The following is a 144179-nucleotide window of genomic DNA, read 5'->3' on the forward strand; positions in this document are numbered from 1 at the left end:
GCTCATCCTCGGGAGCGGGGCCCGGCGGCGCATGCGGAGTAGGGGCAGGGGCCTGTTCAGAGGGGGAGGATGATTGACAGGGGCCCAGGGTGTGTGCTGAGCATGCGCGGTGCGGGCCGGGCGCCTGTGTAGCAGGAGGGGGCGGGGCCATGGGGCGCATGCGCGGGGTCAGCTGCAACTTTAGCGTCACAAAGGGACCGAGTGTCTTCAAATCTCTCCCCCCCTCTTCTAATTTCCCGTAAAACCAGTTTGTAAAAGTCATTACTGAAAGTACATAGAAGATAGGACCCAGGGCGGGACTGGAGAAGCGAGCCGGCGGCGGATCCTCCAACCAATGGAGGAGCCCGAGGGGCGGGACTTGCGCCGGCTGAGTGGGACCGAGGAGGCTGACGGGAGATTTAATTTAAATGAATTTAATTTCCCGCCTGCTCCAACCGCCCACCCTGCAACGTCACGACGTCTCCGGCGTGCATTGACTGACACTGAGCTCTCCACCAATGAGCGAGGGGAGGCGGAGCCTGGAGGACGGACCGAGGGGCTTTGGTCCTCCAACCAATCGCGGCGAAGGAGGAGGCAGGACCTGGGATCGGCCCGCCGCCATTTTGTAAAGCGGCCTGGTCAGAATCTGTGATCCTGGGAAAGTTTATTTTTAATGTTCCTTTCCGATTTTACAGCTCAAACTAATTTTATTTTACAGAAGATACTTGTTTTAAACATAGAAACATAGAAGATAGGAGCAGGAGTAGGCCATTCGGCCCCTCGAGCCTGCTCCGCCATTCAATGCGATCATGGCTGATCATTAAAAAAAAGCAGTTCGTTTTTAAATTGATGAAATAGAAACAAGCAACCCTGGGGAGCAAATGTGAGTAAAAATATTTTTTCCCCCTGAATTAACTTTTTTAATACTAATTTTCTGCGTTTTCAATTATTAATTTCAAGCACTTTAAGAAAAATATGGGAGTGGTGGGGGTTCTCTTAAAGGGACAGGCGCTCTCTTTTTCCATGAGATTTTCATTAAAGGGACCGCGTCCCCGTGGATGACCGATTTTTAAAGGGACAGCGTCTCCCTTTTTATAATGTATATGTAAGAGACTGACATTTAAAGTAGGGCTAATCCCCTGCTCCCCTGAGTGCTTGGCGAGAAATCAGGTGCTGTTTGCTCTCGCCCCCTCCCAATTTTCTGCCACGGGACAGAAAGCAGAGAGTAGTGGTGAACGGTTTCTTTTCAGACTGGAGGGAGGTAAACAGTGATGTTCCCCAGAGGTCGGTATTAGGATCAATGTTCCCTCTTTTTTTGAGGTGTGGCCCCTTTAACGTGCTGCACGGCCCATTCAAATTTCCGCGCATACGCGTTTATTCCATTTATAGGGCGGTGAGCCGGCTGCGTGGCCGCGCAACTTAACGTGAACATTGATTCAGACCACTGCTTTTTTTGATATATATCAATGACCTGGACTTGGGGATCCAGGGCAAAATTTCAAAATTTACAGATGACACGAAACTCGGAAATGTAGCAAACAATGAGGATAGTAACAGACTTCAGGAGGATGTAGCCAGACTGGTGAAATGGGCAGAAACGTGGCAGATTAAATTTAATGTAGAGAAGTGTGAAGTGATTCATTTTGGTAGGAAGAATGAGGAGAGGCAATATAAACTAAATGGCCCAGTTTTAAAGAGGGTGCAGGAACAGAGAGGCCTCGGGGTGTATGTACACAAATCTTAGAAGGTGGCAGGACAAGTTGAGAAGGCTGTTAAAAAAGCATACAGGATCCTTGACTTTATTAATAGAGGAATAGAGTACAAAAGCAAGCAGGTTATGCTAAGCCTTTATAAAACACTGGCTAGGCTTCCGCTGGGCACCACACTTTAGGAAGGATGTCAAGGCCTAAGAGAGGGTGCAGAAGAAATTTACGAGAATGGGACCAGGGATGAGGGACTTGAGTTACGTGGAGAGACGGGAGAAGCTGGGGTTGTTCTCCTTAAGCAGAGAAGATTAAGAGGAGATTTGATAGAGTTGTTCAAAATCAGGATGGATTTTGAGAGAGTAAATAAGGAGAAACCGTTTCCAATGGCTGAAGGGACGGAAACCAGATTTAAGGCGATTGGCAAAAGAACCAGAGGTGACATGAGGAAACAGATTTTTACACCAAGTTGTTGTGATCTGGAATGCGCTGCCTGAAAGGGCGGTGGAAGTAGATTCAATATTATAATTCAAAAGAGATTGAGGTAAATACTTGAAGGGCAAACATTTACAGGGCTTTGGGGAAAGAGCATGGGGAGTGGGATTAATTGGATCGCTCTTTCAAAGAGCCGGCACAGGCACGATGGGCCGAATGGCCTCCTTCTGTGCTGTATCATTCTATGATGCTATTCTACACAGACAGACACACATACAGTCAGACAGACACAGATACTCACTAAAATACAGTCAGACACACACTCACATTTTTTCTGCATGAACTTTTATTATTAATTTCAAAGACTTTACGAAAAAGGCGGGAGTGGTGGGCGGAGGGCTCTTAAAGGGACAGGGACTCTCCTTTCCAGTGTGATTTTCATTAAAGGGACCGAGTCCCTCCTTGCCTGTGGAGGACCAATTTTAAAAGGACAGCGTCTCGAAATCAGGTGCTGTCTGCGTGTGAACCAGCTCCTCCCAATTTCCTGCCAAGCGATCCCTGCGGGCACCACTCCACTCTAGGAGTGGCTCCTAGAATCATACAGCACAGAAGGAGGCCATTCAGCCCATCGTGCCTGTGCCGGCTCTTTGAAAGAGCTCTCCATTTAGTCCCACTCCCCTGCTCTGTCCCCATAGCCCTGAAAATGTTTCCCCTTCAAGTATTTATCCAATTCCCCAGTGAACGTTATTATTGACTCTGCTTCCACCGCCCTTTCAGGCAGCGCATTCCAGATCACAACAACTCGCTGCGTCAATAAAATTCTCCTCACCTCGCCTCTGGTTCTTTTGTCAATGACCTTAAATCTGTGTCCTCTGGTTACCGACCCTCCTGCCACTGGAAACAGTTTCTCCTTATAAGCTACAGCTATACAAAGCCCTGGTTAGACCCCAGAGAGTCATAACGGCACAACAGGAGGCCATTCGGCCCATCCAGTCCGAGCCGGCTCTCTGTATACAATCCAGTCAGTCCCATTCCCCCGCTCTATCCCCGTAGCCCTGCAAGTTTATTTCCCTCAAGTGCCTATCCAGCCTCCCCTTGAAAACATTGAGTGTCTCCGCTTCCACCACTTCCGTCGGCAGTGAGTTGCAGGTCCTCACCAGTGGCTGCGTAAAAAAGTTTTTCCTCACGTCCCCCCTGTATCTCTTGCCCAAAACCTTAAATCTGTGTCCCCTAGTCCTTGTACCATCAACTGGTGGGAACAGCCTTTCCCCGTCTAGCCTATCCAAACCCGTCATAATCTTGTACACCTCGATCAAATCACCCCTCAACTTCATTTGCTCTAATGAAAACAAATCCAGCTTCTCCAACCTGTCCTTGTAGCTAAGATCCCCCATCCCCGGAACCATTCTGGTAAGTCTCCTCTGCACCCTCTCAAGGGCTATCACACCCTTCCTAAAGTGTGGTGACCAGAACTGGACGCAAGACTCCAGTTGTGGCCTAACCAGCGCTTTATGAAGGTTCAGCATAACTTAGAGTCATACAGCACAGAAAGAGGCCGTTTGGCCCATCGTGTCCGTGCTGGCCATCAAGCCCTGTCTATTCTAATCCCATTTTCCAGCACTTGGTCCGTAGCCTTGTATGCTATGCTGTTTCAAGTGCTCATCTAAATGCTTCTTGAATGTTGTGAGGGTTCCTGCCTCTACCACCCTTTCAGGCAGTGAGTTCCAGATTCCAACCACCCTCTGGGTGAAAAAGTTCTTCCTCAAATCCCCTCTAAACCTCCTGCCCCTTACCTTGAATCTATGCCCCCTTGTTATTGACCCCTCTACTGAGGGAAAAAGTTCCTTTCTATCTACCCTATCTATGCCCCTCATAATTTTGTACACCTCAATCAGGTCCCCCCTCAGCCTTCTCTGCTCTAAGGAAAACAACCCCAGCCTGTCCAGTCTCTCTTCATAGCTGAAGCGCTCCAGCCCAGGTAACATCCTGGTGAATCTCCTCTGAACCCTCTCCAAAGCAATCACATCCTTCCTATAGTGTGGCGACCAGAACTGTGTATTCCAGCTGTGGCCTAACCAGCGTTTTGTACAGCTCCATCATAACCTCCCTGCTCTTATATTCTATGCCTCGTCTAATGAAGGCAAGTATCCCATATGCCTTTTTAACCACCTTATCCGCCTGTTCTGCTGCCTTCAGGGATCTATGTACATGCACACCAAGGTCCCTCTGATCCTCTGTCTTTCCTAGGGTCTTACCATTCATTGTGTATTCCCTTGCCTTGTTAGTCCCTCCAAAATGCATCACCTCACACTTTTCAGGGTTAATTTCCATTTGCCACTGTTCCGCCCATCTGACCAACCCATCTATATCGTCCTGCAGACTGAGACTACCCTCCTCGCTATTTACCACCCCACCAATTTTCGTGTCATCTACGAACTTACTGATCATACCTTTTACATTCACATCCAAATCATTAATGTAGACCACAAACAGCAAGGGATCCAACACCGATCCCTGCGGTACCCCACTGGACACAGGCTTCTAGTCACAAAAACAACCTTCGACCATCACCCTCTGCCTTCTGCCACGAAGCCAGTTTTGGATCCAATGTGCCAAGGCACCCTGGATCCCATGGGCTCTTACCTTCTTGACTAGTCTCCTATGCAGGACTTTATCAAAAGCCTTACTGAAGTCCATGTATACCACATCCACTGCACTACCCTCATCCACACACCTAGTTACCCCCTCAAAAAATTCAATCAAATTAGTCAGACATGATCTTCCCTTGACAAAGCCATGCTGACTATCCCTGATTAATCCTTGCCTCTCCAAGTGGAGACTAATTCAGTCCCTCAGAATTTTTTCCAATAATTTCCCTACCACTGATGTTAGGCTCACTGGCCTGTAATTCCCTGGTTTATACCTATCCTTGAATAATGGCACTATGTTAGCTGCTCTCCAGTCCTCTGGCACAGTAGTAAAAGGGGAAAAAGCAGGAACCAAGTGTCACAAAACATATTTGAAAGTTCTTTATCTGAATGCACGTAGCATTCGTAACGAAATGGACGAGTTAACGGCACAAATAACTACATATGGGTATGATCTTGTGGCTATTACAGAAACATGGCTGCAGGGTGACCATGACTGGGAATTAAATATACCAGGTTATTTAACAATCAGGAAGGGCAGGCAGGAAGGAAGGGGAGGTGGGGTGGCTATGTTAATAAAGGAAGGAATCACTGTAATACAGAGAAATGATATTGGGTGAAAGCATCAGGATAGTGAAACAGTTTGGGTGGAGATAAGGAATAGTAAGGGGGAAAAAACACTAGTGGGCGTAGTCTATAGGCCTCTGAACAGTTGCAACTCTGCTGGACGGCGTATTAATCAGGAAATAGTTGAGGCTTGTAATAAGGGAACAGCTATAATTATGGGGGATTTTAACTATCATAACTGGACAAATCAAATTGGGCAGGGCAACCTTGAGGATGAGTCCATTGAGTGTATTAGGGATGGGTTTCTTGAGCAGTATGTAACTGAACCGACCAGGGGGCAAGCAACCTTAGATTTGGTCCTGTGTAATGAGACAGGATTAATTAAAAATGTCCTAGTAAAGGATCCCCTTGGAATGAGTGACCATAACATGGTTGAATTCCATATTCAATTAGAGGGTGAGAAGGTTGGATCTCAAACAAGCGTGCTGAGCTTGAATAAAGGAGACTATGAAGGTATGAGAGCGGAATTGATTAGAGTGGACTGGGAAAATAGATTAAAGGGTAAGATGGTACATGATCAGTGGTGTACATTTAAGGAGTTATTTTACAACTTCCAAAAAATATATATTCCACTGAGGAAAAAAGGGTGTAAAAGAAAAGATAGCCATCCGTGGCTAAGTAAAGTAATTAAGGATAGTATCCGACTAAAAACAAGGGCATATAAGGTAGCCAAATCTAGTGGGAGGATAAAATATTGGGAAGTCTTTAAAAGACAGCAAAAAATAACTAAAAGATTAAGAAAGGGAAGATAGATTATGAAAGTAAATTAGCAAAAAATATAAAAACAGATAGCAAAAGTTTCTGTAGTTATATAAAAAGAAAAAGGGTGGCTAAAGTAAATGTTGGTCCCTTAGAGGATGAGACCGGGAAATTAATGGTGGGAAACATGGAGATGGCAAAAACGCTGAACAATTATTTTGTATCAGTCTTTGCGGTAGAGGGCACTAAGAATATCCCAACACTGGACAAACAGGGGGCTCTGGGGGGGGAGGAGCTAAATACAATTAAAATCACTAAGGAAGTGGTACTTGGTAAAATAATGGGACTCAAGGCGGATAAATCCCCTGGACCTGATGGCTTACATCCTAGAGTCTTGAGGGAAGTGGCGGTAGGGATTGTGGATGCATTGGTAATAATTTTCCAAAACTCCCTGGACTCAGCAAAGGTCCCGGCAGATTGGAAAACTCCTAATGTAACACCCTTATTTAAAAAGGGTAGTAGGCAGAAGGCTGGAAACTATAGACCGGTTAGCCTAACATCTGTGGTTGGTAAAATTTTGGAGTCCATTATTAAGGAGACAGTAATGGGACATTTGGATAAACATAATTTAACAGGACAAAGTCAGCATGGTTTTATGAAGGGGAAGTCATGTTTGACAAATTTGCTGGAGTTCTTTGAGGAAGTAACATACAGGGTGGATAAAGGGGAACCAGTGGACGTAGTGTATTTAGACTTCCAAAAGGCATTTGACAAGGTGCCACACGAAAGATTATTGCTCAAGATAAAAAATCACGGGATTGGGGGTAATATTCTGGCATGGATAGAGGATTGGCTCTCTAACAGAAAGCAGAGAGTTGGGATAAATGGTTCGTTCTCAGACTGGCAATCAGTAACTAGTGGTGTTCCGCAGGGGTCAGTGCTGGGTCCCCAACTCTTTACAATCTATATTAACGATTTGGAGGAGGGGACTGAGTGTAACATATCAAAGTTTGCAGATGATACTAAAATGGGAGGGAAAGTAGTGAGTGAGGAGGACATAAAAAACCTGCAAAGTGACATAGACAGGCTAAGTAAGTGGGCAGAGAGTTGGCAGATGGAATACAATACTGGAAAGTGTGAGGTTATGCACTTTGGCAGGAAAAATCATAGAGCAAGTTATTATCTTAATGGCAAGAAACTGGAAAGTACTGTAGTACAAAGTGATCTGGGGGTCCTGGTGCACGAAACTCAAAAAGTTAGTATGCAGGTGCAGCAAGTGATCAAGAAGGCCAATGGAATGTTGGCTTTCATTGCTAGGGGGATGGAATATAAAAACAGGGAGGTATTGCTGCAGTTGTACAAGGTATTGGTGAGACCGCACCTGGAATACTGCATACAGTTTTGGTGTCCATACTTAAGAAAAGACATACTTGCTCTCGAGTAAGTGCAAAGAAGGTTCACTCGGTTAATCCCGGGGCTCAGGGGGTGGACATATGAGGAGAGGTTGAGTAGATTGGGACTCTACTCATTGGAGTTCAGAAGAATGAGAGGCGATCTTATTGAAACATGTAAGATTGTGAAGGGGCTTGATCGGGTGGATGTGGTGAGGATGTTCCCAATGATGGGTGAAACTAGAACTAGGGGGCATAATCTTAGAATAAGGGGCTGCTCTTTCAAAACTGAGATGAGGAGAAGCTTCTTCACTGAGGGTGGTAGGTCTGTGGAATTTGCTGCCCCAGAAAGCTGTGGAAGCTACATCATTAAATAAATTTAAAACAGAAATAGACAGTTTCTTAGAAGTAAAGGGAATTAGGGGTTACGGGGAGCGGGCAGAAAATTTGACATGAGTCTAGGTTTGGAATGGTCATGGCCCTGTGGGTAGCGGAGCGGGCCCAGGGGCCATGTAGGCTGGTTCTGCTCCTACTTCTTGTGTTCTAATTCTGTGTTAGATTTCAGGAGATGGTTTTATTCCTGTTCCTGGCTGGGGTGGAGATCACCTTTTACAGAAGGCAAGTACTGTAGAAAATATAGGGACAGAGTGATCTCCTGGACAAGTTTCGATCGCCTAGATGGGTCGGAGAGGAATTTCCCAGATTTTTTCCTCCCAAATTGGCCATTGGTTTTTTTTATCTGGTTTTTCGCCTCTCCCGGGAGATCACATGGGTTCGGGTGGGATGGAGAGTGAAAGTAGATTTGAGGTTAGGATCAGATCAGCCATGATCTTATTGAATGGTGGAGCAGGCTCGAGGGGCCGATTGGCCTACTCCTGCTCCTATTTCTTATGTTCTTACATCCCCTGTGGCCAGAGAGGTTCTGAAAGTTTGTGTCAGAGCCCCTGTAATCTCCTCCTTTGCCTCACACAGCAGTCTGGGATACATCTCATCCGGGCCTGGGGATTTATCCACTTTTAAGCCTGCTAAAACCGCTAGTACCTCCTCCCTCTCGATGCTAATATGTTCAAGTATATCACAGTCCCCCTGCCCGACTTCTATGTCTACATCGTCCTTCTCCATAGTGAACACAGATGCAAAAAATTCATTTAAAACCCCACCTACATCTTCTGGCTTCACACACAGATTGCCACTTTGGTCCCGAATGGGCCCTACTCATTCCCTGGTTATCCTCTTGCCCTTAATATACTTTTAAAACACCTTAGGATTTTCCTTTTATTTTGCTCGCCAGTGTTATTTCATGGCCCCTCCTCGCTCTCCTAATGTTTTTTTTTTTTAAGTATCCCCCTGCACTTTTTATACTCCTCTAGGGCTTCCTCTGTCTTTACTCCTTTGTATCTGCCAAAAGCCCTCCTTTTTTCCCTAATCCATTATCGTATATCCCTTGACATCCAGGGTTCCCTGGGCTTGTTGGTCCCATCCTTGACCTTTACGGGAACATGTTGCCATTGTACTCTCTCAATTTCCTTTCTGAAAGACTCCCATTGCTCTGATGTGGATTTTCCTACAAGTAGCTGATCCCAGTCCACTTTGGCCAGATCCTGCCTTATCATATTAAAATCGGCCGTCCCCCAATTTAGAACCTTTATTTCCAGTCGATCTGTGTCCTTTTCCATGACTACCTTAAATCTCACCGAATTATGGCCACTGTCACCAAAGTGCTCACCTACTAACACTGAGTGCGAGTCAGCAGAGAGTGCTGTGAGTTTGGGTAAGAGTGAGAGTTCTTTAATTGTTATTTCTCTTTAAATCATTCTTGATAAGATTACTTAAGCAGTTTAAGTAAAGGGGAAAAGTTAAATATTTGGGATTCTGTTGGTTTAAGAAGAGTAAAACAAGGTTACACTGCAGTAGGGGTAAATTGGCACAGCAGGCAGTGGAAACCAGTTTTTTAACCAATCAGCAGGGGTGACTCATTTGGCTGTAAACAAACAAACAGTATAAAAAGACCAGGCTAGTGCGAGCAAGCACTGAGTGCGAGTCAGCAGAGAGTGCTGTGAGTTTGGGTAAGTGGGGTGTTAGGTGCTCTTTTCAAACTTTAACTCTGTGGGTTGTAGTTAATAAGGCCTTTCTGGTGCAGAGTGACTGTTGGTAAACCATTTAACTGGTGTGATTAGAGGGATTGATTTAATTTAAATCCAATTAATTAAAGGGGATACTAGCATCTAAAATCGGGCAGAGGGTGTCCATAACTAACAATAAAAAATGTAATTAATTACATAGAATGGAGCAGGTGATGTGTTACTGTTGCGAGATGTGGGAGCCGGTGGACCCCATTGAGACTCACGGTGATTACGTCTGTGACAAGTGTCTGCTGCTACAGGAACTCCAGCTCCGTGTTGATGAGCTGGAGTCTGAGCTTCAGACACTGCGACACATCAGGGAGGGGGAGAAGTACCTGGACTCTGTGTATCAGGAGGTGGTCACACCTATGAAGTTAATTAATTCAGATGTAGCCCATGGTCAGGGACAGGACGGTGTGACTACGAGTGAGGCAGGTATGGGGATCCAGGAGGTAGTGTTGGAGGAGCCGCAGTCCTTGCTCTTGTCCAACAGGTTCGAGGTTCTTACTCCCTGTGGGGACAGGAGCAGGGACTGCAGGGAGGATGAGCAACCTGGCCACAGCACCGTGGAACGGGGGGCCATTCAAGAGGGGGGAGTAAATAGAAATGTTGTAGTGGTAGGGGATAGTATTATTAGGGGGATAGATAGAGTTCTCTGCAGCCGAGAGCGAGAGTCCCGAAGGCTGTGTTGCCTACCCGGTGCCAGGGTTAAGGACATCTCCTCTGGGCTGGAAAGAAACTTGCAGTGGGAGGGGGTGGATCCAGTTGTCGTGGTCCATGTTGGTACAAACGACGTAGATAGGACTAGGAAGCCACGAGCGAATTTGGCTAGGACAAATAAAATTAGAGAGTTAAATGCGTGGCTCAAAGACTGGTGTGGGAGAAATGGGTTTTGCTTCCTGGGACACTGGCACCAGTACTGGGGCAGGAGGGAGCTGTTCCGTTGGGACGGGCTTCACTTGGCCAGTGCTGGGACTAGAGTCCTGGCGGATCATATAACTAGGGCTGTAGAGAGGGTTTTAAACTAACCAGTGGGGGGGGAAGGTTCCTAGAGAGCAAATAATAAAAATGACAACAGAGAAGGTCATAGACTTAGGTAGCAGTGGGGAAATTAAAAACCAGAGCGTGTCAGGAAGGGGCAGAAGGTATGGAGTAAAAGGTCAAGTAATAAAAAGGGCAAAAGCAGGAACTAAGTCTCTCAAAACATATTTGATACTTCTTTATCTGAATGCACGTAGCATTCGTAACAAAATAGACGAGTTCACAGAAATCACACAAACCTCACTGCAGATAGAGGCCATTTCGGCCCATCGAGCCTGCACCGACACATATCCCACCCGATCCCCGTAACCCCTACACCAACACATATCCCACCCTATCCCCGTAACCCCACGTATTTAATCCCCCTAACACTAAGGGTCAATTTTATCATAGCCAATCAACCTAACCTGCACATCTTTGGAGTTAATGGCACAAATAACTACATATGGGTATGATCTTGTGGCCATTACAAAAACATGGCTGCAGGGTGACAATGCCTGGGAATTAAACATACCAGGTTATTTAACGATCAGGAAGGACAGGCAGGAAGGAAGGGGAGGTGGGGTGGCTATGTTAATAAAGGAAGGAATCACTGTAATACAGAGAAATGATATTGGGTCAAAAGATCAGGATAATGAAACAGTTTGGGTGGAGATAAGAAGGAACAATAAGGGAAAAAAACACTAGTGGGCGTAGTCTATAGGCATCCGAACAGTTGCAACTCTGTTGGACGGAGTATCAATCAGGAAATAGTTGAGGCTTGTAATAAGGGAACATCTATAATTATGGGGGATTTTAACTATCATATTAATTGGACAAATCAAATTGGGCAGGGCTGCCTTGAGGATGAGTTCATTGAGTGTATTAGGGATGGGTTTCTAGAGCAGTATGTAACTGAACCGACCAGGGGGCAAGCAACCTTTAGATCTGGTCCTGTGTAACGAGACAGGATTAATTAAAAATGTCCTAGTAAAGGATCCCCTTGGAATGAGTGACCATAACATGGTTGAATTCCATATTCAATTAGAGGGTGAGAAGGTTGGATCTCAAACAAGCGTGCTGAGCTTGAATAAAGGAGACTATGAAGGTATGAGAGTGGACTTGAGTAGAGTGGATTGGGAAAATAGATTGAAGGGTAAGACGATACATGATCAGTGGTGTACATTTAAGGAGTTATTTTACAACTTCCAAAAAATATATATTCCACTGAGAAGAAAAGGGTGTAAAAGAAAAGACAGCCATCCGTGGCTAAGTAAAGAAATTAAGGATAGTATTCGACTAAAAACAAGGGCATATAAGGTAGCCAAATCTAGTGGGAAGATAGAGGATTGGGAAAACTTTAAAAGACAGCAAAAAATAACAAAGATTGATTAAGAAAGGGAAGATAGATTATGAAAGTAAATTAGCTAAAAATATAAAAACAGATAGTAAGAGTTTTTATAGTTATATAAAAAGAAAAAGGGTGGCTAAAGTAAATGTTGGTCCCTTAGAGGATGAGACCGGGAAATTAATGGTGGGAAATATGGAGATGGCAAAAACACTGAATGAATATTTTGGATCAGTCTTTGCAGTAGAGGACACTAAGAATATCCCAACACTGGACAAACAGGGGGCTATAGGGGGGGGAGGAGCTAAACACGATCAAAATCACTAAGGAAGTGGTACTCGGTAAAATAATGGGACTCGAGGTGGATAAATCACCTGGACCTGATGGCTTACATCCTAGGGTCTTGAGGAAAGTGGCGGTAGGGATTGTGGATGCATTGGTAATAATTTTCCAAAACTCCCTGGACTCGGCAAAGGTCCTGGCAGACTGGAAAACTGCTAATGTAACACCCTTATTTAAAAAGGGCAGTAGACAGAAGGCTGGAAACTATAGACCAGTTAGCCTAACATCTGTGGTAGGTAAAATTTTGGAGTCCATTATTAAGGAGACAGTAACAGGACATTTGGATAATCATAATTTAATAGGACAAAGTCAGCATGGTTTTATGAAGGGGAAGTCATGTTTGACAAATTTGCTGGAGTTCTTTGAGGAAGTAACATATAGGGTGGATAAAGGGGAACCAGTGGACGTAGTGTATTTAGACTTCCAAAAGGCATTTGACAAGGTGCCACACAAAAGATTATTGCTTAAGATAAAAAAATCACGGGATTGGGGGTAATATTCTGGCATGGATAGAGGATTGGCTATCGAACAGAAGGTAGAGAGTTGGGATAAATGGTTCATTCTCAGACTGGCAATCAGTAACTAGTGGTGTTCCGCAGGGGTCAGTGCTGGGTCCCCAACTCTTTACAATCTATATTAACGATTTGGAGGAGGGGACCGAGTGTAACATATCAAAGTTTGCAGATGATACTAAAATGGGAGGGAAAGTAGTGAGTGAGGAGGACATAAAAAACCTGCAAAGTGACATAGACAGGCTAAGTAAGTGGGCAGAGATTTGGCAGATGGAATACAATACTGGAAAGTGTGAGGTTATGCACTTTGGCAGGAAAAATCGTAGAGCAAGTTATTATCTTAATGGCAAGAAACTGGAAAGTACTGAAGTGCAAAGGGATCTGGGGGTCCTGGTGCACGAAACTCAAAAGGTTAGTATGCAGGTGCAGCAAGTGATTAAGAAGGCCAATGGAATGTTGGCTTTCATTGCTAGGGGGATAGAATATTAAAATAGGGAGGTATTGCTTCAGTTGTACAAGGTATTGGTGAGACCGCACCTGGAATACTGCGTACAGTTTTGGTGTCCATACTTAAGAAAGGACATACTTGCTCTCGAGTCAGTACAAAGAAGGTTCACTCGGTTAATCCCGGGGATGAGGGGATGGACATATGAGGAGAGGTTGGGTAGATTGGGACTCTACTCATTGGAGTTCAGAAGAATGAGAGGCGATCTTATTGAAACATATAAGATTGTGAAGGGGTTGGATCGGGTGGATGTGGGGAAGATGTTCCCGATGATGGGTGAAACTAGAACTAGGGGGCATAGTCTTAGAATAAGGGGCTGCTCTTTCAAAACTGAGATGAGGAGGAACTACTTCACTCAGAGGGTGGTAGGTCCATGGAATATGCTGCCCCAAAAAGCTGTAGAAGCTACATCATTACATAAATTTAAAACAGAAATAGACAGTTTCCTAGTAGAAAAGGGAATTAAGGGTTACGGGGAGCGGGCAGGAATTTGGACATGAGTCTAGGTTCGGCTCGGTCATGGCCCTGTGGGTAGCGGAGCGGGCCCAGGGGCCGTGTAGCCTGATCCTGCTCCTATTTCGTGTGTCTAATTCTGTTAGATTCAGGAGATGGTTCTGTGATAGTGGATTGGCGGTTAGGATCAGATCAGCCATGATCTTATTGAATGGCGGAGCAGGCTCGAGGGGCCGATTGGCCTACTCCTGCTCCTATTTCTTATGTTCTTATGTTCGGTTAAGGGGAGATTAACTAGAATTGTACCAGGGGATGAGGGACTTCAGTTATGTGGAGAGACTGGAGAAGCTGGGATTGTTCTCCTTGGAGCAGAGAAGGTTAAGGGGAGATTGACCAGAATGGTACCAGGGATGAGGGACTTCAGTTATGTGGAGAGACTGGAGAAGCTGGGGTTGTTCCCCTTGGAGCAGAGAAGGTTAAGGGGAGATTTGATAGAGGTGTTAAAAATCATGAATAATTTGGATAGAGTAAATAAGGAGAAACTGTTTCCAGCGGAGGAAGGGTCGTTAACCAGAGGACACAGATTTAAGGTGATTGGCAAAAGAACCAGAGGTGACATGAGGAAACTTATGTTTCCACAGCGAGTTGTTGTGATGGGGAACGCGCTGCCTGATAGGGCGGTGGAAGCAGATTCAACAGGAGCCTTCAAAAGGGGACGGGGTAAATACTTGAACTGAAATAAATTGCAGGGATATAGGGAAAGAGCGGAGGAGTGGGACTAACTGGATTGCTCTTCGAAAGAGCCGGCACAGACTCGATGGGCCGAATGGCCTCCTTCTGTGCTATTCTGTGATTCTATGAATACAGAGAGACAATGTCCCTTTAAATATCGAGGTGTTACGCTGAGGTAAGGAGACACATTGTCCCTTTAGTTACAAAGGAGAAGACAAAAAGGTCACAGACTCTTTAACTGACACCAATACTCCGAGAGAAGAGGATGTGACGGTCGATGTCCCTTTAACTGGGCCGCACATGCCTGTGATTAAAGGCATCGGAAACAGTGGAATCGACCCACCGCAGTCACACTGTGGACACTCTGGTGTGTCAGCGGGTGGGATACACCAGGGAATCCCTTTCCACACACTGAGGTTGACTCTAATGATCGGGAGTCCCAGGGTTTCGGATACCAGATAATCAAGCTCACAAGAACACAAATTGTCTCTCCAGACTTTATTAAGAGCGCTGCATAACACAGATCGGGTGATAATTCCCTCAATCTGGAGAATAGAAGTACAGTGGATTCACGCGCGATCTTCTCGAGTCTGTTCCAACTGACAACGGCTTAAGTGGCCTGTTCTTATACACAAGCTTGGTTACCGCTCAGGAAATGGGATTGTTTGGACCCGTCTGTTGACCGCCTCCTGAACTCCTGCTAATTCAGGGAATTTAGTCCATCTGTGGCCAGACTATAACCACAAGCCCGTCTGGTTATCACACCTATACGGTCCGTGAGGTTATTATCAGATTCACACCCAGACGTTGTGCATTCACTTGTCTGGCACTTCATCCCATAACACGGGTACAGGGGCTCAGTAATGTTTCATTCATCAGAAAAAGACACAGTACAACAACATACTGGGCAGCTTAACAAAATCTCATCATATTTATGTGGCTATAAATATAAAAGTCACTAATAAATCCAGTAGTGAATTCAGGAGAAATATCTTTACCCAGAGAGTGGTAGAATGGGGAACTTGTTACCACAGGGAGTAGTTGAGGTGAACAGCACAGATGCATTTAACGGGAAGCCACACAAGGGAGAAAGGAATGGGAGGATGTGTTGATCGGGTTAATTGAAGTAGGGTGGGTGTGGGGCATAAACACTGGCATGGACCAGTTGGGCCGAATGGCCTGTTTCTGTGCTGTACATTCTGTGTAACACCATCAACAGTCAATCGAAGGGAATCATCAGCACAACAACCTTAAAGATTAAACAGCAGTACAAGAATTATAAAACATTCATCCATTCCATGTTCATGTCACCCCAGCTGTCTTCAGGGCCCTGCACTACAGAACAGTGTGAACTCGCTGGTGTTTCAGCAGAGTTGAGGACCGAGTGAATCCCTTCCCACACACAGAGCAGGTGAATGCCCTCTCCCCAGTGTGAACTCGCTGGTGTCCCTTCAGATTCTCGGAGCTTTTAAAGCTCATCCCACAGTCAGAACATGTAAATGGTCTCTGATCGGAGTGAACTTGCTTGTGTTGTTTCAGATTCCCAGCGGTTTTAAAGCTCTTCCCACAGACAGGACATGTAAATGGTCTCTCATCAGTGTGAACTCATTGGTGTGTCAGTAGGTGGGATGACTGGGTGAATCCCTTCCCACACACGGAGCAGGTGAATGGCCTCTTTCCTGCTGTCTCCAGCTGGTGTCCCTTCAGCTCCTGGGACATTTGAAAGCTTTACCCACAGTCGGAATGTTTCACCAGCCTCTCCCCAGTGTGAACTCGCTGGTGTGCCAGCAGATTCGAGGACCGAGTGAATCTCTTCCCACACACGGAGCAGGTGAACAGAATCTCTCCTGCTCTCTCCAGCTGGTGTCTCTTCAGATCCTGGGACCTTTTAAATCTCTTCCCACAGTCAGAACATTTAATGTGAACAAGCTGGTGTCTCAGGAGGGTGGCAGAATGAGAGAATCGCTTCAAAAACACGGAGCAGGTCAACGGTCTCTCATCGGCATGGACAAGCTGGTGTCTCAGCTGCACGAATGGTACAATTAATCCCGTCCCACACACGGAGCGGGTTAAAGGTCTCTCCCTAGTGTGATCTTGCTGGTGTATCATTGGAGTGGATAACTGAGTTAATCACTTCTGGAACACGGGGCCGGTGAACGGGCTCTCCCCAGTGTGTAGCCACTGGTGTCGCTTCAGGTACAGGTAGACTATCCTTTATCCGAAAACCTCGGGACCAGCCGTGTTTCGGTTTTCGGAAAATTTCGGATTTCGGAAGGTATTTTATAAGACTGGTAAATTTGTTGGGGGTGGGTCAGCGGGGGTTGGGGTCGGCGCGGGGGGGTCGGTGGGAGTCGGGATCGGCGGGGGGTCGGCGGCGGGGGTCGGGGTCGTGCGCACGACTTACGCTGACCCTCTGCTCAGCGTAAGTCATGCGTCACTCTGGTCATGTCGTGCGCACGACTTACGCTGAACGAAAAAACCTTCGGTTTTTAGAGGGTTTCGGTTTTCGGAAGTTCGGATAAAAGGTAATCTACCTGTATTTGTAGATTTTGAAGCTCTTCCCACACTCAGAACATTTAAAAGGTCTCTCGTCAGTGTGAACTCGCTGGTGTACCAGCAGATTGGAGGACCGACTGAATCAGGTCCTGATGAATTGAGCGACTCTGTCTGTTCTTGACGTAATGTTCGGTCTCAGCTTCCTGTCTGTAAATGCTCCACTTCTAAAACCCTGTAAAAGGAGTGTAGAAAGGGGTAAGAGGGAGAATGTTACCTCATGTCCCCCTTTCCCAGCCCAGGGGCAGTGAAGCTGATTTTCAGGCCCCAGCTGCTGCACAGGTTACATATGAACATACGAATTAGGAGCAGGAGTAGGTCACTCGGCCCCTCGAGCCTGCTCCGCCATTCAATAAGATCATGGCTGATCTGATTACTCCACATTCCCACCTACCCCCGATAACCTTTCACCCCCTTGCTTATCAAGAATCTATCTACCTCTGCCTTAAAAATATTCAAAGACTCTGCTTCCACCGCCCTCTGAGGAAGAGAGTTCCAAAGACTCACGACCCTCTGAGAAAAAAATTCTCCTCATCTCTGTCTTAAATGGGCGACCCCTTATTTTTAAACAGTGACCCCTAGTTCTAGATTCTCCCACAAGAGGAAACATCCTCTCCACATCCACCCTGTCCAGACCCCTCAGGATCTTATATGTTTCAATCAAGTCACCTCTTACTCTTCTAAACTCCAGCAGATACAAGCCTCGCCTGTCCAACCTTTCCTCATAAGACAACCCGCCCATTCCAGGTATTAGTCTAGTAAACCTTCTCTGAACTGCTTCCAATGCATTTACATCCTTCCTTAAATAAGGAGACCAATACTGTACACAGTGCTCCAGATGTGGTCTCACCAATGCCCTGTAGAACTGAAGCATAACCTCCCTACTTTTGTATTCAGTTTCCCTCGCAATAAACAATAACATTCTATTAGCTTTCCCGATTACTTGTTGTACCTGAATACTAACCTTTTGCGATTCATGCATTAGGACACCCAGATTCCTCTGCATCTCAGAGCTCTGCAATCTCTCACCATTTAGATAATATGCTTTTTTATTCTTCCTGTCAAAATGGACAACTTCACATTTTCCCACATTATACTCCATTTGCCAGATCTTTACCCACTCACTTAACTGATCTGTATCCCTTTGTAGCCTCCTTATGTCCTCTTCACAATTTACTTTCCTACCTATCTTTGTGTCATCAGCAAATTTAGCAACCATGCCTTCGGTCCCTTCATCCAAGTCATTTATATAAATTGTAAAAAGTTGAGGTCCCAGCACTGATCCCTGTGGCACACCACTCGTTACATCTTGTCAACCAGAAAATGACCGATTTATGCCTACTCTCGGTTTCCTATTAGCTAGCCAATCTTCTATCCATACCAATATGTTACTCTCTAAACCATGAGCTTTTATTTTCCGCAATAACCTTTGATGTGGCACCTTATCAAATGCCTGCTGGAAATCTAAGTACAGTACATCCACCAGTTCCCCTTTATCCACAGCACATGTTACTTCCTCAAAGAACTCCAATAAATTGGTTAAACATGATTTCCCTTTCACAAAACCATGTTGACTCTGCCTGATTACCTTGAACTTTTCCAAGTGCCCTGCTATAACATCTTTAATAATAGCTTCTATCATCTTCCCGATGACAGATGTTAAGCTAACTGGCCTGTAGTTTCCTGCTTTCTGTCTCCCTCCCTTTTTGAATAAAGGAGTTACATTCACTATTTTCCAATCTAATGGAACCTTCCCCGAATCTAGGGAATTTTGGAAAATTAAAACCAATGCATCAACTATCTCACTAGCCACTTCTTTTAAGACCCTAGGATGAAGTCCATCAGGACCCGGGGACTTGTCAGCCCACAGCTCCAACAATTTGCTCAGTACCACTTCCCTGGTGATTGTAACTTTCTTGAGTTCCTCCCTCCCTTCCATTTCCTGATTTACAGCTATTTCTGGGATGTTACTTGAATCCTCTATAGTGAAGACCGATGCAAAATACCTGTTCAATTCAACTGCCATCTCCTTATTTTCCATTATTAATTCCCCAGACTCACTTTCTATAGGACCAATGCTCACTTTGTTAACTCTTTTCTTTTTTAAATATCTATAGAAACTCTTACTATCTGTGTTTATATTTCTAGCTAGCTTTCTCTGGTACTCTCATTTTTCTCTCCTTATTAATCTTTTAGTCATTCTTTGCTGTTTTTTATATTCTGTCCAATCTTCTGACCTGCCAGCCATCTTTGCACAATTATATGCTTTTTCTTTAAGTTTGATATTATCTTTATCTTTTTTAGTTAACCACGGATGGTGGGTCCTCCCCTTGGAATTTTTCTTTCTCGTTGGAATGTATCTATTCTGTGTATTCTGAAAAATCCCCTTAAATGTCTGCCACTGCAACTCTATTGACCGCTCCCTTAACCTAATTTGCCAGTTCACTTTAGCTCGCTCTGCTTTCATGCCCTCATAATTGCCCTTATTTAAGTTTAAAATACTAGTCTTGGACCCACTCGTCTCTCCCTCAAACTGAATGTAAAATTCAATCATATTATGATCGCTGCTACCTAGGGGCGCCTTCACTATGAGGTCATTCATTAATCCTATCTCACTGCACAATACCAGGTCTAGTATAGCCTGCTCTCTGGTTGGCTCCAGAACGTGCTGTTCTAAGAAACTATCCCGAAAACATTCTATGAACTCCCCATCTAGGCTACTTTTGCCCATCTGATTTTTCCAGTCTATATGTAGATTAAAACCCCCCATGATTATTGTCATACCTTTCTGACAAGCTCTCATTATTTCTTCCTTTATACTCCATCCTACCGTGTGGTTACTGTCAGGGGGCCTGTACACCACTCCTACAAGTGACTTCTTGCCTTTATCATTTCTCATCTCTACCCAAACCGCTTTGACATCCTGGTTTCCTGAACTTAGGTCATCCCTCTCTATTGTGCTAATACCATCATTAATTATCAGAGCCACGCCTCCACCTTTTCCTAGCTTCCTGTCCTTCCTAAATGTCATGTACCCTTCAATATTCAGGTCCCAATCTATGTCACCCTGCAGCCATGTTTCTGTAATGGCCATCAGATCGTACTTATTTATTTCTATTTGCGCTATCAGTTCATCTGTTTTGTTTCGAATGCTACGTGCATTCAGATGCAGAGCCTTTAGTTTTGTCCTTTTATTATTTTTGTAACCTTGAGCCTTATCTGTTGATTTACTCTTAGATTTGTACTCTCTATCCCTTCCTGTCACGGTCTGTTTATCATTTCCCATATTAATACCGTTCTCTATTGCTTTGTCTCCACTCTTTGATTTACCACATCTTAACAAATTTGATCCCTTGCCCCCACTATTTAGTTTAAAGCCCTCTTTACCGCCCCAGTTATACGACTCGCCAGAACACTGGTCCCAGCACGGTTCAGGTGAAGACCGTCCCAATGATACAGATCCCATTTTCCCCAGTACTGGTGCCAGTGCCCAGGAATCGAAACCCATTTCTCCCACACCAGTCTTTGAGCCACGCATTCATCTCTTTAATTTGATTTACCCTGTGCCAATTTGCTCGTGGCTCAGGTAAGAATGCAGACATTATTATCCTTGAGGTTGTACTTTTTAATTTAGCCCCTAGCTGCTCACACTCTCTCAGCAGAACCTCTTTCCTAGTTCTACCTTTGTCGTTGGGCCGTGGCGACTGGCTCCTCCCCCTCTCACTGCAAGTTCCTCTCCAGCCCGGAAGAGATGTCTCGGACCCTGGCACCGGGAAGGCAACACAGCAGTCTGGACTCTAACTGGTTGAAAGGATCAACAGTAATGGCGGCTGCAATCCCCACAAGCCACCGCGCTCCAGAAAGCGCGGCGGCCAGCGCGCTGAGTTGTGGCTGACCCCGCGCATGCGCCCCATGGCCCCGCCCTCTCCTGCTCCACAGGCGCCCGGCCCGCACCGCGCATGCTCAGCACACACCCTGGGCCCCTGTCAATCATCCGCCTGCGCGCTGGGCCCGAGCTCCAGGCTGCCGCGCGGGGCTTTCTTTGTAAAGTCGGCGTTGGTGAAGAGCCGCAATCAGTGAGGGAAAGTGAGTTTTCCCCCAGATCTGATTGAGATCAGAGGAGGGGAGAGAATAAAGGGGAATCCAAACCTGAGAGTCCGAGGGCTCCGCAGGCACCGAATGGAGCGAATTCACTTGGGCAGAGCCAGAGAGCACCTCGGGCACGTGACCACGGGCAGGATTGACGTGTCCGCCGACCAATAGGGAGAGAGATCACTGGAGCAGTGGGCGGGTGGCTGGTGAGGCGCACTTGGACGTCTTGATGTCATAAAAGGTGCAGGCGTCATGACATCATGCACAACTTGGTTTTCTGTGTGGTCGAGATCAATGATTTGGGCTTGAATGTACAGGGTATGATTAAGAAGTTTGCAGATGATGCAAAAGTTGGCCGTGTGGTTGATAATGAAGAAGAAAGCTGTAGACTGCAGGAAGATATCAATGGACTGGTCAGGTGGGCAGAACAGTGGCAAATGGAATTCAATCTGGAGAAGTGTGAGGTAATGCATTTGGGGAGGGCTAACAAGGCAAGGGAATACACTATAAATGGTAGGACACTGAGAAGTGCAGAGGATCAGAGGGACCTTGGAGTGCATGTCCACAGATCCCTGAAGGTAGCAGGACAGGTAGATAAGGTGGTTAAGAAGGCACACGGGATACTTGCCTTTATTAGCCGAGGCATAGAATATAAGAGCAGGGAGGTTATGCTTGAACTGTATAAAACACTAGTTAGGTCACAGCTAGAACACTGAATGCAGTTCTGGTCACCACATTACAGGAAGGATGTGATTGCACTAGAGAGGGTGCAGAGGAGATTTATGAGGATATTGCCTGGGCTGGGGAATTTTAGCTATGAGGAACAATTGGATAGGCTGGGGTTGTTTTCTTTGGAATGGAGGAGGCTGAGGGGAGACTTAACTGAGGTGTATAAAATTATGAGGGGCCGAGATCGAGTGGATAGGAAGGACCTATTTCCCTTAGCAGAAGGGTCAATAACCAGGGGGCACAGATTTAAAGTAATTGGTCAGAAGTTTAGAGGGGATTTGAGGAGAATGTTTTTCACCCAGTGGGTGGTGGGGTCTGGAACTCACTGCCTGAAAGGGTGGTAGAGGCAGAGACCCTCATCACATTTAAAAAGTACTTGGATATGCACTTGAAGTGCCGTAACCTACAAGGCCACGGACCAAGTGCTGGAAAGTGGGATTAGGGGGGATAGCTCTTTGTCGGCCGGCACGGACAAGATGGGCCAAATGGCCTCCTTCTGTGCTGTAAATGTCTATGATTCTATCAGTGAGGGAGTCTGGGGGTTAAGGTTGACTGACATTCGGTGCTGACCCTTGACCTCCCTTTCCCTCGCTCCCCAGGATAGGTTGCACATTCCAGCTGCACACTGTGGGGGTGCTCAGCTGATCCCGGCCTGGGATGCAGTTGGGGAGACTGCAGTTAGCCTCAGTGCCCTGGGCTCCTGCTACTGATCACTGTCCAGTCACCCCGGCAGCAAAGGCCGAGTCTGCAAAGGGGGCTTGATTTTGTCTGTGATGCCCCCAAGGTTGAATAGGCTGCCAACAATCCCTGCACACCCTCACACATTGGTCACTCGGAGGGGCACTAGAAGGCAACCAGTGACTGTGGGACTGTATCCCAGCGGATACCCGCCCTTCACAATAGAGCGAGGGAAACTTGAATGACAGTTTAAAAATCTAAAAAGGGCCAGGGGAGTTCACCCTATGTCCTGGGGCCAATATTTATCGCTCACCCAACATCACCAATACAGATTATCTGGTCATTATCACATTGCTATCTGTGCGAGCTTGGTGTGAGTGAATTCCACAGGTTCACCACTCTCTGGGTGAAGAAATTCCTCCTCATCTCTGTCCTAAATGGCTTACCCCTTATCTTTAGACTGTGACGCCTGGTTCTGGACTCCCCCATCATCGGGAACATCCTTGCTGCATCCAGTCTGTCCAGTCCTGTTAGAATTTTATACGTTTCAATGAGATCCCCTCTCATTCTTCTAAACTCCAGCGAGTATAAGCCCAATCGACCCAATCTCTCCTCATATGTCATTCCTGCCATCCCAGGTATCAGTCTGGTGAATCTTCGCTGCACTCCCTCCATGGCAAAACATCCTTCCTCAGAAAAGGCGACCAAAACTGCACACAATACTCAAGATGTGGTCTCCAAGGCCCTGTACAACTGCAGCAAGACATCCTTGTTCTTGTACTCGAACCTTCTCGCTACGAAGGCCAACATACCATTTGCCTTCTTCACCGCCTGCTGCACCTGCATGCTTACCTGCAGCGACTGGTGCACAAGGACACCCAGGTCTCGTTGAAATTCCCCTTCTCCCAATCTATTGCCATTCAGATAATAATCTGCCTTCCTGTTTTTGACACCAAAGTGGATAACCTCGCATTTATCCACGTTATATTGCATCTGCCATGTTTCTGCCCAATAACCCAACCTGGCCAAATCATACTGGAGTTTCTCGTAATCTTCCTCACAGCACACACGCCCACCCATCTTTGTGTCGTCTGCAAACTTGGAGATATTACATCTAGTTCCCTCGTCCAGATCATTAATATATATTGTGATAGCTGGGGTCCAAGGACCGATCCCTGCGGTACCCCACTAGTCACTGCCTGCCACTCGGAAAAAGAGCCATTTATTCCAACTCTTCGCTTCCTGTCTGCCAACCAGTTCTCTATCCAAGTCAATACCTTGCTCCCAATCCCATTTGCCTTAACTTTACACGCTAATCTCTTATGCGGGACCTTATCGAAAGCCTTTTGAAAATCCAAATACACCACATCCACTGCCCCTCCGACAGTGTGGCACTCCCTCAGTGCTGCCCCTCCGACAGTGCATCGCTCCCTCAGTACTGCCCCTCCGACAGTGCGGCACTCCCTCAGTACTGCCCCTCCAACAGTGCGGTGCTCCCTCAGTACTGCCCCTCCGACAGTGCATCGCTCCCTCAGTACTGCCCCTCCGACAGTGCGGAGCTCTCTCAGTACTGACCCTCCGACAGTGCAGCGCTCCCTCAGTACTGCCCCTCCGACAGTGCGGCGCTCCCTCAGCACTGCCCCTCCGACAGTGCGGCGCTCCCTCAGTACTGCTCCTCCGACAGTGCGGCGCTCCCTCAGTACTGCCCCTCCAACAGTGCGGCGCTCCCTCAGCACCGCACTGGAGTGTCAGCCTCGCTTTATATGCTCAAGTCCCTGGAGCGGGATTTGAACCCACAACCTTCTGACTCTGCTATCCACTGAGCCACAGCTGACTCCAGTCTTTTACACAGTTTCATCATAACTTCCTTGCTTTTTGCTCTCTACGCCTCTTCTAAAGCAGGGGAGTTATGATGAATTGTTAAACAGTTTTTTGCAGAGTGACCAAGGCTGTGTGTAGGAAACAATTGTGCATTTGAAAGAATCACAGAATCTACATTGCAGATAGAGGCCACTTCGGCCCATCGAGCCTGCACCGACACATATCCCACCCTATCCCCGTAACCCCACGTATTTAATCCCCTAACACGAAGGGTCAATTTATCATAGCCAAATCAACCTAACCTGCACATCTTTGGACTGTGGGAGGAAACCGGAGCACCCGGAGGAAACCCACGCAGACACAGGGAGAATGTGCAAACTCCACACAGACAGTCGCCCGAGGCCAGATTTGAACCCGGGTCCCTGGCGCTGTGAGGCAACAGTGCTAACCACTATGCCACCGTGCCCCCCTTGTATTGTGAAGCTTGTGCCACTTTGCCAGGCCCGCTGCCTGCGGCCCCTCTCCCAGATTCCAGCCCCAGCTCTGTGCTGACTGAGCTGCTCTCACCTGGGGACAGCGCGTCACAATCGGCCCCAGCGCACCGGAACTGGAGAGGAGGCCCCGCCCCCTTGCCGCGCCGCCATTGGTTGGAGGTCCATGCCCGCCTTCGTCCTATTGGTCAGAGCTCCCGTCAGTCACAGGCCGGTGCCGGGCCTCCATCCACCTGAATGGGCCTCTTCCTCTGATGACGTCACAATCGGGCTCCAGCCTACCAGCGCCGGGAGGGAAGGTCCCGCCCCCTAGCCGCGCCGCCATTGGTTGGAGGACCAGGCCGCCCAGTTCAGTCCTTCCAGCTCAGCCCTCTTCCTATTGGTCAGAGCTCCCGTCAATCAAAATCACATTGCTCCGGCTCACTCCGCCACCCCGCGCGGTTCAATCCGCTCCGTTCGGCGTCCGCGGAGGTGCCGCCCGCCCGACTCTCAGGTTTGGTTTTTCTCGTATTTTACTTTATAATCTCGCTCTCCGCTCCCTCACCTCACCTCGATTTAAATCGACCCCCCAACACTTGACTTTACCCCGGCCGCTGATTCCACCTCTTCCCCGGGCCCGGCCTTCAGTCTGTTGCCCGGAGGCCCCGCGCAGGCGCACTGGCAGCCTTGTGTTTCGCCTGCCCGCGCTGTGATTGGTGCAGGGGAAGGCAAGTGGGCGTGTCCAGCCCCCGGGCCCACGTGGGGGCGTCAACGGCTGGCTGGTGCGCATGCGCAGCCCGCCTCGCACCGTTGGGAAGCTTTTCAAATATTTTTTATTTCCGAAACAAATTGAAAACACTAATTAATTCCCCCAACCTCCTCTCCTCTAAAGTGCGAATATTATTATTTTTGTTTTTCCTCATTTATGTGGGGTGTCTATTTTTTATCTTGCGGTGGTGTGCGCCGATCCAACCGACCCCTGGGCGTTGCGTGCTGGCGTCAGCGCGTAATCGGTGGGGGGGTGTGATTGACGCGAGGCGCCCGCCAATCAGGAGCGCGGAAAACGCTGGGAGGACTGGGCGGGCTGACGGCCCTCCAACCAATGGCGGCGCGGGACCTCGGTGGGCTGCAGGCCGCTTTCCTGCTTTCATTGTCTGCAGGAGCTGTTAAAGGGAAGGGGAGGAGGGGGTGGAAAAAACCCAGCTTGTGAGTGTTTATTCCTTTGCATTACCTTTATTGCAAGGCTATTCATCAACTGCATTCATTTAAAAATAAGTGAACCTTTTCTCTTTTTGACTTTTATCCAGAACAAAGAGCCCTGGTGCTGTGAACATTTTGGTGGGCAGCCACTTTTAAAGGGACAAAGACCAGCATTCTTCCTCCTCTCTCTCTCTCTTGTGAGTATTTGTGGTGGGTGAGAGGGTCGGGGGGGGGGGGGTGAGTCAAAGGGGACTGCGGCCCCTTTTCAACAAAAACAATTGCTTGGCCATTTAAAGGGGAATGGGTGCCCCCCCAGGTATTTAAAGGGGCAGTGCCTCTCTCTGTGTCATGTACGAGCAGGGAGGTTCTGCTTGAACTGTACAAAACAGCAGTTACGCCACCGGCTAGAGTGCTGCGTGCAGTTCTGGTCGCCCCATATTGCAGGAAAGATGTGACTGCTCGACACAGGAGATTTACGAGGATGTTGCCAGGACTAGAGAATTTCAGCTACAAGGAAAGATTGAATACATAGAAACATAGAAGATAATCTACATCCTAGGGTACTTAAGGAAGTGGCCCTAGAAATAGTAGATGCATTGCTGGGCATCTTCCAAAATTCAATAGACTCTGGAACAGTACCCCTGGATTGGAGGGTAGCTAATGTTGCCCCACTGTTCAAAAAAGGTGGTAGAGAGAAAACGGGGAATTACAGACCGGTAAGCCTGACATCGGTAGTGGGGAAAATGCTAGAGTCCATTATAAAAGATGTAATAGCAGAGCACTTGGAAAGCAGTGACCGGATCGGACAAAGTCAACATGGATTTACAAAAGGTAAATCATGCTTGACTAATCTATTGGAATTTTTTGAGGATGTAACTGGTAAAATAGATAAGAGAAAACCAGTGGATCTGGTGTATTTGGACTTTCAAAAGGCTTTCGATAAGGTCCCGCATAAGAGATTAGCGTGTAAAGTTAAGGCACATGGGATTGGGGGCAAGGTATTGACTTGGATAGAGAACTGGTTGGCAGACAGAAAGCAAAGAGTTGGACTAAACGGCTCTTTTTCCGAGTGGCAGGCAGTGACTAGTGGGGTACCACAGGGATCGGTCCTTGGACCCCAGCTTTTCACAATATATATTAATGATTTGGACGAGGGAACTAGATGTAATATCTCCAAATTTGCAGACGACACAAAGCTGGGTGGGCGTGTGTGCAGTGAGGAGGATGCTGAGAAACTCCAGTATGATTTGGACAGGTTGGGTGATTGGGCAGAAGCATGGCAGATGCAGTATAACGTGGATAAATGCGAGGTTATCCACTTTGGTCTCAAACAGGAAGGCAGATTATTATCTGAACGTAGGAAAACGTCCCAAGGTGCTGCACAGGAGTATTGTAAGACGTTGAAAAATGTGACCCCGAGCCACAGAAGGAGAAATTCGGGCAGATGGCCAAAAGCTTGGTCACAGAGGTGGGTTTTGATCAGCCATGATCTCATTGAATGGCGGAGCAGGCTCGAGGGGCCGAATGGCCCACTCCTGCTCCTATTTTCTGTGAAAGGGAGGCGGAGAGGTTCAGGGAGGGAATTCCAGAGCTTAGGGCCGAGGCAACAGAAGACACGGCCACTGATGGTGCAGCGATTATAATCAGGGATATTCAAGAGGGCAGAATTGGAGGAACGCAGATGTCTCGGGGGGGGCGGGGGGAGGAGGTTGTTTTCTTTGGAACCGAGGAGGCTGAGGGGAGACCTGATTGAGGTGCATAAAATTCTGAGGGGCCGAGATAGGAAGGACCTATTTCCCTTGGCAGAGGGGTCCACAACCAGGGGGAGTAGATTTAAAGTAATTGGTTGGAGCTTTAGAGGGGAGTTGAGGAGAAATGTTTTCACCCAGTGGGTGGTGGGGGTCTGGAACTCACTGCCTGACAGGGTGGTAGAGGCAGAAACTCTCATCACATTTTAAAAAGTACTTGGATGTGCACTTGAAGTGCCGTAACCTACAAGGCCACGGACCAAGTGCTGGAAAGTGGGATTAGTGTGGATAGCACTTAATCGGCTGGCACGGACAAGATGGGCCGAATGGCCTCCTTCTGTGCCGTAATTTTTCTGTGATTCTATCGCCAGGGGCGGGTGGTTGTGAGGCTGAAGGGAATAACTAAGATAGGGAGGGGCGAGGCCATGGAGGGATTTGAAAACAAGGATGAGCATTTTGAAATCGAAGCATTGTTAACCGGGAGCCAATGTAGGTCAGCGAGCACAGGGGTGATGGGTGAATGGGACTTGGGGTTGAGTTACGACACGGGTAGTTTTGGATCACCTCAAGTTTACATAGGGTAGAATGTGGGAGGCCAGCCAGGAGTGCGTTGGAATAGTCGAGTCTCGAGGTAACAAAGGCCCAGGTGAGGGTTTCAGCAGCGGATGAGCTGAGGCAGGGGCGGAGACGGGCCATGTTACCGAGGTGGAAATAGGCGGTCTTTGTTATGCTGCGGATATGTGTTCAGAAGCTCATTTCAGGGTCAAATATGACACCGAGGTTGTGAACAGTGTGGTTCAGCCTCAGAGAGATGTTAGGGAGAGGGATGGAGTCAGTGGCAGGGACTGAACACAATTGCTTCAGTCTTCCCAATATTTAATTGGAGAAAATTTCTGCTCACCCAGAACCGGATTAGAGATCGCGGAGGGGTCGTGAGAAGTGGTGGTGAGGTAGAGCTGGGTGTCGTCAGCGTACATGTGGAAACTGACACTGTGTTTTCAGATGTCGCCAAGGGGCAGCATTTAGATGAGAAATAGGAGGGGCCCAAGGATAGATCCTTGGGGGACACCAGAGGTAACGATGCGGGAGCGGGAAGAGAAGCCATTGCAGGTGATTCTGTGGCTACGATTAGATAGATAAGAATGGAACCAGGCGAGTGCAGTCCCACCCAGCTGGATGATGGTGGAGAGGCATTGGAGAAGGATGGAGTGGTCAACCGTGTCAAAGGCTGCAGACAAGTCACGAAGGATGAGGAGGGATAGTTTACCTTTGTCACAGTCACAAAGGATGTCATTTGATGAGACTTTGATGAGACTTGATTTGACTTCAGGGCCAAGTCAGTGAGGTGGATTGGGCTGTTTCTGGCCCGCTGGTTATTGTGGGCACGGCTGGACACCAGTGGGACCGGCTCTGCCCTGTTTGTTCTTTGAGGCAATATTAGCCAAATAAAATTCATGCTTCCCCCTTACCCTTTCTACACTCCTTTTACAGGGTTTTAGAAGTGGAGCATTTACAGACAGGAAGCTCAAACCAAACATCACATCAAATTCTGACAGAGCTACGCGATTCATCAGGACCTGATTCAATCGCTCCTTGAATCTGCTGGCACCCCTGTGAGTTCACACTGATTAGAGACCGTTTAAATGTTCTGAAACAGCTTCAAAATCTACAAATACCTGAAGCGACACCAGTGCCTACACACTGGGGGAAACCCGGGCCCCGTGTGTGGAAGGGAGTCACTCAGCCATCCGCTTCGATGATACACCAGCAAGTTCACACTAGGGTGAGACCTTTAACCCACTCCGTGTGTGGGAAGGGATTAATTGCACCCTCCATGCTGCTGAGACACCAGCTTGTCCACACCGATGAGAGACCTTTGACCTGCTCCGTGTTTTTGAAGTGATTCTCTAATTCTTCCACCCTCCTGAGACACCAGCTTGTTCACAGTGATGAGATTAAATGTTCTGTCTGTGGGAAGAGATTTAAAAGGTCCCAGGATCTGAAGAGACACCAGCTGGAGAGAGCAGGAGAGATTCTGTTCACCTGTTCCGTGTGTGGGAAGAGATTCACTCGGTCCTCGAATCTGCTGGCACACCAGCGAGTTCACACTGGGGAGAGGCCGGTGAAACATTCCAACTGTGGGAAAAGCTTTCAAATGTCCCAGGAGCTGAAGGGACACCAGCTGGAGAGAACAGGAGAGAGACGATTCACCTGCTCCGTGTGTGGGAAGGGATTCACTCGGTCATCCAACCTACTGACACACCAGCGATATCACACTGATGAGAGACCATTTAAATGTTCTGACTGTGGGAAGAGCTTTAAAACCTCTGGGGATCTGAAGCAACACCAGCAAGTTCACACCAATGAGAGACCGTTTACATGTTCTGTTTGTGGGATGAGCTTTAAAACCTCTGGGGATCTGAAGCAACACCAGCGAGTTCACACTGGGGAGAGGCCATTCACCTGCTCCGTGTGTGGGAAGGGATTCACTCAGTCATCAAGCCTGGTGAGACACCAGCAAGTTCACACTGATGAGAGACCATTTAAATGTTCTGACTGTAGTAAGAGCTTTAAATATTCGAAGAACCTGAAGAGACACCAGCTGGAAAAAAAAGGAGAGACTGTTTACCTGCTCCGTGTGTGGGAAAGGATTCACTCGGTCATCAGACCTACTGAGACACCAGCGAGTTCACATTGTTCTATAGTGCAGGGCCCCGCAGACAGCTGGGGTTACATGAACATGGAATGGATGAATGTTTTATAAATTCTTGGACTGCTGTTTAATCTTTAAGACTGTTGTGCTGATGATTCCCTTTGTTTGACTGTTCATGGTGTCACATAGAATGTACAGCACAGAAACAGGCCATTCGGCCCAACTGGTCCATGCCAGTGTTTATGCCCCACACCCACCCTACTTCAATTAACCCGATCAACATCTCCTCCCATTCCTTTCTCCCTTGTGTGGCTTCCCCATAAATCCATCTGTGCTGTTCACCTCAACTACTCCCTGTGGTAGTGAGTTCCCCATTCTCACCATTCTCTGGGTAAAGAAATTTCTCCTGAATTCCCTCCTGGATTTATTAGTGACTTTTATATTTATAGCCACATAAATATAATGAGGTTCTGTTAAGCTGACAAGTATGTTACATAGAAACATAGAAGATAGGAGCAGGAGTAGGCCATTCAGCCCCTCGAGCCTGCTCCGCCATTCAATGAGATCATGGCTGATCATCCAAATTCAGTACCCTGTCCCTGCCTTCTCCCCATATCCCTTGATCCCTTTAGCCTTAAGAAATATATCCAACTCCTTCTTGAATATATTTAATGATTTGGCCTCCACTGCCTTTTGTGGTAGAGAATTCCACAGGTTCACCACTCTCTGGGTGAAGAAATTCCTCCTCATCTCTGTCCTAAATGGCCTACCCCTTATCCTTAGACTGTGACCCCTGTTTCTGGACTCCCAGGCCATCGGGAACATCCTTCCTGCATTTAGTCTGTCCAGTCCTGTTAGAATTTTATAAGTTTCAATGAGATCCCCTCCCATTCTTCTAAACTCCAGCGAGTGTTAGCCCAATCGACCCAATCTCTCCACATACGTCATTCCTGCCATCCCAGATATCAGCCTGGTGAATCTTCGCTGCACTCCCTCCATGGCAAGAACATCCTTCCTCAGATAAGGTTGTTGTACTTTGTCTTTTTCTGATGAATGAAACATTACTGAGCCCCTGTACCCGTGTTGTGGGATGAAGTACCAGACAAGTGAAGGCACAACGTCTGGGTGTGAATCTGATAACCTCACGGACCGTATAGGTGTGATAACCAGACGGGCTTGTGGTTATAGTCTGGTCACAGATGGACTGAATTCCCTGAATCAGCAGGAGTTCAGGAGGCGGTCAACAGACAGGTCCAAACAATCCCATTTCCTGAGCGGTAACCAAGCTTGTGTATAAGAACAGGCCAGTTAAGCCGTTGTCAGTTGAAACAGACTCAAGAAGATCGCGTGCAAATCCACTGTACTTCTATTCTCCAGATTGAGGGAATTATCACCCGATCTGTGTTATGCAGCGATCTTAATAAAGTCTGGAGAGACAATTTGTGTTCTTGTGAGCTTGATTATCTGGTATCCGAAACCCTGGGACTCCCGATCATTAGAGTCAACCTCAGTGTGTGGAAAGGGATTCCCTGGTGTATCCCACCCGCTGACACACCAGAGTGTCCACAGTGTGACTGCGGTGGGTCGATTCCATTGTTTCCGGTGCCTTTAATCACATCCAGGACTGAACCATGTTAATTCAGGCAACTGGGGCTTGTTAATGTTAAGAGCCCCCAATAACTGGGCTGGATTTAAAGATTATTCCCTGTTCTCTCAGTACTAGTGAGCAGAGAGAAGCTGATGTTATAGAATCATAGAGCACAGTAGGATGCCTTTCGGCCCATCATGCTGGTGCCGGCTCCCTGAAAGAGCGATGCAATTAGTCCCACTGCCCTGCTCTTTCCCCACAGCCCTGCAAATTTCTGCTTTTAGTATATATCCAATTCCCTTTTGAAAGTTACTATTGAATCTGCTTCCACCTCCCATTCAGGCAGTGCATTCCAGATCATCACAATTCGCTGTGTAAAAAAAGTCTCCTCATTTCCTCTCTCGATTCTTTTGCCAATGATCTGAAATCTGTGTCCTCTCGTTACCGACCCTCCTGCCAGTGACAACAGCTTCTCCTTGTTTGCTCGATCAAAACCCCTCATAATTTTGAGCACCTCGATCACAGCTCCACTTAACCGTCTCTGCTCCAAGTTATATTGCCAGTGTTTTGTGAATTGTTGCTGTGATCGAGGTGCTGGATGTCCGTGCCTGGGGAATGGGACATTCTATCCTCGTGAGCACCGAGTGTCAGCATCCAGCAATCTCTGGTCAGGGACTGTCTTTTTAAACTGCCTCACCTGAGCTTTTTGACTCCCTGATTTCATTATTAAACATTTCAGTGTTCTTGCAGAGTGACCAAGGCTGAACAGATAAATGTGAGGTGTTACATTTTGGTAGGAAGAATGGGGAGGTCACTTATCACTTGGAGGGTGCGAGTCTAGGTGGGGTAGAGGAACAAAGGGATCTCGGAGTACAAATACACAAATTACTAAAAGTTGCGACACAGGTTAGCAAGGCCATAAAAAAGCAAACCAAGCACTAGGGTTTATTTCTCGAGGGATAGAATTGAAAAGTAGTGAAGTTATGCTAAACCTGTATCGAACCTTGGTTAGACCACACTTAGAGTACTGTGTACAGTTCTGGTCGCCATATTATAAAAAGGATATAGAGGTACTGGAGAGGGTGCAGAGAAGATTTACAAGGATGATACCAGAAATGCGAGGGTATACATATCAGGAAAGGATGAACAGGCTGGGTCTCTTTTTTCTCTTGAAAACAGAAGGCTGAGGGGTGACCTAATAGAGGTCTTTAAAATTATGAAAAATGTTGATAGAGTGGATACAGAGAGAATGTTTCCACTTGTGGGGAAGAGCATAACTAGAGGCCTCAATATAAGATAGTCACCAAGAAATCCAATAGGGAATTCAGAAGAAACTCCTTTACCCAGAGAGTGGTGAGAATGTGGAACTCGCTGCCACAGGGAGTGGTTGAAGCGAATAGTATCGATGCATTTAAGGGGAGGCTAGACAAGCATATGAGGGAGAAGGGAATTGAGGGTTATGCTGATAGATTTAGATGAGGAAAGACGGGAGGAGGCTCGAGTGGAGCATAAACACCGGCATGGACTGGTTGGGCCGAATGGCCTGTTTCTGTGCCGTATATCCGATGTAATCCTATGTCAAGTATCCCAGCTGGCTTAGCTCCAGGCACTTTAGCTCAGTGGGCAGCACTCTCACCTCTGAGTCAGAAGGTCGTGGGTTCAAGTCCCAGTCCAGAGACTTGAGTATAAAAATCTAGGCTGACACTCCAGTACTGAGGGAGTGCTGCGCTGTCAGAGGTGCCGTCTTTCGGATGAGATGTTAACCCGAGGCCCCCATCTGCTCTTTCAGGTGGATGTAAAAGATCCCATGGCACTACATTGAAGAAGAGCAGGGGAGTTCTCCCCGGTGTCCTGGGGCCAATATTTATCCCTCAATCAACATCACTGAAATAGATTATCTGGTCATTGTCACATTGCTGTTTGTGGCAGCTTGCTGTGCACCAACTGGCTGCCACGTTTCCTACATTGCAACAATGACTACACTTCAGAAGTACTTCATTGGCTGTAAAGCGCTCTGGAACATCCTGAGGTTGTGAAAGGCGCTATATAAATGCAAGTCTTTCTTTCTCAGCAAGAGGGCGAGTGTCAGTGGTTGGAGGGAGGAGCTCAGTGTTGTCACTGGGTGGACACAGACAGATTGAAGCTAAAAGACAGAGAATGCTGAAGTTTGGAATGATAACACCCAAAGTCAGGAGATGAGCCCTTTGCCTCGACAAGGGAGGTGGTTGCTAAGAGACCTACAGACCAAATAACACTGCAAACTGCTCAGGCAGCAGACTTGTTGCAACATGTGAGGTCACGAGTGAGTTGGTGCACAGACAACAGAGCCTTGGGCATTCCTGAGAGACACAAACTGGTTCTGTAACCGGTAGAACAGGTTGAGGGAGTCACCCGACGTGGGACGGCTCATCTGAGGTGTTAACACAGAGTCAGCTTGGGAATGGGATGATCAATGTATCATAGAAATTTACAGCACAGAAGGAGGCCATTCAGCCCATCTTGTCCGTGCCGGCCGACAAAAAGCTAGTCACCTTAATCCCACTTTCCAGCACTTGGTCCATATCCTTGTAGGTTACGGCACTTCAAGTGCACATCCAAGTACTTTTTAAATGTGATGAGGGTCTCTGCCTCTACCACCCTTTCAGGCAGTGAGTTCCAGACCCCCACCACCCTCTGGGTGAAAAATATTCTCCTCAAATCCCCTCTAACCTTCCGACCAATTACTTTAAATCTATGCCCTCTGGTTATTGACCCTTCTGCTAAGGGAAATCGGTCCTTCCTATCCACTCTATCTAGGCCCCTCATAATTTTATACACCTCAATTAAGTCTCCCCTCAGCCTCCTCTGTTCCAAAGAAAACAACCCGAGCCTCTCCAATCTTTCCTGGTAGCTAAAATTCCCCAGCCCAGGCCACATCCTCGTAAATCTCCTCTGCACCCCCTCTAGTGCGATCACATCCTTCCTGTAATGTGGTGACCAGAACTGCACGCAGTGTTCTAGCTGTGGCCTAACTAGTGTTTTATACAGTTCAAGCAAAACCTCCCTGCTCTTACATTCTTTGCCTCAGCTAATAAAGGCAAGTATCCCGTGTGCCGTCTTAATCTCCTTATCTACCTGTCCTGCTACCTTCAGGGATCTGTGGACAGGCACTCCAAGGTCCCTCTGATCCTCTGCACTTCTCAGTGTCCTACCATTTATAGTCTATTCCCTTGCCTTGTTAGCCCTCCCCAAATGCATCACCTCACACTTCTCCAGATTGAATTCCATTTGCCACTGTTCTGCCCACCTGACCAGTCCATTGATATCTTCCTGCAGTCTGCAGCTTTCTTCTTCATTATCAACCACACGGCCAACTTTTGCATCATCTGCAAATTTCTTAATCATACTTCCTACATTCAAGTCCAAATCATTGATTTATACCACAAAAAACAAAGGGCCCAGTACTGAGCCCTGCGGAACCCCACTGGAAACAGCCTTCCAGTCACAAACACCCTTCGACCTTTACCCTTTGTTTCCTGCCTCTGAGCCCATTTCGGATCCAACTTGTCCCTTTGCCTTGGATCACATGGGCTTTTACTTTCGTGACCAGTCTGCCATGTGGGACCTTATCAAAAGTCTTGCTAAAATCCATATAGACTACATCAAACACACTACCCTCATCGACCCTCCTTCTTACCTCCTCAAAAAATGCAATCAAGTTAGTCAGACACGACTTTCCCTTAACAAATCTATGCTGACTGTCCCTGATTAATCCGTGTCTTTCTAAATGAAGATTTATCCTGTCCCTCAGAATTTTTCCCAATAATTTTCCCACCACCGAGGTTAGGTTGACTGGCCTGTGATTACTCAGTCTATCCCTTTCTCCCTTTTTAATCAACGGTACCACTTTAGCAGTCCTCCAGTTCTCTGGCACCACACCTGTAGCCAGAGAGGATTGGAAAATGATGGTCAGAGTCTCTGCTATTTCCTTTCTTACTTCTCTTAACAGTCTGGGATACATTTCATCCAGGCCTGGGGAGTGAACCACTTTCAAAAATGCTAAACCCCTTAATACTTCCTCGTTCACCTTGAGTATTGTGTGCAGTTTTGGTCGCCTTAGCTGAGGAAGGATGTTCTTGCCATGGAGGGAGTGGCAGCATCGGACAAAGTCAACATGGATTTACAAAAGGTAAATCATGCTTGACTAATCTACTGGAATTTTTTGAGGATGTAACTGGTAAAATAGATAAGGGAGAACCAGTGGATGTGGTGCATTTCGACTTTCAGAAGGCTTTTGATAAGGTCCCACATAAGAGGAGATTAGCGTGCAAAATTAAGGCACATGGGATTGGGGGCAAAGTATTGACTTGGATAGAGAACTGGTTGGCGGACAGAAAGCAAAGAGTTGGAATAAACGGGTCGTTTTCCGAGTGGCAGGCAGTGACTAGTGGGGTACCGCAAGGATCGGTCCTTGGACCCCAGCTATTCACAATATATATTAATGATCTGGACGAGGGAATTGGATGTAATATCCCCAAATTTGCAGACGACACAAAGCTGGGTGGGAGGGTAAGCCGTGAGGAGGATGGCGTGAAACTCCAGTACGATTTGGACAGGTTGGGTGATTGGGCAGAAACATGGCAAATGCACTATAATGTGGATAAATGTGAGGTTATCCACTTTGGTGGCAAAAACAGGAAGGCAGATTATTATCTGAATGGCAATAGATTGGGAGAAGGGGAAGTGCAAAGAGACCTGGGTGTCCTTGTGCACCAGTCGCTGAAGGTAAGCATGCAGGTGCAGCAGGCAGTTAAGAAGGCAAATGGTATGTTGGCCTTCATAGCAAGAGGGTTCGAGTACAGGAACAAGGATGTCTTGCTGCAGCTGTACAGGGCCTTGGTGAGACCACATCTTGAGTATTGTGTGCAGTTTTGGTCGCCTTACCTGAGGAAGGACGTTCTTGCCATGGAGGGAGTGCAGCGATGATTCACCAGGCTGATACCTGGGATGGCAGGAATGACGTATGAGGAGAGATTGTGTCGATTGGGCTTATACTCACTGGAGTTTAGAAGATTGAGAAGGGATCTCATCGAAACCTATAAAATTCTGTCAGGCCTGGACAGACTAGATGCAGGAAGGATGTTTCTGATGGCCGGGGAGTCCAGAACCAGGGGTCATAGTCTAAGGATAAGGGGTAAGCCATTTAGGACTGAATTTCTTCACCCAGAGAGTGGTGAACCTGTGGAATTGTCTGCCACAGAGGGCAGTGGACGCCAGTTCATTAAATATATTCAAGAAAGAGTTGGATATATTTCTTAAGGCTAAAGGGATCAAGGGATATGGGGAGAAGGCAGGGACAGGGTACTGAATTTGGATGATCAGCCATGATCTCATTGAATGGCGGAGCAGGCTCGAAGGGCCGAATGGCCTACTCCTGCTCCTATCTTCTATGTTTCTATGATTCAGCAGACTGATACCTGGGATGGCAGGAATGATATATGAAGAGAGATTGGGTCGATTAGGCTGATATTCGCTCGAGTTTAGAAGAATGAGAGGGGATCTCATTGAAACTTATAAAATTCTAACAGGACTAGACAGACTAGATGCAGGAAGGATGTTCCCAATGGCGGGCGAGTCCAGAACCAGGGGTCACAGTCTAAGAATAAGGGGTAAGCCATTTAGGACAGAGATGAGGAGGAATTTCTTCACCCAGAGAGTGGTGAACCTGTGGAATTCTATACCACACAAGGCAGTTGAGGCCAATTCATTAAATATATTCAAGAAGGAGTTGGATATATTTCTTAAGGCTAAAGGAATCAAGGATATGGGGAGTAGGCAGGGACAGGGTACTGAATTCGGATGATCAGCCATGATCTCATTGAATGGCGGAGCAGGCTCGAGGGGCCGAATGGCCTACTCCTGCTCCTATCTTCTATATTTATATGTCCTCAACTATTTACAATTTATATCAATGACTTGGATGAAGGGACCGAGTGTACTGTAGCCAAATTTGCTGACGATACAAAGATAGGTGGGAAAGTAAGTTGTGAGGAGGACACAGAGTCTGCAAAGGGATTTAGATCGGTTAAATGAGTGGGCAAAATTTGGCAGATGGCGTATAATGTGGGAAAATGTGAGGTTATCCACTTTGGTAGGAAAAATAGGAAAGCAAATTGTTATTAAATGGAGAGAGACTACAGAACGCTGCGGTACAGAGGGATCTGGGTGTCCTCGTACATGAAACACAAACAGTTAACATGGAGGTACAGCAAGTAATTAGGAAGACAAATGGAATGTTGGCCTTTATTACAGGGGGATTAAAAGTAGGGAAGTCCGGCTACAACTGTACAGGGCGTTGGTGAGACCACACCTGGAGTACTGCGTACAGTTGTGGTCTCCATATTTAAGGAGGGATATACTTGCATTGGAGGCAGTTCAGAGAAGGTTCACGAGGTTGATTCCTGGGGTGAAGGGGTTGTTTTATGAGGAAAGGTTGGGCAGGTTGGGCCGATACTCACTGGAGTTTAGAAGAATGAGAGGGGATCTTATTGAAACATAAGATTCTGAGGGGGCTCGACAGGGTGGATGCTGAGAGGATGTTTCCCCTCGTGGGGGAATCTAGAACTAGGGGGCATAGTCTCAGAATAAGGGGTCACCCATTTAAGACGGAGATGAGGAGGAATTTCTTCTCAGAGGGTCGTGAATCTTTGGAATTCTCTACCCCAGAGAGCTGTGGAGGCGGAGTCACTGAATATATTCAAGGCTGAGACAGACAGATGTTTGAACTACAGAGGGGTCAAGGGTCATGGGGAACAGGCAGGAAAGTGGAGGTGAGGCCAAGATCAGATCAGCCATGATCTTATTGAATGGTGGAGCAGGCTCAAGGGGCCGAATGGCCGACTCCTGCTCCTATTCCTTATGTTCTTATTCTTATGATTTACAGATGGGAAACTCAAACCAAACTTCATAGCAAGATCTGGGAGAGTCACTCGATTCATCAGGACCTGACATTCATCGGCCTTTGAGTGTGGAAGGAGAAATGTTTGTTCTGTCTGTGGGAAAAGATTTCAAACATCAGTGTGACTGGAAAAGCACCGACACACACACACCCACCCGAGTGAGAGTGTTCCAGTGCACTGACTGTGGAAAGAGGTTTAACCAGTCACACAGCCTGAAAAAACATCACACCATTCACAGCGGGGAGAAACCGTACACGTGTTCTGTGTGTGGACGAGGCTTCAACTGATCATCCAACCTGGAGAAACGGTGGAAATGTGGGGACTGTGGGAAGGGATTTGATCGCCCATCCCAGCTGAAATCTCATCGACGCAGTCACACCAGGGAGAGGCCGTTCACCTGCTCCGAGTGTGGGAAGGGCTTTACTCTGTTGTCCAGACTCCACTTACACCAGCAAGTTCATACTGGGGAGAGACCTTTTAAATGCTGTGACTGTGGGAACTGCTTTAAAATCTCTGCCGATCTAATTAAACACCAGCTTGTTCACACTGACGAAAGACCGTTCAGTTGCACTCACTGCGAGAAGAGCTTCAGGCAGTCGTCTCACCTGATTCAACACCAGCGAGTTCACACCGGGGAGAGGCCGTTCACCTGCTCCATGTGTGAGAAGGGATTCAGTCGACCATCTTGCCTGCTGAGACACCAGCAAGTTCACAAGTGACTGGAGGGGTTAGATTCTGATGTTAATCACATCCTTTGTTTGTTTGTGCTGATGTTAATAACCCCTATAACTGGGCTGGAGTTTAAGTTTCTGGATATCTGTCAAACCAGTTTTGGTGTAAACACATCCTGTGTTGTGTTCTTTATTTCTGTAAGATAGGAGGAGACGAATTGATCTCCTTTCTCATTCCAGATTATTTCAGTTCTTATACCTTCAGTTACTCTCATGGACAAGTCCCAGCTCCCCATACCTTCCAGAGTGCCTCTCCTAGCCTTGGGATCCAGGGAAGGTGTCTGTTTTGGTGTAAATTTATTTATAAGTACTTCCAGAAGACATTTGATAAAGTCCCACACAAGAGACTGTTATCTGAGGTAGAAGCCCACGGAAATAAGGGCAGATTATTGACCTGGTTAGGAAATTGACTGAGTGGCAGGAGACGGAGAGTAGGGATAATGGGCCGGACTACAATTGGCAGGATGTGACCAGTGGTGTCCCGCAGGGATCTGTGCTGGGGCTCAACTATTCACTGTGTTTATTAACGACTTAGATGATGGCATAGAACGTCATATATCCAAATTTGCCAATGACACAAAGATAGGCGGCATTGCAGGCAGTTTGGATGAAAGCATAAAATTACAAAGGGATATTGACAGATTAAGTGAATGGCAAATGGATTTCAATGTAGGCAAATGTGTGATCATCCACTTGGAACCTAAAAAGGATCGAACAGGGTCCTTTCTAAATGGTGAAAAGCTGAAAACAGTGGAGGTCCAAAGAGACTTGGGGGTCGAGGTACAGAGATCATTAAAATGTCATGAACAGGTACAGAGAATAATCAGAAAGGCTAATGGAATGCTGGCCTTTCTATCTGGAGGACTAGAATAGAAGGGAGGAGAAGTTATGCTGCAGCTACACAGAACCCTGGTGAGACCACACCTGGAGCACTGTGAGCAGTTCTGGGCACCTCACCTGTTAGTTTAATTCTCCGCTCCACTCCCTCTCTGTCCTCGGCCTCTTACACTGTTCCAATGAAGCTCAACGTAAGCTCGAGGAACAGCACCTCATCATTTGATCAGGCACTTTACAGACTTCTGGACTCCACATAGAAGATAGGAGCAGGAGTAGGCCATTCGACCCCTCGAGCCTGCTCCGCCATTCAATGAGATCATGGCTGTTCATCCAAATTCGGCACCCGGTCGCTGCTTTCTCCCCATATCCCTTGATCCCTTTAGCCTTAAGAAATATATCCAACTCCTTCTTGAATATATTTAATGAATTGGCCTCAACTGCCCTCTGTGGCAGAGAATTCCACAGGTTCACCACTCTCTGGGTGAAGAAATTCCTCCTCAACTCAGTCCTAAATGGCTTACCCCTTATCCTTAGACTGTGACCCCTGGTTCTAGACTCCCCGACCATCGGGAACATCCCTCCAGCATCTAGTCTGTCTAGTCCTGATAGAATTTTATAAGTTTCAATGAGATCCCCACTCATTCTTCTAAACTCCAGTGAGTATAAGCCCAATCGACCCAATCTCTCCTCATACGTCATTCCTGCCATCCCAGGTATCAGTCTAGTGAATCTTCACTGCACTCCCTCCATGGCAAGAACATCCTTCCTCAGATAAGGCGACCAAAACTGCACACAATACGCAAGGTGTGGTCTCACCAAGGCCCTGTACAACTGCAGCAAGACATCCTTGTTCCTGTACTCAAACCCTCTCGCTACGAAGGCCAACATACCATTTGCCTTCTTAACCGCCTGCTGCACCTGCATGCTTACCTTCAGCGATTGGTGCACAAGGACACCCAGGTCTCGTTGCACTTCCTCTTTTCTCAATCTATTGCCATTCAGATAATAATCTGCCTTCCTGTTTTTGACACCAAAGTGGATAATCTCGCATTTATCCATATTATACTGCCATGCATCTGCCCAATCACCCAACCTGTCCAAATCATACTGGAGTTTCTCGGCATCCTTCTCACAGCACACACGCCCACCCAGCTTTATGTCATCTGCAAACTTGGAGATATTACATCTAGTTCCCTCGTCTAGATCATTAATATATATTGTGAATAGCTGGGGTCCTAGGACCGATCCCTGTGGTACCCCACTAGTCACTGCCTGCCACTCAGAAAAAGACCCGTTTATTCCAACTCTTTGCTTCCTGTCTGCCAACCAGTTCTCTATCCAAATCAGTGCCTTGCCCCCAATCCCATGTGTTTTAACTTTGCACGCTAATCTCTTTTGTGGGACCTTATCGAAAGCCTTCTGAAAGTCCAAATACACCACATCTACTGGTTCTCCCTGATCTATTCTACCAGTTACATCCTCAAAAAATTCCAGTGGATCAGAGAAGCATGATTTACCTTTTGTAAATCCATGTTGACTTTGTCCGATCCTGTCACTGTTTTACAAGTGCTCTGCTATTACATCTTTTATAATGGACTCTAGCATTTTCCCCACTGCCGATGTCAGGCTTACCCGTTTTCTCTCTGCCACCTTTTTTGAATAGTGGGGTAACATTAGCTACCCTCCAATCCATGGGTACTGTTCCAGATTCCATTGAATGTTGGAAGATGATCAGCAATGGATCTGCTATTTTTAGGGCCACTTCCTTAAGTACCCTCGGATGTAGATTATCAGGCCCTGGGGATTTATCGGCCTTCAATCCCATCAATTTCCCTAACACCATTTCCCTACAAATGCTGATTTCTTTCAGTTCCTCCCTTTCATCAGACCCTATATTCCCCAACATCTCTGGGAGGTTATTTGTGTCCTCCTTTGTGAAGACAGAACCAAAATATGTATTTAATTGGTCAGCCATTTCTTTGTTCCCCATTATAAATTCCCCTGATTCTGACTGCAAGGGACCTACGCTTGACTTCACCAATCTTTTTCTCTTCACATATCTATAAAAGCTTTTACAGTCAGTTTTTATGTTCCCTGCAAGCTTACTCTCATATTCTATTTTCCCTTTCTTGATTAATCCCTTTGTCCTCCTTTGTTGAATCCTAAACTGCTCCCAATCCTCAGGTTTACTGCTTTTTCTGGCCAATTTATATGTCCTCTCCTTGGATCTTATGCTATCCCTAATTTCCCTTGTTAGCCACGGTTGAGTCACCTTTTTTGTTTTATTTTTATGCCAAACTGGGATGAACAAATTCTGTAGTTCATCCATGCGGTCTTTGAATGTTTGCCATTGCCTATCCACCGTCAACCCTTTGAGTGACATTCCCCAATCAATCCTACCCAACTCACGCCTCAGAAGTTATGCTGAACCTTTATAAAGCGCTAGTTAGGCCACAACTGGAGTATTGCGTCCAGTTCTTGTCACCGCACTTTAGGAAGGATGTGAAGGCCATTGAGAGGGTGTAGAGGAGATTTACCAGAATGGTTCCGGGGATGGGGGATCTTCGCTACAAGGACAGGTTGGAAAAGCTGGATTTGTTGTCATTAGAGCAAAAGAGGTTGAGGGGTGATTTGATAGAGCTGTGCAAGATTATGACGGGTTTGGATAGGCTAGACGGGGAAAGGCTGTGCCCACTAGTTGATGGTACAAGGACTAGGGGACACAGATTTAAGGTTTTGGGCAAGAGATACAGGGGCCTGTGAGGAAAAACTTTTTTACGCAGCGAGTGGTGATGACCTGGAACTCGCTGCTGATGGAAGTGGTGGAAGCGGAGACATTCAATGTTTTCAAGGGGAGACTGGATAGGCACTTGAGGGAAATAAACTTGCAGGGCTACAGGGATAGAGCGGGGGAATGGGACTGACTGGATTTCTCTACAGAGAGCTGGCATGGACTCGATGGGCCGAATGGCCTCCTTTTGTGCCGTTATGACTCTGTGACCTCTACCAACTAGAAGGACAAGGGCAGCAGGTGCATGGGAACACCACTACCTCCAAGTTCCCCTCCATGTTACACACCATCCTGACTTGGAAGTATATCGCCGATCCTTCATCTTCGCTGGGTCAAAATCCTGGAACTCGCCCCTGAACAGCACTGTGGGAGTACCTTCACCACACGGACTGCAGCAGTTCAAGAAGGCGGCTCACCACCACTTTCTCAAGGGCAATTAGGGATGGGCAATAAATGCTGGCATTACCAGCCACACCCAGATCCCATGAACAAATTTTTAAAAACTACCTCCCTGATTTTGTCCGTATATTTTCCTTTCCTGCTCTTTCTCTTCTTGCCTTTCCTCTCCACATCTCTCTCTAATTGGCTGCTACATTACATTCCTACATGACCACACGTCAGAAGTCCTGCAATTGCTGCACAGCGCTTGGAGATGTCCTGAAATTGTGAAAGGTGCTGTACATATTCAAGATCTTTCTTTCTTCTTACTTATCTTTTCCTCTCCTGTCTCATTTTTGAAATGTCAATGTTTCTTATCATCACTCACTTTCTCCTCAAATTCTTTTCTTCTCATCTCCTTCGTTTGTCTCTTTCTTACTTTGATCTTTAGTTTTTCTTTCCTTGTCTCTCATTTATTTCTAATGTCCTGTTTCGCTTCCCTTATTACTCTCACTATTACCTCAATGCTAATCAATCGGGGGGAAACTCTCCACTGGCTGGAGTCAGACCGAGCACAAAGGAAGATGGTTGTGGTAGTTGGAGGTCAATCATCACAGCCCCAGGATATCGCTGCAGGAGTTCCTCAGGGCAGTGTCCTCGGCCCAACCATCTTCAACTGCTTCATCAATGACCTTCCTTCCAACATAAGGTCAGAAGTGGGGATGTTCGCTGATAACTGCACAGTATTCAGTTCCATTTGCAACTCCTCAGATAATGAAGCTGTCCATGCCCGCATGCAACAAGACCTGGACGACATTCAGGCTTGGTGTTGTGTATTTTGAATGTGTATTAGAATTGTCCCACATGGGATACCGTAGTGGTGATTTGCAATGCACTATGGGAAATGTAGTGCATAGAGTGAAGAAGCACATTTTAAATAAAATGGCCGTTAACTAAACTCTCCACCCCGGAGTCCTCCTTAATTGTTATATAGATAAGGGTATAAAACCCCTTGAGACACAACAAAACTGGCGATGAGGACGACGGACTTGTGCATCACTTTGCACTGGAATCGGCGATGTTTAAAGTAAGAAGTTTCTGTCTTTCCTTAATGGCGCGCCCGCAGTTTAGTGCTGATGAAATCGCCTTGTAAAGGTGGTGGTTCATGTGTTACAGAAATAAGAAGGGGGAGAGTAACGATACAGTGAAACGAAGTGGAGGAAAAGGACTGTAAAATAATTTTTTTTTTTAAATGGCTGTGCGTTTGGACCATTTAATGAAACAGCAGAGCAATGGAGTGCTTATACAGAGCGTTTCGGATTTTTTGTGACTGCAAATGGCATTAAAGATGACGTGAAAGTGGCGACGTTCCTCAGTGTGATCGGAGCAAAAACATTTGGCTTGTTACGCAGTTTGATGCGCCCGGATAAGCCCGGCGCTAAGACATATGATCAGATTGTGGAAGTTTTGGAAACACATTACGCACCCAAGCTGCTGCTGATTGTTGAGAGAAACAAAACCAAGGGGAGGGTGAGTCCATAGCCGAATATGTTGCAGTGCTAAAGAAGCTAACTGAGCATCATGAGTTTGGTGAAACTCTAAATGACACTGTCCGTGATAGGTTTGTGTGTGGATCAAGATGTGAAGCAACACAGAAGTGCTTGCTCACGACTGACAAACGGACGCTTAAATCAGCAGTGGAGCTCGCTGTGTCTATGGAGTTAGCAGCTAAAGATGCACAGCTGTTGGGGGCTGCAACAAGAGTGCACAGGGTAGCAGCTACACCGGATAAGCATGCAAGTGGCGCCAGAGAGTGTTACAGATGTGGAAGGTCAGGTCATTAGCCATCTGAATGCTGGTGTAAAGACCTGACCTGTCAGAAATGTGAAAAGAAAGGACACATTGAACGTGTGTGTAAAGGGCAAAGCAAACAATCCTACACAGAGACACACAAAAACAAACAAGGAAACACATCCAACTGGCGTTCTAAAAAGAAAAACCTACACATGGTGAAACAAGTACAGGAAGACAGTGACACAGACTCTGATGGGGAGCTGAATCTCCATGTGTTAACAGTGAATGGAGGCTCATCAGGCTATGGATTCACTCCACTACTAGAGGGAATACCGGTCAAAATGGATACGGGGGCCACTGTCTCCTTGATTTCAGAGAATCTATTCAAAGAAAAACTGAACCACCTATCACTGAAGCCGGCCAAGCTCATCTTAAAGACCTACACTGGGAAAACGGTCCCAATGCTGGGTAAGACGGAGGTCAAGGTGGAGCTTAATGGACAAACTGTGATGCTGCCAGTTTACGTGGTCAAGGGTGACTATCCATCCCTGATGGGCAGGCAATGGTTGGAGAAAATTCATCTGGATTGGAAAAAAGTGAATGTGTCAGGGTTGGGGAGCCACGGGGCCGTATAAATACAAGGCCGTGCTCTCCGGGCAAGGTAGGTTCTGGACCCAAATGCAGAAACCAGACAAGAGACAAATATACAATACTTTGTTTGAACTTTACTAAATTCACACATAACCAGATTAACACAAGGGACACAGCAATATACATAAGAACTAGAGACAAGAGAACTAGAGACAAGTTACAAGACAGCTAGTCAAGATAGGAACTCAGGACAGCTTCCATGAGGAAGCCCACTTGTCTATACTGAGCTTGCAACAAGCTACCACAAGGGGCAACCGGCTTGCCGAGACACAACTCCAGACAAGCTACCCCGAGGGTAATCGGCTTATCAATGCAAGGCTCAAGACAAGATCCCAACGGCTCCCACATAGCAACACGCTAGTCCAAACAGCACCTTACCAAGACAAGCAGCTCAACAGAACAAGACTTAAATACATCTTAAATCCAGAGACAAGAACACAGACTTAGATACATAGCTCGAGAGAACTAGAACACAGATTTAGGTACATAGCTCAAGAGAACTAGAACACAGACTTAGATACATAACTCGAGAGAACTATGGCACAGACTTAGATACATAACTCGAGAGAACTATGGCACAGACTTAGATACATAGCTCAAGAGAACTATGGCAGCCAGCTTGTGAAGGCAAGCTGCCATAGAGGAAAGGCTAGTCACACAGAGAACCTAGTCAAGACAAGGAACATTGTCAAGACTAACTCCCTGGTTCACCCTAGTGAGGACTGGGCACTGAGTGAAACAACAACAGAACTTATATACCAAGAAAACCAGGTGCCACCCATAAACAGCTAACAGGCTGATTAAAAACTAACACAGGGTTAGGAACAATTAACACCAGAGAACGAGAAACAATTAACAAAGGAACAGTGACAAGTGAAGGTGCCATCTAGAGGTTACAAAAAGGAACTGACTGGCACCCTCACAGAATGCGGTGTCAGTCGAAGAGGTGGGGCTAGCGGCAGTGTTGACAAAGCATGCGGCTGTCTTTGACGGAGAATTGGGGAGTATGAAGGGGATTACGGTCAAACTCAAGGTGAAGCCTGACAGCCAGCCACGATTCCTGAAGGCCAGGAACGTTCCCTACGCCCTCAGACCAAAGGTGGAGGCTAACCTGGAGTGTCTGGTCAAGATAGGGGTCCTGGTGCCGGTTTTACACAGTGAGTGGCCACGCCCGTGGTACCAGTGATGAAGAGTGACGGCGTGGTTCGCTTATGTGGAGATTTCAAAGTAACAGTGAATCCTGTGCTCTCAGCTGAACAGTACCCCCTCCCCATCATTGAAGATCTTTTCGCGGGTCTAGCAGGCGGTCAGAAGTTTAGCAAGATTGATCTATGCCAAGCCTACTTGCAGATGCATGTAGAAGAGGACTCACAGAAGTACCTCACCATCGCCACCCACAAGGGCCTCTACAGGTACTGTCACCTACCCTTTGGTACAACGTCAGCACCAGCATTGTTTCAGCGGACTATGGACCAGATCTTAAGCGGCATCCCAGGGGTACAATGTTATCTCGACGATATCCTTGTCACAGGAAATCGTCAGAAGACAAAAACGGGACACAACCAACAGAGTACCCTTCGTCGTCCAGTACTTCCCCGGAGCGGAGAAACTACGCCATGTTCTTCACAGCCTTCAACATGTCATCGATGATGATGAACACCTCACTAAGACCATCCCCACGCCTCCACTATTCGCCTTCAAACAGCCGCCTAACCTCAAACAGACCATCGTTCGCAGCAAATTACCCAGCTTTCAGGAGAACAGCGACCACGACACCACACAACCCTGCCACGGCAACCTCTGCAAGACATGCCAGATCATCAACACAGATACCATCATCACACGTGAGGTCACCACCCACCAGGTACATGGTACATACTCATGTGACTCGGCCAACGTTGTCTACCTCATACGTTGCAGGAAAGGATGCCCCGGAGCATGGTACATCGGCGATACCATGCAGACACTGCGACAATGGATGAATGGACACCGCACAACAATTGCCAGGCAGGAGTGTTCCCTCCCAGTTGGGGAACACTTTAGCAGTCAAGGACATTCAGCCTCCGATCTTCGGGTAAGCATTCTCCAAGGCGGCCTTCGAGACACACGACAACGCAAAATCGCCAAGCAGAAACTGATAGCCAAGTTCCGCACTCATGAGGACGGCCTCAACCGCGATCTTGGGTTCATGTCACGCTACATGTAACCCCACCTGATGTAGGGTTACCCAGACTCGAGTCGTCGTTGGCTTGTTCTCTCTACACAGATGCGGCCGGACGTGCTGTGATTTCCAGCAAAAAAAATGTTTTTCGGTCTGTTTTTTGTTTTTCATACAGACCCCAGCATCTGCAACATTTGACCCCTTGTGACCCCACCTCATTGTTCTTTGATGTAATGTTTTCCTGACTGACCTGTTTGGACACCATTCACACCTTTGATCGCTGTGATTATCTCTCTGCTGAGGTGCGACAAATGGTAGTTAGAAAGATTACCTGTAATCATCTGGCATTATTCTCTGACTATATAAGCTGTGTCTTTATGTATCTCTCCACTTCACCTGACGAAGGAGCAGCGCTCCGAAAGCTTGTGATTTCAAATAAAACTGTTGGACTATAACCTGGTGTTGTGTGACTTCTTACATTTGTCCACCCCAGTCCAACTCCGGCATCTCCACACCATGACTACTATCGACACCACAAACTGCCGGCTCAAAGTGGAGAGGATCTCCAAGAAGATCGCGCATATCGACACAGGCATCAAGTTTCTAGAGAGATGCAAGAAAGCAGAAAAGATCCCAAAAGGACTACAGATCACAAACCCACTGAAGTCGACCTACAACACACACTACGCTGAGAGACTCTGCCATCGTACCTCTCGCACACTCCTCAACCATCTTGTACACCAGCTCTACAGCAGACGCCGCAACCTCAAAACCGAGATAGAGTCCATATTCTCAGCCTGTGCTCAGGACACAGCAGACCAGCTACGAGACACTGCCAAACAGACAAGGCAACGGAACTACACTGCCTACATGCACACCAAGAACAGGAAGCTTGAGAAACTTGGCATCACCACCAGCAGCAACCAAGCCGCCCCCGGTACCACGGGTGAAACCACAGGGAAGTCCATCGTCAACTTGTCCGACTACACCCTTCAACCAGACGAAATTGAAGTTCTCAGCCGAGGGCTCAATTTCTGCCCCACCACCAAAATGGACCCCATCGGTCTCGCGGCAGACACAGAGGAATTCATCAGGAGAATGAGGCACCAGGAATTCTTCCACAAATCCCAAGATGTCAGCAGCGAACCCAATGAGACAACCAATGATCCGGAACAGCAGACAGAGGGATCCGCATTGCTGCAACCGAAGAAGAAAGAGTCAAATTGGACCCCTCCGGAGGGTCACTGCCCTAAGCTTGATATGTATGCTCAAGCTGTCAGGAGATGCATCAACGCCAGATTCATCAGCCGCACTCACAAGACAGTCCAGAATGTCATCTGAGCACAACACAACACCATCCACGCTCTCAAGACAAACCGCAACATCATCATCAAACCAGCAGACAAAGGAGGAGCCATCGTCATACAGAACAGAACGGACTATTGCAAAGAAGCATACCGACAACTGGACAACCAGGAACACTACAGATAGTTACCCGCAGATCCGACCAAAGAACACACCCGCCAACTCAACAGACTGATCAAGACCTTTGATCCAGACCTTCAAAGCATCCTACGCGCTCTCATCCCATGTATTCCCCACGTGGGAGACTTCTACTGCCTCCCAAAGATACACAAAGCCAACACACCCGGACGTCCTGTCGTATCAGGCAACGGAACCCTGTGTGAGAACCTCTCTGGATACGTCGAGGGCATACTGAAACCCATCGTACAGGGAACCCCCAGCTTCTGTCGTGACACTACAGACTTCTTACAGAAACTCAGCACCCACGGACCAGTTGAACCAGGAACACTCCTCGCCACGATGGACGTCTCGGCACTCTACACCAGTATCCCCCACGATGACGGCATCACTGCGACAGCCTCAGTACTGAACACCAACAACAGCCAATCTCCAGACGCCATCCTACAACTCATCCGCTTCATCCTTGACCACAATGTCTTCACCTTCGACAACCAGTTCTTTACCCAAACACACGGAACAGCCATGGGGACAAAATTTGCACCCCAATACGCCAACATCTTCATGCACAAGTTCGAGCAAGACTTCTTCGCTGCACAGGACCTCCAACCAACGCTATACACCAGATACACCGACGACATTTTCTTCCTATGGACCCACGGCGAAGAATCACTGAAAAGACTACACGATAACATCAACAAGTTCCATCCCACCATCAAACTCACCATGGACTACTCCTCAGAATCCGTTTCATTCTTGGACACACGAATCTCCATCAAAGACGGACACCTCAGCACTTCACTCTACCGCAAGCCCACGGACAACCTCACGATGCTCCACTTCTCCAGCTTCCACCCTAACCACATTAAAGAAGCCATCCCCTATGGACAAGCCCTGCGAATACACAGGATCTGCTCAGACGAGGAGGAACGCGATGGACACCTACAGACGCTGAAAGACGCCCTCGTAAGAACGGGATATGACGCTCGACTCGTCGATCGACAGTTCCGACGGGCCACAGCAAAAAATCGCATAGACCTCCTCAGAAGACAAACACGGGACACAACCAACAGAGTACCCTTCGTCGTCCAGTACTTCCCCAGAGCGGAGAAACTACGCTACCATGTTCTTCGCAGCCTTCAACATGTCATCGATGATGATGAACACCTCGCTAAGGCCATCCCCACGCCTCCACTACTCGCCTTCAAACAGCCGCCTAACCTCAAACAGACCATCGTTCGCAGCACATTACCCAGCCTTCAGGAGAACAGCGACCACGACACCACACAACCCTGCCACGGCAACCTCTGCAAGACATGCCAGATCATCAACACAGATACCATCATCGCACGTGAGGACACCACCCACCAGGTACATGGTACATACTCATGTGACTTGGCCAACGTTGTCTACCTCATACGTTGCAGGAAAGGATGCCCCGGAGCATGATACATCGGTGAGACCATGCAGACACTGCGACAACGGATGAACGGACACCGCGCAACAATCACCAGGCAGGTGTGTTCCCTCCCAGTTCAGCTTGACTTGACTTGACTTCAGCAGTCAAGGACATTCAGCCTCCGATCTTCGGGTAAGCATTCTCCAAGGCGGCCTTCGAGACACACACGACAACGCAAAATCGCCGAGCAGAAACTGATAGCCAAGTTCCGCACTCATGAGGACGGCCTCAACCGCGATCTTGGGTTCATGTCACGCTACATGTAACCCCACCTGATGTAGGGTCACCCAGACTCGAGTCGTCGTTGGCTTGTTCTCTCTACACAGATGCGGCCGGACCTGCTGTGATTTCCAGCAAAAAAAATGTTTTTCGGTCTGTTTTTTGTTTTTCATACAGACCTCAGCATCTGCAATATTTGACCCCTTGTGACCCCACCTCATTGTTCTTTGATGTAATGTTTTCCTGACTAACCTGTTTGGACACCATTCACACCTTTGATCGCTGTGATTATCTCTCTGCCGAGGCGCGACAAATGGCAGTTAGAAAGATTACCTGTAATCATCTGACATTATTCTCTGACTATATAAGCTGTGTCTTTATGCATCTCTCCACTTCACCTGACGAAGGAGCAGCGCTCCGAAAGCTTGTGATTTCAAATAAAACTGTTGGACTATAACCTGGTGTTGTGTGACTTCTTACAGGAAAGGACGACAACGAACATCTGCAGAACCTGACGAAGACACTGGGAAGACTTGAAGAATATGGCTTACGCGTTCGCAAGGACAAATGCGAATTTTTCAAGCCATCAGTGGAGTACCTAGGCCATGTCATCGATGCGGACGGCCTACACAGCACCGTCGAAAGTGAAAGTCATTGCCGACGCTCCTGCACCTACAAATGTCGGCCAGCTGTGGTCATTCTTAGGTCTCCTGAACTATTACAGAAAGTTTATTCCACAGCTGGCATCACTGTTGAAGCCATTACATGAGTTGCTGTGTCAAGGCAAGGCCTGGGCATGGATGAAGGAGTGCGAAGCTGCATTCAAGAAAGCCAAAGCAGCTTTGACTGACCCCAGAGTGTTGACGCACTTTGACCCATCGTTGCAGATTCAGCTGGCCTGTGACGCGTCGCCTTATGGTGTCAGCGCACTCGTGTCCCACATCTTTCCGTCAGGCGAAGAGAAGCTGATTGCATTCGCGTCAAGGTCCCTCAGCAAGGCAGAGGTGAAATACCCGCAGATCGAAAAAGAGGCTTTGGGCATCATCTTTGGAATCAAAAAGTTCCATCACTACTTGTTCGGAAGGAAATTCACCTTGCTGATGGATCATCGTCCTCTGACATCGATCTTTGGTCCACACACAGGAATACCCTCCCTGGCAGCGTGCAGGATGCAGCGCTGGGCGCTGATGTTAAGCGCACACAATTACAACATCAAATACCGGAGGTCAGCAGCACATGGCAATGCGGATGGATTGTCAAGACTTCCGCTGCCTGTGCCCTCTGAAGGCTGTGAGCAGAAGATTTTCTACTTTGACATGGTGAGCAATGCCCCTGTCATGGCCCGGCAGGTCAAGAAAGAGACCAGAGTGGACCCTACACTATCCAAGGTGCTGGATCGAGTGATGTGAGGAGATGGATCACGGGTGTCAGATGCACCACCTGAGCTCCTACCTTACCTGTCAAGAGGGAAGTAGTTGTCTGCCACGTCAGGATGCCTCCTTTGGGGCATGCGAGTGATCATACCACCAAAGCTGCGGAAACATGTCCTCAACGAGCTGCACTCAGGACATTGTGGTATTGTCCGGATGAAGGAGCTGGCACGAAGCTACTTCTGGTGGCCCGGTCTCGATCATGGAATTGAAGTTGAAGCAAAATCATGTCCATCATGTGAGACAACCAGGGATACGCCAAGAGCAGCGCCACTGCATCCATGGGAATGGCCAGCGACACCGTGGCAACGGATCCATTTGGACTTCACGGGACCAGTGGAAGGAGCGATGTTCCTGGTCGTGGTGGACTCCCATTCGAAATGGCCGGAGGTTGCAGTAATGTCCACTACCACTACGGAGAAAACCATCGAGACCCTGAGAGAGATGTTCGGGCGATTTGGTCCGCTGGAGCAGATCGTAATGGTGAGGGTGCCGGTCAGTTCCTTCAATAACCCCTAGATGGCACCTTCACTGGTTGGTTTCCCTTTGTTAATTGTTACTTGTTTCTCCTGTTTATTACTTAACTGCCTTTTATCTGGTTTATTGGTTTCACCTGTTTTTGCTTGTATTTAAGTTCTGTGGTTTCTTCCCTCTGTGCTCAGTCCTGACAAGGGAGTTAGTCTTGACAAGGTGCTCTGTCTCGGCAAGCCTGTTGCCCTGTGGTAGCTTGCCTTGACAAGCCGGTTGCCTTAGTGGTTGCTTGTCTTGAGCTCCTATGTCTATAACTGTTTATCTGTGTTATGTTTTTGCTTGTATTTAAGTTCTGTGGTTCTTCCTGTTGTTCTCGGTCTTGACAAGTTGCTTAGTCTTGATAAGGTGCTCACTTTGCACAAGCTGGTTGCCCTGTGGTAGCTTGTCTTGAGTTCCTATCTTGACTAGCCATTTGCCTATGTGGTAGCTTGTCTTGAGCTCCTATGTTTTGTAACTGTTTACCTGTGTGATTCTAGTAAAGTACTGTTATTTAAGACAGCATATCTGCTTCTCGTCTCGTCTGTCTGCACTTGGGTCCAGAACCAGCCTCGCCCGGACAGCACGGCCCCGTGTCTACACGGCCTCGTGACCCCAACCCTGACAGTAACCGACAATGGAACACAGTTCACATCCCAGGAGATGGAGGAGTTCCTCAAGAGCAATGGAATCCAGCACACGTTCTCCACGCCTTATCATCCATCCATGAATGGATTGGTGGAGATGTTTGTCAGAATGCTGAAACGCGCGTTGAAAGCTGCAAGAAGTGATGCTCCTCTAAAGCAGCGCCTGAATGCTTTCTTGCTGAAATACCGAAACACGCCTCAGGCTATGACTGGAGCATCTCCTGCTTACCTACTCATGGGAAGGCAGCTACGGACACGCCTTGACCTGCTAAGGCCAACGTCCACAGAAGCAGTGGTGCACGCCAATCAGCAGGATCAAGTCAGCAGACGAGCTCAGAGGTCCAAAGAATGACACTTTGTGGTGGGGGGGCAAAGTCCTCGCGCATAACTACACCACCCCGGAGGGGTAGGTCCCGGCTACGGTCATTCAAAAGACAGGCCCCGTTTCATACCGAGTCCGCACCGGAGACGACCGAACATGGAGACGGCATGTAGACCAGTTACTGCCAAGACAGTCGCCACAGGTAACCCAAGAAACAGAGGATCAAGGACCTGCTGGGGGCTCCAGCAGGGACTGGTCGTCCGACCCTGAGACGGTGGCACCATCCACTCTTGTGCCATCGAGGGAGGAAGCCACGCCTGCAGGGTCATGGGAGAGCCAGCCAGAGCCTGCTCCTGAGACTAGGCGTTACCCCCAAAGAGAAAGGCAGCCTCCAGAGCGCCTTAGTTACAGTTAGTGCTAACCTGTGTGTATGGGGCAGAATAATCCCCAGGGTTAGCGGAATGTCAAGGCAGTCTACCCTCTCTTCCAAAGTTATAGTCATTTTCAGTTACTCTGTTTTGTGGACATTCTATTTTAAGGGGAGGAAATATGTTGTGTATTTTGAATGTGTATTAGAATTGTCCCACATGGGATACCGTAGTGGTGATTTGCAATGCACTATGGGAAATGTAGTGCATAGAGTGAAGAAGCACATTGTAAATAAAATGTCCGTTAACTAAACTCTCCACCCCGGAGTCCTTCTTAATTGTTATATAGATAAGGGTATAAAACCCCTTGCGACACAACACTTGGGCTGATAAGTGGCAGGTAACATTCGCACCACACAAGTGCCAGGCAATGACTAACACCGACAAGCAAGCGTCTAACCACCGCCCCTTGACATACAACAGCATTACCATCGCTGAATCCCCCACCATCAACTTCCTGGGGGTCACCATTGACCAGAAACTTAACTGGACCAGCCACATAAATACTGTGGCAACAAGAGCAGGTCACAGGCTGGGTATTCATGGCGAGTGTCTCACCTCCTGACTCCCCAAAGCCTTTCCACCATCTACAAGGCACAAGTCAGGAGTGTGATGGAATACTCTCCACTTGCCTGGATGAGTGCAGCTCCAACAACACTCAAGAAGCTCGACACCACCCAACACAAAGCAGCCCGCTTGATTGGCATCTCATCCACCACCTTAAACATTCACTCCCTCCACCACCGGTGCACCGTGGCTGCAGTGTGTACCATCTACAAGATGTACAGCAGCAACTCGCCAAGGCTTCTTCGGCAGCACCTCCCAAACCGACAACCTCTTCTACCTGGAAGAACAAGGACAGAAAGCACATGGGAACACCTGATAGAATACATATATCCCTGAAGGCAGCAGGACAGGCAGAAAAGGTGGTTAAAAAGGCTTATGGGATACTTGCCTTCATTAGCCGAGGCATAGAATATAAGAGCAGGGATGTGATGGAGCTGTACAAAACGCTAGTTAGGCCACAGCTGGAATACTGTGTGCAGTTCTGCTCGCCACACTATAGGAAGTATGTGATTGCATTGGAGAGGGTGCAGAGGAGATTCACCAGGATGTTACCTGGGCTGGAGCGCTTCAGCTATGAAGAGAGACTGGACAGGCTGGGGTTGTTTTCCTGAGAGCAGAGAAGGCTGAGGGGGGACCTGATTGAGGTGTACAAAATTATGAGGGGCATAGATAGGGTAGATAGAAAGGAACATTTCCCCTTAGTAGAGGGGTCAATAACCAAGGTAGGGGCAGGAGGTTTAGAGGGGATTTGAGGAAAAACTTTTCACCCAGAGGGTGGTTGGAATCTGGAACTCACTGCCTGAAAGGGTGGTAGAGGCAGGAACCGTCACAACATTCAAGAAGTATTTAGATGAGCACTTGAACCGCCATAGCATACAAGGCTACAGACAAAGTGCTGGAAAATGGGATTAGAATAGACAGGGCTTGATGGCCGGTGTAGACACGATGGGCCGAAGGGCCTCTTTCTGTGCTGTATAACTCTATGACTCTATGACCACCAACTCCAAGTCAAACACCATTCTAACTTGGAAGTATATTGCCATTCCTTCATCGTCATTGGGTCAAAGTCCTGGAACTCCCTCCCTAACAGCGCTGTGGGAGTACCTTCACCACACGGACTGCAGCGGTTCAAGAAGGTGGCTCACCACCACCTTCTCAAGGGCAATTAGGGATGGGCAATAAATGCTGGCCTTGCCAGCGACGCCCACATCCCATGAACGAATAAAAAAAAACTTCATCCCATAACACGCGTACAAGGGCTCAGTAATGTTTAATTTATCAGAAAAAGACAAAGTACAACAACATACTGGTCAGCTTAACAGAGTCTCATCATATTTATGAGGCCACAAACTTAAAATAGTCACTAATAAATCGAGTAATGAATTCAGGAGAAGTGTCTTTACCCAGAGAATGGTGAGAATGGGGAACTCGCTACCACAGGGAGTAGTTGAGGTGAACAGCACAGATGGATTTATGGGGAAGCTACATGAGGGAGAAAGGAATGGGAGGAGATGTTGATCGGGTTAATTGAAGTAGGGTGGGTGTGGGGCATAAACACTGGTATGGACCAGTTGGGCCGAATGGCCTGTTTCTGTGCTGTACATTCTATGTAACACCATCAACAGTCAATCGAAGGGAATCATCAGCACAACAGATTGAAAGATTAAACAGCAGTACAAAAATTTATAAAACATTCATCCATTCCACGTTCATGTCACCCCAGCTGTCAGCAGGGCCCTGTGCTACAGAACAGTGTGACCTCGCTGGTGTCTCTTCAGCTCCCCGGAGCTGTTAAAGCTCTTCGCACAGTCAGAGCATTTAAATGGTCTCTCATCAGTGTGAACTCGCTGGTGTGTCAGCATGTTGGATGACTGAGTGAATCCCTTCCCGCACACAGAGCAGGTGAATGGCCTCTCCCCAGTGTGAGTACGCTGGTGTTCCTTCAGATCTCCGGACCTTGTAAACCTTTTCCCACAGTCAGAACATTTAAACGGTCTCTCATCAGTGTGAACTCGCTGGTGTGCCAGCAGGGGGGATGACTGAGTGAATCCCTTCCCACACACGGAGCAGGTGAATGGCCTCTCCCCAGTGTGAACTCGCTGGTGTATCTTCAGCTCCCCGGTGCTTTTAAAGCTCTTACCACAGTCAGAGCATTTAAATGGTCTCTCATCAGTGTGAACTCGCTGGTGTATCTTCAGCTCCCTGGTGCTTTTAAAGCTCTTACAACAGTCAGAACATTTAAATGGTCTCTCCCCAGTGTGAACTCGCTGGTGTATCTTCAGCTCCCCGGTGCTTTTAAAGCTCTTACCACAGTCAGAGCATTTAAATGGTCTCTCATCAGTGTGAACTCGCTGGTGTTCCAGCAGGTGGGATGACCGAGTGAATCCCTTCCCACACACGGAGCAGGTGAATGGTCTCTCCCCAGTGTGAACACGCTGGTGTCCACTCAGATGCCCGCTTTTAAAGCTCTTACCACAGTCAGAGCATTTAAATGGTCTCTCATCAGTGTGAACTCGCTGGTGTGTAGTCAAATTGCTGGAGCTTTTAAACCACTTCCCACAGTCAGAACATTTAAATGGTCTCTCATCAGTGTGAACTCGCTGGTGTGCCAGCAGGTGGGATGACTGAGTGAATCCCTTCCCACACACGGAGCAGGTGAATGGCCTCTCCCCGGTGTGAACACGCTGGTGTCCATTCAGATGCGTGGAGCTTTTAAAGCTCATCCCACAGTCAGTGCATTTAAATGGTCTCTCATCAGCGTGAACCAACTGGTGTTTCTTCAGATCCCCAGAGGTTTTAAAGCTCTTCCCACAGTCAGAACATTTAATGTGAACAAGCTGGTGTCTCAGGAGGGTGGCAGAATGAGAGAATCGCTTCAAAAACACAGAGCAGGTCAACGGTCTCTCATTGGTGTGGACAAGCTGGTGTCACAGCAGCACGGAGGGTGCAATTAATCACTTCCCACACACGGAGCAGGTTAAAGGTCTCTCCCTAGTGTGATCTTGCTGGTGTATCATCGGAGCGGATGACTGAGTGAATCCCTTCAGGAACACGGGGCCGGTGAACGGGCTCTCCCCAGTGTGTAGCCACTGGTGTTGCTTCAGGTACTTGTAGATTTTGAAGCTCTTCCCACACTCAGAACATTTAAAAGGTCTCTCATTAGTGTGAACTCGCTGGTGTGCCAGCAGATTGGAAGACCAACTGAATCAGGTCCTGATGAATCGAGCGACTCTGTCTGTTCTTGACGTGATGTTCGGTCTGAGCTTCCTGTCTGTAAATGCTCCACTTCTAAAACCCTGTAAAAGGAGTATAGAAAGGGGTAAGAGGGAGAATGTTGCCTCATGTCCCCCTTTCCGAGCCCAGGGGCAGTGAAGCTGATTTTCAGGCCTCAGCTGCTGCACAGGTTACATACGAACATACGAATTAGGAGCAGGTCACTTGGCCCCTCGAGCCTGCTCCGCCATTCAATAAGATCATGGCTGATCCGATTACTCCACATTCCCACCTACCCCCGATAACGTTTCACCCCCTTCCTTATCAAGAATCTATCTACCTCTGCCTTAAAAATATTCAAAGACTCTGCTTCCACCGCCCTCCGAGGAAGAGAGTTCCAAAGACTCACGACCGTCTGTAAGAAAAAATTTCTCCTCATCTCTGTCTTAAATGGGTGACCCCTTATTTTTAAACAGTGACCCCTAGTTCTAGATTCTCCCACAAGAGGAAACATCCTCTCCACATCCACCCTGTCCAGACCCCTCAGGATCTTATATGTTTCAATCAAGTCACCTCTTACTCTTCTAAACTCCAGCGGATACAAGCCTAGCCTGTCCAACCTTTCCTCATAAGACAACCCGCCCATTCCAGGTATTAGTCTAGTAAACCTTCTCTGAACTGCTTCCAATGCATTTACATCCTTCCTTAAATAAGGAGACCAATACTGTACACAGTGCTCCAGATGTGGTCTCACCAATGCCCTGTATAACTGAAGCATAACCTCCCTACTTTTGTATTCAGTTTCCCTCGCAATAAACAATAACATTCTATTAGCTTTCCTGATTACTTGTTGTACCTGAATACTAACCTTTTGCAATTCATGCATTAGGACACCCAGATCCCTCTGCATCTCAGAGCTCTGCAATCTCTCATTTAGATAATATGCTTCTTTTTTATTCTTCCTGCCAAAATAGACAACTTCACATTTTCCCCACATTATACTCCATTTGCCAGATCTTTGCCCACTCACTTAACTGATCTATATCCCTTTGTAGCCTCCTTATGTCCTCTTCACAATTTATTTTCCTACCTATCTTTGTGTCATCAGCAAATTTAGCAACCATACCTGCGGTCCCTTCATCCAAGTCATTTATATAAATTGTAAAAAGTTGAGGTCCCAGCACTGATCCCTGTGGCACACCACTCGTTACATCTTGCCAACCAGAAAATGACCCATTTATGCCTACTCTCTGTTTCCTATTAGCTAGCCAATCTTCTATCCATGCCAACATGTTACTCCCTACACCATGAGCTTTTATTTTCCGCAATAACCTTTGATGTGGCACCTTATCAAATGCCTTCTGGAAATCTAAGTACAGTACATCCACCGGTTCCCCTTTATCCACAGCACATGTTACTTCCTCAAAGAACTCCAATAAATTGGCTAAACATGATTTCCCTTTCACAAAACCATGTTGACTCTGCCTGATTACCTTGAACTTTTCCAAGTGCCCTGCTATAACGTCTTTAATAATAGCTTCTAACATCTTCCCGATGACAGATGTTAAGCTAACTGGCCTGTAGTTTCCTGCTTTCTGTCTCCCTCCCTTTTTGAATAAAGGAGTTACATTCGCTATTTTCCAATCTAATGGAACCGTCCCCGAATCTAGGGAATTTTGGAAAATTAAAACCAACGCATCAACTATCTCACTAGCCACTTCTTTTAAGACCCTAGGATGAAGTCCATCAGGCCCCGGGGACTTGTCAGCCCACAGCTCCAACAATTTGCTCAGTACCACTTCCCTGGTGATTGTAATTTTCTTGAGTTCCTCCCTCCCTTCCATTTCCTGATTTACAGCTATTTCTGGGATGTTACTTGAATCCTCTATAGTGAAGACCGATGCAAAATACCTGTTCAATTCAACTGCCATCTCCTTATTTTCCATTATTAATTCCCCAGACTCACTTTCTATAGGACCAACGCTCACTTTGTTAACTTTTTTCTTTTTTAAATATCTATAGAAACTCTTATTAACTGTGTTTATATTTCTAGCTAGCTTTCTCTGGTACTCTCATTTTTCTCTCATTATTAATCTTTTAGTCATTCTTTGCTGTTTTTTATATTCTGTCCAATCTTCTGACCTGCCAGCCATCTTTGCACAATTATATGCTTTTTCTTTAAGTCTGATACTATCTTTAACTTTTTTAGTTAACCACGGATGGTGGGTCCTCCCCTTGGAATTTTTCTTTCTCGTTGGAATGTATCTATTCTGTGTATTCTGAAATATCCCCTTAAATGTCTGCCACTGCAACTCTATTGACCTATCCCTTAACTTAATTTGCCTGTTCACTTTAGCTAGCTCTGCTTTCATGCCCTCATAATTGCCCTTATTTAAGTTTAAAATACAAGTCTTGGACCCATTCTTCTCTCCCTCAAACTGAATGTAAAATTCAATCATATTATGATCGCTGCTACCTAGGGGCACCTTCACTATGAAGTCATTAATTAATCCTATCTCATTGCACAATACCAGGTCTAGTATAGCCTGCTCTCTGGTTGGCTCCAGAACGTGCTGTTATAAGAAACTATCCCAAAAAGATTCTATGAACTCCTCATCTAGGCTCCCTTTGCCCATCTGATTTTTCCAGTCTATATGTAGATTAAAATCCCCCATGATTATTGCCATACCTTTCTGACAAGCTCCCATTATTTCTTCCTTTATACTCCATCCTACCGTGTGGTTACTGTCAGGGGGCCTGTACACCACTCCCACAAGTGACTTCTTGCCTTTATCATTTCTCATCTTAACACGCAGGTGCAGCAAGCAATTAGGAAAGCAAATGGTACGTTAGTCTTTATTACAAAAGGATTGGAGTATAAGAGTAAAGTCTTACTGCAATTATATAGGGCCTTGGTGAGACCACACCTGGAGTATTGTGTACAGTTTTGGTCTCCTTACCTAAGGAACGATATACTTGCCTGAGAGGGAGTGCAACGAAGGTTCACCAGACTGATTCCTGGGATGGGGGGATTGTCCTATGAGGAGAGATTGAGGAGACTGGGCCTATATTCCCAGGAATTTTGAAGAATGAGAGGTGATGTCATTGAAACATCTACAATTCTTACAGGGCTTGACAGGGTAGATGCTGGGAGACTGTTTCCCCTGGCTGGGGAGTCTAGAACCAGGGGTCACAGTCTCAGAATAAGGGGTCGGCCATTTAGGACTGAGATGAGGAGAAATTTCTTCACTCAGAGGGTTGTGAATCTTTGGAATTCTCTGCCCCAGAGGGCTGTGGAGGCTCAGTCATTGAGTATAATCAAGGCTGAGATCGATAGATTTTTGGACTCATGGGGAATCAAGGGATATGGGGATTGGGTGGGAAGGTGGAGATGAGGTAGAAGATCAGCCATGATCTTATTGAATGGCGGAGCAGGCTCGAAGGGCCGAATGGCCTGCTCCTGCTCCTATTTCTTATGTTCTTAAGAAAGCTGTTTGCTATAGCCTGCTGCGCCTCAACAAATACACAGAGGATTTCAGTTATGTGGAGAGACTGGAGAAGCTGGGATTGTTCTCCTTGGAGCAGAGAACGTGCAGCGGAGATTTAATAGAGGTGTTCAAAACATGAAGGGTTTTGATAGAGTAAATAGGAGCATGGGAACAGGAGGAGGCCATTCAGCCCCTCCAGCCTGTTCTGCCATTCAATGAGATCATGGCCGATCTGTGTCTTAACTCCACCCACCTGCCTTGGCTCCATATCCCTTTGCTCCCTTGTCTAGCAAAAATCTATCACTCTCGGATTTAAAATGATTAATTGAGCTGGCATCGACTGCTTTCTGTGGGAGAGGGTTCCACACTTCTACCACCCTTTGTGTGAAGAAGTGTTTCCCAACTTCTCTCCTGAATGGCCTGGCTCTGATTTTAAGGTGATGTCCCCTTGTCCTCGACTCCCCCACCGGCGGAAAAAGTTTCTCTCTGTCTACTCTCCCAATTCCTTTCAAAATCCTAAAATCCTCAATCACTCCTTAATCTTCTAGATTCCAGGGAACACAAGCCTAGTTTATGTAATCTCTCCCTCATAATCTAACCCTTGGAGCCCGGGTAACATTCTGGTGAATCTGTGCTGCACTCCTTCCAAGGTCAGTGTATCCTTTCTGAGGTGCGGTGCCCAGAACTGTACACAGTGCTCCAGGGAGTTCCTGAGAGTTAATGTGCGTAGGTCCCTGAAGGTGGCGGGACATATTGAGAGAGTGGTTAACAAAGCATATGGGATCTTGGGCTTCATAAATAGAGGAAATAACAACAGAAAATGCTGGAAATACACAGCAGGCCAGGCAGCATCCGTGGAGAGAGAAACAGAGTTAACGTTTCAGGTCTGGGACCCTTCATCAGAACTGGAAAAATCTGGAGGTGTAACAGATATTAAGCAGGTGCAGAGACAGGGGGTGGGTGGGGGGGTTAGGAGGGGAGGAAGGAGTAGAAAGAACATCCTGTACTTTTGTAAAAGGCAGGAAAGATAAAATGTTGCAAATGGGAATGGCAAAAATCATACTGCATGAAAAATGAGGTCAGGGATAATTATCTGAAATTGTTGAACTCAATGTTGAGTCCGGCAGGCTGCAAAGTGCCCAATCGAAAGATGAGGTGCTGTTCCTCGAGCTTACATTGAGCTTCATTGCAGCAATGCAATAGCCCGAGGACAGAGAGATCAGAGTGGGAGTGAAGCGGTGAATTAAAGTGACAGGCGACCGGAAGCTCAGGGTCACCCGTACGGACTGAACGGAGGTGTTCCGCAAAGCGGTCACCCAATCTGAATTTGGTCTCGCCAATGTAGAGGAGACCGCATCGTGAGCAGTGAATACAGTATATTAAATTGCAAGAAGTACACGTAAATCGCTGTTACACCTGGAAGGGGTGTTTGGGGCCCTGGACAGTGGGAAGGGAGGAGGTAAAAGGGCATGTGTTGCATCTCCTGCGCTTGCACGAGAAGGTGCCAGGTGAAGGAGGTGGTATTGAGTACAAAAGTAGAGAAGTTATGCTGAACCTTAATAAAGTGCTGGTTAGGCCACAACTGGAGTATTGCATCCAGTTCTGGTCACCACACTTTAGGAAGGATGTGAAGGCCCTCGAGAGGGTGCAGAGGAGATTTACCAGAATGGTTCTGGGGATGGGGGATCTTAGCTACAAGGAGAGGTTGGAGAAGCTGGATTTGTTTTCATTAGAGCAAAGGAGGCCGAGGTGTGATTTGATAAGAGGTGTACAAGATTATGACGGGTTTGGATAGGCTAGACGGGGAAAGGCTGTTCCCACTAGTTGATGGTACAAGGACTAGGGGACACAGAGTTAAGGTTTTGGGCAAGAGATACAGGGGGGACGTGAGGAAAAACTTTTTTACGCAGCGAGTGGTGAGGACCTGGAACTCGCTGCCGACGGAAGTGGTGGAAGCGGAGACACTCAATGTTTTCAAGGGGAGACTGGATAGGCACTTGAGGGAAATAAACTTGCAGGGCTACGGGGATAGAGCGGGGGAGTGGGACTGACTGGATTGCTCTGCAGAGAGCCGGCACAGACTCGATGGGCCGAATGGCCTCCTTCTGTGCCGTTATGACTCTGTGACTCTCTGGGGTCTAACCAGGGCTTTGTATAGCTGTAGCTTATAAGGAGAAACTGTTTCCAGTGGCAGGAGGGTCGGTAACCAGAGGACACAGATTTAAGGTCATTGACAAAAGAACCAGAGGCGAGGTGAGGAGAATTTTATTGACGCAGCGAGTTGTTGTGATCTGGAATGCGCTGCCTGAAAGGGCGGTGGAAGCAGAGTCAATAATAACGTTCACTGGGGAATTGGATAAATACTTCAAGGGGAAAAATTTTCAGGGCTATGGGGAAAGAGCAGGGGAGTGGGACTAAATGGAGAGCTCTTTCAAAGAGCCGGCACAGGCACGATGGGCTGAATGGCCTCCTTCTGTGCTGTCTGATTCTAGGAGCCACTCCTAGAGTGGAGTGGTGCCTGCAGGGATCGCTTGGCAGGAAATTGGGAGGAGGTGGTTCACACGCAGACAGCACCTGATTTCGAGACGCTGTCCTTTTAAAATTGGTCCTCCACAGGCAAGGAGGGACTCGGACCCTTTAATGAAAATCACATTGAAAAGGAGAGTCCCTGTCCCTTTAAGAGCCCTCCGCCCACCACTCCCGCCTTTTTCTTAAAGTCTTTGAAATTAATAATAAAAGTTCATGCAGAAAAAATGTGAGTGTGTGTCTGACTGTATTTTAGTGAGTATCTGTATCTGTGTGTCTGTCTGACTGTATGTGTGTGTGTCTGTGTAGAATAGCATCACAGAATGATACAGCACAGAAGGAGGCCATTCGGCCCATCGTGCCTGTGCCGGCTCTTTGAAAGAGCGATCCAATTATTCCCACTCCCCCTGCTCTTTCCCCAAAGCCCTGTAAATGTTTTCCCTTCAAGTATTCATCTCAATCTCTTTTGAATTATAATATTGAATCTGCTTCCACCGCCCTTTCAGGCAGCACATTCCAGATCACAACAGCTTGGTGTAAAAATCTGTTTCCTCATGTTTCCTCTGGTTCTTTTGCCAATCGCCTTAAATCTGGTTTTTGTCCCTTCAGCCATTGGAAACGGTTTCTCCTTATTTACTCTCTCAAAATCCATCCTGATTTTGAACAACTCTATCAAATCTCCTCTTAATCTTCTCTGCTCTAAGGAGAACAACCCCAGCTTCTCCCGTCTCTCCACGTAACTCAAGTCCCTCATCCCTGGTCCCATTCTCATAAATTTCTTCTGCACCCTCTCCAAGGCCTTGACATCCTTCCTAAAGTGTGGTGCCCAGCGGAAGCCTAGCCAGTGTTTTATAAAGGCTTAGCATAACCTGCTTGCTTTTGTACTCTATTCCTCTATTAATAAAGTCAAGGATCCTGTATGCTTTTTTAACAGCCTTCTCAACTTGTCCTGCCACCTTCTAAGATTTGTGTACATACACCCCGAGGCCTCTCTGTTCCTGCACCCTCTTTAAAACTGGACCATTTAGTTTATATTGCCTCTCCTCATTCTTCCTACCAAAATGAATCACTTCACACTTCTCTACATTAAATTTAATCTGCCACGTTTCTGCCCATTTCACCAGTCTGGCTACATCCTCCTGAAGTCTGTTACTATCCTCATTGTTTGCTACATTTCCGAGTTTCGTGTCATCTGTAAATTTTGAAATTTTGCCCTGGATCCCCAAGTCCAGGTCATTAATATATATCAAAAAAAGCAGTGGTCCGAATCAATGTTCACGTTAAGTTGCGCGGCCACGCAGCGGTCTGGAGGTCCCGCGCAGCCGGCTCACCGCCCTATAAATGGAATAAACGCGCATGCGCAGAAATTTGAATGGGCCGTGCAGCCCGTTAAAGGGGCCACGCACCTCAAAAAAAAAAGAGGGAACATTGATCCTAATACCGACCCCTGGGGAACATCACTGTTTACCTCCCTCCAGTCTGAAAAGCAACCGTTCACCACTACTCTCTGCTTTCTGTCCCTTGGCAGAAAATTGGGAGGGGGCGAGAGCAAACAGCACCTGATTTCTCACCAAGCACTCACGGGAGCAGGGGATTAGCCCTACTTTAAATGTCTGTCTCTTAAATATACATTATAATAAAAAGGGAGACGCTGTCCCTTTAAAATCGGTCATCCACGGGGACGCGGTCCCTTTAATTAAAACTCATAGAAAAAGAGAGCGCCTGTCCCTTGAAGAGAACCCCCACCACTCCCATATTTATCTTAAAGTGCTTGAAATTAATAATTAAAAATGCAGAACATTAATATTTTAAAAAGTAACTCAGGGAGAAAAAAAAATTTTACTCACATTTGCTTCGCAGGGTTTCTTGTTTCTGTTTCATCAATTTAAAAACAAACTGCTTTTTTTAAAACAAGTATCTTCTGTAAAACAAAATTAGTTTGAGCTGTAAAATGGGAAAGGAACATTAAAAATAAACTTTCCCAGTTCTGACCAGGCCGCTTTACAAAATGGCGGCGGGCCGATCCCAGGTCCCGCCTCCTCCTTCGCCGCGATTGGTTGGAGGACGAAAGCCCCTCGGTCGGTCCGCCTCCCCTCGCTCATTGGTGGAGAGCTTAGCGTCAGTCAGTGCACGCCGGCGACGTTGCAGGGTGGGCAGTTGGAGCAGGCGGGAAATTAAATCTCCCGTCAGCCTCCTCTGTCCCAATCAGCCGGCGCAAGTCCCGCCCCTTGGGCTCCCCGATTGGTTGGAGGACCCGCCGCCGGCTCGCTCCTCCAGCCCTGCCCCGCTCGCTCCCTATTGGTCGGAAGCTCCCGTCAATCAGGCCCTGGGCGCGGGTAATATCTTCTATGTACTTTCAGTGATGACTTTTATAAACTGGTTTTACAGGAAATTAGAAGAGGAGGGGAGAGATTTGAAGACACTCGAAATAACAACAGAAAATGCTGGAAAAACTCAGCAGGTCAGGCAACATCCGTGGAGAGAAATTTGAGTTGACGTTTCGGGTTGAAACTTTCTTTTGAAGAAGGGTCCAACCCGAAACGTCAACTCAAATTTCTCTCCACGGATGTTGCCTGACCTGCTGAGTTTTTCCAGCATTTTCTGTTGTTATTTCGGATTTCCAACATCTGCAGTATTTTGCTATCGTTTGAAGACACTCGGTTCCTTTGTGACTCTAAAGTTGCAGCTGACCCCGCGCATGCGCCCCATGGCCCCGCCCTCTCCTGCTCCACAGGCGCCCGGCCCGCACCGCGCATGCTCAGCACACACCCTGGGCCCCTGTCAATCATCCTCCCCCACTGAACAGGCCCCTCCCCCTACTCCGCATGCGCCGCCGGGCCCCGCTCCCGAAGTTGAGCCGCTACCGCGCCTGCGCAGCGCCTCGCATTCTGGGGAAGGCCCGGGCAACCGCGAGAGTATGGATCACCGGCGGAAAGTGAGTTTTATCAGGGGTTTTTTTTATATATAGCGGAGAGAAGCGCGGGCGGGGAGATAAATAAAAAGAAAATACAAACTGCACCGTCCCAGCGCCCTCCCGGCACCGAGCGGAGTGGATTGAGTGGCCGCTGCCCCTTGTCTTCTGCAGGGAGCCGGACTGGGGCACGTCATCAACTCCACGGCGGTGACTGACGGGAGCTCCGACCAATAGGGAGAGAGTGGGCGGAGCTCGGAGGACTGAGGTGGCGACGGGTCCTCCAACCAATCGGGGTGTTCGAGAGGCGGGACTTCCGCCGCCTGCTTCTCCCGCTGCTGAGACAAGTGGAAAGCAGCAGAGGGCGCTCTTCTCAGTTTGGGGCTCAGGCCTGTCAGTGGAGCAGTGCAGAGGGAACTTTACTCTGCACTGGGCTTTACTCCCTCAGCACTGCACTGGAGGGGCAGCACAGAGTTTTAGACTCCAGTCTCTGGAGTGGGACTTCAACCCACAACCTTCTGACTCAGAGGAGAGAGTGCTGCCGCCTGAGCCACGGCTGACACTCTGTATCTAACCCGTGCTGTACCTGCCCTGGGAGTGTTTGATGGGACAGTGTAGAGGGAGTTTTACTCTGTATCTAACCCGTGGTGTACCTGCCCTGGGAGTGTTTGATGGGACAGTGTCCAGGGAGCTTTACTCTGTATCTAACCTGTGCTGTACCTGCCCTGGGAGTGTTTGATGGGGCAGTGTAGAGGGAGCTTTACTCTGTATCTAACCCGTGCGGTACATCTCCTGGGAGTGTTTGCTGGGACAGTGTAGAGGGAGCTTTACTCTGTATCTAACCCATGCTGTACCTGCCCTCATGAGCAAATTTGGCTAGGGTAAATAAAATCAGAGAGTTAAATGCGTGGCTCAAAGACTGGTGTGCGAGTAATGGGTTTTGCTTCTTGGGACACTGGCACCAGTACTGGGACAGGAGAGAGCTGTTCCGTTGGGATGGACTTCACTTGGCCAGTGCTCGGACTAGAATCCTGGCGAATCGAATAACGAGGGCTGTAGAGAGGGCTTTAAACAAATTAGTGGGGGGGAGCTTTCAAGAGAGCGAAAAATAAAAATGTCAGCGGAGAAGGCAATAGAGCAAGGTAGCAGAGGGGGAATTAAAAACCAGAGCGTGTCAGGAAGGGACAGAATATATAAAGGTAAAGTAGTAAAGGGGGTAAAAGCAGGAATAAATTGTCACAAAACATATTTAAAAGTTCTTTATCTGAATGCACGCAGCATTCGTAACAAAATAGACAAGTTGACGGTACAAATAACTACACATGGGTATGATCTGGTGGCCATTACGGAGACATGGCTGCAGGGTGACCATGACTGGGAACTAAACATCCAGGGGTATTTCACTATTAGGAAGGACAGACAGGAAGGAAAAGGAGGTGGGGTGGCTGTGTTAATAAAGGATGGAATCACTGCAATAGTGAGAAATGATATTGGGTCAAAGGATCAGGATAGTGAAACGGTTTGGGTGGAAATAAGGAATAATAATGGGAAAAAGTCACTAGTGGGCGTAGTCTATAAGCCTCCTAACAGTTGCAACTCTATTGGTCGGAGTATAAATCAGGAAATAGTTGGGGCTTGTAATAAGGGAACAGCTATAATCATGGGAGATTTTAACTTTCATATTGACTGAACAAATCAAATTGGGCAGGGCAGCCTTGAGGAAGAGTTCATAGAGTGCATTAGGGATGGGTTCCTTGAGCAGTATGTTACTGAACCAACCAGGGGGCAGGCAATCTTAGATCTGGTCCTGTGTAATGAGACAGGATTAATAAAAAATGTCCTAGTGAAGGATCCCCTTGGAATGAGTAACATGGTTGAATTCCAAATTCAGTTGGAGGGTGAGAGAGTTGGATCTCAAACCAGCGTACTGAGCTTAAATAAAGGAGACTATGAAGGTATGAGAGCAGAGTTGACTGAAGTGGACTGGGAAAATAGATTAAGGTGTAAGACGGTACATGAGCAGTGGTGTACATTCAAGGAGATATTTCACAACTTTCAAGAAAAGTATGTTCCACTGAGGAAAAAGGGGCGTAAAAGAAAAGACAGCCATCCGTGGCTAAGTAAAGTAATAAAAGATATTATCCGACTGAAAACAAGGGCATATAAAGTAGCCAAATCTAGTGGGAGGATAGAAGATTGGGAAGCATTTAAAAGCCAGCAAAGAATAACTAAAAGATTAATTAAGAAAGGTGTGGTGTATGTAACTTGTTCCACCTTAAGAGAACTTAAACCTGTTCCACCTTAAGAGATGTACTACTTTCTCTGGCTGCTGTATACGGTAATACCGGTGGTGACCACACCGGTATATAAGTGCTGTGTAGTAATTTGCTGGGTAGTTCAGCCCTGACCTTCGACTAGTAAAGACCTGTTAAAGTTATTCTTGTGGTCTGTGTGCAGTGATTCATATTAACCATAACTGGGACACACAGACTTAACAGTGGCGACGAGTACGATCTTACCCTGCGGCAGAGATACATCCAAGGCAGTTTAACGGGCGTCGAGAAGAGGCATCCGCCCTCATCATCCTGCTGAGAAAAGACTCGGGTCTGAAGAGCAAAGGAAGAATCCTGACATGAAGCCTTCCATCAGCGACAGGCAGTGATCATCCCTTCTACCACGGTGGTGGGTAAGCCGATCAGCGACGAGCAGCAAGTCGGCCATGTTGGCTGTGGAGTAGGGGAGGGAAAACGGAGGATATAAGGGCAGAGAACTCGACCACGGCCGGGGAAAAGAGCCGGACAGAAGTCGGGGCCAGAGGTGCTGAGACTGGGGCAGCGTAAGGCACGGGAGCCGCGGTGAATGCATACGCAGCCGGTGTAAAAGACCGGGCTGCAAGCGGGCTGGGAGACGCAACAGCGTCGAGAGAGGGCTCGACCGCGACCGGTGAAAAAGGCCGGGCAGCTACCGAGGCCGCGAGGCGCAGCGACCGGGACAGCGTAAGGCGTGGGAGAAAATTTAAAAAAAACGCGGAGAACTCAGCCGCAGCCGGTGGAAAGGACCGGACTGCAAGAAGGGCTGGGAGGCACGAATTGAGAACCGCTGGGGAGGCACGAACGGCAGCAATACGGCAATCGCCATTACAGCCAGCGGGGGAGAAAGGCAAACGCGGGAAGCCGCCATTTTCGTAGGCGGGGGAAGAAGACAAGTGCGGGAAGCCACCATTTTAGTAGGCGGGGGAAGAAGACAAGCGCGGGAAACCGCCATCTTAGTAGGCGGGGGAAGAAGACAAGCGCGGGAAACCGCCATTTTAAAATAAAAGAAAAAAAAAATAAAAGAAATTTTTTTTTTTGTTTCTCAAGAAGATTGCGAGGATGCCTAAGCGTGGTAACATCAACGATTTCGATGCCGATGTTGAAGATTGGGCCACGTATGTAGAACGCATAGAAGTTTATTGTAAAGCAAATAAGATATCAGATGAGGATAAAGCACTAACCTTACTAAACTCAATGGGTGCGAAGACATACGGGCTATTGAAGCATCTTCTATCACCAGCTAAACCGGCGGATCAGACTTTTGCGAATATTGTTGCTGTCCTAAAGAATCATTTGAACCCCACACCGCTGATGTTAGCGGAACGATTTAAATTTTATGCTAGAACGCAACTGAAAGAGGAAAGCAACGTGGAGTATTTAATTGAACTGCGTAAGCTAGCGAAGTACTGTCAGTTTGGGGAAAGACTAACAGAGGCGCTGAGAGACAAATTCGTGTGTGGATTGTCGAAAGAAGGAACACAAAAGCGGCTGCTTGAAGAGAATGATCTTACACTTGATAAGGCTGTCACTATTGCAGCATCACACGAAGCCGCAGCGAGAGGCACTGCGGAAATGCAGCTGAAGTCATCGGTACTCAGCGCAGACCAAATGGCTTTGGGTACAGTGAAATGTTATCATTGTGGAAAGACAACACACGATCAGAACCAATGCTGGTTTAAAAATCAGGAATGCAGAAAATGTGGCAAGCTTGGTCACATAGCTAAAGTATGCAGGTCAGGAAAGAAGACCAGCAACAAAAAGTCACCGCAGGAAAAGTGCAGAAAGGTACATAAGGTGGCTGAGAAGAGTTCGGATGAACAGAATTCGGATTCAGACTCCAACAGCAAGGAACTGGGTAGTCTAAGAATTCACAATGTGAGTAATGAAGCTGACCTACAAATTATCTGGGTCACACTTCAGATAGCAGGAGTCCAAGTGAAGATGGAATTGGACACTGGATCGGCATTGACGGTCATGAATAAGAAAGATTACAGAAGGTTATTCCAACATATTCCCCTACGGGACACGGAGATTGTATTGAAAACATACACGGGGCAAAGAGTATACCCCATCGGAAAGATAGAGGTAAAGGTGGTCCACAAGGGCAAAGAAAGCTGAGGAATGGACTTATATGTGCTACCTGACGGAGGTCCACCACTACTGGGACGGGAGTGGATTAGAAAAATGAATATGGACTGGCATTCCTTAAAAGCACTAACGGTAGATGCCAGGGAAACAGATGTCAAACCTAAACGATTGTCCAGAATATTGGGCGATGCTAAAGAGGTGTTCCAGCAGGGACTGGGAACACTGAGAGGAATTACGGCAAACATCAAGATTGAAGAACATGCACAACCAAAATTTTTCAAAGCCAGACCGGTACCTTATGCGATACGACCTGCTGTGGAAGCGGAGCTGGAAGCGCTAGAACGTTCAGGAGTACGGTCTAAGGTAGACTGGAGTGAGTGGGCTACGCCCATTGTTCCCGTGATGAAACGTCCTTCGAGCAACAAGCCGGGAGAACCAGGGAAGGTTCGCATCTGTGGAGATTTCAAGATCACTGTTAATCCGGTGCTTCACACGGTGCAGTATCCGCTTCCGCGGATTGAGGATATCTTCGCTTCATTGTCGGGCGGGAAACACTTCACCAAGATAGACCTGGCGCAGGCGTACTTACAGATGGAAGTTGAGGAAGAGTCACGCCAGTACCTCACGATCAACACGCATAGAGGCTTGTACCGGTATAATAGACTGGTTTTTGGAGTGGCATCGGCTCCAGCAATTTGGCAGAGGGCCATGGAGCAGGTATTACAGGGAATTCCAGGCACACAATGTTACCTGGACGATATTCTGATTACAGGAGATGGTGATGAGGAACACCTCGCAAATTTGGAACTGGTGCTCATCAGATTGAAAGAATATGGACTTCGAGTTAATCGGCAGAAATGTGAGTTCTTTCAGAAGCGGATCTCGTACTGTGGCCATGTCATTGACCAGGAGGGACTTCATAAGTCTCCTGACAAGATCGAAGCGGTTGTGAAGGCTCCCGCTCCGGTTAATGTATCTCAGTTGAGGTTGTTCCTAGGATTGACTAACTATTACCATAAGTTTCTGCCAAATTTATCCACGGTACTGCACCCGCTGAACGCTCTTTTGCAGAAGGGAGTACCATGGGAGTGGAGCGAGGACTGTAAGAAGGCCTTTCGCAAAAGCAAGGAATTGATAACCTCAAAGGAAGTGTTGGCTCACTTCAACCCAACACTGCCTATTCGTTTGGCTTGTGATGCTTCTCCATATGGTATTGGGGCAGTACTCTCACACAAGTTGCCAAATGGCACGGAGAGGCCAGTCGCGTTCGCATCCAGATCATTGACCTCCGCTGAGCGCAACTATGCTCAGATAGATAGGGAGGCTCTCAGCCTTGTGTGGGGAGTAAAGAAGTTTAATCATTACCTGCAGGGCCAAAAGTTTACACTTCTGACAGACCATCAGCCGTTGGTATCCATTTTTAACCCTAAGAAGGGTGTCGGTGATGACAGCACAGAGACTCCAGAGATGGTCCCTTTTCCTAGGGGCACATCAATATCAGATAGAATTCAAAGGTACAAAGCAGCATGGTAATGCTGATGGGCTGTCGCGCCTGCCACTACCTGAAGAAGAGGAGACAACGAAGGTTGACCCTGTTGAGTTATTTCACTCGACCATCATCGAGTGTTTACCAGTCACCAATGCAAGTATTGAAAGAGAAACCAGGAACGACCCGACACTGTCCCGAGTCTACGAGGTGACAGTGAAGGGATGGCCAGCACATGGTGATTCTATGTTACCGACATTCTTGGCAAGACGAGACCAGCTGTCCGTCTGTCAAGGAACATTGATGTATGGAACGAGAGTGATTATTCCTCCTAAGTTAAGGGAAAGAGTTCTAAAGGAACTGCATGAAGGTCATCTGGGGGGAGTCAAGATGAAAAGCCTTGCTAGGGCTTATGTGTGGTGGCCGGGTATCGACCAACAGATAGAGGAGCTGATGAAAAGCTGCTCAGGGTGCCAAAAAAGTGCAAAATGCACCTCCGATTGCACCGCTGCATCCATGGGAATGGCCTTCAGCCCCATGGCAACGCGTACATATTGACTTTGCTGGTCCATTCATGGACTCCATGTTTCTAATTGCGGTGGACGCACATTCTAAATGGCCAGAAGTGATCAAGATGACTACCACTACTTCAGAAAAGACAATTGCGGTGTTAAGAACAATATTCGCAAGGAACGGATTGCCAGAACAAATATGTTCCGACAACGGACCACAGTTCGTGTCAGAAGAATTCCAAAAATTCTTAAAGAAGAATGGGGTGAAACATTATACCTCTGCCCCATATCATCCGGCTACAAATGGGTTGGCCGAGAGATTTGTACAAACATTCAAAAAGGCAATAAAGGCCATGAGCGAAGATCAGATTCCACTACAACATAAGGTGGACAAGTTTCTACTGGCATATCGAAACGCCGCTCATGCAGTGACTAACCAAAGTCCTGCCATGATGTTTTATAACAGGAGGTTGCGGTCCAGGTTGGACTTGTTAAAACCAAATGTGCGGAGGGAAGTTGAAAACAAACAGTTCCAGCATATAAATAACAAGACCACTCGGAGTTTCGAAATAGGACAACCAGTGTTAGCCCGGGACTATGGAAACGAGAAATGGCAATCCGGAACAATTCGGGCCAGACAAGGACCCCTGATGTACACGGTAGATGTTGGTAAAAATGTAATACGGCGTCATGCTGACCAACTGGTAGAATCGAGAACAAGGGTCGAACCCATGGTTACGACAGAGACAACCGTGGAAGAAGTTAGTGAACCTGAAGCATCTACCTCGGCAGTGAATGTACCTGATGATGATGTCCAAGACATAAGAGACCAACTAGAGGAGTCACCTCAGCAACAAGAATCAGAGACCCCTGAAAGGCGTTATCCAACTCGAATCAGGAGGCCTCCTGAGAGACTGAACCTTTGAACTGTTTCTACATGAAGTTGTATATGTATATATGTTATTATGTTATGTTAAATGGGGATATAACTGTTAAGCTAAAAAGGGAGGATTGTGGTGTATGTAACTTGTTCCACCTTAAGAGAACTTAAACCTGTTCCACCTTAAGAGATGTACTACTTTCTCTGGCTGCTGTATACGGTAATACCGGTGGTGACCACACCGGTATATAAGTGCTGTGTAGTAATTTGCTGGGTAGTTCAGCCCTGACCTTCGACTAGTAAAGACCTGTTAAAGTTATTCTTGTGGTCTGTGTGCAGTGATTCATATTAACCATAACTGGGACACACAGACTTAACAAAAGGGAAGATAGATTATGAAGGTAAACTAGCAAAAAATATAAAAACAGATAGCAAGAGTTTCTACAGTTATATAAAAATAAAAAGGGTGGCTAAAGTGAATGTTGGTCCCTTAGAGGACGAGACCGGGAAATTAGTAGTGGGGAACATGGAGATGGCAAAAACGCTGAACAAATATTTTGTATCAGTCTTTACAGTAGAGGACACTAAAAATATCCCAACACTGGACAAACAGGGGGCTATAGGGGGGGAGGAGCTAAACACGATTAAAATCACTAAGGAGATGGTACTCGGTAAGATAATGGGACTTAAGGCGGATAAATCCCCTGGACCTGATGGCTTACATCCTAGGGTCTTGAGAGAGGTAGCGGTGGGGATTGCAGATGCATTGGTGGTAATTTTCCAAAACTCCCTGGATTGAGGCAAGGTCCCAGCAGGTTGGAGAACTGCTAATGTAATGCCCTTATTTAAAAAGGGAGGTAGACAAAAGGCTGGAAACTATTGACCAGTTAGCCTAACATCTGTGGTTGGTAAAATGTTGGAGTCCATTATTAAGGAAGCAGTAACAGGACATTTGGATAATCATAATTTAATCGGACAGAGTCAGCATGGTTTTATAAAGGGGAAGTCCTGTTTGACAAATTTGCTCGAATTCTTTGAGGATATAACAAACAGGGTGGATAAAGGGGAACCAGTGGATGTGGTGTATTTAGACTTCCAAAAGGCATTTGACAAGGTGCCACACAAAAGATTACTGCACAAGATAAAAAAATCACGGGATTGGGGGTAATATACTGGCATGGGTGGAAGATTGGCTATCTAACAGAAAACAGAGAGTTGGGATAAATAGTTCATTCTCGGGTTGGCAATCAGTAACTAGTGGTGTTCCGCAGGGGTCAGTGCTGGGACCCCAACTCTTTACAATCTATATTAACGATTTGGAGGAGGGGACCGAGTGCAACATATCCAAGTTTGCCGACGATACAAAGATGGGAGGGAAAGCAGTGAGTGAGGAGGACATAAAAAACCTGCAAAAGGACATAGACAGGCTAAGTGATTGGGCAGAGATTTGGCAGATGGAATATAATGTTGGAAAGTGTGAGGTTATGCACTTTGGCAGAAAAAAAATCAAAGAGCAAGTTATTATCTAAATGGAGAGAAACTGCAAAGTGTTACAGTACAAAGGGATCTGGGGGTCCTGGTGCATCAAACACAGAAGGTTAGTATGCAGGTACAGCAGGTGATCAGGAAGGCCAATGGAATCTTGGCTTTTATTGCAAGGGGGGTGGAGTTTAAAAGCAGGGAAGTCTTGCTGCAGTTATACAGGGTACTGGTGAGGCCACACCTGGAATATTGCGTACAGTTTTGGTTTCCATATTTAAGAAAAGATATACTTGCTCTCGAGGCAGTTCAGAGAAGGTTCACTCGGTTGATTCTGGAGATTGGGGGGTTGACTTATGAGGAAAGGTTGAGTAGGTTGGGCCTCTACTCATTGGAATTCAGAAGAATGAGAGGCGATCTTATCGAAACATATAAGATTGTGAGGGGGCTTGATCGGGTGGATGCGGGGAGAATGTTTCCACTGATGGGTGAGACTAGAACTAGGGGGCATAATCTTAGAATAAGGGGCTGCCGTTTCAAAACTGAGATGAGGAGAAACTTCTTCACTCAGAGGGTGGTAAATCTATGGAATTTGCTACCTCAGATAGCTGTGGAAACTGCGACATTAAATAAATTTAAAACGGAGATAGACAGTTTCCTAACTGATAAGGGAATTAGGGGTTACGAGGAGCGGGCAGGGAAGTGAGTCTTGGTTTGGATCAGCCATTATCCTATTGAATGGCGGAGCAGGCCCGAGGGGCCGTATGGCCTACTTCTGCTCCTACTTCTTATGTTCTTATGTTCTTTTTCACTTCACATATCTATAAAAGCTTTTAGTCAGTTTTTATGTTCCCTGCTAGCTTACTCTCATATTCTATTTTCCCCTTCTTAATTAATCCCTTTGTCCTCATTTGTTGAATCCTAAACTGCTCCCAATCCTCAGGTTTACTGCTTTTTCTGGCCAATTTATATGTCCTCTCCTTGAATCTTATGCTATCCCTAATTTCTCTTGTTAGCCAGAGTTGAGTCACCTTTTTTGTTTTATTTTTATGCCAAACTGGGATGAACAAATTCTGTAGTTCATCCATGCAGTCTTTGAATGTTTGCCATTGCCTATCCACCGTCAACCCTTTGAGTGACATTCCGCAATCAATCCTACCCAACTCGCTCCTCAGACCATCGTAGTTTCCTTTATTTAAATTTAGGACCCTAGTCTCTGAGTCAACAACTTCATTCTCCATCTTAATGAAGAATTTGATCATATTATCATCACTCCGACCCAAGGGGCCTTGTACTACAAGATTGCTAATTAATCCTTTCTCATTACATAATACCCAGTCTAAGATGGCCTGATCTCTGGTTGGTTCCTCGACATATTGGTCCAGGAAACCATCCCGTAAAGACTCCAGGAATTCCTCCTCTACAGTAGAGGACATGAGAGGGGGGGAGGGAGTCCCTTTAAATGTGGAGGAGGTGGCTGTCCCTTTAAATGTGCACGGGGTGGATGTCCAGTTAAATGTGCAGGGGGTGGGTGTCCCTTTAAATGTGCAGGGGGTGGGTGGCCCTTTAAATGTGGAGAGGCGGGGCCACGCATGCTCATTCGGCCCCACCACAAAACGAGGCTTCAGTAAAGTGTTTGGGAATCGATTTCAATCGAGGCGAGGGGGCGGAGCGGAGAGCGAGATTATAAAGTAAGAGATGAGAAAAACCAAACCTGAGAGTCGGGCGGGCGGGACCTCCGCAGACGCCGAACGGAGCGGATTGAGCCTCGCGGGGTGGCGGAGTGAGCCGGAGCAATGTGATTCTGACTGACGGGAGCGCTGACCAATAGGAAGAGTGTAAAAAGTCACACAACACCAGGTTATAGGCCAACAGCTTTATTTGAAATCACAAGCTTTCGGAGCGCTGCTCCTTCTTCAGGTGAAGTGGAGAAATGCATACACAGCTTATATAGTCAGAGAATCATGTCAGATGTTTACAGGTAACCTTTCCAACTGCCATTAATCACACCTTGGCAGAGAGATAATCACAGATAATCACGGATGCGGCCGGGCCTGCTGTGATTTCCAGCCAAAAAAAAAAAAAAAAAAAATGTTTTTTGTCTGTTTTTTTGTTTTTCATACAGACCCCAGCATCTGCAATATTTGACCCCTTGTGACCCCACCTCATTGTTCTTTGATGTAATGTTTCCCTGACTGACCTGTTTGGACACCATTCACACCTTTGACTGCTGTGATTATCTCTCTGCCGAGGTGTGATAAATGGCAGTTGGAAAGGTTACCTGTAAACATCTGACATGATTCTCTGACTATATAAGCTGTGTCTTTATGCATTTCTCCACTTCACCTGAAGAAGGAGCAGCGCTCCGAAAGCTTGTGATTTCAAATAAAGCTGCTGGACTATAACCTGGTGTTGTGTGACTTCTTACATTTATCCACCCCAGTCCAACTCCGGCATCTCCACACCATGGCTACTATCGACACCACAAACTGCCGGCTCAAAGTGGAGAGGATCTCCAAGAAGATCGCGCATATTGACACAGACATCAAGTTTCTACAGAGATGCAAGAAAGCAGACAAGATCCCGAAAGGACTACAGATCACTAACCCACTCAAGTCGACCTACAACACAGACTACGCTGAGAGACTCTGCCGTCGTATCTCTCGCACACTCCTCAACCATCTCGTACACCAGCTCTACAGCAGACGCCGCAACCTCGAAACCGAGATGGAGTCCATGTTCTCAGCCTGTGCTCAGGACGCAGCAGACCAGCTACGAGACACCGCCAAACAAACAAGGCAACGGAACTACGCTACCTACATGCACACCAAGAACAGGAAGCTTGAGAAACTTGGCATCACCAGCAGCAGCAACCAAGCCTCCCCCGGTACCACGGTTGAAACCACAGGGAAATCCATCGTCAACCTGTCCGACCACACCCTTCAACCAGACGAAATTGAAGTTCTCAGCCGAGGGCTCAATTTCTGCCCCACCACCAAAATGGACCCCATCGGTCTCGCGGCAGACACAGAGGAATTCATCAGGAGAATGAGGCTCCGGGAATTCTTCCACAAATCCCAAGATGTCAGCAGCGAACCCAATGAGACACCCAATGATCCGGAACAGCAGACAGAGGGATCCGCAGTGCAGCAACCGAAGAAGAAAGAGTCAAATTGGACCCCTCCGGAGGGTCGCTGCCCTAAGCTTGACATGTATGCTCAAGCTGTCAGGAGATGCATCAACGCCAGATTCATCAGCCGCACTCACAAGACAGTCCAGAATGTCACCCGAGCACAACGCAATGCCATCCACGCTCTCAAGACCAACCGCAACATCGTCATCAAACCAGCAGACAAAGGAGGTGCCATCGTCATACAGAACAGAACGGACTATTGCAAAGAAGTATACCGACAACTGGACAACCAGGAACACTACAGACAGTTACCCGCAGATCCGACCAAAGAACACACCCGCCCACTCAACAGACTGATCAAAACCTTCGATCCAGACCTTCAAAGCATCCTACATGCTCTCATCCCACGTACTCCCCGCGTGGGAGACTTCTACTGCCTCCCAAAGATACACAAAGCCAACACACCTGGACGTCCTATCGCATCAGGCAACGGAACCCTGTGTGAGAACCTCTCTGGATATGTCGAGGGCATCCTGAAACCCATCGTACAGGGAACCCCCAGCTTCTGTCGTGACACTACAGACTTCTTACAGAAACTCAGCACCCACGGATCAGTTGAACCAGGAACACTCCTCGCCACGATGGACGTCTCGGCACTCTACACCAGTATCCCCCACGATGACGGCATCGCTGCGACAGCCTCAGTACTCAACACCAACAACAGCCAATCTCCAGACGCCATCCTACAACTCATCCGCTTCATCCTTGACCACAATGTCTTCACCTTTGACAACCAGTTCTTTACCCAAACACATGGAACAGCCATGGGGACCAAATTCGCACCCCAATACGCAAACATCTTCATGCACAAGTTCGAGCAAGACTTCTTCGCTGCACAGGATCTCCAACCAACGCTATACACCAGATACATCGACGACATTTTCTTCCTATGGACCCACGGCGAAGAATCACTGAAAAGACTACACGATAACATCAACAAGTTCCATCCCACCATCAAACTCACCATGGACTACTCCTCAGAATCGGTCTCATTCCTGGACACACGAATCTCCATCAAAGACGGACACCTCAGCACTTCACTCTACCGCAAGCCCACGGACAACCTCACGATGCTTCACTTCTCCAGCTTCCACCCTAACCACGTTAAAGAAGCCATCCCCTATGGACAAGCCCTGCGAATACACAGGATCTGCTCAGACAAGGAGGAACGCGATGGACACCTACAGACACTGAAAGACGCCCTTGTAAGAACGGGATATGACGCTCGACTCGTCGATCGACAGTTCCGACGGGCCACAGCGAAAAATCGCATAGACCTCCTCAGAAGACAAACACGGGACACAACCAACAGAGTACCCTTCGTCGTCCAGTACTTCCCCGGAGCGGAGAAACTACGCCATGTTCTTCGCAGCCTTCAACATGTCATCGATGACGACGAACACCTCGCTAAGGCCATCCCCACGCCTCCAGTACTCGCTTTCAAACAGCCGCCTAACCTCAAACAGACCATCGTTCGCAGCAAATTACCCAGCTTTCAGGAGAACAGCGACCACGACACCACACAACCCTGCCACAGCAACCTCTGCAAGACATGCCAGATCATCAACACAGATACCATCATCACACGTGAGGACACCACCCACCAGGTACATGGTACATACTCATGTGACTCGGCCAACGTTGTCTACCTCATACGTTGCAGGAAAGGATGCCCCGGAGCATGGTACATCGGCGAGACCATGCAGACACTGCGACAACGGATGAACGGACACCGCGCAACAATCACCAGGCAGGAGTGTTCCCTCCCAGTCGGGGAACATTTCAGCAGTCAAGGACATTCAGCCTCCGATCTTCGGGTAAGCATTCTCCAAGGTGGCCTTCGAGACACACGACAACGCAAAATCGTCGAGCAGAAACTGATAGCCAAGTTCCGCACCCATGAGGACGGCCTCAACAGAGATCTTGGGTTCATGTCACGCTACATGTAACCCCACCTGATGCAGGGTCATCCAGACTCGAGTCGACATTGGCTTGTTCTCTCTACACGGATGCTGTGATTTCCAGCCAAAAAAAAAAAAAAAAAAAAAAAAAATGTTTTTTGTCTGTTTTTTTGTTTTTCATACAGATCCCAGCATCTGCAATATTTGACCCCTTGTGACCCCACCTCATTGTTCTTTGATGTAATGTTTCCCTGACTGACCTGTTTGGACACCATTCACACCTTTGACTGCTGTGATTATCTCTCTGCCGAGGTGTGATAAATGGCAGTTGGAAAGGTTACCTGTAAACATCTGACATGATTCTCTGACTATATAAGCTGTGTCTTTATGCATTTCTCCACTTCACCTGAAGAAGGAGCAGTGCTCCGAAAGCTTGTGATTTCAAATAAAGCTGTTGGACTATAACCTGGTGTTGTGTGACTTTTTACATTTGTCCACCCCAGTCCAACTCCGGCATCTCCACACAATAGGAAGAGGGCTGAGCTGGGAGGACTGAACTGGGCGGCCTGGTCCTCCAACCAATGGCGCCGCGGCAAGGGGGAGTCAAAGGCTGGCTGGAGCGCATGCGCAGCCCGCCTCGCAACGTTGGGAAGCTTTTCAAATATTTTTTTTTGCGAAACAAATTGAAAACACTCATTAATTCCCCCAACCTCCTCCCCTCTAAAGTGCGATTATTATTATTCTTGTTTTTCCTCATTTGTGTGGGGTGTCTTTTTTTTTACCTTGCGGTGGCGTGCGCCGATCCAACCGACCCCTTGGCGTTGCGTGCTGGCGTCAGCGCGCAATCGGAGGGGAGATGATTGACGCGAGGCGCCCGCCAATCAGGAGCGCGGAAAACGCTGGGAGGACCGGGCGGGTTGACGGTCCTCCAACCAATGGCGGCGCGGGAGGGAGGGGGGCGGGACCTCGGTGGGCTGCAGGCCGCTTTCCTGCTTTCATTGTCTGCAGGAGCTGTTAAAGGGAAGGGGAGGAGGGGGTGGAAAAAACCAAGCTTGTGAGTGTTTATTCCTTTGCATTACCTTTATTGCAAGGCTATTCATCAACTGCATTCATTTAAAAATAAGTGAACCTTTTCTCTTTTTGACTTTTATCCAGAACAAAGAGCCCTGGTGCTGTGAATATTTTGGTGGGCACCCACTTTTAAAGGGACAAAGACCAGCATTCTTCCTCCTCTTTCTCTCTCTCTCTCTCTCTCTGGTGAGTATTTGTGGCGGGTGAGAGAGGGGGGGGGGGGGGGTGAGTCAAAGGGGACTGCGGCCCCTTTTCAACAAAAATTATTGCTTGGCCATTTAAAGGGGAATGGGTGCCCCCCCAGGTATTTAAAGGGGCAGTGCCTCTCTCTTTCTGTATCATGTAAGAGCAGGGAGGTTCTGCTTGAACTGTACAAAACACCAGTTAGGCCACCGGCTAGAGTGCTGCGTGCAGTTCTGGTCGTCCCCATTGCAGGAAAGATGTGACTGTGTGCTCGAGACGGGAGATTTTTGAGGATGTTGCCAGGACTAGAGAATTTCAGTTACAAGGAAAGATTGAATACATAGAAACATAGAAGATAGGAGCAGAAGTAGGCCATTCGGCCCCTCGAGCCTGTTCCCCCATTCAATGAGATCATGGCTGATCATCCAAATTCAGTACCCTGTCCCTGCCTCCTCCCCATATCCCTTTATCCTTAAGAAATATATAAGTACAGGAGTAAAGAAGTCCTACTCCAATTATATAGGGCCTTGGTGAGACCACACCTGGAGTACTGTGTACAATTTTGGTCTCCTTACCTAAGGAAGGATACACTTGCCATAGAGGGAGTGCAATGAAGGTTCACGAGATTGATTCCTGGGATGGCGGGACTGTCGTATGAGAAGAGATTGAGTAAACTAGGCCTGTATTCTCTTGAATTCAGAAGAATGAGAGGGGATCTCATTGAAACTTATAAAATTCTAACAGGACTAGACAGACTAGATGCAGGAAGGATGTTCCCGATGGTGGGGGAGTCCAGAACCAGGGGTCACAGTCTAAGGATAAGGGGTAAGCCATTTAGGACAGAAATGAGGAGGAATTTCTTCACCCAGAGAGTGGTTAACCTGTGGAATTCTCTACCACAGAAGGCAGTGGAGGCCAATTCATTAAATATATTCAAGAAGGAGTTAGATATATTTCTTAAGGCTAAAGGGATCAAGGGATATGGGGAGAAGGCGGGGACAGGGTACTGAGTTTGGATGATCAGCCATGATCTCATTGAATGGTGGAGCAGGCTCGATGGGCCGAATGGCCTACTCCTGCTCCTATCTTCTATGTTTCTATGTCTTAAAGGAGGATAGCGAGGCGGAGAGGTTCAGGGAGGGAATTCCAGAGCTTAGGGCCGAGGCAACAGAAGACACGGCCACTGATGGTTGAGCGATTATAATCAGGAATGCTCAAGAGGGCAGAATTGGAGGAACGCAGATGTCTGGTGGGGGGGGGGGTGTTGTTTTCTTTGGAACCGAGGAGGCTGAGGGGAGACCTGATTGAGGTGTATAAAATTCTGAGGGGCCTAGAATGGAAGGACCGATTTCCCTTGGCAGAGAGGTCCACAATCAGGGGGCATAGATTTAAAGTAATTGGTCGGAATTTAGAGGGGAGTTGAGGAGAAATGTTTTCACCCAGTGGGTGGTGGGGGTCTGGAACTCACTGTCTGACAGGGTGGTAGAGGCAGAAACTCTCATCACATTTTAAAAGGTACTTTGATATGCACTTGAAGTGCCGTAACCTACAAGGCTACGGACCAAGTGCTGGAAAGTGGGATTAGTGTGGATAGCACTTAATCGGCCGGCACGGACAAGATGGGCCGAATGGCCTCCTTCCGTGTCGTTATTTTTCTATGATTTTATCGCGGGTGGTTGTGAGGCTGAAGGGAATAACTAAGATAGGGAGTGGCGAGGCCATGGAGGGATTTGAAAACAAGGATGAGAATTTTGAAATCGAAGCATTGTTAACCAGGAGCCAATGTAGGTCAGCGAGCACAGGGGTGATGGGTGAATGGGACTTGGCGTTGAGTTACGACGACACGGGTAGTTTTGGATCACCTCAAGTTTACATAGGGTAGAATGTGGGAGGCCAGCCAGGAGTGCGTTGGAATAGTCGAGTCAAGAGGTAACAAAGGCCCAGGTGAGGGTTTCAGCAGCGGATGAGCTGAGGCAGGGGTGGAGACGGGCGATGTTACCGAGGTGGAAATAGGCGGTCTTTGTTATGCTGCGGATATGTGTTCGGAAGCTCATTTCAGGGTCAGATATGACACTGAGGTTGCAAATAGAGTGGTTCAGCCTCAGAGAGATGTTAGGGAGAGGGATGGATTCAGTGGCTAGGGACCGAAAACAATTCCTTTAGTCTTCCCAATATTTAATTGGAGAAAATTTCTGCTGACCCAGAACCGGATTAGACATCGTGGAGGGGTCAAGAGAAGTGGTGGTGAGGTCGACATGGGTGTCAGAAACAGAAAGAATCACAGAAACGCCACAGTGCAGATAGAGGCCATTTCGGCCCATCGAGCCTGCACCGACACATATCCCACCCGATCCCCGTAACCCCTGCACCAACACATATCCCACCCTATCCGTGTAACCCCACGTATTTAATCCCCCTAACACTAAGGGTCAATTTATGATAGCCAATCAACCTAACCCGCACATCTTTGGACTGTGGGAGGAAACCGGAGCACCCGGAGGAAACCCACGCAAACACGGGGAGAATGTGCAAACTCCACACAGACAGTCGCCCGAGGCCGGATTCGAACCCGGGTCCCTGGCGCTGTGAGGCAACAGTGCTAACCACTATGCCATCGTCAGCGTACATGTGGAAACTGACGCTGTGTTTTCAGATGATGTCACCAAGGGGCAGCATTTAGATGAGAAATAGGAGGGGCCCAAGGATAGATCCTTGGGGGACACCAGAGGTAACGATGCGGGAGCGGGAAGAGAAGCCGTTGCAGGTGATTCTGTGGCTACGATTAGATAGATAAGAATGGAACCAGGCGAGTGCAGTCCCACCCAGCTGGACGACGGTGGAGAGGCGTTGGGAGAAGGATGGAGTGGTCAACCGTGTCAAAGGCTGCAGACAAGTCAGGAAGGACGAGGAGGGATAGTTTACTTTTGTCACAGTCACAAAGGATGTCATTTGATGAGACTTGATTTGACTTCAGGGCCAAATCAGTGAGGTGGATTGGGCTGTTTCTGGCCCGCTGGTTATTGTGGGCACGGCTCTACCCTGTTGGTTCTTTGAGACAAAATTAGCCAAAAAAAACCCCTTCTTCCCCACTTACCCTTTCTACTCTCCTTTTACAGGGTTTTAGAGATGGAGCATTTACAGACAGGAAGCTCAAACCAAACATCACGTCAAGATCTGACAGTCGCTCAATTCATCAGGACCTGATTCAGTCGCTTCTCAAATCTGCTGGCACACCCGTGAGTTCACACTGATGAGATACCTTTTAAATGTTCTGAAAGAGCTTCAAAATCTACAAATACCTGAAGCGGGGAGAAACCCGTGTCTGGGAAGGGATTCACTCAGCCATCCGCTCCAATGATACACCAGCAAGTTCACACTAGGGAGGGACCTTTAACCCGCTCCGTGTGTGGGCAGGGATTAATTGCACCCTCCGTGCTGCTGAGACACCAGCTTGTCTACACCGATGTGAGACCGTTGACCTGCTCCGTGTTTTTGAAGCGATTCTCTCATTCTGCCACCCTCCTGAGACACCAGCTTGTTCACATTAAATGTTCTGACTGTGGGAAGAGATTTAACAGGTCCCAGGATCTGAAGAGACACCAGCTGGAGAGAGCAGGAGAGATTCTGTTCACCTGCTCCGTGTGTGGGAAGAGATTCACTCGGTCCTCGAATCTGCTGGCACACCAGCGAGTTCACACTGATGAGAGACCATTTAAATGTTCTGACTGTGGGAAGAGCTTTAAAAGCTCCGTGGAACTGAAGGTAGACCAGCGAGTTCACACTGATGAGAGACCATTTACATGTCCTGTCTGTGGGAAGAGCTTTAAAAGCTCCACGGAACTGAAGTTACACCAGCGAGTTCACACTGATGAGAGACCATTTAAATGTTCTGACTGTGGGAAGAGCTTTAAAAGCTGCGCGGAACTGAAGGTACACCAACGAGTTCACACTGATGAGAGACCATTTACATGTTCTGTCTGTGGGAAGAGCTTTAAAAGGTCCGGTGAGCTGAAGAGACACCAGCGAGTTCACACTGGGGAGAGGCCGTTCACCTGCTCAGTGTGTGGGAAGGGATTCACTCAGTCCTCGAATCTGCTCGAACACCAGCGAGTTCACACTGGGGAGAGGCCGTTCACCTGTTCCGTGTGTGGGAAGGGATACACTCAGTCCTCGACTCTGCTCGAACACCAGCGAGTTCACACTGGGGAGAGACCGTTCACCTGCTCCGTGTGTGGGAAGAGCTTTAAAAGCTCCGCGGAACTGAAGGGACACCAGCAAGTGCACACTGATGAGAGACCATTTACATGTTCTGTCTGTGGGAAGAGCTTTAAAACCTCTGGGGAGCTGAAGGGACACCAGCGAGTTCACACTGATGAGAGACCATTTAAATGTTCTGAGTGAGGAGGACATAAAAACCTGCAAAAGGACATAGACAGGCTAAGTGAGTGGGCAGAAATTTGGCAGATGGAATACAATGTTGGAAAGTGTGAGGTTATGCACTTTGGCAGAAAAAAATCAAAGAGCAAGTTATTATCTAAATGGAGAGAAACTGCAAAGTGCTACAGTACAAAGGGATCTGGGGGTCCTGGTGCATGAAACACAGACGGTTAGTATGCAGGTACAGCAGGTGATCAGGAAGGCCAATGGAATCTTGGCTTTTATTGCAAGGGGGATGGAGTATAAAAGCAGGGAAGTCTTGCTTTGTTTTGCAGGGGACTGGTGAGGCCACACCTGGAATATTGCGTACAGTTTTGGTTTCCATATTTAAGAAAAGATATACTTGCTCTCGAGGCAGTTCAGAGAAGGTTCACTCGGTTGATTCCGGAGATGAGGGGGTTGACTTATGAGGAAAGGTTGAGTAGGTTGGGCCTCTACTCATTGGAATTCAGAAGAATGAGAGGCGACCTTATCGAAACATATAAGATTGTGAGGGGGCTTGATCAGGTGGATGCGGGGAGGATGTTTCCACTGATGGGTGAGACTAGAACGAGGGGGCATAATCTTAGAATAAGGGGCTGCCCTTTCAAAACTGAGATGAGGAGAAACGTCTTCACTCAGAGGGTAGTAAATCTATGGAATTTGCTACCTCAGAGAGCTGTGGAAGCTGCGACATTAAATAAATATAAAACGGAGATAGACAGTTTCCTAGCTGATAAGGGAATTAGGGGTTACGGGGAGCGGGCAGGGAAGTGGACGTGAGTCTAGGTTCGGATCAGCCATGATCCTATTGAATGGTGGAGCAGGCCAGAGGGGCCATATGGCCTACTCCTGCTCCTACTACTTATGTTGTAAGAGCTTTAAAAGCTCCGGGAACCTGAAGAGACACCAGCGAGCTCACATTGATCTGTAGTGCAGGGCCCTGCAGACAGCGGGGGCATCATGAACATGGAATGGATGAATGTTTTGAAATTCTTGTACTGCTGTTTAATCTTTAAGGTTGTTGTGCTGATGATTCCCTTCGATTGACAGTTCATGGTGTTACATAGAATGTACAGCACAGAAACAGGCCATTCGGCCCAACTGGTCCATGCCAGTGTTTATGCCCCACACCCACCCTACTTCAATTAACCCGATCAACATATCCTCCCATTCCTTTCTCCCTTGTGTGGCTTCCCCATAAATGCATCTGTGCTGTTCACCTCAACTACTCCCTGTGGTAGTGAGTTCCCCATTCTCACCATTCTCTGGGTAAAGACATTTCCCCTGAATTCCCTCCTGGATTTATTAGTGACTTTTATATTTATAGCCACATAAATATGATGAGATTTTGTTAAGCTGACCGGTGTGTTGTTGTTCTTTGTCTTTTTCTGATGAATGCAACATTACTGAGCCCCTGTACCCGTGTTATGGGATGAAGTGCCAGACAAGTGAAGGCACAACGTCTGGGTGTGAATCTAATAATAACCTCATGGACCGTATAGGTGTGATAACCAGACGGGCTTGTGGTTATAGTCTGGTCATGGATGGACTAAATTCCCTGAATTAGCAGGAGTTCAGGAGGCGGTCAACAGACGGGTCCAAACAATCCCATTTCCTGAGCAGTAACCAAGCTTGTGTATAAGAACAGGCCACTTAAGCCGTTGTCAGTTGGAACAGACTCGAGAAGATCGCGCGTGAATCCACTGTACTTCTATTCTCCAGATTGAGGGAATTATCACCCGATCTGTGTTATGCAGCGCTCTTAATAAAGCCTGGAGAGACAATCTGTGTTCCTGTGAGCTTGATTATCTGGTATCTGAAACCCTGGGACTCCCGATCATTAGGGTCAACCTCAGTGTGTGGAAAGGGATTCCCTGGTGTATCCCACCCGCTGACACACCAGAGTGTCCACAGTGTGACTGCGGTGGGTCGATTCCACTGTTTCCAATGCCTTTAATCACATCCAGGACTGAACCATGTTAATTCAGGCAACTGGGGCTTGTTAATGTTAAAACCCCAATAACTGGGCTGGATTTTAATATTCTTTATAAATAAATCAGCTTTGTTTGAAACACACAGTCTATTGAGTCCCTGTTTCTACAATAAGCTGTGGTGTGGAGATGCCGGAGTTGGACTGGGGTGGACAAATGTAAGAAGTCACACAACACCAGGTTATAGTCCAACAGCTTTATTTGAAATCACAAGCTTTCGGAGCGCTGCTCCTTCTTCAGGATGACTTGTTACATACATTCCCCGTCCTTTCAATAATTTAACTGTGAGCTGTGGTCAGTAGGTAGCACTCTTGCCTCTGAGTCCCACTCCAGAGACTTGAGCACAAAAATCTAGGCTGACACTCCAGTGCAGTGCTGAGGGAGTGCTGCACTGTCGGAGGTGCTGTCTTTCCAATGAGATGTTAAACCGAGGCCCTGTCTGCTCTCACAGTTGGACATAAATGATCCCATGGCACTATTTCGAAGAAGAGCAGGAGTGTTATCCCCAATGTCTTGGCCAATATTTATCCTTCAATCAATGTTGGTACATGGAACTCGGTTAATTAGCTTCTGAAAGGTGTTTGTGTTTAGTTCATTCGATATAGAGAAAAATGTGGTTAGTATTAGAGAGAGAGGGAGATATACAGATATCACTTAGCAACCAACCACCCTTGGATATTTTCAGAATAGAATGTTTAGATTAGAAATGTTATATTATGATAAGAATGTCTGCAGACTAGAAGGGTTCTGCTTACCACAGCAAGGCCACGGTACTTTTACGTGCATCTAACGTTGTTGATGTATGTTGAAGAAACTGTCGACTTGTGTCTCTGGACGATGCAGTAACCAGCGACTACCACATTAGGCAATGCCAGTTCCAGTTTGATAAGAAAGCACTGTATAAATATACTCCTGACATGTAGGTGGCAGAGAGGCTTTTGGGAGTCAGGAGGTGAGCCACTGGCTGCAGAATACCCAGCCTCTGATCGTTCCTCCTTGTCAGGATTGAGCTGAATTCCTTCCTGTTGAAAAATGCTTCGTGTGACATTAGGAGTTAACCCCTTAGTAGCAGTATAAAAAATGTGAAATATTCAACTGTGGCGAAAATAATGAATGGCTGATGGGTCCTTTTTAAATGTGGAGGCTCAGATAATCAAAGTCCCAGTAACTCTTTTCCGAGGGTACAAAGGTCCTGTTTAAATAAAAGAGCTAGCATAGTGGATATGGAAGCTGGTGGGGGCGGGGGGTCAATAGAAATGTTCCAGGCTGAGATGGATACATGGTTGTTGGGTAAGTGTATCGAGGGATATGGAGCAAAGGGGGGGTTACTGGAGTCGAGGTACGGATCAGCCATGTTCTGATTGAATTGCAGAACGGGCATCGATGGAGCTGAAAGGCCTCCACCAGTATTCTGGGCTGGAGAACCATAATGATGGTGGGCTAAAAATAAGCCCTTTTCAATTTAATTTAAAATAAGACAATACTTTAGAAAATATGATTAAATATAAAATAAATATTCACAACCTCCGCCTTTTTACTTTAGACACACCCCTCCTCCAGCATTCATCTGTGTGAAAGGCTCAGAGGGTGCGGAATTCTTAAAGTGCATCCAGGAGAGCTTTTTGAGCCAGCATGTAGAAAGTCCTACAACAGAGGGGGCGGTAGTGGACCTAATTCTAGGGAATCTAGCCGGGCGTGTGGTAGAAGTGTTAGTAGGAGAGCATTTTGGTGACAGTGACCATAATTCGGTGAGATTTAAGGTAGTCATGGAAAAGGACAAAGATGGACCAGAAATAAAGGTTCTAAATTGGGGGAAGGCCGATTTTAATATGATAAGGCAGGATCTGGCCAAAGTGGACTGGGATCCGCTACTTGTAGGAAAATCCACATCAGAGCAGTGGGAGTCTTTCAGAAAGGAAATAGAGAGAGTACAATGGCAACATGTTCCCGTAAAGGTCAAGGGTGGGACCAACAAGCCCAGGGAACCCTGGATGTTAAGGGATATATGAGAATGGATTAGAAAAAAGGGAGGCTTTTGGCAGATACAAAGGGCTAAAAACAGTGGAAGCCCTAGAGGAGTATAGAAAGTGCAGGGGGGTACTTAAAAAAGAAATTAGGAGAGCGAAGAGGGGGCATGAAATAACACTGGTGGGCAAAATAAAGGAAAATCCCAAGGTGTTTTATAAGTATATTAAGGGCAAGAGGATAACCAGGGAAAGAATAGGGACCAAAGTAGCAATCTGTGTGTAGAACCAGAAGATATAGGTGGGGTTTTAAATGAATATTTTGCATCTGTGTTCACTATAGAGAAGGATGATGTAGGCATAGAAATCAGGCAGGGGGATTGTGATATACTTGAACAAATTAGTATTGAGAGGGAGGAGGTACTAGTGGTTTTAACGGGCTTAAAAGTGGATAAATCCCCAGACCCTGACGGGATGTATCCCAGGCTGCTGGGTGAGGCAAGGGAGGAGATTGCAGGGGCTCTGACACAAATTTTCAGAACCTCTCTGGCTACAGGGGAGGCGCCAGAGGACTGGAGAACAGCTAACGTAGTACCATTATTCAAGAAGGGTAGTAGGGATAAACCTGGGAATTACTGGCCAGTGAGCCGAACATCAGTGGTAGGGAAATTATTGGAAAAAATTCTGTGTCGGGGAGATCATGTCTAACCAATTTGATTGAATTTTTTGAGGGGGTGACTAGGTGTGTGGATGAGGGTAGTGCAGTTGATGTAGTTTACATGGACTTCAGTAAGGCTTTTGACAAAGTCCCACATGGGAGACTGGTCAAGAAGGTAAGAACCCATGGGATCCAGGGCAATTTGGCACATTGGATCCAAAATTGGCTTAGTGGCAGGAAGCAGAGGATGATGGTTGAAGGTTGTTTTTGTGACTGGAAGCCTGTGTCCAGTGGTGTACCGCAGGAATCAGTGCTGGGTCCTTTGCTGTTTGTAGTGTACATTAATGATTTAGATATGAATGTAGGAGGTATGATCAGTAAGTTTGCAGATGACACAAAAATTGGTGGAGTGGTAAATAGCGAGGAGGGAAGCCTCAGGCTACAGGACGATATAGACAGATTGGTCAGATGGGCAGAACAGTGGCAAATGGAATTTAACCCTGAAAAGTGTGAGATGTTGCATTTTGGGAGGACTAACAAGGCAAGGGAATACACAATGAATGGTAGGACCCTAGGAAGGACAGAGGATCAGAGGGACCTTGGTGTGCATGTACATAGATCCCTGAAGGCAGCAGGACAGGTAGATAAGGTGGTTAAAAAGGCTTATGGGATACTTATATTCTATGCCTCAGCTAATGAAGGCAAGAGCAGGGAGGTTATGATGGAGCTGTACAAAACGCTAGTTAGGCCACAGCTGGAATACTGTGTGCAGTTCTGGTCGCCACACTATAGGAAGGATGTGAAATAACAACAGAAAATGCTGGAAAAACTCCGCAGGTCAGGCAACATCCGTGTAGAGAAATTTGAGTTGACGTTTCGGGTCGAACCCTTCTTCAAAACTGGAAAGAAAAGATAGATCGGAGGCTGCGCTGCGATCGGACAAAAGAATAAAAGAAACAAAAGAAGTAAAAGAGATTAGAAGCTAAACGAGATGGTAATAGGCTGAGATTAGGTGTAAAGTGTACTGGCAGGGCAAAAGATAGCTGCCAGGTGTGAGAGAGAAACAAAAGGAAAGGGCGGGGGGGGGGGGGAAAGGAGTGGAAAAATTACAAGAAAAAATGAAATGGGGGCCGAGCTTATGATCTGAAATTGTTGAACTCGATATTGAGTCCGGAAGGCTGCAGACTGCCTAATCGGAAGATGAGGTGCTGTTTCTCGAGTTTACGTTGAGCTTCCGTGGAACAATACAAGAGGCCAAGGACGGTGAGGTCCGAGTGGGAATGGAGCGGTGAATTAAAATGACAGGCGACCGGAAGCTCGGGGTCACCCTTACGGACTGAACGGAGGTGTTCCGCAAAGCGGTCACCCAATCTGCGTTTGGTCTCCCCAATGTAGAGGAGACCGCATCGTGAGCAGCGAACACAGTATACTAGATTGCGAGAAGTACAAGTAAATCGCTGTTTCACCTGGAAGGGGTGTTTGGGGCCCTGGACAGTGGGAAGGGGGGAGGTATAGGGGCAGGTGTTACATCTCCTCCGCTTGCACGGGAAGGAAGGGGAAGGGCTGTTTGGGGTGATAGAGGAGTGGACTAGGGTGTCTCGGAGGGAGCGGTCCCTGCGGAATGCTGAAAGGGGAGGGGAGGGGAAGATACGTTTGGTGGTGGGATCACTTTGGAGGTAGCAGAAATGCCGGAGGATGATCCGTTGAATGTGGAGGCTGGTGGGGTGAAAGGTGAGGACAAGGGGAACCCTATCGTGGTTCCGGGAGGGAGGGGCAGGGGTGAGGGCAGAAGTGCGGGAGACAGAACTGACACGGTCGAGGGCAATGTCAACCACGGTAGAGGGGAATCCTCGGTTGCGGAAAAAGGAAGACATGTCTGAAGCACTGGTGTGGAAGGTGGCATCATCGGAGCAGATACGGCGGAGACGGAGAAACTGGGAGAATGGAATAGAGTCCTTACAGGAAGAGGGGTGGGAGGAAGTGTGGTCCAGGTAGGAAGGATGTGATTACATTGGAGAGGGTGCAGAGGAGATTCACCAGGGTGTTACCTGGGCTGGAGTGCTTCAGCTATGAAGAAAGACTGGACAGGCTGGGGTTGTTTTCCTTGGAGCAGAGAAGGCTGAGGGGGGACCTGATTGAGGTGTACAAAATTATGAGGGGCATAGATAGGGTAGATAGAAAGGAACTTTTCCCCTTAGTAGAGGGGTCAATAACCAGGGGGCATAGATTCAAGGTAAGGGGCAGGAGGTTTAGAGGGGATTTGAGGAAAAACTTTTTCACCCAGAGGGAGGTTGGAATCTGGAACTCACTGCCTGAAAGGGTGGTAGAGGCAGGAACCCTCACAACATTCAAGAAGCATTTAAAACTTTTTTACACAGCGGGTGGTGAGGACCTGGAACTCGCTGCCGACGGAAGTGGTGGAAGCGGAGACACTCAATGTTTTCAAGGGGAGACTGGATAGGCACTTGAGGGAAATAAACTTGCAGGGCTACGGGGATAGAGCGGGGGAATGGGAATAACTGGATTGTTCTACAGAGAGCCGGCACGGACTGGATGGGCCGAATGGCCTCCTTCTGTGCCTCTATGACTCTATGTGGTTGCTGTGGATCACACTGGGGTCCACCAGCTCCCACATGCTACAGCTGCAACACATCACCTGCCCGGCCATCTCTATTGTATTTTATTTAACTAATTAGGTTTTCAAGTTTTGAAATACCCAATTGTCTATTAATAGTTTTTAATCTCGGTAATAACCTTGTTTAATTTATTACATTTAGCTATATGCTTTAGGTCTTTACTGTAACTTAGCCCACAGTCCTAATTAAACCCGAGTTGTTTATATTTTTTCACGTATCAAGCAGCACCTCTTACCCCCACCTCATCGAATTCGCTCACTCACCCAATTCCCGAGTTAAGTACTCTGTAGAAGCAGTACTCCGTAGAACTGGACTCCATGCTACTTACCTCCCAAACATTTCTCCTTCCGCACTCAAAAGGCCGATGAATTTCAGGTCCTGACGAATGGAGTGACTCTCGGAGATCTTGATGTGAAGTTTGGTTTGAGTTTCCCCGTCTGTCAATCCTGCCCTTCTCACAGCCGGTGAAAGGAGTTTCCAAAAGCCATCACTGAGAGTCCAGGACAGAAATTGACAACATTCTCCCCCAGCAACAATTCTCTTGTCCTCACCCAATCACGTTCCCTTAGCAACAAGGTATTGAAACTTCTTTTATACATTCTCGCAAAATATTACACACAGGTGTCTTCAACCAATCTCGCTCCCCCAGCAACAACTCCCCGGTCCTCACAGGATACTAGTTTGGCAACATAAAATGATATGGAACCTTCCAGAACTTTGGGCACTTTTTAATGGTTAATTACAAAATGGGCAGTTTTGCAGCTACCAATTACTGTAACTCATCAATACTCACAATTCTGATTCATCGGCTCTGCATTATAGAATAGTAGAATTACATTAATACATCCAAAGGGCTTCCAGCAAATAGTTTACAGAAGGCTGCACCACTGAATAAATGTGAAATATTTAGTGTTTCCCACATTCAATAACTGTTCATTTTATTTTGCCTCATTTGAACACATTAATCTGACTGGCTGAAGGGCACTGATGTAATTTGATTGGAGGCCTTCTATCAATTATCTTGCCTACCCTCAATCTGGCAAGAAACTACTTAAAAATGTCGACTATTCCTCAATTCCATTAATGTCAAGCACAATGGTTTTAATGGGAACAGACACAAACAGTTAATTCCTGCCCCTTGCCCACCACAACAGCACTTAGACATACTATGGGGAATCCTCATGGGACAAAGATGGAAGCTTTGTGAATTTAACACAAAATGAGGGCAGCTAATGTCGTAAAGCCTAAGGGGGAATTACAGTTTGTGTCCCGAGCTGAGCCGCCCCCTCTTAAGCTGAGTTTGTTTTGTCTTGTTTCTTATTTACAAGTTCACTTCTTACAAAACATTCTTTAATTCTTTATGTTGCTGCTTTAAGCTATATAATTTTCACCCTAACAGATATGTACTTGAAGTGCCGTAACCTACAAGGCTACGGACCAAGTGCTGGAAAGTGGGATTAGGGTGGATAGCTCTTTGTCGGCCGGCACGGACAAGATGGGCCGAATGGCCTCCTTCTGTGCTGTAAATTTCTATGCTTCTATGATTCATTGATCATCCCATTCCCAAGCTGACTCTGTGTTAACACCTCAGACGAGCCGTCCCACGTAGGGTGACTCCCTCAACCTGTTCTCCCGGTTACAGAACCAGTTTGTCTCTCTCAGGAATGCCCAAGCCTCTGTTGTCTGGGCACCAACTCACTCGTGACCTCACATGTTGCAACAAGTCTGCTGCCTGAGCAGTTTGCAGTGTTATTAGGTCTGTGGGTCTCTTAGCAACCACATCCCTTATCTAGGCAAAGGGCTCATCTCCTGACTTTGGGTGTTATCATTCCAAACTTCAGCATTCTCTGTCTTTTAGCTTCAATCTGTCTGTGTCCACCCAGTGACAACACTGAGCTCCTCCCTCCAACCACTGACACTCGCCCTCTTGCTGAGAAAGAAAGACTTGCATTTATATAGCACCTTTCACAACCTCAGGATGTCTCAGAGCGCTTTACAGCCAATGAAGTACTTCTGAAGTGTAGTCACTGTTGTAATGTAGGAAACACGGCAGCCAATTGGCGCACAGCAAGCTCCCACAAACAGCAATGTGACAATGACCAGATAATCTATTTCAGTGATGTTGATTGAGGGATAAATATTGGCCCCAGGACACCGGGGAGAACTCCCCTGCTCTTCTTCAATGTAGTGCCATGGGACCTTTTACATCCACCTGAAAGAGCAGACGGGGGCCTCGGTTTAACATCTCATCCAAAAGACGGCACCTCTGACAGTGCAGCACTCCCTCAGTACTGGAGTGTCAGCCTAGATTTTTATGCTCAAGTCTCTGGACTGGGACTTGAACCCACGACCTTCTGACTCAGAGGTGAGAGTGCTGCCCACTGAGCTAAAGTGCCTGGAGCTAAGCCAGCTGGGATACTTGACATAGGATTACATCGGATATACGGCACAGAAACAGGCCATTCGGCCCAACCAGTCCATGCCGGTGTTTATGCTCCACTCGAGCCTCCTCCCGTCTTTCTTCATCTAAATCTATCAGCATAACCCTCGATTCCCTTCTCCCTCATATGCTTGTCTAGCCTCCCCTTAAATACATCGATACTATTCGCTTCAACCACTCCCTGTGGCAGCGAGTTCCACATTCTCACCACTCTCTGGGTAAAGAAGTTTCTTCTGAATTCCCTATTGGATTTCTTGGTGACTATCTTATATTGAGGCCTCTAGTTATGCTCTTCCCCACAAGTGGAAACATTCTCTCTGTATCCACTCTATCAAAATTTTTCATAATTTTAAAGACCTCTATTAGGTCACCCCTCAGCCTTCTGTTTTCAAGAGAAAAGAGACCCAGCCTGTTCATCCTTTCCTGATATGTATACCCTCGCATTTCTGGTATCATCCTTGTAAATCTTCTCTGCACCCTCTCCAGTGCCTCTATATCCTTTTTATAATATGGTGACCAGAACTGTACGCAGTACTCTAAGTGTGGTCTAACTAAGGTTCGATACAGGTTTAGCATAACTTCACTACTTTTCAATTCTATCCCTCTAAAAATAAACCCTAGTGCTTGGTTTGCTTTTTTTTATGGCCTTGCTAACCTGTGTCACAACTTTTAGTAATTTGTGTATTTGTACTCCGAGATCCCTTTGTTCCTCTACCCCACCTAGACTCGCACCCTCCAAGTGATAAGTGACCCCCCCATTCTTCCTACCAAAATGTAATACCTCACATTTATCTGTTCAGCCTTGGTCACTCTGCAAAAACTCTGAAATGTTTAATAATGAAATCAGGGAGTCAAAAAACTCAGGTGAGGCAGTTTAAAAAGACAGTCCCTGACCAGAGATTGCTGGATGCTGACACTCGGTGCTCACGAGGATAGAATGTCCCATTCCCCAGGCACAGACATCCAGCACCTCGATCACAGCAACAATTCACAAAACACTTGCAATATAACTTGGAGCAGAGACGGTTAAGTGGCGCTGTGATCGAGGTGCTCAAAATTATGAGGGGTTTTGATCGAGCAAACAAGGAGAAGCTGTTGTCACTGGCAGGAGGGTCGGTAACGAGAGGACACAGATTTCAGATCATTGGCAAAAGAATCGAGAGAGGAAATGAGGAGACTTTTTTTACACAGCGAATTGTGATGATCTGGAATGCACTGCCTGAATGGGAGGTGGAAGCAGATTCAATAGTAACTTTCAAAAGGGAATTGGATATATACTAAAAGCAGAAATTTGCAGGGCTGTGGGGAAAGAGCAGGGTAGTGGGACTAATTGCATCGCTCTTTCAGAGAGCCGGCACCAGCACAATGGGCCAAAAGGCATCCCACTGTGCTCTATGATTCTATAACATCAGCTTCTCTCTGCTCACTAGTACTGAGAGAACAGGGAATAATCTTTAAATCCAGCCCAGTTATTGGGGGCTCTTAACATTAACAAGCCCCAGTTGCCTGAATTAACACGGTTCCCTCCTGGATGTGATTAAAGGCATCGGAAACAGTGGAATCGACCCACCGCAGTCACACTGTGGACACTCTGGTGTGTCAGCGGGTGGGATACACCAGGGAATCCCTTTCCACACACTGAGGTTGACTCTAATGATCGGGAGTCCCAGGTTTTCGGATACCAGATAATCAAGCTCACAAGAACACAAATTGTCTCTCCAGACTTTATTAAGATCGCTGCATAACACAGATCGGGTGATAATTCCCTCAATCTGGAGAATAGAAGTACAGTGGATTCACGCGCGATCTTCTCGAGTCTGTTCCAACTGACAACGGCTTAAGTGGCCTGTTCTTATACACAAGCTTGGTTACCGCTCAGGAAATGGGATTGTTTGGACCCGTCTGTTGACCGCCTCCTGAACTCCTGCTAATTCAGGGAATTTAGTCCATCTGTGACCAGACTATAACCACAAGCCCATCTGGTTATCACACCTATATGGTCCGTGAGGTTATTATTAGATTCACACCCAGACGTTGTGCCTTCACTTGTCTGGCACTTCATCGCATAACACGGGTACAGAGGCTCAGTAATGTTTCATTCATCAGAAAAAGACAAAGTACAAAATACTGGTCAGCTTAACAGAATCTCATCATAATTATGTGGCTCTAAATATAAAAGTCACTGATAAATCCAGGAGGGAATTCAGGAGAAACTTCTTTACACAGAGAGTGATGAGAATGTGGAACTCACTCCCACAAGGAGTAGTTGAGGTGAACGACATAGATGTATTTAAGGAGAAGCCAGATAAACATAGGAGGATATGTCGGAGGAGGCTCGTGTGGAGCATAAACCCCGGCATGGACCAGTTGGGCCGAATGGACTGTTTCTGTGCTGTACATTCTATGGAACACCATGAACAGTCAATCGAAGGGAATCATCAGCACAACAGTCTTAAAGATTAAACAGCAGTACAAGAATTTATAAAACATTCATCCATTCCATGTTCATGTAACCCCAGCTGTCTACAGGGCCCTGCGCTACAGACCAATGTGAACTCGCTGGTGTCTCAGTAGGTCTGATGACCGAGTGAATCCTTTCCCACACACGGAGCAGGTAAACAGTCTCTTTCCTTTTTTTTCCAGCTGGTGTCTCTTCAGGTTCTTCGAATATTTAAAGCTCTTACTACAGTCAGAACATTTAAATGGTCTCTCATCAGTGTGAACTTGCTGGTGTCTCACCAGGCTTGATGACTGAGTGAATCCCTTCCCACACACGGAGCAGGTGAATGGCCTCTCCCCAGTGTGAACTCGCTGGTGTTGCTTCAGATCCCCAGAGGTTTTAAAGCTCATCCCACAAACAGAACATGTAAACGGTCTCTCATTGGTGTGAACTTGCTGGTGTTGCTTCAGATCCCCAGAGGTTTTAAAGCTCTTCCCACAGTCAGAACATTTAAATGGTCTCTCATCAGTGTGATATCGCTGGTGTGTCAGTAGGTTGGATGACCGAGTGAATCCCTTCCCACACACGGAGCAGGTGAATCGTCTCTCTCCTGTTCTCTCCAGCTGGTGTCCCTTCAGCTCCTGGGACATTTGAAAGCTTTTCCCACAGTTGGAATGTTTCACCGGCCTCTCCCCAGTGTGAACTCGCTGGTGTGCCAGCAGATTCGAGGACCGAGTGAATCTCTTCCCACACACGGAACAGGTGAACAGAATCTCTCCTGCTCTCTCCAGCTGGTGTCTCTTCAGATCCTGGGACCTTTTAAATCTCTTCCCACAGACAGAACATTTAATCTCATCACTGTGAACAAGCTGGTGTCTCAGGAGGGTGGAAGAATGAGAGAATCACTTCAAAAACACAGAGCAGGTCAAAGGTCTCCCATCGGTGTGGACAAGCTGGTGTCTCAGCAGCATGGAGGGTGCAATTAATCCCTTCCCACACACGGAGCGGGTTAAAGGTCTCTCCCTCATGTGAACTTGCTGGTGTATCATCGAAGTGGATGGCTGAGTGACTCCCTTCCACACACGGGGCCCGGGTTTCCCCCAGTGTGTAGGCACTGGTGTCGCTTCAGGTATTTGTAGATTTTGAAGCTCTTTCAGAACATTTAAACGGTCTCTAATCAGTGTGAACTCACAGGGGTGCCAGCAGATTCAAGGAGCGATTGAATCAGGTCCTGATGAATCGCGTAGCTCTGTCAGAATTTGATGTGATGTTTGGTTTGAGCTTCCTGTCTGTAAATGCTCCACTTCTAAAACCCTGTAAAAGGAGTGTAGAAAGGGTAAGGGGGAAGCATGAATTTTATTTGGCTAATATTGCCTCAAAGAACAAACAGGGCAGAGCCGGTCCCACTGGTGTCCAGCCGTGCCCACAATAACCAGCGGGCCAGAAACAGCCCAATCCACCTCACTGACTTGGCCCTGAAGTCAAATCAAGTCTCATCAAATGACATCCTTTGTGACTGTGACAAAGGTAAACTATCCCTCCTCATCCTTCGTGACTTGTCTGCAGTCTTTGACACGGTTGACCACTCCATCCTTCTCCAATGCCTCTCCACCATCATCCAGCTGGGTGGGACTGCACTCGCCTGGTTCCATTCTTATCTATCGAATCGTAGCCACAGAATCACCTGCAATGGCTTCTCTTCCCGCTCCCGCATCGTTACCTCTGGTGTCCCCCAAGGATCTATCCTTGGGCCCCTCCTATTTCTCATCTAAATGCTGCCCCTTGGTGACATCTGAAAACACAGCGTCAGTTTCCACATGTACGCTGATGACACCCAGCTCTACCTCACCACCACTTCTCACGACCCCTCCACGATCTCTAATCCAGTTCTGGGTGAGCAGAAATTTTCTCCAATTAAATATTGGGAAGACTGAAGCAATTGTTTTCGGTCCCTGCCACAAACTCTGTTCCCTAGCCACTGGCTCCATCCCTCTCCCTAACATCTCTCTGAGGCTGAACCACACTGTTCACAACCTCGGTGTCATATCTGACCCTGAAATGAGCTTCCGAACACATATCCGCAGCATAACAAAGACCGCCTATTTCCACCTCGGTAACATGGCCCGTCTCCGCCCCTGCCTCAGCTCATCCGCTGCTGAAACCCTCACCCGGGCCTTTATTACCTCGAGATTCGACTATTCCAACGCACTCCTGGCTGGCCTCCCACATTCTACCCTATGTAAACTTGAGGTGATCCAAAACTACCCGTGTCGTAACTCAACGCCAAGTCCCGTTCACCCATCACCCCTGTGCTCGCTGACCTACATTGGCTCCCGGTTAAGCAGTGCTTCGATTTCAAAATTCTCATCCTTGTTTTCAAATCCCTCCATGGCCTCGCCCCTCCCTATCTTAGTTATTCCCTTCAGCCTCACAACCACCCGCCGCCCGCGATAGAATCACAGAAAAATTACGGCACAGAAGGAGGCCATTCGGCCCATCTTGTCCATGCCGGCCAATTAAGTGCTATCCACACTAATCCCACTTTCCAGCACTTGGTCCGTAGTCTTGTAGGTTATGGCACTTCAAGTGCACATCCAAGAAAACAACCTCCTCCCCCCCGAGACATCTGCGTTCCTCCAATTCTGCCCTCTTGAGCATCCCTGATTATAATCGCTGCACCATCGGTGGCCGTGTCTTCTGTTGCCTCGGCCCTAAGCTCTGGAATTCCCTCCCTGAACCTCTCCGCCTCCCTTTCATAGAAAATAGGAGCAGGAGTCGGCCATTCGGCCCCTCGAGCCTGCTCCGCCATTCAACGAGATCATAGCTGATCAAAACCCACCTCTGTGACCAAGCGTTTGGCCATCTGCCCTAATTTCTCCTTCTGTGGCTCGGGGTCACATTTTTCAAAGTCTTACAATACTCCTGTGCAGCGCCTTGGGACGATTTCCTACGTTAAAGGCGCTATAGAAATACAGGTTGTTGTTGTTCCCATTGTTGGAGGTGAGCTCTGAACAGGCCCCGCCCCCTCCCCCTACTCCGCATGCACCGCTCCAAGGTGAGCGCGGGCTCTGAACAGGCCCCGCCCCCTCCCCCTACTCCGCATGCACCGCTCCAAGGTGAGCGCGGGCTCTGAACAGGCCCCGCCCCCTCCCCTACTCCGCATGCGCCGCTCCAAGGTGAGCGCAGGCTCTGAACAGGCCCTGCCCCCTCCCCCTACTCCGCATGGGCCGCTCCAAGGTGAGCGCGGGCTCTGAACAGGCCCGCCCCATCCCCCTACGCCTCTCCAAAGTGAGCGAGGGCTCTGAACAGGCCCCGCCCCTCCCCCTACACTGCATGCGCCGCTCCAAGGTCAGCGCGTGCTCTGAACAGGCCCCGCCCCACCCCCTACTCCGCATGCGCCACTCCAAGCTGAGCGCAGGCTCTGAACAGGCTCCACCCCCTCCTCTACTCCGCATGCGCCGCTCCAAGGTGAGCGCGGGCTCTGAACAGGCCCCGCCCCATCCCCCTACTTCGCATGCGTCTCTCCAAAGTGAGCGCGGGCTCTGAACAGGCCCCGCCCCTCCCCCTACACTGCAGGCGCCACTCCAAGGTGAGCGCGGGCTCTGAACAGGCCCCGCCCCTCCCCCTACACTGCAGGCGCCGCTCCAAGGTGAGCGCGGGCTCTGAACAGGCCCCGCCCCCACCACCTACTCCGCATGTGCCGCTCCAAGCTGAGCGCGGGTTTTGAACAGGCCCCGCCCCCTCCCCCTACTCCGCATGCGCTGCTCCAAGGTGAGCGTGGGCTCTGAACAGGCCCCGCCCCCTCCCCCTACTCTGCATGCGCCACTCCAAAGTGAGCGCGGGCTCTAAACATGCCCCGCCCCCTCCCCCTCCTCCGCATGCGCCGCTCCAAGGTGAGCGCGGGCTCTGAACAGGCCCCGCCCACTCCCCCTACTCCGCATGCACCGCTCCAAGGTGAGCGCAGGCTCTGAACAGGCCCCTCCCCCTACTCCGCATGCGCCGCTCCAAGGTGAGCGCGGGCTCCGAACAGGCCCCGCCCCCTCCCCCTACTCCGCACGCGCCGCTCCAAGGTGAGCGCGGGCTCTGAACATGCCCCGCCCCCTCCCCCTATTCCGCATGCGCCGCTCCAAGGTGAGCGCGGGCTCTGAACAGGCCCCGCCCCCTCCCCTACTCCGCATGCACCGCTCCAAGGTGAGCGCGGGCTCTGAACAGGCCCCGCCCCCTCCCCCTGCACCGCATGCGTCGCTCCAAGGTGAGCGTGGCCTCTGAACAGGCCCCGCCCCCTCTCCCTACTCTGCATGGGCCACCGGGCCCCGCTCCCGAGGATGAGCCGCTACCGCGCCTGCGCAGGGCCTCGCATTCTGGGGAAGGCCCGGGCAACCGTGAGAGTCCCGATCACCGGCGGAAAGTGAGTTTTATCCGGGTTTATTTATATATAGCGGAGAGAAGCGCGGGCGGGGAGATAAATAAAAAGAAAATACAAACCGCACCGTCCCAGCGCCCTCCCGGCACCGAGCGGAGCGGATTGAGCGGCCGCAGCCCCTTGTCTTCTGCAGGGAGCCGGACTGGGGCACGTCATCAACTCCACGGCGGTGACTGACGGGAGCTCCGACCAATAGGGAGAGAGCGGGCGGAGCTCGGAGGACTGAGGTGGCGGCGGGTCCTGCAACCAATCGGGGTGTCCGAGGGGCGGGACGTCCGCCGCCCGCTTCTCCCGCTGCTGAGACAAGCGGAATGCAGCAGAGGGCGCTCTTCTGAGTTTGGGGCTCAGGCCTGTTAGTGGAGCAGTGCAGAGGGAACTTTACTCTGCACTGGGCTTTACTCCCTCAGCACTGCACTGGAGGGGCAGCACAGAGTTTTAGACTCGAGTCTCTGGAGTGGGACTTCAACCCACAACCTTCTGACTCAGAGGAGAGAGTGCTGCCGCCTGAGGCACGGCTGACACTCTGTATCTAACCCGTGCTGTACCTGCCCTGGGAGTGTTTGATGGGACAGTGTAGAGGGAGCTTTACTCTGTATCTAACCCGTGCTGTACCTGCCCTGGGAGTGTTTGATGGGACAGTGTAGAGGGAGCTTTACTCTGTATCTAACCCGTGCTGTACCTGCCCTGGGAGTGTTTGATGGGACAGTGTAGAGGGAGCTTTACTCTGTATCTAACCCGTGCTGTACCTGCCTTGGGAGCGTTTGATGGGACAGTGTAGAGGGTGATTTACTCTGTATCTAACCCGTGCTGTACCTGCCCTGGGAGCGTTTGATGGGTCAGTGTAGAGGGAGCTTTACTCTGTATCTAACCCGTGTTGTACCTGCCCTGGGAGTGTTTGATGGGACAGTGTAGAGTGAGATTTACTCTCTATCTAACCCGTGCTCTACCTGCCCTCATGAGCAAATTTGGCTAGGGTAAATAAAATCAGAGAGTTAAATGCGTGGCTCAAAGACTGGTGTGGGAGAAATGGGTTTTGCTTCTTGGGACACTGGCAGCAGTACTGGGACAGGAGAAAGCTGTTCCGTTGGGACGGAGTTCACTTGGCCAGTGTTGGGACTAGAATCCTGGTGAATCGAATAACTAGGGCTGTAGAGAGGGCTTTAAACTAATTAGTGGTGGGGAGGTTTCAAGAGAGCGAAAAATAAAAATGTCAGCGGAGAAGGCAATAGAGCAAGGTAGCAGTGGAGGAATTAAAAACCAGAGCGTGTCAGGAAGGGACAGAATATATAAAGATAAAGGTAAAGTTGTAAAGGGGGTAAAAGCAGGAATAAATTGTCACAAAACATATTTTAAAGTTCTTTATCTGAAAGCACGCAGCATTCGTAACAAAATAGACGCGTTGACGGTACAAATAACTACACATGGGTATGATCTGGTGGCCATTACGGAGACATGGCTGTAGGGTGACCATGACTGGCAACTAAACATTGAGGGGTATTTGACTATTAGGAAGGACAGCCAGGAAGGAAAAGGAGGTGGGGTGGCTGTGTTAATAAAGGATGGAATCACTGCAATAGTGAGAAATGATATTGGGTCAAAGGATCAGGATAGTGAAACGGTTTGGGTGGAAATAAGGAATGATAAGGGGAAAAAGTCACTAGTGGGCGTAGTCTATAGGCCTCCTAACAGTTGCAACTCTATTGGTCGGAGTATAAATCAGGAAATAGTTGGGGCTTGTAATAAGGGAACAGCTATAATCATGGGAGATTTTAACTTTCATATTGACTGGACAAATCAAGTTGGGCAGAGCAGCCTTGAGGAAGAGTTCATAGAGTGCATTAGGGACGGGTTCCTTGAGCAGTATGTTACTGAAACAACCAGGCTCTCTTGAAACCTCCCCACCACTAATTAGTTTAAAGCCCTCTCTACAGCCCTAGTTATTTGATTCACCAGGATTCTAGTCCCAGCACTGGCCAAGTGAACTCCGTCCCAACGGAACAGCTCTCTCCTGTCCCAGTACTGGTGCCAATGTCCCAAGAAGCAAAACCCATTTCTCCGACACCAGTCTTTGAGCCACGCATTTAACTCTCTGATTTTATTTACCCTAGCCAAGTTTGCTCATGAGGGCAGGTAGAGCACGGGTTAGATACAGAGTAAAGTTCCCTCTGCACTGTCCAAGGCAATCTTAGATCTGGTCCTGTGTAATGAGACAGGATTAATAAAAAATGTCCTAGTAAAGGATCCCCTTGGAATGAGTGACCATAACATGGTTGAATTCCAAATTCAGTTGGAGGGTGAGAGAGTTGGATCTCAAACCAGCGTACTAAGCTTAAATAAAGGAGACTATGAAGGTATGAGAGCAGAGTTGACTAAAGTGGACTGGGAAAATAGATTAAGGTGTAAGACGGTACATGAGCAGTGGTGTACATTCAAGGAGATATTTCACAACTTTCAAGAAGAATATATTCCACTGAGGAAAAAGGGGCGTAAAAGAAAAGACAGCCATCCGTGGCTAATAAAGTAATAAAGGATAGTATCCGACTGAAAACAAGGGCATATAAAGTAGCCAAATCTAGTGGGAGGATAGAAGATTGGGAAGTATTTAAAAGCCAGCAAAGAATAACTAAAACATTAATTAAGAAAGGGAAGATAGATTATGAAAGTAAACTAGCAAAAAATATAAAAACAGATAGCAAGAGTTTCTACAGTTATATAAAAAGAAAAAGGGTGGCTAAAGTGAATGTTGGTCCCTGAGAGGACGAGACTGGGAAGTTAGTAGTGGGGAACATGGAGATGGCAAAAACGCTGAACAAATATTTTGTATCAGTCTTTACAGTAGACGACACTAAAAATATCCCAACACTGGAGAAACAGGGGGCTATGGGGGGGAGGAGCTAAACACGATTAAAATCACTCAGGAGATGGTACTCGGTAAGATAATGGGACTTAAGGCGGATAAATCCCCTGGACCTGATGGCTTACATCCTAGGGCTTGAGACAGGTAGCGGTGGGGATTGCGGATGCATTGGTGGTAATTTTCCAAAACTCCCTAGATTCAGGCAAAGTCCCAGCAGATTGGAAAACTGCTAATGTAATGCCCTTATTTAAAAAGGGAGGTAGACAAAAGGTTGGAAACTATTGACCAGTTAGCCTAACATCTGTGGTTGGTAAAATGTTGGAGTCCATTATTAAGGAAGCAGTAACAGGACATTTGGATAAGCATAATTTAATCGGACAGAGTCAGCATGGTTTTATAAAGGGGAAATCATGTTTGACAAATTTGCTCGAATTCTTTGAGGATGTAACAAACAGGGTGGATAAAGGGGAACCAGTGGATGTGGTGTATTTGGACTTCCAAAAGGCATTTGACAAGGTGCCACACAAAAGATTACTGCACAAGATAAAAAATCATGGGATTGGGGGTAATATACTGGCATGGGTGGAAGATTGGCCATCTAACAGAAAACAGAGAGTTGGAATAAATGGTTCATTCTCGGGTTGGCAATCAGTAACTAGTGGTGTTCCGCAGGGGTCAGTGCTGGGACCCCAACTCTTTACAATCTATATTAACGATTTGGAGGAGGGGACCGAGTGCAACATATCCAAGTTTGCCGACGATACAAAGATGGGAGGGAAAGCAGTGAGTGAGGAGGACAGAAAAAACCTGCAAAAGGACATAGACAGGCTAAGTGAGTGGGCAGAAATTTGGCAGATGGAATATAATGTTGGAAAGTGGGAGGTTATGCACTTTGGCAGAAAAAATCAAAGAGCAAGTTATTATCTAAATGGAGAGAAACTGCAAAGTGCTACAGTACAAAGGGATCTGGGGGTCCTGGTGCATGAAACACAGAAGGTTAGTATGCAGGTACAGCAGGTGATCAGGAAGGCCAATGGAATCTTGGCTTTTATTGCAAGGGGGATGGAGTATAAAAGCAGTGAAGTCTTGCTTCAGTTATACAGGGGACTGGTGAGGCCACACCTGGAATATTGCGTACAGTTTTGGTTTACATATTTAAGAAAAGATATACTTGCTCTCGAGGCAGTTCAGAGAAGGTTCACTCGGTTGATTCCGGAGATGAGGGGGTTGACTTATGAGGAAAGGTTGAGTAGGTTGGGCATCTACTCATTGGAATTCAGAAGAATGAGAGGCGATATTATCAAAACATATAAGATTGTGAGGGGGCTTGATCGGGTGGATGCGGGGATGATGTTTCCACTGATGGGTGAAACTAGAACTAGGGGGCATAATCTTAGAATAAGGGGCTGCCGTTTCAAAACTGAGATGAGGAGAAACTTCTTCACTCAGGGTGGTAAATCTATGGAATTTGCTACCTCAGAGAGCTGTGGAAGCTGCAACATTAAATAAATTTAAAACGGAGATAAACAGTTTCCTAACTGATAAGGGAATTAGGGGTTACGGGGAGCGGGCAGGGAAGTGGACGTGAGTTTAGGTTCAGATCAGCCATGATCCTATTGAATGGTGGAGCAGGCCCAAGGGGCCGTATGGCCTACTTCTGCTCCTACCTCTTATGTTCTTATGTTCTTTTTCTCTTCACATATCTATAAAAGCTTTTACAGTCAGTTTTTATGTTCCCTGCAAACTTACTCTCATATTCTATTTTCCCTGCAAACTTACTCTCATATTCTATTTTCCCCTTCTTAATTAATCCCTTTGTCCTCCTTTGTTGAATCCTAAACTGCTCCCAATCCTCAGGTTTACTGCTTTTTCTGGCCAATTTATATGTCGTCTCCTTGGATCTTCTGCTATCCCTAATTTCCCTTGTTAGCCACGGTTGAGTCACCTCTTTTGTTTTATTTTTATGCCAAACTGGGATGAACAAATTCTGTAGTTCATCCATGCGGTCTTTGAATGTTTGCCATTGCCTGTCCATCGTGAACCCTTTGAGTGACATTCCCCAATCAATCCTACCCAACTTGCTCCTCAGACCATCGTAGTTTCCTTTATTTAAATTTAGGACCCTAATCTCTGAGTCAACAACTTCATTCTCCATCTTAATGAAACATAGAAACATAGAAGATAGGAGCAGGAGCAGGCCATTCGGCCCTTCGAGCCTGCTCCGCCATTCAACGAGATCATGGCTGATCATCCAAACCCTAGCACCCGGTCGCTGCACCGACAGCCATCCCACCCAAGCCCTATCCCCGTAACCCCACGTATTTAATCCCCCCTAACACTAAGGGCCAATTTTTATCATAGCCAATCAACGTAACCCGCACATCTTTGGACTGTGGGAGGAAACAGGAGCACCCGGAGAAAACCCACGCAAACACGGGGAGAATGTGCAAACTCCACACAGACAGTCACCCGAGGCCGGATTTGAACCCGGGTCCCTGGCGCTGTGAGGCAACAGTGCTAATTCGATCATATTATGATCACTCCAACCCAAGGGGCCTCATACAACAAGATTGCTAATTAATCCTTTCTCGTTACATAATACCCAGTCTAAGATGGCCTGGTCTCTGGTTGGATCCTCGACATATTGGTCCAGGAAACCATCCCGTAAACACTCAAGGAATTCCTCCTCCACAGTAGAGGACATGAGATGGGGGGAGGTAGTCCCTTTAAATGTGGAGGAGGTGGGTGTCCCTTTAAATGTGGCAGGGTGGATGTCCCTTTAAATGTGGAGGGGGTGTGTGTCCCTTTAAATGTAGAGGGGGTGGGTGTCCCTTTAAATGTGCAGGGTGTGGGTGTGGAGTTTGCACATTCTCCCTGTGTCTGCGTGGGTTTCCTCCGGGTGCTCCGGTTTCCTCCCACAGTCCAAAGATGTGCGGGTTAGGTTGATTTGGCTATGATAAATTGACCCTTCCTGTTAGGGGATTAAATACGTGGGGTTACGGGGATAGGGTGGGATATGTGTCGGTGCAGGCTCGATGGGCCGAAATGGCCTCTATCTGCACTGTGGGGATTCTGTGTGATTCTGTGTGTGGGTGGGTGTCCCTTTAAATGTGGAGAGGCGGGGCCGCGCATGCTCATTTGGCCCCAACACAAAACGAGGCTGCCAGTGCGCCGCCTCTGAGGAGAAGACGGAAGTTGGCCCGGGGAAGAGGCGGAATCAGCGGCCGGGGTAAAGTAAAGTGTTGGGGAATCGATTTAAATCGAGGTGAAGGGGGAGCGGAGAGCGAGATTATAAAGAAAAAAGCAAACCTGAGAGTCGGGCGGGCGGGACATCCGCGGACGCCGAACGGAGCGGTTTCATCCGCGCGGGGTGGCGGAGTGAGCCGGAACAATGTGATTCTGACTGACGGGAGCGCTGACCAATAGGAACAGGGCTGAGCTGGGAGGACTGAACTGGGCGGCCTGGTCCTCCAACCAATGGCGGCGCGGCAAGGGGGCGGGACCTTCCTCCCTGAGGCTGGGGCCCGATAGTGACGTCATCAGAGGAAGAGGCTTCGCTCGGTGCCGGGAGGGCGCTGGGACGGTGCGGTTTGTATTTTCTTTTTATTTATCTTCCCGCCCGCGCTTCTCTCCGCTATATTAAAAAAAAACCCTCATAAAACTCACTTTCCGCCGGTGATCCGGACTCTCGCGGTTGCCCGGGCCTTCCACAGAATCCGAGGCCTTGCGCAGGCGCGGAGCGGCTCATCCTCGGGAGCGGGGCCCGGCGGCGCATGCGGAGTAGGGGAAGGGGGCGGGGCCTGTTCAGAGGGGGAGGATGATTGACAGGGGCACAGGGTGTGTGCTGAGCATGCGCGGTGCGGGCCGGGCGCCTGTGGAGCAGGAGAGGGCGGGGCCATGGGGCGCATGCGCGGGGTCAGCTGCAACTTTAGAGTCACAAAGGGACCGTGTCTCTTCAAATCTCTCCCCTCCTCTTCTAATTTCCTGTAAAACCAGTTTATAAAAGTCATCATTGAAAGTACAGCATGGTGACATAGTGGTTAGCACTGTTGCCTCACAGCGCCAGGGACCCGGGTTCGAATCCGGCCTCGGGTGACTGTGTGGAGTTTGCACATTCTCCCCGTGTTTGCGTGGGTTTTCTCCGGGTGCTCCGGTTTCCTCCCACAGCCCAAAGATGTGCGGGTTAGGTTGATTGACTATGATAAATTGACCCTTAGTGTTAGGGGGATTAAATACGTGGGGTTACGGGGATAGGGTGGGATATGTGTTGGTGTAGGGGTTGCGGGGATCGGGTGGGATATGTGTCGGTGCAGGCTCGATGGGCCGAAATGGCCTCTATCTGCACTGTGGGGTTTCTGTGATTCTGTGATAGGACCCGGGCCCAGGGCCTGATTGACGGGAGCTTCCGACCAATAGGGAGCGAGCGGGGCGGGGCTGGAGGAGCGAGCCGGCGGCGGGTCCTCCAACCAATCGGGGAGCCCGAGGGGTGGGACTTGCGCCGGCTGATTGGGACAGAGGAGGCTGACGGGAGATTTAATTTAAATGAATTTAATTTCCCGCCTGCTCCAACCGCCCTCCCTGCAACGTCACGACGTCGCCGGCGTGCACTGACTGACACTGAGCTCTCCACCAATGAGCGAGGGGAGGCGGAGCCTGGAGGACCGACCGAGGGGCTTTGGTCCTCCAACCAATCGCGGCGAAGGGGGAGGCGGGACCTGGGATCAGCCCGCCGCCATTTTGTAAAGCGGCCTGGTCAGAATCTGTGATCCTGGGAAAGTTTATTTTTAATGTTCCTTTCCCATTTTACAGCTCAAACTAATTTTATTTTACAGAAGATACTTGTTTTAAATATAGAAACATAGAAGATAGGAGCAGGAGTAGGCCATTCGACCCTTCGAGCCTGCTCCGCCATTCAATGCGATCATGGCTGATCATAAAAAAAGCTGTTTGTTTTTAAATTGATGGAACAGAAACAAGAAACCCTGTGGAGCAAATGTGAGTAAAAATATTTTTTCTCCCTGAATTAATTTTTTTAATATTAATTTTGTGCGTTTTTAATTATTAATTTCAAGCACTTTAAGAGAAATATGGGAGTGGTGGGGGTTCTCTTAAAGGGACAGGCGCTCTCTTTTTCTATGAGATTTTCATTAAAAATCCCCGTGGATGACCGATTTTAAAGGGACAGCGTCTCCCTTTTTTTATAATGTATATTTAAGAGACTGACATTTAAAGTAGGGCAAATCCCCTGCTCCCGTAAGTGCTTGGTGAGAAATCAGGTGCTGTTTGCTCTCGCCCCCTCCCAATTTTCTGCCAAGGGACAGAAAGCAGAGAGTAGTGGTGAACGGTTGCTTTTCAGACTGGAGGGAGGTAAACAGTGATGTTCCCCAGGGGTCGGTATTAGGATCAATGTTCCCTCTTTTTTTTTGAGGTGCGTGGCCCCTTTAACGGGCTGCACGGCCCATTCAAATTTCTGCGCATGCGCGTTTATTCCATTTATTGGGCGGTGAGCCGGCTGCGCGGGACCTCCAGACCGCTGCGTGGCCGCGCAACTTAACGTGAACATTGATTCAGACCACTGCTTTTTTTGATGTATATTAATGACCTGGACTTGGGGATCCAGGGCAAAATTTCAAAATTTACAGATGACACGAAACTCAAATGTAGCAAACAATGAGGATAGTAACAGACTTCAGGAGGATGTAGCCAGACTGGTGAAATGGGCAGAAACATGGCAGATTAAATTTAATGTAGAGAAGTGTGAAGTGATTCATTTTGGCAGGAAGAATGAGGAGAGGCAATATAAACTAAATGGTCCAGTTTTAAAGAGGGTGCAGGAACAGAGAGGCCTCGGGGTGTATGGACACAAATCTTAGAAGGTGGCAGGACAAGTTGAGAAGGCTGTTAAAAAGCATACAGGATCCTTGACTTTATTAATAGAGGAATAGAGTACAAAAGCAAGCAGGTTATGCTAAGCCTTTATAAAACACTGGCTAGGCTTCCGCTGGGCACCACACTTTAGGAAGGATGTCAAGGCCTTAGAGAGGGTGCAGAAGAAATTTACGAGAATGGGACCAGGGATGAGGGACTTGAGTTACGTGGAGAGACGGGAGAAGTTGGGGTTGTTCTCCTTAGAGCAGAGAAGATTAAGAGGAGATTTGATAGAGTTGTTCAAAATCAGGATGGATTTTGAGAGAGTAAATAAGGAGAAACCGTTTCCAATGGCTGAAGGGACAGAAACCAGATTTAAGGCGATTGGCAAAAGAACCAGAGGTGAGATGAGGAAACAGATTTTTACACCAAGTTGTTGTGATCTGGAATGCGCTGCCTGAAAGGGCGGTGGAAGCAGATTCAATCGTCACTTTCATAAAGAAGTGGGTAAATACTTGAAGGGGAGACATTTACAGGGCGAGGGGGAAAGAGCAGGGGGGAGTGGGACTAATCGGAGAGCTCGACCAAAGAGCCGGCACAGGCACGGTGGGCCGAATGGCCTCCTTCTGTGCTGTTTCATTCGATGGTTCCGTCCCCATAATGAGACATTCTCAGCCCCGGTGTCTTCCTGGTGAATCGGCCCGGCACCCCCTCCGAGGCCAGTGTGTCCCTTTCTGAGGTGCGGTGCCTGAAACTGAAGGCAGTCCTCCGGATGGGGCCTGAGCAAGGCTCTGGACAGCTGAGGCATGGCTGTGGATATCTGGAGTTGTGGTGTAGACAGTCCGACCTTGTCAAGTTAAGTGGGTGGCGATCAGGAGCAGGTGCCCTTTCCTCCCAGGGTGCCGTCACACTAAATTAGGGCTCATGGGATTGGGGGTAATATTAGCATGGATAGAGGATTGGTTAACGGTCAGAAAACAGAGAGCAGGAATAAACGGCTCATTTTCAGGCTGGCAGGCTGCAACTAGTGGGGTCCCGCAAGGATCAGTGCTGGGGCCTCAGCTATTCACAATCTCCATCAATGACTTAGATGAGGGGACCGAGTGCAATGTGTCCAAGTTTGCTGACGATACAAAACTAGGTGGGAAAATAAGTTGCGAGGAGGACACAAAGGGGCTGCAAAGGGATATCGACAGGTTCAGTGAATGGGCAAGAACCTGGCAGATGGAATATAATGTGGAGAAGTGTGAAGTTATCCGCTTTGAACATAAGAAATAGGAGCAGGAATAGGCCACTTGGCCCCTCGAGCCTGCTCCGCCATTCAATAAGATCATGGCTGATCTTGGGCTCAAAGCCACTTCCTCGCGCACTCCCCATCACCCTTCACTCCCTTATCTTGCCAAGATCTGTCTCTCTCCACCTTAAATGTATTTAATGACCCAGCCTCCATAGCTCTCTGGGGCAGAGAATCCCACAGATTTACGACCCTCTGAGAGAAGAAATTCCTCCTCATCTCAGTTCTAAAAGGGCGACCCTTTAGTCTGAAACTATGCCCTCGAGTTCTAGATTTCCCCACGAGGGGAAACATCCTCTCTGCATCCACCCTGTCCAGCCCACTCAGTATCTTATATGTTTCAATAAGATCACCTCTCATTCTTCTAAATTCCAATGAGTATCGGCCCAACCTGCTCAACCTTTCCTCATAAGTCAACCCCCTCATCTCTGGAATTAACCTCGTGAATCGTCTCTGAACTGCCTCCAATGCAAGTATATCCTTCCTTAAATACGGAGGCCGAGACTGTACGCAGTACTCCAGGTGTGGTCTCACCAAGACCCTGTACAGTTGCAGCAGGACTTCCCTGCTTTTATACTCCAACCCTCTTTGGTAGGAAAAATAGAATAGCAGAGTATTTTTTAAATGGTGAGAGATTGGGAAATGTTGGTGTTCAGAGGGACCTGGGTGTCCTTGTACACGAGGCACTGAAAGTTAGCACGCAGGTGCAGCAAGCAATTAGGAAATCAAATGGTACGTTAGTCTTTATTACAAAAGGATTGGAGTATAAGAGTGAAGAAGTCTTACCGCAATTATATAGGGCCTTGGTGAGACCACACCTGGAGTATTGTGTACAGTTTTGGTCTCCTTACCTAAGGAAGGATATACTTGCCTTAGAGGGAGTGCAACAAAGGTCCACCAGGCTGATTCCTGGGATGGGGGATTGTCCTATGAGGGGAGATTGAGGAGACTGGACCTATATTCCCATGAATTTTGAAGAATGAGAGGTGATCGCATTGAAACATCTACAATTCTTACAGGGCTTGACAGGGTAGATGCTGGGAGACTGTTTCCCCTGGCTGGGGAGTCTAGAACCAGGGGTCACAGTCTCAGAATAAGGGGTCGGCCATTTAGGACTGAGATGAGGAGAAATTTCTTCACTCAGAGGGTTGTGAATCTTTGGAATTCTCTGCCCCAGAGGGCTGTGGAGGCTCAGTCATTGAGTATAATCAAGGCTGAGATCGATAGATTTTTGGACTCATGGGGAATCAAGGGATATGGGGATCGGGCGGGAAGGTGGGGATGAGGTAGAAGATCAGCCATGATCTTATTGAATGGCGGAGCAGGCTCGAAGGGCCGAATGGCCTGCTCCTGCTCCTATTTCTTATGTTCTTAAGAAAGCTGTTTGCTATAGCCTGCTGCCCCACGACAAATACACAGAGGATTTCAGTTACGTGGAGAGACTGGAGAAGCTGGGATTGTTCTCCTTGGAGCAGAGAAGGTGCAGCAGAGATTTAATAGAGGTGTTCAAAACAGGAAGGGTTTTGATAGAGTAAATAGGAGCATGGGAACAGGAGGAGGCCATTCAGCCCCTCCAGCCTGTTCCGCCATTCAATGAGATCATGGCTGATCTGTGTCTTAACTCCACCCACCTGCCTTGGCTCCATATCCCTTTGCTCCCTTGTCTAGCAAGAATCTATCGCTCTGGGATTTTAAATGATTAATTGAGCTGGCATCGACTGCTTTCTGTGGGAGAGGGTTCCACACTTCTACCACCCTTTATGTGAAGAAGTGTTTCCCAACTTCTCTCCTGAATGGCCTGGCTCTGATTTTAAGGTGATGCCCCCCTTGTCCTCGACTCCCCCACCGGCGGAAAAAGTTTCTCTCTATCTACTCTACCAATTCCTTTCAAAATCCTAAAATCCTCAAATCACTCCTTAACCTTCTAGATTCCAGGGAACACAAGCCTAGTTTATGTAATCTCTCCTCATAATCTAACCCTTGGAGCCCGGGTAACATTCTGGTGAATCTGTGCTGCACTCCTTCCAAGGCCGGTTATCCTTTCTGAGGTGCGGTGCCCAGAATTGTACACAGTGTTCCAGGGAGTTATAGAGTCATAGAGTTATACAGCAAAGAAAGAGGCCCTTCGGCCCATCGCGTCCACGCCAGCCATCAAGCCCTATCTAATCTAATCCCATTTTCCAGCATTTGGTCCGTAGCCTTGTATGCTATGGCATTTCAAGTGCTCATCCAAATGCTTCTTGAATGTTGTGAGGGTTCCTGCCTCTACCACCCTTTCAGGCAGTGAGTTCCAGATTCCAACCACCCTCTGGGTGAAAAAGGTTTTCCTCAAATCCCCTCTAAACCTCCTGCCCCTTACCTTGAATCTATGCCCCCTGGTTATTGACCCCTCTACTAAGGGGAAAAGTTCCTTTCTATATGGGATCTTGGGCTTCATAAATAGAGTAAAAAAGTAGAGAAGTTATGCTGAACCTCAAAAAATTAGAGGGAACATTGGTCCTAATACCGACCCCTGGGGAACATCACTGTTTACCTCCCTCCAGTCTGAAAAGCAACCGTTCACCACTACTCTCTGCTTTCTGTCCCTTGGCAGAAAATTGGGAGGGGGCGAGAGCAAACAGCACCTGATTTCTCGCTAAGCACTCAGGGGAGCAGGGGATTAGCCCTACTTTAAATGTCAGTCTCTTACATATACATTATAAAAAGGGAGACGCTGTCCCTTTAAAAACAGTCATCCACAGGGACACGGTCCCTTTAATGAAAATCACATAGAAAAAGAGAGTGCCTGTCCCTTTAAGAGAACCCCCACCACTCCCATATTTCTCTTAAGAAAGTGCTTGAAATTAATAATTAAAAATGATGAAAATTAATATTAAGAAAATGAATTCAGGGAGAAGAAATATTTTTACTCACAAGTATTTGTTCCACAGGGTTTGTTATTTCCTCAATTTAAAACCGAACTTCTTTTCTTTAATAAAAAGTATCTTCTGCAAAACAAAATTAGTAATGACGTTGCAGGGTGGGCGGTTGGAGCAGGCGGGAAATTAAATTCATTTAAATTAAATCTCCCGTCAGCCTCCTCTGTCCCAACCAGCCGGCGCAAGTCCCGCCCCTCAGGCTCCCCGATTGGTTGGAGGGCCCGCCGCCGGCTCGCTCCTCCAGCCCCACCCCGCTCGCTCCCTATTGGTCGGAAGCTCCCATCAGTCACCACCGTGGAGTTGATGACGTGCCCCAGTCTGGCTCCCTGCAGAGGGGGCTCTTCTGAGTTTGGGGCTCAGGCCTGTTAGTGGAGCAGTGCAGAGGGAACTTTACTCTGCACTGGGCTTTACTCCCTCAGCACTGCACTGGAGGGGCAGCACAGAGTTTTAGACTCGAGTCTCTGGAGTGGGACTTCAACCCACAACCTTCTGACTCAGAGGAGAGAGTGCTGCCGCCTGAGCCACGGCTGACACTCTGTATCTCACCCGTGCTGTACCTGCCCTGGGAGTGTTTGATGGGACAGTGTAGAGGGAGCTTTACTCTGTATCTAACCCGTGCTGTACCTACCCTGGGAGTGTTTGATGGGACAGTGTAGAGGGAGCATTACTCTGTATCTAACCCGTGCTGTGCCTGCCCTGGGAGTGTTTGATGGGACAGTGTACAGGAAGCTTTACTCTGTATCTAACCCGTGCTGTACCTGCCCTGGGAGTGTTTGATGGGACAGTGTAGAGGAAGGTTCACTCTGTATCTAACCCGTGCTATACCTGCCCTGTTAGTGTTTGATGGGACAGTGTAGAGGGAGCTTTACTCTGTATCTAACCCATGCTGTACCTGCCCTCACGAGCAAATTTGGCTAGGGTAAATAAAATCAGAGAGTTAAATGCGTGGCTCAAAGACTGGTGTGGGAGAAATGGGTTTTGCTTCTTGGGACACTGGCACCAGTATTGGGACAGGAGAGAGCTGTTCCGTTGGGATGGACTTCACTTGGCCAGTGCTGGGACTAGAATCCTGGTGAATCGAATAACTAGGGCTGTAGAGAGGGCTTTAAACTAATTAGTGGGGGGGAGCTTTCAAGAGAGCGAAAAATAATAATGTCAGCGGAGAAGGCAATAGAGCAAGGTAGCAGTGGGGGAATTAAAAACCGAAGCGTGTCAGGAAGGGACAGAATATATAAAGATAAAGGTAAAGTAGTAAAGGGGTTAAAAGCAGGAATAAATTGTCACAAAACATATTTAAAAGTTCTTTATCTGAATGCACACAGCATTCGTAACAAAATAGACGAGTTGATGGTACAAATAACTACACATGGGTATGATCTGGTGGCCATTACGGAGACATGGCTGCAGGGTGACCATGACTGGGAACTAAACAGCCAGGGGTATTTGACTATTAGGAAGGACAGACAGGAAGGAAAAGGAGGTGGGGTGGCTGGGTTAATAAAGGATGGAATCACTGCAATAGTGAGAAATGATATTGGGTCAAAGGATCAGGATAGTGAAACAGTTTGGGTGGAGATAAGGAATAATAAGGGGAAAAAGTCACCAGTGGGTGTAGTCTATAGGCCTCCTAACAGCTGCAACTCTATTGGTCGGAGTATAAATCAGGAAATAGTTGGGGCTTGTAATAAGGGAACAGCTATAATCATGGGAGATTTTAACTTTCATATTGACTGGACAAATCAAATTGGGCAGGGCAGCTTTGAGGAAGAGTTCATAGAGTGCATTAGGGACGGGTTCCTTGAGCAGTATGTTACTGAACCAACCAGGGGGCAGGCAATCTTAGATCTGGTCCTGTGTAATGAGACAGGATTAATAAAAAATGTCCTAGTAAAGGATCCCCTTGGAATGAGTGACCATAATATGGTTGAATTCCAAATTCAGTTGGAAGGTGAGAGAGTTGGATCTCAAACCAGTGTACTAAGCTTAAATAAAGGAGACTATGAAGGTATGAGAGCAGAGTTGACTAATGTGGACTGGGAAAATAGATTAAGGTGTAAGACGGTACATGAGCAGCGGTGTACATTCAAGGAGATATTTCACAACTTTCAAGAAAAGTATATTCCACTGAGGAAAAAGGGGCGTAAAAGAAAAGACAGCCATCCGTGGCTAAGTAAAGTAATAAAGGATAGTATCCGACTGAAAACAAGGGCATATAAAGTAGCCAAATCTAGTGGGAGGATAGAAGATTGGGAAACATTTAAAAGCCAGCCAAGAATAACTAAAAGATTAATTAAGAAAGGGAAGATAGATTATGAAAGTAAACTAGCAAAAAATATAAAAACAGATAGCAAGAGTTTCTACAGTTATATAAAAAGAATAAGGGTGGCTAAAGTGAATGTTGGTCCCTTAGAGGACGAGACCGGGAAATTAGTAGTGGGGAACACGGAGATGGCAAAAACGCTGAACAAATATTTTGTATCAGTCTTTACAGTAGAGGACACTAAAAATATCCCAACACTGGACAAACAGGGGGCTATAGCGGGGGAGGAGCTAAACACGATTAAAATCACTAAGGAGATGGTACTCGGTAAGATAATGGGACTTAAGGCGGATAAATCCCCTGGACCTGATGGCTTACATCCTAGGGTCTTGAGAGAGGTAGCGGTGGGGATTGCGGATGCATTGGTGGTAATTTTCCAAAACTCCCTGGATTCAGGCAAGGTCCCAGCAGATTGGAAAACTGCTAATGTAATGCCCTTATTTAAAAAGGGAGGTAGACAAAAGGCTGGAAACTATTGACCAGTTAGCCTAACATCTGTGGTTGGTAAAATGTTGGAGTCCATTATTAAGGAAGCAGTAACAGGACATTTGGATAAGCATAATTTAATCTGACAGAGTCAGCATGGTTTTATGAAGGGGTAGTCATGTTTGACAAATTTGCTCGAATTCTATGAGGATGTAACAAACAGGGTGGATAAAGGGGAGCCAGTGGATGTAGTGTATTTGGACTTCCAAAAGGCATTTGACAAGGTGCCACACAAAAGATTACTGCACAAGATAAAAAATCACGGGATTGGGGGTAATATACTGGCATGGGTGGAAGATTGGCCATCTAACGGAAAACCGAGAGTTGGAATAAATGGTTCATTCTCGGGTTGGCAATCAGTAACTAGTGGTGTTCCGTAGGGGTCAGTGCTGGGACCCCAACTCTTTACAATCTATATTAACGATTTGGAGGAGGGGACCGAGTGCAACATATCCAAGTTTGCCGACGATACAAAGATGGGAGGGAAAGCAGTGAGTGAGGAGGACATAAAAAACCTGCAAAAGGACATAGACAGGCTAAGTGAGTGGGCAGAACTTTGGCAGATGGAATATAATGTTGGAAAGTGTGAAGTTATGCACTTTGGCAGAAAAAATCAAAGAGAAAGTTATTATCTAAATGGAGAGAAACTGCAAAGTGCTACAGTACAAAGGGATCTGGGGGTCCTGGTGCATGAAACGCAGAAGGTTAGTATGCAGGTACAGCAGGTGATCAGGAAGGCCAATGGAATCTTGGCTTTTATTGCAAGGGGGATGGAGTATAAAAGCAGGGAAGTCTTGCTTCAGTTATACAGGGTACTGGCGAGGCCACACCTGGAATACTGCGTACAGTTTTGGTTTCCATATTTAAGAAAAGATATACTTGCTCTCAAGGCAGTTCAGAGAAGGTTCACTCGGTTGATTCCGGAGATGAGGGGGTTGACTTATGAGGAAAGGTTGAGTAGGTTGGGCCTCTACTCATTGGAATTCAGAAGAATGAGAAGCGATCTTATCGAAACATATAAGATTGTGAGGGGGCTTGATCGGGTGGATGCGGGGAGAATGTTTCCACTGATGGGTGAGACTAGAACTAGGGGGCATAATCTTAGAATGTGGGGCTGCCGTTTCAAAACTGAGATGAGGAGAAACTTCTTCACTCAGAGGGTGGTAAATCTATGGAATTTGCTACCTCAGATAGCTGTGGAAGCTGCAACATTAAATAAATTTAAAGCGGAGATAGACAGTTTCCTAGCTGATAAGGGAATTAAGGGTTACGGGGAGCGGGCAGGGAAGTGGACGTGAGTCTCGGTTCAGATCAGCCATGATCCTATTGAATGGCGGAGCAGGCCCGAGGGGCCCTATGGCCTACTTCTGCTCCTACTTCTTATGTTCTTATGTTCTTTTTCTCTTCACATATCTATAAAAGCTTTTACAGTCAGTTTTTATGATCCCTGAAAGCTTACGCTCATATTCTATTTTCCCCTTCTTAATTAATCCCTTTGTCCTCCTTTGTTGAATACTAAACTGCTCCCAATCCACAGGTTTACTGCTTTTTCTGGCCAATTTATATGTCCTCTCCTTGGATCTTATGCTATCCCTAATTTCCCTTGTTAGCCATGGTTGAGTCACCTTTTTTGTTTTATTTTTATACCAAACTGGGATGAACAAATTCTGCAGTTCATCCATGCGGTCTTTGAATGTTTGCCATTGCCTATCCACCATCAACGCTTTGAGTGACATTGCCCAATCAATCCTACCCAACTCGCTCCACAGACCATCGTAGTTTCCTTTATTTAAATTTAGGACCCTAGTCTCTGAGTCAACAACTTCATTCTCCATCTTAATGAAGAATTCGATCAGATTATGATCACTCCGACCCAAGGGGCCTCTTACAACAAGATTGCTAATTAATCCTTTCTCGTTACATAATACCCAGTCTAAGATGGCCTGATCTCTGGTTGGTTCCTCGACATATTGGTCCAGGAAACCATCCCGTAAACACTCCAGGAATTCCTCCTCCACAGTAGAGGACATGAGAGGGGGGGAGTGGAGTCCCTTTAAATGTGGAGGAGATGGGTGTCCCTTTAAATGTGCAAGGTGTGGGTGTTCCTTTAAATGTGGAGGTGGTGGATATCCCTTTAAATGTGGAGGGGGTGGGTGTCCCTTCAAATGTGGAGGTGCGGGTGACCCTTTAAATGTGGAGAGGCGGGGCCGCGCATGCTCATTGGGCCCCTCACCACAACTCGAGGCTGGTAGTGCGCCTGCGCGGGGCCTCCGGTAAAATATCAGAAAACCCAAACCTGAGATTCGGGCGGGCGGGACCTCCGCGGACCGAACTAAGCTGCGCGGGGTGGCGGAGTGAGCCGGAACAATGTGATTCTGACTGACGGGAGTGCTGACCAATAGGAAGAGGGCTGAGCTGGGAGGACGGAACTAGGCGGCCTGGTCCTCCAATCAATGGCAGCGCGGATAGGGGGCGGGATCTTCCTCGCGCTGAGGCTGGGGCCCGGTTGTGACGTCATCACAGGAAGAGGCCATTCAAGGATGGAGGTCGGCCCGGGCCTGTGACTGACGGGAGCTCTGTCCAATAGGACGAGGGCTGAGGTGGGAGGACTGAACTGGGCGGCCTGGTCCGCCAACCAATGGCGGCGCGGCAAGGGGGAGTCAAAGGCTGGCTGGAGCGCATGCGCAGCCCGCCTCGCAACGTTCGGAAGCTTTTCAAATATTTCTTTTTGCGAAACAAATTGAAAACACTCATTAATTCCCCCAACCTCCTCCCCTCTAACGTGCGATTATTATTATTTTTGTTTTTCCTCATTTGTGTGGGGTGTCTTTTTTTTACCTTGCGGTGGCGTGAGCCGGTCCAGCCGACCCCTTGGCGTTGCGTGCTGGCGTCAGCGCGTAATCGGAGGGGGGATTGATTGACGCGAGCGGCCCGCCAATCAGGAGCGCGGAAAACGCTGGGAGGACCGGGCGGGCTGACGGTCCTCCAACCAATGACGGCGCGGGAGGGAGGGGGGCGGGACCTCGGTGGGCTGCAGGCCGCTTTCCTGCTTTCATTGTCTGCAGGAGCTGTTAAAGGGAAGGGGAGGAGGGGGTGGAAAAAACCCAGCTTGTGAGTGTTTATTCCTTTGCATTACCTTTATTGCAAGGCTATTCATCAACTGCATTCATTTAAAAATAAGTGAACCTTTTCTCTTTTTGACTTTTATCCAGAACAAAGAGCCCTGGTGCTGTGAACATTTTGGTGGGCAGCCACTTTGAAAGGGACAAAGACCAGCATTCTTCCTCCTCTCTCTCTCTCTCTCTCTCTCTTGTGAGTATGTGTGGCGGGGGGGGGGGTGAGTCAAAGGGGACTGCGGCCCCTTTTCAACAAAAAAAATTGCTTGGCCATTTAATGGGGAATGGGTGCCCCCCAGGTATTTAAAGGGGCAGTGCCTCTTTCTCTATCATGTAAGAGCAGGGAGGTTCTGCTTGAACTGTACAAAACACCAGTTAGGCCACCGGCTAGAGTGCTGCGTGCAGTTCTGCTCGCCCCATTGCAGGAAAGATGTGACTGCTCGAGACGGGAGATTTTCGAAGATGTTGCCAGGACTGGAGAATTTCAGCTACAAGGAAAGATTGAATACATAGAAACATAGAAGATAGGAGCAGGATTAGGCCATTCAGCCCCTCGAGCCTGTTCCGCCATTCAATGAGATCACGGCTGATCATCCAAATTCAGTACCCTGTCCCTGCCTCCTCCCCATATCCCTTTAGCCTTAAGAAATATATAAGTACAGGAGTAAAGAAGTCTTACTCCAATTATATAGGGCCTTGGTGAGACCACACCTGGAGTACTGTGTACAATTTTGGTCTCCTTACCTAAGGAAGGATATACTTGCCATAGAGGGAGTGCAATGAAGGTTCACGAGATTGATTCCTGGGATAGCGGGACTGTCGTATGAGAAGAGATTGAGTAAACTAGGCCTGTATTCTCTTGAATTCAGAAGAATGAGAGAGGATCTCACTGAAACTTATAAAATTCTAACAGGACTAGACAGACTAGATGCAGGAAGGATGTTCCCGATGGCGGAGGAGTCCAGAACCAGGGGTCATAGAAACATAGAAGATAGGAGCAGGAGTCGGCCATTCGGCCCTTTGAGCCTGCTCCGCCATTCAATGAGATCATGGCTGATCATCCAAATTCAGTACCCTGTCCCTGCTTTCTCCCTATACCGCTTGATCCCTTTAGCCTCAAGAAATATATCCAACTCTTTCTTGAATATATTTAATGAACTGGCCTCCACTGCCCTCTGTTGCAGAGAATTCCACGGGTTCACCACTCTCTGGGTGAAGAAATTCCTCCTCATTTCAGTCCTAAATGGCCTTCCCCTTATCCTTAGACTGTGACCCCTGGTTCTGGACTCCCCGGCCATCAGAAACATCCTTCCTGCATCTAGTCTGTCGAGACCTGACAGAATTTTATCGGTTTTGATGAGATCCCCTCTCAATCTTCTAAACTTCAGTGAGTATAAGCCCAATCGACACAATCTCTCCTCATACGTCATTACTGCCATCCCAGGTATCAGCCTGGTGAATCTTCGCTGCACTCCCTCCATGGCAAGAACGTCCTTCCTCAGGTAAGGTGACCAAAACTGCACACAATACACAAGGTGCGGTCTCACCAAGGCCCTGTACAACTGTAGCAAGACATCCTTGTTCCTGTACTCGAACCCTCTTGCTACAAAGGCCAACATACCATTTGCCTTCTTAACCGCCTGCTGCACCTGCATGCTTACCTTCAGCGACTGGTGCACAATAACACCCAGGTCTCTTTGCACTTCCCCTTCTCTCAATCTATTGCCATTCAAATAATAATATGCCTTCCTGTTTTTGCCACCAAAGTGGATAACCTCACATTGATCCACATTATAGTGCATTTGCCATGTTTCTGCCCAATCACCCAACCTGTCCAAATCGTACTGGAGTTTCACGACATCCTCCTCACAGCTTACCCTCCCTCCCAGCTTTGTGTCGTCTGCAAATTTGGAGATATTACATCCAATTCCCCCGTCCAGATCATTAATATATATTGTGAACAGCTGGGGTCACAGTCTAAGGATAAGGGGTAAGCCATTTAGGACAGAGATGAGGAGGAATTTCTTCACCCAGAGAGTGGTGAACCTGTGGAATTCTCTACCACAGAAGGCAGTGGAGGCCAATTCATTAAATATATTCAAGTAGGAGTTAGATATATTTCTTAAGGCTAAAGGGATCAAGGGATATGGGGAGAAGGCAGGGACAGGGTATTGAGTTTGGATGATCAGCCATGATCTCATTGAATGGCGGAGCAGGCTCGAGGGGCCGAATGGCCTACTCCTGCTCCTATTTTCTATGAAAGAGAGGCGGAGAGGTTCAGGGAGGGAATTCCAGAGCTTAGGGCCGAGGCAACACAAGACACGGCCACTGATGGTGCAGCAATTATTATCAGGAATGCTCAAGAGGGCAGAATTGGAGGAACGCAGATGTGTCGGGGGGGGGGGGGCGCGGGGGTTGTTTTCTTTGGAACCGAGGAGGCTGAGGGGAGACCTGATTGAGGTGTATAAAATTCTGAGGGGCCTAGATAGGAAGGACCTATTTCCCTTGGCAGAGGGGTCCACAACCAGGGGGCGTAGATTTAAAGTAATTGGTCGGAGGTTTAGAGGGGAGTTGAGGAGAAATGTTTTCACCCAGTGGGTGGTGGGGGTCTGGAACTCACTGCCTGACAGGGTGGTAGAGGCAGAAACTCTCATCACATTTAAAAAGTACTTGGATATGCACTTGAAGTGCCGTAACCTACAAGGCTACGGACCAAGTGCTGGAAAGTGGGATTAGTGTGGATAGCACTTAATTGACCGGCACGGACAAGATGGGCCGAATGGCCTCCTTCCGTGTCATTATTTTTCTGTGATTCTATCGCGGGGGGGCAGGTGGTTGTGAGGCTGAAGGGAATAACTAAGATAGGGAGGGGCAAGGCCATGGAGGGATTTGAAAACAAGGATGAGAATTTTGAAATCAAAGCATTGCTTAACCGGGAGCCAATGTAGGTCAGCGAGCACAGGGGTGATGGGTGAACGGGACTTGGCGTTGAGTTACGACACGGGTAGTTTTGGATCACCTCAAGTTTACATAGGGTAGAATGTGGGAGGCCAGCCAGGAGTGCGTTGGAATAGTCGAGTCTAGAAGTAACAAAGGCCCGGGTGAGGGTTTCAGCAGCGGATGAGCTGAGGCAGGGGTGGAGATGGGCCACGTTACCGAGGTGGAAATAGGCGGTCTTTGTTATGCTGCGGATATGTGTTCGGAAGCTCATTTCAGGGTCAGATATGACACCAAGGTTGTTAACAGTGTGGTTCAGCCTCAGAGAGATGTTAGGGAGAGGGATGGAGTCAGTGGCTAGGGAATGGAGTTTGTGGCAGGGACTGAAAACAATTGCTTTAGTCTTCCCAATATTTAATTGGAGAAAATTTCTGCTCACCCAGAACCGGATTAGAGATTGTGGAGGGGTCGAGAGAAGTGGTGGTGAGGTAGAGCTGGGTGTCGTCAGCGTACATGTGGAAACTGATGCTGTGTTTTCAGATGATGTCACCAAGGGGCAGCATTTAGATGAGAAATAGGAGGGGCCCAAGGATAGATCCTTGGGGGACACCAGAGGTAACGATGCGGGAGTGGGAAGAGAAGCCGTTGCAGGTGATTCTGTGGCTACGATTAGATAGATAAGAATGGAACCAGGCGAGTGCAGTCCCGCCCAGCTGGACAATGGTGGAGAGGTGTTGGGAGAAGGATGGAGTGGTCAACTGTCAAAGGCTGCAGACAAGTCAAGAAGGATGAGGAGAGATAGTTTACCTTTGTCACAGTCACAAAGGATGACATTTGATGAGACCTTGATGAGACTTGATTTGACTTTAGGGCCAAGTCAGTGAGGTGGATTGGGCTGTTTCTGGCCCGCTGGTTATTGTGGGCACGGCAGGACACCAGTGGGACCGGCTTTACCCTGTTTGTTCTTTGAGGCAAAATAAGCCAAAAAAGATTCCTGCTTCCCCCCTTACCCTTTCTACACTCCTTTTACAAGGTTTTAGAAGTGGAGCATTTACAGACAGGAAGCTCAAACCAAACAGCACCTCAAGATCTGACAGAGTTACACGTTTCCTCAGGACCTGATTCAGTCGCTCATCCAATCTGCTGGCACAGCCGTGAGATCACACTGATGAGAGACCTTTTAAATGTTCTGAGTGTGGGAAGAGCTTCAAAATCTACAAGTACTTGAAGCGACAACAGTGGCTACACACTGGGGAGAAACTGTTCACCGGCCCCGTGTGTGGAAGGGATTAATTGCACCATCCGTGCTGCTGAGACACCAACTTGTCCACACCGATGAGAGACCATTGACCTGCTCCGTGTTTTTGAAGTGATTCTCTCACTCTGCCACCCTCCTGAGACAGCAGCTTGTTCACAGTGATGAGAGACCGATTAAGTGTTCTGACTGTGGGAAGAGATTTAAAAGGTCCCAGGAGCTGAAGAGACACCAGCTGGAGAGAGCAGGAGAGATTCTGTTCACCTGCTCCCTGTGTGGGAAGAGATTCACTCGGTCCTCGAATCTGCTGGCACACCAGCGAGTTCACACTGGGGAGAGGCTGGTGAAACATTCCGACTGTGGGAAAAGCTTTCAAATGTCCCAGGAGCTGAAGGGACACCAGCTGGAGAGAGCAGGAAAGAGACCATTCACCTGCTCCGTGTGTGGGAAGGGATTCATTCGGCCATCCCACCTACAGGCACACCAGCGAGTTCACACTGATGCGAGACCATTTAACTGTTCTGCCTGTGGGAAGAGCTTTAAAACCTCTTGGGATCTGAAGCAACACCAGCGAGTTCACTCTGATCAGAGACCATTTATATGTTCTGTCTGTGGGATGAGCTTTAAAAGCTCCAGCACTCTGAACGGACACCAGCGAGTTCACACCGGGGAGAGGCCATTCACCTGCTCCGTGTGTGGGAAGGGATTCACTCAGTCATCCCACCTGTTGGGACACCAGCGAGTTCACACTGATGAGAGACCATTTAAATGTTCTGACTGTGGGATGAACTTTAAAACCTCTGGGGATCTGAAGGAACACCAGCGACTTCACTCCGATCAGAGACCGTTTACATGTTCTGTCTGTGGGATGAGCTTTAAAAGCGCTGGGATTTTGAATGGACACCAGCGAGTTCACACTGGGGAGAGGCCATTCACGTGCTCCATGTGTGGGAAGGAATTCACTCGATCACCCCACCTACTGACACACAAGCAAGTCCACACTGGAGAGAGGCCATTCACCTGCTCTGTATGTGGGAAGGGATTCACTCAGTCCTCCAACCTGCTGATGCACCAGCGAGTTCACACTGGGGAGAGGCCATTCACCTGCTCCGTATGTGAGAAGGGATTCGCTCAGTACTCCAGCCTACTGAGACACCAGCGAGTTCACACGGTTCCAGTCACAGTCATAGAGTCATAACGGCACAGAAGGAGGCCATTCGGCCCATCATTCCATGCCAGCTCTCTATAGAGCAATCCAGTCACTCCCAATCCCCCGCTCTATCCCCGTAGCCCTGCAAGTTTATTTCCCTCAAGTGCCTATCCAGTCTCCCCTTGAAAACATTGAGTGTCTCCGCTTCCACCACTTCCGTCGGCAGCGAGTTCCAGGTCATCACCACTCGCTGCGTAAAAAAGTTTTTCCTCACGTCCCCCCTGTATCTCTTGCCCAAAACCTTAAATCTGTGTCCCCTAGTCCTTGTACCATCAACTAGTGGGAACAGCCTTTCCCCGTCTAGCCTTTCCAAACCCGTCATAATCTTGTACACCTCTATCAAATCACCCCGCAACCTCCTTTGCTTTAATGAAAACAAATCCAGCTTCTCCAACCTGTCCTTGTAGCTAAGATCCCCCATCCCCGGAACCATTCTGGTAAATCTCCTCTGCACCCTCTCGAGGGCCTTCACATCCTTCCTAAAGTTTGGTGACAAGAACTGGACGCAATACTCCAGTTGTGGCCTAACCAGTGCTTTATAAAATTTTAGTATAACTTCTCTACTTTTGTACTCAATATCTCTATTTATGAAGCCCAAGATCCCATATGCTTTGCTAACCACTCTCTCAATATGTCCCGCCACCTTCAGGGACCTACGCACATTAACTCCCAGGTCCCTCTGTCCCTGCACACACTTTAAAACTGTGCCATTAAGTGTATATTGCCTCTCCCTGTTCCTTCTGCCAAAATGCATCACCTCACACTTCTCTGTATTAAATTCCATCTGCCACTTGTCTGCCCATTCTGCTAGCCTTTCTATGTCCTGTTGCAGTGGATTGGTATCATCCTCACCGTTTGTCACACCCCCAAGTTTGGTGTCATCGGCAAATTTAGAAATTCTACACTGAATTCCAATATCCAGGTCATTTTTATATATCAAAAAAATTATATAACTGCTGTGCTGATGATTCTATAGACAGTGGAACAGTTCCCATGGATTGGAGGGTAGCTAATGTTACCCCACTGTTCAAAAAAGGTGGTAGAGAGAAAACAGGGACTTATAGACCGGTAAGCCTGACATCGGTAGTGGGGAAAATGCTAGAGTCCATTATAAAAGATGTAATAGCAGAGCACTTGGAAAACAGTGACAGGATCAGACAAAGTCAACATGGATTTACAAAAGGTAAATTGTACGTGACTAATCTACTGGAATGTTTTGAGGATGCAACTGGTAGAATAGATAAGGGAGAACCAGTGGATGTGGTGTATTTGGACTTTCAGAAGGCTTTCGGTAAGGTCCCGCATAAGAGATTAGTGTGTAAAGTTAAGGCACATGGGATTGGGGGCAAGGTACTGACTTGGATAGAGAACTGGTTGGCAGACAGAAAGCAAAGAGTTGGAATAAACGGGTCTTTTTCCGAGTGGCAGGCAGTGACTAGTGGGGTACTGCAGGGATCGGTCCTAGGACGCCAGCTATTCACAATATAAATGATCTAGACGAGGGAACTAGATGTAATATCTCCAAGTTTGCAGACGACACAAAGCTGGGTGGGCGTGTGTGCTGTGAGGAGGATGTTGAGAAACTCCAGTATGATTTGGACAGGTTGGGTGATTGGGCAGATGCCTGACCGATGCAGTATAATGTGGATAAATGCGAAGTTATCCACTTTGGTGGCAAAAACAGGGAGGCAGATAATTATCTGAACAGCAATAGATTGGGAGAAGGGGAAGTGCAACGAGACCTGGGTGTCCTTGTGCACCAGTCACTGAAGGTAAGCATGCCGGTGCAGCAGGCAGTTAAGAAGGCAAATGGTATGTTGGCCTTCGTAGTGAGAGGGTTTGAGTACAGGAACAAGGATGTCTTGCTGCAGTTGTACAGGGCCTTGGTGAGACCACATCTTGAGTATTGTGTGCAGTTTTGGTCACCTTATCTGAGGAAGGATGTTCTTGCCATGAGTGCAGCTAAGATTCACCAGACTGATATCTGGGATGGCAGGAATGATGTATGAGGAGAGATTGGGTCGACTGGGATTATACTCACTGGAGTTTAGAAGAATGAGAGGGGATCTCATTGAAACTTATAAAATTCTAACAGAACTAGACAGACTAGATGCAGGAAGGATGTTCCCGATGGTCGGGGAGTCCAGAACCAGGGGTCACAGTCTAAGGATAAGGGGTAAGCCATTTAGGACAGAGATGAGGAGGAATTTCTTCACCCAGAGAGTGGTGAACCTGTGGAATTCTCTACCACAGAAGGCAGTAGAGGCCAATTCATTAAATATATTCAAGAAGGAGTTGGATATATTTCTTAAGGCTAAAGGGATCAAGGGATATGGAGAGAAGGCAGGGACAGGGTACTGAGTTTGGATGATCAGCCATGATCGCATTGAATGGCGGAACAGGCTCGAGGGGCCGAATGGCCTACTCCTGCTCCTATCTTCTATGTTTCTATGATTCCCTTCTTTTGACTGTTCTTGGTGTTACAGAGAATGTACAGCACAGAATCAGGACATTCAACCCAACTGGTCCATGCCGGTGTTTATGCCCCACAACCACCCTACTTCAATTAACCCGATCAACATATCCTCCTATTCCTTACACACTCATGTGGCTTCCCCTTAAATGCATCTGTACTTTTAGCCTCAACTACTCTTTGTGGTGGCGAGTTCCACATTCTCACCACTCTCTGGGTAAAGAAGTTTCTCCTGAATTCCCTCCTGGATTTATTAGTGGCCATCTTATATTTCGTGGATATTAAAACCCCAATAACTGGACTGGATTTTAATATTCTGTATCAATAAATCAGCTTTGTTTGAAACACCCAGTCTATTGAGGCCTTGTTTCTAAGATAAGCCGAGAGCTAATTGATGACTTGTTACAGACATTCCCTGTCCTCTCAATGTCGGTGTCCAGGGGAGAAGCTGCTGGGTTTGTGTTACTTTCTTAAAGTGAATTTTTGTGCTCAAGAAGGTGCTGGATGTCACTGTGGGGAAAAGGAACATTTTAACATTCTCAGCACCTGGTGTCAACATCAAACACTCTCAGGCCAGGTACAGCACAGGTTATATACAGAGTAAAGCTCCCTCGACACTGTCCCGTCAAACCCTCCCAGGGCAGGCACAGCACAGGTTAGACACAAAGTAAATCTCCCTCTACACTGTCCCATCAAACACTCCCAGGGCAGGTACAGCACGGGTTAGATACAGAGTAAAGCTCCCTCTACACTGTCCCATCAAACACTCTCAGGCCAGGTACAGCACAGGTTAGATACAGAGTAAAGCTCCCTCTACACTGTCCCATCAAACACTCTCAGGCCAGGTACAGCACGCGTTAGTTACAGAGTAAAGCTCCCTCTACACTGTCCCATCAAACACTCCCAGGGCAGGTACAGCACGGGATAGATACAGAGTAAAGCTCCCTCCACACTGTCCCATCAAACACTCCCAGGGCAGGTACAGCACGGGTTAGATACAGAGTAAGGCTCCCTGTACGCTGTCCCATCAAACACTCCCAGGGCTGTACAGCATGGGTTAGATACAGAGTAAAGCTCCCTCTACACTGTCCCATCAAACACTCCCAGGGCAGGTACAGCACGGGTTAGATACAGAGTAAAGCTCCCTCTACACTGTCCCATCACACATTCCCAGGGCAGGTACAGCACAGGTTAGATACAGAGTAAAGCTCCCTGTGCACTGTCCCATCAAACACTTCCAGGGCAGGTGCAGCATGGGTTAGATACAGAGCAAAGCTCCCTCTACACTGTCCCATCAAACACTCCCAGGGCAGGTACAGCACGGGTTAGATACAGAGTAAAGCTCCCTCCACACTGTCCCATCAAACACTCCCACGGCAGGTACAGCACGGGTTAGATACAGAGTAAAGCTCCCTCTACACTGACCCATCAAACACTCCCACGGCAGGTACAGCACGGGTTAGATACAGAGTAAAGCTCCCTCTACACTGTCCCATCAAACGCTCCCAGGGCAGGTACAGCACAGGTAAGATACAGAGTAAAGCTCCCTCTGCACTGACCCATCAAACACTCCCACGGCAGGAACAGCACAGGTTAGATACAGAGTAAAGCTCCCTCGACACTGTCCCATCAAACACTCCCAGGGCAGGTACAGCACAGGTTAGACACAGAGTAAAGCTCCCTCTACACTGTCCCGTCAAACCCTCCCAGGGTAGGTACAGCACGGGTTAGATATAGAGTAAAGCTCCCTCTACACTGTCCCATCAAACACTCCCAGGGCAGGTACAGCACGCCTTAGATACAGAGTAAAGCGGCCTCTACACTGTCCCATCAAACACTCCCAGGGCAGGTACAGCACGGGATAGATACAGAGTAAAGCTCCCTCCACTGTCCCATCAAACACTCCCAGGGCAGGTACAGCACGGGTTAGATACAGAGTAAAGCTCCCTCCACACTGTCCCATCAAACACTCCCAGGGCAGGTACAGCACGGGTTAGATACAGACAAAAGCTCCCTCGACACTGTCCCATCAAACACTCCCAGGGCAGGTACAGCACGGGTTAGATACAGAGTAAAGCTCCCTCCACACTGTCCCATCAAACACTCCCAGGGCAGGAACAGCACGGGTTAGATACAGAGTAAAGCTCCCTCTACACTGTCCCATTACACATTCCCAGGGCAGGTACAGCACGGGCTGGATACTGAGTAAAGCTCCCGCTACACTGTCCCATCAAACACTCCCAGGGCTGTACAGCACGGGTTAGATACAGAGTAAAGCTCCCTCTACACTGTCCCATCACACATTCCCAGGGCAGGTACAGCACGGGTTAGATACAGAGTAAGGCTCCCTGTACGCTGTCCCATCAAACACTCCCAGGGCTGTACAGCACGGGTTAGATAGAGAGTAAAGCTCCCTCTACACTGTCCCATCAAACACTCCCAGGGCAGGTACAGCACGGGTTAGATACAGAGTAAAGCTCCCTCTGCACTGTCCCATCAAACACTCGCAGGGCAGGTGCAGCACAGGTTAGATACAGAGTAAAGCTCGCTCTACACTGTCCCATCACACATTCCCAGGGCAGGTACAGCACGGGTTAGATAGAGAGTAAAGCTCCCTGTGCACTGTCCCATCAAACACTCCCAGGGCAGGTACAGCATGGGTTAGATACACAGTAAAGCTCCCTCTGCACTGTCCCATCAAACACTCCCAGGGCAGGTACAGCACGGGTTAGATACAGAGCAAAGCTCCCTCTACACTGTCCCATCAAACACTCCCAGGGCAGGTACAGCACGGGTTAGATACAGAGTAAAGCTCCCTGTACACTGTCCCATCAAACACTCCCAGGGCAGGTACAGCACCGGTTAGATACAGAGTAAAGCTCCCTCTACACTGTCCCATCAAACACTCCCAGGGCAGGTCACACATTCCCAGGGCAGGTACAGCATGGATTAGATACAGAGTAAAGCTCCCTGTACACTGTCCCATCAAACACTCCCAGGGCTGTACAGCACGGGTTAGATACAGAGTAAAGCTCCCTGTACACTGTCCCATCAAACACTCCCAGGGCAGGTGCAGCATGGGTTAGATACAGAGTAAATCTCCCTCTACACTGTCCCATCAAACACTCCCAGGGCAGGTACAGCACGGGTTAGATACAGAGTAAAGCTCCCTGTACACTATCCCATCAAACACTCCTAGGGCAGGTACAGCATGGGTTAGATACAGAGTAAAGCTCCCTCTACACGATCCCATCAAACACTCCCAGAGCAGGTACAGCACGGGTTAGATACAGAGTAAAGCTCCCTCTACACTGTCCCATCAAACACTGCCAGGGCAGGTACAGCACGGGTTAGATACAGAGTAAAGCTCCCTCTACACTGTCCCATGAAACACTCCCAGGGCAGGAACAGCATGGGTTAGATACAGAGTAAAGCTCCCTCTACACTGTCCCATCAAACACTCCCAGGGCAGGTACAGCACGGGTTAGATACGGGGTGTCAGCACTCTCTCCTCTGAGTCAGAAGGTTGTGGGTTGAAGTCCCACTCCAGAGACTCGAGTCTAAAACTCTGTGCTGCCCCTCCAGTGCAGTGCTGAGGGAGTAAAGCCCAGTGCAGAGTAAAGTTCCCTCTACACTGCTCCACGAACAGGCCTGAGCCCCAAACTCAGAAGAGCGCCCTCTGCTGCATTCCGCTTGTCTCAGCAGCGGGAGAAGCAGGCGGCGGAAGTCCCGCCCCTCGGACACCCCGATTGGTTGGAGGACCCGCCGCCATCTCAGTCCTCCGAGCTCCGCCCGCTCTCTCCCTATTGGTCGGAGCTCCCGTCAGTCACCGCCGTGGAGTTGATGACGTTACCCAGTCAGGCTCCCTGCAGAAGACAAGGTGCTGCGGCCGCTCCATGCCGGGAGGGCGCTGGGACGGTGCGGTTTGTATTTTCTTTTTATTTATCTCCCCGCCCGCGCTTCTCTCCGCTATATATAAAAAACCCTGATAAAACTCACTTTCCGCCGGTGATCCGGACTCTCGCGGTTGCCCGGGCCTTCCCCAGAATGCGAGGCCCTGCGCAGGCGCGGTAGCGGCTCAACTTCGGGAGCGGGGCCCGGCGGCGCATGCGGAGTCGGGGGGAGGGGGCGGGGCCTGTTCAGTGGGGGAGGATGATTGACAGGGGCCCAGGGTGTGTGCTGAGCATGCGCGGTGCGGGCCGGGCGCCTGTGGCGCAGGAGAGGGCGGGGCCATGGGGCGCATGCGTGGGTTCAGCTGCAACTTTAGAGTCACAAAGGGACCGAGTGTCTTCAAATCTCTCCCCTCCTCTTCTAATTTCCTGTAAAACCAGTTTATAAAAGTCATCACTGAAAGTACATAGAAACATAGAAGACAGGCTGATCATAAAAAAAGCAGTTTGTTTTTAAATTGATGAAACAGAAACAAGAAACCCTGGGGAGCAAATGTGAGTAAAAATATCTTTTCTCCCTGAATTAATTTTTTAAATATTAATTTTCTGCGTTTTTAATGATTAATTTCAAGCACTTTAAGAGAAATATGGGAGTGGTGGGGGTTCTCTTAAAGGGACAGGCGCTCTTTCTATGAGATTTTCATTAAAGGGACCGTGTCCCCGTGGATGACCGATTTTAAAGGGACAGCGTCTCCCTTTTTTATAATGTATGTGTAAGAGACTGACATTTAAAGTAGGGCAACTCCCCTGTGTGAGTGCTTGGCGAGAAATCAGGTGCTGTTTGCACTCGCCCCCTCCCAATTTTCTGCCAAGGGACAGAAAGCAGAGAGTAGTGGTGAACGGTTTCTTTTCAGACTGGAGGGAGGTAAACAGTGATGTTCCCCAGGGGTCGGTATTAGGATCAATGTCCCCTCTTTTTTTTGAGGTGCGTGGCCCCTTTAATGGGCTGCACGACCCATTCAAATTTCCGCGCATGCGCGTTTATTCCATTTATAGGGCGGTGAGCCGGCTGCGCGGGACCTCCAGACCGCTGCGTGGCCGCGCAACTTAACGTGAACATTGATTCGGACCACTGCTTTATTGATAATATATTAATGACCTGGACTTGGGGATCCAGGGCAAAATTTCAAAATTTGCAGATGACACGATACTCGGAAATGTAGCAAACAATGAGGATAGTAACAGACGTCAGGAGGACGTAGCCAGACTGGTGAAATGGGCAGAAACGTGGCAGATTAAATTTAATGTAGAGAAGTGTGAAGTGATACATTTTGGTAGGAAGAATGAGGAGAGGCAATATAAACTAAATGGTCCAGTTTTAAAGAGGGTGCAGGAACAGAGAGGCCTCGGGGTGTATGTACACATATCTTAGAAGGTGGCAGGACAAGTTGAGAAGGCTGTTAAAAAAGCAAACAGGATCCTTGACTTTATTAATAGAGGAATAGAGTACAAAAGCAAGCAGGTTATGCTAAGCCTTTATAAAACACTGGCTAGGCTTCCGCTGGGCACCACACTTTAGGAAGGATGTCAAGGCCTTGGAGAGGGTGCAGAAGAAATTTACGAGAATGGGACCAGGGATGAGGGACTTGAGTAACGTGGAGAGACGGGAGAAGCTGGGGTTGTTCTCCTTAAGCATAGATACATAGAAGATAGGAGCAGGAGTAGGCCATTCGGCCCTTCGAGCCTGCTCCGCCATTCAATGAGATCATGGCTGATCATCCAAATTCAGTACCCGGTCCCTGCCTTCTCCCCATATCCCTTGATCCCTTTAGCCTTAAGAAATATATCCAACTCTTTCTTGAATATACTTAATGAACTGGCCTCCACCGCCTTCTGTGGCAGAGAATTCCACAGGTTCACCACTCTCTGGGTGAAGAAATTCCTCCTCATCTCTGTCCTAAATGGCCTACCCCTTATCCTTAGACTGTGACCCCCGGTTCTGGACTCCCCGGCCATCAGAAACATCCTTCCTGCATCTAGTCTGTCCAGGCCTGACAGAATTTTATAGGTTTCGATGAGATCCCCTCTCAATCTTCTAAACTCCAGTGAGTATAAGCCCAATCGACACAATCTCTCCTCATACATCATTCCTGCCATCCCAGGTATCAGCCTGGTGAATCTTCGCTGCACTCCTTCCATGGCAAGAACGTCCTTCCTCAGGTAAGGCGACCAAAACTGCACACAATACTCGAGGTGTGGTCTTACCAAGGCCCTGTACAACTGTAGCAAGACATCCTTGTTCTTGTACTCGAACCCTCTTGCTACGAAGGCCAACATACCATTTGCCTTCTTAACCGCCTGCTGCACCTGCATGCTTACCTTCAGCGACTGGTGTACAACAACACCCAGGTCTCTTTGTACTTCCCCTTCTCCCAAACTATTACCATTCAAATAATAATCTGCCTTCCTGTTTTTGCCACCAAAGTGGATAACCTCACATTTATCCACATTATAGTGCATTTGCCATGTTTCTGCCCAATCACCCAACCTGTCCAAATCGTGCTGGAGTTTCACGACATCCTCCTCACAGCATACCCTCCCCCCCAGCTTTGTGTCGTCTGCAAATTTGGAGATATTACATCCAATTCCCTCGTCCAGATCATTAATATATATTGTGAACAGCTGGGGTCCTAGGACCGATCCTTGCGGTACCCCACTAGTCACTGCCTGCCACTCGGGAAAACGACCCGTTTATTCCAACTCTTTGCTTTCTGTCCGCCAACTAGTTCTCTATCCAAGTCAATACCTTGCCCCCAATCCCATGTGCCTTAATTTTGCACGCTAATCTCTTATGCGGGACCTTATCGAAAGCCTTCTGAAAGTCCAAATACACCACATCCACTGGTTCTCCCTTATCTATTTTACCAGTTACATCCTCAAAAAATTCCAGTAGATTAGTCAAGCATGATTTACCTTTTGTAAATCCATGTTGACTTTGTCCGATCCTGTCACTGCTTTCCAAGTGCTCTGCTATTACATCTTTTATAATGGACTCTAGCATTTTCCCCACTACCGATGTCAAGCTTACCGGTCTATAATTCCCCGCCTTTTCTCTACCACCTTTTTTGAATAGTGGGGTAATATTAGCTACCCGCCAATCCATGGGTACCGTTCCAGAGTCTATCGAGTTCTGGAAGATGACCAGCAATGCATCTACTATTTTAGGGCCACTTCCTTAAGTACCCTAGGATGTAGATTATCAGGCCCTGGGGATTTATCGGCCTTCAGTCCCATCAATTTTCCTAACAGCATTTCCCTACAAATACTGATTTCTTTCAGTTCCACCCTTTCATCAGACCCGATGTTCCCCGGCATCTCTGGGAGGTTATTTGTGTCCTCCTTTGTGAAGACAGAACCAAAATATGTATTTAGTTGGTCTACCATTTCTTTGTTCCCCATTATAAATTCCCCCGATTCTGACTGCAAGGGACCTACGCTTGACTTCACCAATCTTTTTCTCTTTACATATCTATAAAAGCTTTTACAGTCAGTTTTTATGTTCTCTGCAAGCTTACTCTCATATTCTATTTTCCCTTTCTTAATTAATCCCTTTGTCCTCCTTTGTTGAATCCTAAACTGCTCCCAATCCTCAGGGTTATTGCTTTTTCTGGCCAATTTATATGCCCTCTCCTTGGATCTTATGCTATCCCTAATTTCCCTTGTTAGCCACGGTTGGGTCACCTTTTTTGTTTTATTTTTATACCAAACTGGGATGAACAAATTCTGTAGTTCATCCATTCGGTCTTTGAATGTTTGCCATTGCCTATCCACCGTCAACCCTTTGAGTGCCATTCCCCAATCAATCCTACCCAACTCGCTCCTCAGACCCTCATAGTTTCCTTTATTTAAATTGAGGACCCTGGTCTCCGAGTCAACTACTTCATTCTCCATCTTAATGAAGAATTCGATCATATTATGATCGCTCCGACCCAAGGGGCCTCGTACAACAAGATTGCTAATTAATCCTTTCTCGTTACATAATACCCAGTCTAAGATGGCCTGATCTCTGGTTGGTTCCTCGACATATTGGTCCAGGAAACCATCCCGTAAACACTCCAGGAATTCCTCCTCCACAGTATTGTTACTCATTTGGTTCGCCCAATCTATATGTAGATTAAAGTCACCCATGATGACTGCTGTGCCCTTATTGCACGCTTCTTTAATTTCTCTTTGAATGCCATCCCCAACCTCCGCCTTACTGTTTGGATGTCTATAAACCACTCCCACTAACGTTTTTTTCCCCTTAGTATTTCTCAATTCTACCCATACAGATTCCACCTCATCAGAGCTAATATCCTTCATTACAATTGTGTTAATCCCTTCTTTAACCAGTAATGCTACCCCACCTCCCTTTCCTTTTTGCCTATCTTTCCTGAATATCGAATACCCCTGGATGTTGAGTTCCCAGTCCTGGCCTTCCTTGAGCCACGTTTCTGTAATCCCAACCAAATCGTATTTGTTTACTTCTATTTGCGCAGCCAATTCATCCACCTTATTACAAATGCTCCTTGCATTAAGACACAAAGCCTTCAGGCTTGTTTTTTTAACGCTCTTAGACCTATTAGAATTATTATATACTGTGGCCATGTTTGATTTAAACCGTTGATTTCTCTGACTGCCACTTTTGTTTTTCTCCTTCCTATCTTTTGCTTTTATCCTTGTTTCCCTTTCCTCTGTCTCCCTGCTCAGGTTCCCAACCCCCTGCCATTTTAGTTTAAACCCTCCCCCACAGCACTAGCAAACACTCCCCCTAGGACATTGGTTCCAGCCCTGCCCAGGTGCAGACCGTCCGGTTTGAACTGGTCCCACCTCCCCCAGAACCGGTTCCAATGTCCCAGGAACTTGAATCCCTCCCCCTGGCACCATTCCTCTAGCCACATATTCATCTGAAGTATACTTCTATTTCTACTCTGACTAGCATGTGGCACTGGTAGCAATCCTGAGATTACTACCTTTGAGGTCCTGTTTTTTAATTTATCTCCTAACTCCCTATATTCCGCTTTTAGGACCTCATCCCGCTTTTTACCTATATCGTTGGTGCCTATATGCACCACGACAACTGGCTCTTCACCCTCCCCTTCCAAGATGTTCTGGAGTAGCTCAGAGACATCCTTAACCCTTGCACCAGGGAGGCAACACACCATCCTGGAGTCTCGTTTGCGGACGCAGAAACGCCTATCTATTCCCCTTACAATAGAATCCCCTATTACTATAGCTCTACCCCTCTTTTTCCTCCCATTCTGTGCAGCAAAGAAGATTAAGAGGAGATTTGATAGAGTTCAAAATCAGGATGGATTTTGAGAGAGTAAATAAGGAGAAACCGTTTCCAATGGCTGAAGGGACAGAAACCAGATTTAAGGCGATTGGCAAAAGAACCAGAGGTGACGAGAGGAAACAGATTTTTACACCAAGTTGTTGTGATCTGGAATGCGCTGCCTGAAAGGGCGGTGGAAGCAGATTCGATATTATAATTCAAAAGAGATTGAGGTAAATACTTGAAGGGAAAACATTGACAGGGCTTTGGGGAAAGAGCAGGGGGAGTGGGATTAATTGGATCGCTCTTTCAAAGAGCCGGCACAGGCACGATGGGCCGAATGGCCTCCTTCTGTGCTGTATCATTCTATGATGCTATTCTACACAGACACACACACATACAGTCAGACAGACACAGATACTCACTACAGTCACACCCTCACATTTTTCCTGCATGAACTTTTATTATTAATTTCAAAGACTTTAAGAAAAAGGTGGGAGTGGTGGGCGGAGGGCTCTTAAAGGGACAGGGACTCTCCTTTTCAATGTGATTTTCATTAAAGGGTCCGAGTCCCTCCTTGCCTGTGGAGGACCAATTTTAAAAGGACAGCGTCTCGAAATCAGGTGCTGTCTGCGTGTGACCCACCTCCTCCCAATTTCCTGCCAAGCGATCCCTGCGGGCACCTCTCCACTCTAGGAGTGGCTCCTAGAATCATACAGCACAGAAGGAGGCCATTCAGCCCATCGTGCCTGTGCCGGCTCTTTGAAAGAGCTCTCCATTTAGTCCCACTCCCCTGCTCTTTCCCCATAGCCCTGAAAATGTTTCCCCTTCAAGTATTTATCCAATTCCCCAGTGAACGTTATTATTGACTCTGCTTCCACCGCCCTTTCAGGCAGCGCATTCCAGATCACAACAACTCGCTGCGTCAATAAAATTCTCCTCACCTCGCCTCTGGTTCTTTTGTCAATGACCTTATATCTGTGTCCTCTGGTTACCGACCCTCCTGCCACTGGAAACAGTTTCTCCTTATAAGCTACAGCTACACAAAGCCCTGGTTAGACCCCAGAGAGTCATAACGGTACAACAGGAGGCCATTCGTCCCATCGAGTCCGAGCCGGCTCTCTAGAGCAATCCAGTCAGTCCCATTCCCCCGCTCTATCCCCGTAGCCCTGCAAGTTTATTTCCCTCAGCTGCCAATCCAGTCTCCCCTTGAAAACATTGAGTGTCTCCGCTTCCACCACTTCCGTCGGCAGCGAGTTCCAGGTCCTCACCACTCGCTGCGTAAATTTTTTTTTCCTCACATCCCCCCTGTATCTCTTGCCCAAAACCTTAAATCTGTGTCCCCTAGTCCTTGTACCATCAACTAGTGGGAACAGCCTTTCCCCGTCTAGCCTATCCAAACCCGTCATAATCTTGTACACCTCTATCAAATCAGCCCTCAACCTCCTTTGCTCTAATGAAAACAAATCCAGCTTCTCCAACCTGTCCTTGTAGCTAAGATCCCCCATCCCCAGAACCATTCTGGTAAATCTCCTCTGCACCCTCTCAAGGGCCTTCACATCCTTCCTAAAGTGTGTTGACCAGAAGTGTCTGCAATACTCCAGTTGTGGCCTAACCAGCGCTTTATAAAGGTTCAGCATCACTTCTCTACTTTTGTACTCAATACCTCTATTTATGAAGCCCAAGATCCCATATGCTTTGTTAACCACTCTCTCAATATGTCCCGCCACCTTCAGGGACCTACGCACAGTAACTCCCAGGAACTCCCTGGAGCACTGTGTACAGTTCTGGGCACCGCACCTCAGAAAGGATATACTGACCTTGGAAGGAGTGCAGCACAGATTGACCAGAATGTTACCCGGGCTCCAAGGGTTAGATTATGAGGAGAGATTACATAAACTAGGCTTGTGTTCCCTGGAATCTAGAAGGTTAAGGAGTGATTGAGGATGTTAGGATTTTGAAAGGAATTGGTAGAGTAGATAGAGAGAAACTTTTTCCGCCGGTGGGGGAGTCGAGGACAAGGGGACATCACCTTAAAATCAGAGCCAGGCCATTCAGGAGAGAAGTTGGGAAACACTTCTTCACACAAAGGGTGGTAGAAGTGTGGAACCCTCTCCCACAGGATGCAGTCGATGCCAGCTCAATTAATCATTTTAAATCCCAGAGCGATAGATTTTTGCTAGACAAGGGAGCAAAGGGATATGGAGCCAAGGCAGGTGGGTGGAGTTAAGACACAGATCAGCCATGATCTCATTGAATGGCAGAACAGGCCGGAGGGGCTGAATGGCCTCCTCCTGTTCCCATGCTCCTATTTACTCTATCAAAACCCTTCCTGTTTTGAACACCTCTATTAAATCTCCGCTGCACCTTCTCTGCTCCAAGGAGAACAATCCCAGCTTCTCCAGTCTCTCCACATAACTGAAATCCTCTGTGTATTTGTCGTGGGGCAGCAGGCTATAGCAAACCGCTTTCTTAAGAACATAAGAAATAGGAGCAGGAGCAGGCCATTCGGCCCTTCGAGCCTGCTCCGCCATTCAATAAGATCATGGCTGATCTTCTACCTCATCTCCACCTTCCCGCCCGATCCCCATATCCCTTGATTCCCCATGAGTCCAAAAATCTATCGATCTCAGCCTTGATTATACTCAATGACTGAGCCTCCACAGCCCTCTGGGGCAGAGAATTCCAAAGATTCACCACCCTCTGAGTGAAGACATTTCTCCTCATCTCAGTCCTAAATGGCCGACCCCTTATTCTGAGACTGTGACCCCTGGTTCTAGACTCCCCAGCCAGGGGAAACAGTCTCCCAGCATCTACCCTGTCAAGCCCTGTAAGAATTGTAGATGTTTCAATGAGATCACCTCTCATTCTTCAAAATTCATGGGAATATAGGCCTAGTCTCCTCAATCTCCCCTCATAGGACAATCCCCCCATCCCAGGAATCAGTCTGGTGAACCTTCGTTGCACTCCCTCTAAGGCAAGTATATCCTTCCTTAGGTAAGGAGACCAAAACTGTACACAATACTCCAGGTGTGGTCTCACCAAGGCCCTATATAATTGCAGTAAGACTTTACTCTTATACTCCAATCCTTTTGTAATAAAGACTAACGTACCATTTGCTTTCCTAATTGCTTGCTGCACCTGCGTGCTAACTTTCAGTGCCTCATGTACAAGGACACCCAGGTCCCTCTGAACACCAACATTTCCCAATCTCTCACCATTTGAAAAATACTCTGCTTTTCTATTTTTCCTACCAAAGAGGGGTGGAGTATAAAAGCAGGGAAATCCGGCTACAACTGTACAGGGTACACCTGGAGTACTGCGTACAGTTTTGGTCTCCGTATTTAAAGAAGGATATACTTGCATTGGAGGCAGTTCAGAGACGATTCACTAGGTTAATTCCAGAGATGAGGGGGTTGACTTATGAAGAAAGGTTGAGCAGGCTGGGCCTATACTCATTGGAGTTTAGAAGAATGAGAGGTGATCTTATTGAAACATATAAGATACTGAGGGGGCTCGACAGGGTAGATGCAGCGGGGATGTTTCCCCTCGTGGGGAAATCTAGAACTCGGGGGCACAGCTTCAGAATAAAGGGTCGCCCTTTTAGAACTGAGATGAGGAATTTCTTCTCTCCGAGGGTCGTAAATCTGTGGGATTCTCTGCCCCAGAGAGCTGTGGAGGCTGGGTCATTAAATACATTTAAGGTGGAGATAGACAGATTTTGGCAAGATACGGGAGTGAAGGGTTATGGGGAGCGGGCGGGGAAGTGGCTTTGAGCCCAAGATCAGCCATGATCTTATTGAATGGCGGAGCAGGCTCGAGGGGCCAAGTGGCCTATTCCTGCTCCTATTTCTTATGTTCAAAGCGGATAACTTCACACTTCTCCACATTATATTCCATCTGCCATGTTCTTGCCCATTCACTGAACCTGTCGATATCCCTTTGCAGCCTCTTTGTGTCCTCCTCACAACTTATTTTCCCACCTAGCTTTGTATCGTCAGCAAACTTGGACACATTGCACTTGGTCCCCTCATCTAAGTCATTGATGGAGATTGTGAATAGCTGAGGCCCCAGCACTGATCCTTGCGGGACCCCACTAGTTACAGCCTGCCAGCCCGAAAATTAGCCGTTTATTCCTACTCTCTGTTTTCTGACCGTTAACCAATCCTCAATCCATGCTAATATTACCCCCAATCCCATGAGCCCTAATTTAGTGTGACGGCACCCTGGGAGGAAAGGGCACCTGCTCCTGATCGCCACCCACTTAACTTGACAAGGTCGGACTGTCTACACCACAACTCCAGATATCCACAGCCATGCCTCAGCTGTCCAGAGCCTTGCTCAGGCCCCATCCGGAGGACTGCCTTCAGTTTCAGGCACCGCACCTCAGAAAGGGACACACTGGCCTCGGAGGGGGTGCCGGGCAGATTCACCAGGAGGACACCGGGGCTGAGAAGGTCTCATTATGGGGACGGAACCATCGAATGAAACAGCACAGAAGGAGGCCATTCGGCCCACCGTGCCTGTGCCGGCTCTTTGGTCGAGCTCTCCGATTAGTCCCACTCCCCCCTGCTCTTTCCCCCTCGCCCTGTAAATGTCTCCCCTTCAAGTATTTACCCACTTCTTTTTTGAGAGT

General features: G+C 47.8%; 1 long non-coding RNA gene across 1 annotated transcript in view; it reads left to right on the forward strand.

The window, feature by feature from the left end:
- The window catches only part of LOC147083058 (uncharacterized), a 1637-nt gene extending 775 nt beyond the window's left edge, over positions 1 to 862 (forward strand). The window contains exon 2 of the long non-coding RNA XR_015075991.1: positions 698 to 862. This is a non-coding gene — a long non-coding RNA (uncharacterized LOC147083058). The remainder of the gene's footprint in view (positions 1 to 697) is intronic.
- The last annotated feature ends 143317 nt before the right edge of the window (positions 863 to 144179 follow it).

The sequence above is a fragment of the Somniosus microcephalus genome, unplaced genomic scaffold, assembly GCF_052327205.1.
Source record: "Somniosus microcephalus isolate GS21.2 unplaced genomic scaffold, FLI_Smic_1.0 scaffold108, whole genome shotgun sequence".
Lineage (NCBI taxonomy): Eukaryota > Metazoa > Chordata > Chondrichthyes > Squaliformes > Somniosidae > Somniosus > Somniosus microcephalus.